The sequence below is a fragment of the Phyllobates terribilis genome, unplaced genomic scaffold (genome assembly GCF_046119375.1).
Source record: "Phyllobates terribilis strain yellow unplaced genomic scaffold, ASM4611937v1 Scaffold_1__5_contigs__length_1240528914, whole genome shotgun sequence".
In the NCBI taxonomy this organism is placed as follows: Eukaryota; Metazoa; Chordata; class Amphibia; order Anura; family Dendrobatidae; genus Phyllobates; species Phyllobates terribilis.
This window is the reverse complement of record NW_027362761.1, coordinates 1,042,427,735-1,042,571,913: the sequence shown is the minus strand read 5'-3', so window position 1 is coordinate 1,042,571,913 and position 144,179 is coordinate 1,042,427,735.

Here is a 144,179-nt window from a genome sequence, read left to right as displayed (position 1 = left end):
TTGGTCGCCCTGCCCCACGGCAATGTGGTGTAATGCATGCAGGTGTCGGGTCCTGATCCACACTCCATCCTTACCTGAGAGTGAGATATCACACCACTGGGTGAGGTGCAATACGTCTGTAGCAACCGAGCCCTCAGGGTGCTACAGTTCCATTTATCTTCAGCCTAGGTGACGTATTGCGATACAGGGCCGTGATTTTGGCTATAAAAGGGTCCCCTAGACCCCTACCCCAAGCTTTTTAAGAGAATCATATATGGCGTGCCAGGAGACTCTATGGAATGCTTTCTCAGCATCCAACGAGAGTATCTAATTACAAATTTTTAACTGCATCTAGCCCAGGAAATACTTTGTGCCTAGTAGCAGTGTCTGCTAGTCAGCGGATTATCCCGGCTGTTAAGCAAGCTACACCACCTGTAGTTTAGACACTTAATTTTTTCAAAGGAAATGCTTCGGGACCATGGGATACTCAGTGAAAAGCATCAGGAGGCACCCCAAGGCATAGGGGCTGGGACTGGCAGTAGGATGCCTTGCGGTGGACAGCCGAGCTCGATCCTTATAAAAGCTTTTTAACTGCAGCAGCTTTAGTGGACGCTACTGGAGCTGGAATTACGCGGCTGCTGGCATGAGACTTGCCCTCCAATAGATCCTTGTAAATGGATTTAAAGTGTATTCATTCAAATTAGAGAGACAATTTAAATTAAAAAGCTTAGAGCTGCCTCCACCACAGGGGGGCTCGCTCGACCCACCAGCGGACAGGCACCAGTATTGGGAGAGGGGGGCTGGCCATCAGGGTTCACCGCGGCTCTGGCACAAACCCGGCGACACGGAGGTGGCACGGGCAGGAGCGGACTGGCCGTGTCGGCTTCTCACTTTTTGGATTTTAGAAGGGCATGACATGCCTATATCTGTGTCTCCCCCTCCTTTTACTCCTCCACCTCTTTTATTTTCGCATGACTATATGTACTTGTCACTTTTCCATGTGTTAGTTGTGTCTTCTGAGCAGTTTGTCAGCTTTTGGACACCTTTGAAGGTGTTTTCTATGTGTTTCTATGTGTTTTTGTTTGCCTGCCATTGGTTTTAACGGTGTTCGAAGGTGTTCGACGAACAGTTCGGCGAACAGTTCGGCGAACACACGGGTGTTCGACGAACCGAACCGAACTCGAACACTACGGGGGTGGCTCAACACTAATTGGGACACACTTCTTAATCATTGAATTCAGTTTATTTTTATTCAGTCTCATGATCACATGTGTATACAATCCAGCCGCTTGCCATTCAGGCTGTCTTTACCAACATTTGCAAAAGAATGGCTGATTCTAAAGAACTCACTGTATTTGAGCCTAGTCCTTTTATAGGATGCCACAGTTGTTAAAATCAGTTCATCACATTTCTGTGAGTGGTTTTATTGCAAAGTGGAAGCATTGAGGAAGCAGCATCTCCGCCATGAAGTGCAGGTCACGTAAAATTACAGAGTAGGTTTCTTCTAGGCCCTGTAGTTCTAGTGAAAGGAAGACTTAATTATTATACCTATACATTTTCGACAATTATAACTTCCAACTTTGTGAAAACAGTTTAGAGAAGGCCCTTTTATGTTCCAGCATGACTGTGCCCCAGTACATTAAGCAAGTTCTGAAAAGGCATAGATAAAGGAGTTAGGTGTGGACTCCACTGATCCCTTACCTCAATTCCACTAAGCACTTTTGGAATGAAGGAGATCGATGATTGTAAGCCAGGCCCTCTTGCTCAATATCAATGTCTGAGCTCACAAATACTGTTTTGGATGAATAGGCAATTTCCCCAGACTCCAAAATCTTGCAAAAAAACTTTTTCCAGAAAAGTGGAAGCTGTTTTAGCTACAAAGGAGTGTCCCACACAATATTAATACCTATCATTTTAGAATGACGTCATTAACATTTTTTATGTGTGGGTTTGGTGTGTAACTGGCCCAATATTTTTATCCATATAGAGCATGACCTGTAGCCCATGGACAGAAAAACGCTAAAGGAGCTTTTCCCATTCTAATCAGTCGGAAACTGATTAAGATCATTTGACACAGTTTTTGATGTGGATTTCGGAGCAGAATCTATTTCTAAATCCTCTTAAAAAACTGTGAACATACCATAAGAGTGCGGATTGGTGGATTTAAGAGTCCTATAAGTAGCATTTGTACCAGTTAGACATTTATACTATATGCTTTAAATGTCATAGAAGGTAATATTTCTTTAATTTTGAGTGTGGCCCCCGGCTTTATTCAGTATGACAATGTGGTTCTTGGACCAACAAAGTTTGAGTATCTTAAAAGCTTAGTATTTCTATCCCATATGTTCTACTCTTCATGTCGTACCCTATTATATAACAATATATATTTATAGAGATTGCAAAATCTTTCCGGCCCACTCAGTGCATCAACGGGATAGAGGGACCTATGGTATTAACTAGATCCGTGCTGACACATTATTGACTATGAAATGGAGCCTATTTATGGGATGTAAGTACAGGTATAATGGCACAAGTGTCTTTACAAATATTTCATTTATACAGGCCAGGTATTTTGTGCTTTGAACAGGACACAATTGAACAGGACAGACATGTAATGATATATATAATGATACAGCTCATCCATCCTGATGTTCCTCCAGTTGTGAAGTTGTAACTGAAATTCCAGGTGGTGGAACATGTCGCCGAACCACGACAAGGAGGAAATCGCTATCGCCTGCTCAAGATATGGGAAGTCTTTTAGATTCATGAACTTCAATCTCTCACACCCAAAGGTCTTAATAAAGAATATAATATACAGTACCCTTAATTACAATGGACCTTGACACTAAGGGTCTACTCAGGTTACTGTCATTTTCATTTTATTTACACTTGGGACTTGACAATATGACTGTTTTCTGTTATTTATCCTGTTGATGTTATTGAACATTTTGCAGGTCTTTTATATTAAGTACTGTTTTTCTCTTTTTGAGAACCACTGAGCTTTTGTCTATTGTCCTTGTGATCCCTTAACTCTACAGTCCTGATTCTCCATACATCTGATATCTTTTCCCAAAGCTTGGCACCATGATGCCACCTGTGCTGTCTGTTCTCCACATTCCAACTCCACCTATGGGTGTGTCCTCACCACGTCTCAACAATATGGTGAAGTAACCATCATTGACTCTGCATGCCACGGAAATTCAGGATACACGATTCACATCACGCTCCTACCTCTCTGCTCCATCATCTCCTGGATTTCTGGATGATGTGACGCCTGTTGAGACGCAGGCCATGATGCAGCTACCTTGAGCACCTCCCGCTTTTCCCCTGGGCATTTCGATGCCATAACTCCCTCTTACAAGCCAGATCTACTCCTCCATGTGCTACGGTCTCTTCTGGTGTCCGGCTTCTTAAACCGGTAAGATTACAATTCACTCACTGGTTTAGTTATCAGTAGTGTTGAGCGATACCTTCCGATATCGGGAAATATCGGATCGGATTGGATCGGACCGATACCGAAAAGGTATCGATATCGCCGATTCCGATACCGGAAACCAATGCAAGTCAATGGGACAGAAATATCGGAATGAAAATAAACCCTTTCTTTCCTTGTAGGTTAATTCTACATGAAGGAAAACAACTAAGAATAATGTAGAATGTATTGTGGAGGTGGGGGAGACAATAAAGGCATAGAGGTTTAGCCCAATCAAATGGAATAGCAGGAATTAATATTTTTTTTTAAGACGTTCTGAGTTACGGAAATATTGACTATGTTAAGTATTTTTATATTTTGTCAGATATTTATGTTTCACTACTTCCATGCTCTTCACCTTCTTTTTTACTTCTCCCACACTTTCTCCTTCATCATCCTCAGCATCTTTTTCATCCACTTCTTCTTCACCTTCTTCATCTTCTTCTTCTTCACCTTCTTTGTATTATTCTTTTTTTTTACATTCTTCATATTCTACTTCTTCATCTTCTTCATCTTCTTCTTCTTCATCATATTCTTATTTGTGGCAGGCATTCCTGTAGTTGTTATCTATAAAAGGTTGGACATTACACCTTTCGTTCTGCCCGTCACAAAAGATTTACAACAGGATTTGTCCGCGTTCAGTTTGGCCTGCAGCAGCAGGTCTTTTCCAGGGGCACCACGAGGAGGAACGGACTCACCCCCATACACTGCTTAGTCATCTTCTGCTTATAATTTAGATATTATCTTTTGCTCTGATTTTTAGTCTTATGCTTAATGTTCTTCTGCTTTTTGTTCTGCAGCTTCTTGTATTTCTGCTTCTTGGTTTTCTGTCTCTTGTTCTTCTGTATCTTGGTGCTTGTCTTCTCTTCTTTGTCCTCTTGGTCAACTTCTTCAGGGTCATCTTCTTGGTCTTCTTCGGGGTGGTCTTCAGGGTCGTCGTCTTCGGGGGTCCTTGTCTTCGGGGTCCTCGTCTTCTTCGGGTTGGTCTTCTGGGTCCTCGTCTTCGGGGTCCTCGTCTTCTTCGGGGTGGTCTTCAGGGTCCTCGTCTTCTTCGGGGTGGTCTTCAAGGTCCTCGTCTTCTTCGGGGTGGTCTTCAGGGCCCTCGTCTTCAGGGTCGTCGTCTTCGGGGTCCTCGTCTTCTTAGGGTTGGTCTTCAGGGTCCTCGTCTTCAGGGTCCTCGTCAGGGAGATCTAGAGTGATTACCAAGAACCATTTCAAAAAGCTTGAACTTGGAAATGTAGCAGAAGGTACAAGAAAGCTGAGGAACTACCGAGGACCAGCTGACGGTACTGGAACCCGGATGGGTAGCAGAAGGTACAAGAGCCAATGGAACTGCCGAAGACCAGCTGACGGTACTGGAACTCGGTTACTAAGCAGGAGGTACCTGTGCCAGAAAGCACTACCAAGGACCAGCAGACGTTGGTGGAACTTGGATACCGAGAAGGAGGCACCTAATCCAAAGGCACTGCCGAGAACCAGCTGACGGTACTGGAACCCGGATGGGTAGCAGAAGGTACCCATGTAAAAAAAAGTTCAAGGCCGCGAGCCGGCCGCAGTTACCAAAACCCACAGTCCTACAGGGGGTGCTTGTGCTATTGGCACTATGGAACCAGCCTTCATTGCCAGATCCCGCAGCCCACATAGGAGTCACCTAAACTGCAGGCACCATAGAGTCGGCTAACCCGACCGCAACACGACAGGACAACGCATTGGAGGCAAAGTGACGTTGACACTACCCGGAAACAGCTGGCGTGCTGGAACCAGGCTGGGCAGGAGGGAGTACCCGTGCCAAAGTCACTGCCGAGAACCAGCTGACGGTACTGGAACCCGGATGGGTAGTAGAAGGTACAAGAGCAAATGGAACTACTGAGAACCAGCTGGCGGTGCTGGAACCCAGGGTAAATACTAAAAACAGAGTGGAGCCAGAGGTGTAATTGGAGCAAGTTTTAAATCCGTAGTACAGTGGATGTGGACAAAGCAGGAGAATTTGCCGGACACACAGCTGGGGATCAGCTGACGTTACTGAACCCCAATAACACTGGAGCAAGCGTTGACTGTGCAGACGGCACTTCTGAGCAGCAACTAGCGGTATTGGAGCCCAGGGTAAATACTAAAAACAGAGGAGCCAGAGGTGTATTTGGAGGAGGTTTTAAATCCGTAGTACAGTGGATGTGGACAAAGCAGGAGAATTTGCCGGACACACAGCTAGGGATCAGCTGACGTTACTGAACCCCAATAACACTGGAGCAAGCGTTGACTGTGCAGACGGCACTTTTGAGCAGCAACTAGCGGTATTGGAGCCCAGGGTAAATACTAAAAACAGAGGAGCCAGAGGTGTATTTGGAGGAGGTTTTAAATCCGTAGTACAGTGGATGTGGACAAAGCAGGAGAATTTGCCGGACACACAGCTGGGGATCAGCTGACGTTACTGAACCCCAATAACACTGGAGCAAGCGTTGACTGTGCAGACGGCACTTCTGAGCAGCAACTAGCGGTATTGGAGCCCAGGGTAAATACTAAAAACAGAGGAGCCAGAGGTGTATTTGGAGGAGGTTTTAAATCCATAGAACAGTGGATGTGGACAAAGCAGGAGAATTTGCCGGACAAACAGCTGGGGATCAGCTGACGTTACTGAACCCCAATAACACTGGAGCAAGCGTTGACTGTGCAGACAGCACTTCTGAGCAGCAACTAGCGGTATTGGAGCCCAGGGTAAATACTAAAAACAGAGGAGCCAGAGGTGTATTTGGAGGAGGTTTTAAATCCGTAGTACAGTGGATGTGGACAAAGCAGGAGAATTTGCCGGACACACAGCTGGGGATCAGCTGACGTTACTGAACCCCAATAACACTGGAGCAAGCGTTGACTGTGCAGACGGCACTTTTGAGCAGCAACTAGCGGTATTGGAGCCCAGGGTAAATACTAAAAACAGAGGAGCCAGAGGTGTATTTGGAGGAGGTTTTAAATCCGTAGTACAGTGGATGTGGACAAAGCAGGAGAATTTGCCGGACACACAGCTGGGGATCAGCTGACGTTACTGAACCCCAATAACACTGGAGCAAGCGTTGACTGTGCAGACGGCACTTCTGAGCAGCAACTAGCGGTATTGGAGCCCAGGGTAAATACTAAAAACAGAGGAGCCAGAGGTGTATTTGGAGGAGGTTTTAAATCCGTAGTACAGTGGATGTGGACAAAGCAGGAGAATTTGCCGGACACACAGCTGGGGATCAGCTGACGTTACTGAACCCCAATAACACGGCAGCAAGTGTTGACTGTGCAGATGGCACTTCCGAGCGCCAACTGGCGGTGTTGGAGCTCAGGGATAATACTGAAAACAGAGGAGCCAGAGGTGTAATTGGAGCAACTTTAAAATCTGTAGTAGTGACAATGTGGACAGAGCAGGAGAAATTGCCGTCCACACAGCAGGGGAACAGCTGACGTTACTGAACCCCAATAACACGGCAGCAAGTGTTGACTGTGCAGACGGCACTTCCAAGCGCCAACTGGCGGTGTTGGAGCTCAGGGATTACAGTTCAGGTGGTAGAAACATGAACACAACAGGAGACCTGGATACTGTTGCCAACCAATTATTTATTCTGGAAGAGGACTGGCAAATTCATGAGAGATCCAGGCCTTGTTCATTTTGAGAAAAGTAAGCCGGTCAACGTTATCGGAGGATAGTCGCATGCGACGGTCTGTTAGTACACCACCTGCGGCACTAAAGACGCGTTCCGATAATACACTAGCAGCAGGGCAAGCTAGCACCTCCAATGCATACTGACTAAGCTCTGGCCATGTATCCAGCTTACAGACCCAAAACTTGAAGGGAGAAGAGCAGTCTGGGAGTACACTAAGAGGGCAAGACATGTAGTTTGTCACCATCTGACGGAAACGTTGCCTCCTGCTGACTGGAGCCGTCTGTAATGGTGTAGACATTTGTGGCGGCGGGGACACAAAACTTTGCCACATTTCGGCCATACTGGTCTTGCCTTGTGCTGAGGCGCTGCTTCTGCTCCCTCTTTGTGCAGAGCTTCCTCCACTGCCTAGACGCACTGAGCTGCTTTGTAAAGCACTAGCAGCACTGCTCTCGGTTGGAATGGAGAACATGATGGAATGCACCAGTGCGTCTTGGTCATTTTACGCTCCCGGTTCAACGGTGTTATGAGGCTTTGTAAGTTGTCCGGGTAGCGAGGATCTAGGAGGGTGGACACCCAATAATCAGCCGTGTTGAGAATGTGGGCGATGCGGCAGTCATTTCTCAGGCACTGCAGCATGAAATCAACCATGTGCTGCAGACTGCCAACTGGCCAAGAAACGCTGTCCCCAGCTTGAGGCGTGATCTCTGCCTGCTCTGCATCACCCCACCCTCGCTCTAGATACTGACTACTAGAGCATTGTGTACCTCCCTCCTCTGGACAGATGTCTTCCTCATCCATTGACTCCTCCTCATCCTCCTCACAAAGTGTCCCCTGCCTAGGCCTTTGTGAGGAACCACGTTGCGCAGACTGTAGAGAAGCAGATGGCATTTGTGACTCCTCATCCTCCACCTCTTCCAAAACCTCGTCCCTTAGTGCTTGCAATGTTTTTTCAAGCAGGCAGATAAGGGGGATATTCATGCTGACTAGTGCATCATCTGCACTCGCCATCCGCGTGGAATAATCGAAGGCACGCAAAACGTGGCAAATGTCCTTCATAGAGGCCCACTCAGTGGTGGTGAAGTGTGAACGGCGCGCACTGCGACTTGTTTGCGCCTGCTGCAGCTGGTACTCCATTACTGCTGCCTGCTGCTCACGCAACCTCTCCAACATATGTAACGTTGAATTCCACCTGGTGGGTAGGTCACATATGATGCGATGTTCCGGAAGACGTAATCGGCGCTGCAGAGCTGCAATGCGTGATCTTGCATTGCTGGAACGCCGCAAGTGAGCGCACTCTATGCGGACCTTGTGAAGCAGTGCATCAAGATCCGGATAGTCCCTCAAAAAACTCTGCACGACCAAGTTGAGCACATGTGCCAGACATGGGATGTGAGTGAGGTTGCCTAGGCCCAGAGCTGCCACCAGATTTCGGCCATTGTCACACACTACCATGCCTGGCTGGAGATTCGCTGGCACAAACCACACGTCGCTCTGCTGCTTGATGGCATTCCAGAGCTCCTGCGCTGTGTGGCTTCGATTCCCCAAAGAAATTAATTTTAATACGGCCTGTTGACGTTTGGCCACGGCTGTGCTCATATTGGTCACCATAACAGGTAACCGTTCACGGGTCGATGTGGAGGTAGACCGTGACGGCTCCTGCAGCGCTGATTCAGAGGAACTGGAGTATGAGGAGGAGTCAATGTGTACAGACTGGATTCCTGCAATCCTTGGAGTTGGCAGAACACGTACAGCGCCACTCTCAAGATCTGTACCCGGCTCCACAACATTTACCCAATGGGCAGTGAGGGAAAGGTATCGTCCCTGTCCATGCTTACTGGTCCACGCATCGGTGGTCAGGTGGACCTTGCTACTGACGGCATTTTGTAGCGCATGTTTAATTTTTCCCTCCACATGATGTTGCAGGGCAGGGACGGCTTGCCTGCTGAAATAAAATCGGCTGGGCACGTTGTATTGTGGGACTGCCAATGCCATAAAGTTACGGAATGTGTCAGTCTCCACCAGCCTGAATGATAACATTTCAAGCGCCAGTAGTTTAGCAATGCCAGCATTCAGAGCCTGTGCTCGGGGGTGGTTTGCCGAGTATGGGCGCCTTTTCTCCCATGCCTGTGCTAACGATGGCTGTAGACTGGCCTGGGAGTGTGAGGATGACTGGGAAAGTGGTGCTGTGGGTGGAATTACACTGTGTCTCTGTACAACAGTGCCAGAGATTCTTCCATGGCGATCCTGTGAAGAAGCCGAACCAGCTGTGTGTGAGCTGGAGGAAGAGGCTACAACACGAGATGAAGAGGTGGTAGGTGGCGCTGTAGGTTGGCCTAGGTCTTCAGTGTGTTTTTGTAACTCCACCACGTGCTTGGTCCGCACATGTTTCCACATATTTGTGGTATTGAGGTTGCTGACACTTTTCCCTCTTTTCACCTTCTGATTACACAGCTTGCATTTGACAAAGCAAATGTCATCTGCAACTGTGTCAAAAAAGGACCAGGCACTGCAAGTCTTGGGAGCACCCGCTTTGGATTTTGGAAGAGCCATGCTCTTAATGGGTGCCGAAGTGGAGGCTACAGGCAACCAAGTCTGCCCCCTCCCTCTCCCTCCTTTTTGGGCTGTTTGGGGAATCTCTTCCTCAGAGCTGCTCCCACCACCTTCCTGTCCCTCACGCCATGATGGGTCAAGGACCTCATCATCTACACCACCCTCTTCAAACAACTGCTTCTCCTGGGTAGTCTCGACAGCACAGTACGCACCAGAAAGTGGCACCTGAGTCTCATCATCAGATGCGTACTGAGGTGTGCTGCTGACCATAGGCACTGGCCCACCCGCCTCTTCAGATTCAGAGAGACAAAACGGTTGCGCATCACTGCATACTACCTCTTCTTCAAATTCTCGAATTCTGCTTGCCTGGCCCCCTCTTTCCAAGCCAAGAGATTCAGAGAACAGAAGTAGAGATGGCTCCTGTCCAGGGCTCTCTGACTGCCTGGGCAATTTGGCAGGTGGTGAAGAGACAGATGGGTGCTCTTCAGTGCTCAGGACCTGAGAGGATCTGGAACTAATTGAAGTCGATGCGTTAGCTGCCATCCATCCGACAACGGCTTCAATTTGGTCCTCGCGCAGCAGTGGGGTACGGCTAGCTCCTACAAAGCTGCGCATAAAGGACTTTTCCCTGGTAAAACTGGGGGATGCTGAGTCACTGGTGCCCGCAGCAGGCACAGAATCCCCACGTCCTCTCCCTGCAGGCACAGAATCCTCACGTCCTCTCCCTGCAGAAACTCCATGCCCACGCCCACGACCACATGCCTTACTCCCTGCCTTCTTCATCTTGGTAGACTGATAAAGATAGGCAGAAAAGTACTAAGGGCTTAGTGTGCTTATTCCTGAACAGCTGCTAACAGGTATAAGAAACACTAATTTTATAAAGTGTGGACTAGACTTTAATATGAGCTAATGTGGCCTACACAACTGTAAAGTGGAGTGTTTGGTGAACTTTATTTAGGTTTTTTTTGTCACAAAAAGACACTGGATGTGCCTAAAGATGTAATAACGATAGTATCACAAACTTTTTGTAGCTATTACAATGTAGGAAGGTAACCTACAATGCAATAGATGAGGCTGCAAAAAATAGGCTAATACTAATCTGGATGGGGCTGCAGGGCCCAATGCTGCAGAAAGGCTCCTCTAACTACTCCTATATAGTGTGTTTGGAACCAATTTAGCTGAATACGGATGGAACCACCACACTAATAGGAGAAATCAGGAAAAATGATGAATTGGCAAAAAAAGGACAATGTATGAGGCAGTGACACACAATGAGTGCACTACAACCAGACGTGGTTGAAGCACACACTACAGGGTGAGCTGCACTCACACACCAGACCTTGCAGACAGCGGTGAACAGTACAGATGCAGAGCACTGTGCACTAGCGCTGCAAGACCAAAAAAAATTCTCTATCTACTCCTATATAGTGTGTTTGGAACCAATTTAGCTGAATACGGATGGAACCACCACACTAATAGGAGATATCAGGAAAAATTATGAATTGGCAAAAAAGGACAATGTATGAGGCAGTGACACACACTGAGTGCACTACAACCAGACGTGGTTGAAGCACACACTACAGGGTGAGCTGCACTCACACACCAGACCTTGCAGACAGCGGTGAACAGTACAGATGCAGAGCACTGTGCACTAGCGCTGCAAGACCAAAAAAATTTCTCTATCTACTCCTATATAGTGTGTTTGGAACCAATTTAGCTGAATACGGATGGAACCACCACACTAATAGGAGAAATCAGGAAAAATTATGAATTGGCAAAAAAGGACAATGTATGAGGCAGTGACACACACTGAGTGCACTACAACCAGACGTGGTTGAAGCACACACTACAGGGTGAGCTGCACTCACACACCAGACCTTGCAGACAGCGGTGAACAGTACAGATGCAGAGCACTGTGCACTAGCGCTGCAAGACCAAAAAAATTTCTCTATCTACTCCTATATAGTGTGTTTGGAACCAATTTAGCTGAATATGGATGGAACCACCACACTAATAGGAGATATCAGGAAAAATTATGAATTGGCAAAAAAGGACAATGTATGAGGCAGTGACACACACTGAGTGCACTACAACCAGACGTGGTTGAAGCACACACTACAGGGTGAGCTGCACTCACACACAGAGACCTTGCAGAAAGCGGTGAACAGCACAGAGAACTGTGCACTAGCACTGCAAGGCACAGCGATTTATAAAGTAGCTTGGGTAAAGCAGAATAGACCAAATAGGTAGCTAAAACTGTCCCTCAGAACAACAGCGTCCTATCCCTAACTGAATTCACAGCAGAGTGAGCTCAAAATGGCGGCGGCGGCTTTTATAGTGCATCATGACATCATTTCAGCAGCCAATCACAGCCATGCCATTAGTTAAGATGCCTACATACCTAACAGGATGTGCCCACACTTCTTAGGATCCTCATTGGCTGAATAAAATGAAAATGGCTCATTGCATTATGGGAACTTCCGATTCCGGTATACGATATTGCAAAGGTATCGGAATTAAGTATCGGAATTCCGATACCGCGAATATCGGCCGATACCCGATATTTCAGTATCGGAATGCTCAACACTAGTTATCAGCATTTTCCTCATATATTCTATTGTTCTCACTACACCATACTTGGATCTGATTTCTTTCCTTGTAGTGTCTCCATGGATATACTAGAGACTTGAGTTTATTGGTGGTTTTGTTGCACATTTCTTTCTCTCTACCCATCAGGCTTGTGTCATAATCATAAAGTGTTTTTCTTTTACGCCTCATGTTATTTACATTTTGTATAATGTGCATACATAGCACAGTCTTCCTTTTTTATACCCATGTTTATGTGGCACCCCAGGGGTCTGGTTTCCACAGTAATAGCAATATTACGTCTGTGAGCAGGTGGGAGGTTTCCTGGTCAGACATCCTATGCATGCCACACCTCCTGCCCAGTCCTGGGAGGGGAAGAACTTCCCCTATATAAAACTAGGGCTGAGGCAGGGTTAGAGAGAGAAAGAGCAGAGAACACAGACAGAGACACAGTCTGGTCTGTAGTGGAGCAGCTATAGGGAAAGAAAGATCAGGAGCTCTGTGGGAGCTGTACTAAAAGAGGTCAGGGGCTGGAAGCTGTAGAGCTCGCCCTGATTGAAGAGTTCTTACCGGACCCGGAGTCCGAGGCTGTGGGGACTAATCCTTACCCAGCAGCAGAAACCGCCCGGCAGGGGATTTCAGGTCCTCTGGCCAAGAAACCCGAAGGCACGGTCACACGCAAGGGACCAGCACCGCGACGTGGAGCGGAAGCTACCCAAAGGCCCCGAGTCACTGGCCATACGGGTGAGCACCACACGGTACACTCAGGGACGTGGGCTACTTTTATCAGCCTCTAGCAAGGTAGCCAGAAGAGTACGATTAGTTGGGGAGGCCTACAACTCCGCCTGGCCAGGGGAGATTCCATCTGCTCACGGACTGACCAGGCCCCGATCGCTAGCCAGTACTCCGGGAGGGTCTACCTTGCCACCAGTAAAGACCCTGAACTACACCGCACCGTCTCTGAGTGTTTCATCATCCACGTCCGCTGCCCTGAGGCCATACCCCTCCCGTTGGGGGTTATACCATCCCCGCTGCACAACCGTATCACCGGCCTCAGCGGTCTGCCCTGCAGCGGCGGTCTCTTGACCGCATTCAACGGGTGGCGTAGTCGAACACCGTACCATCTTCTGCTAAAGACTGCCACTCAGCTTGACTTCCTGGGCACGGACCGGGTCACCGCCACGAGACTACTACCCCTATCAGATCCGGCTCTGGGTAGGCTCCCGCGTGCGCAACGCTACTCAGCACAGGCCCAGGGGCGCGTCATTTACATTGGTCATATGTATTTATTGCTTTTTTTGTCTTGTGTGCAGCACTACTTATGAAGGCCATTGTGACCAAAACGTTTAGATTATTATTGAATTTTTTGCTTCAAATAAAGTCTCTACAATTATGTTTTTGAGTGCCAAATCTTTTATAGGTAAGTTCCTCCAGTTGTATCATCATGTAGAAAAATCCTGTAGAGGAACATGTACTGGAAACACTAGAAGCAATGGAATGAAATTGAAAGGGAGAAGATACAGATTGTATAAAACTTTTTGACGGTGAGGGTGATCAATGAGTGGAACAGACTGCCACCAGAGGTGGTGAGTTCTCCTTTAATGGAAGTCTTCAAACAGAGGCTGGGCAGACATCTGTCTGAGATGACTTAGTTAATCCAGCATTGATCAGGGGGTTGGACCAGATGACCCTGGAGGTCCCTTCCAACTCTAACATTCTATGATTCTATGGACTTGCCGGTATCACGGGTGTATCAAGTGTGACAGTCTCTCTGGATCTGGCTGCAGAAGGTCACTGCGCTTGGCATTGCAGATACCTTCTTGATCCTCTCATCTCTGTAGTGTAGTGATATCCTTCCTTTAGGACCCAGCAGCGACCTCCACCTTCTGCTGCTAATTGACTCACCCTTGATTGGTAGTTAAATACTCTCAGAGAGTCGTCGGTGATAGTTCTATGTTCCTCTGTCCATGCCTGGAGTACTAGTAGTCAGCTAGTTTCTTCTTGGACTTCCCTTGGAGGACAGTTGGCGTTATCTCTCTGGTGTCTTCTCAAGCTAAACGTATCCACGCTGTTTGTTTACCTTGTTGTCTTTAGTTACAGTGGGGCCTGACTAGTGTTCACCCCATCCCCTCCCTACCTAGGGCCTAGCTCTAGGGACATTCAGGGATTAGGTTTCCTGTTCGGCGATAGGTGCGGAACCTATATATGGAAGATAGGGTAGTCAAGGTGATATTAGATCAACCTAGGGGTCTCCACTCCCCCTTTCCCTGTTGGGCTCCCTTCCCCCCTCTTCCCATTGTTGTACACTTGTTCCTTCTCTCACCTTGCCTGACAGCCGGACACCACTTACTGAGGTTCACAACTTTTGGGGCTACACTTTCTGGTAGAGTTGCTGCAGCAAGTCATTCCATATGTGAATCAGAAAAAAATACTGAATGTATGTGTTTCTATCTAAATTTTGTCCTTGAGTAGCATCATTTTTGATCCCCTAGAAATGTTTTTCATATGTGTTTTTTAATGATTTGTTTTTCAATATAGAAGCCAATGGTGACAACTGTCACATAGGCACCACAGAAATGCAAAAATGCATAAAAAACATACAGAAAACCTTTATATCTGAACATGTATATATTTATTAAAAGAGAAGTGTGCATTTGAATCCCCGGTACAGCAGAACATTGATGTATAAAATATCTACCTTTTCCCTATTCAGTAAACTCATGAACCAGAATATATAATATTAATCTACAGCGGGTTTTGCTCAGTGAATGTGTTAACACATAAGGAAAACTCATCACGTCTCAATGCACAGCATACATTTATAGCATATTTTATAATGCTGTTACACATGTGAAATAAAATCAGATTTTACTGCAGTGTAATGAGCCTAAGCACTGGTACCCACATAAAATTGACCTCCGAGGTGAGACTAGGAATGAATTGGAAGACTCTGGACAAAAAGCCATAAAAGCTGATAAGAATAGGAGATGAAGCATATTTTGTAAAATACATAAATATTTTCCATGGGCAATTTACAGATAGACTGCGCTGATATAGTCACGAGCAGTTCCAGCCAGGTCCCCTACTAATTGGGACAGGAAAGTCGAGCGACAAGATGAGGGTGTTTGTTGTGGCATAATTTCAGCCTGCCCGCGGCCTCGGCCTCGTCCTCCACATGCACCATCACATCATGTCTACTTCCCTGTCCCTTGCCACGCGCCATGCCCATTTTAAATGGAGGACAATATTTTCCACGTTAACTACAAATGGCTGGATTTGAACCGCAGTAATATGTGATATGTGTGACGGAAAACCACAGCTTTAAATAGCTGGCCTGTAGGTTACTATTTTTCACAGCGACCACGTGTCAATAACTTCACTGACACACACTGCAACAAAATTTAAATGGAGGCCAATGTTTTCCACGTTCACTACAAATTTCTGGATTTTTATTGCTGTAATATGGAAAGAATCTGGCTGTATTCTGCTGTGGCAACAAGCAAATAGAGCAGAAAAACGGTGTTCTCTGGATTGCTTTTAAGCAAATAATCAGGATTAAGATCAAAAAATAATTATCCCTGGCCCTTGATACCTGGGGCTATTTCTAGAAATATCTGTAACAGCAGCAGACAGAACTGGAATGGAGCCTCTTGTGCTGTATTATACACTACAGTCTGCCACATACACTGTCTGCCTGCCTAGCTCTGATTATATACAGTTATATGAAAAAGTTTGGGAACCCCTATTAATCTTAAGCTTAATGTTTTCTTAAAATTGGTGTTTTTGCAACAGCTATTTCAGTTTGATATATGTAATAACTGTTGGACACAGTAATGTTTCTGCCTTGAAATGAGGTTTATTGTACTAACAGAAAATGCGCAATCTGCATTTAAACAAAATTTGACAGGTGCATAAGTATGGGTACCCTTATCATTTTCTTGTTTTAAATACTCCTACCTACTTTTTACTGACTTACTAAAGCACTTTTTTTTTGGTTTTGTAACCTCATTGAGCTTTGAACTTCATAGCCAGTTGTATGCAATCATGAGAAAAGCTACTTAAAGTGGCCACTTGCAAGTTGTTCTCCTGTTTGAATCTCCTCTGAAGAGTGGCATCATGGGCTCCTCAAAACAACTGTCAAATGATCTGAAAACAAAGATTATTCAACATAGTTGTTCAGGGGAAGGATACAAAAAACTGTCTCAGAGATTTTACCTGTCAGTTTCCACTGTGAGGAACATAGTAAGGAAATGGAAGAACACAGGGACAGTTCTTGTTAAGGCCAGAAGTGGCAGGCCAAGAAAAACATCAGAAAGGCAGAGAAGAAGAATGGTGAGATCAGTCAAGGACAATCCTCAGACCACCTCCAGAGAGCTGCAGCATCAACTTGCTGCAGATGGTGTCACTGTGCATCGGTCAACTATACAACGCACTTTGCACAAGGAGAAGCTGTATGGGAGAGTGATGCGAAAGAAGCCGTTTCTGCAAGCACGCCACAAACAGAGTCGGCTGAGGTATGCAAAAGCACATTTGGAGAAGCCAATTTCTTTTTGGAAGAAGGTCCTGTGGACTGATGAAACCAAGATTGAGTTGTTTGGTCATGCAAAAAGGCGTTATGCATGGCATAAAAAAAACACAGCATTCCAAGAAAAACACTTGCTACCCACAGTAAAATTTGGTGGAGCTTCCATCATGCTTTGGGGCTGTGTGGCCAAAGCCGGCACCGGGAATCTTGTTAAAATTGAGGGACGCATGGATTCCACTTAGTATCAGCAGATTCTTGACAATAATGTTCAAGAATCAGTGTTAAAGTTGAAGTTATGCAGGGGATGGATCTTTCAGCAAGACAATGATCCAAAACACCGCTCCAAATCTACTCAGGCATTCATGCAGAGGAACAATTACAATGTTCTGGAATGGCCATCCCAGTCCCCAGATCTGAATATCATTGAACATCTGTGGGATCATTTGAAGAGGGCTGTCCATGCTCGACGACCATCAAACTTAACTGAACTGGAATTGTTTTGTAAAGAGGAATGGTCAAAAATTCCTTCATCTAGGATCCAGGAACTCATTAAAAGCTACAGGAAGCGACTAGAGGCTGTTATTTTTGCAAATGGAGGATCTACTAAATATTAATGTCACTTTTCTGGTGAGGTGCCCATACTTATGCACCTGTCAAATTTTGTTTGAATGCAGATTGCACATTTTCTGTTAGTACAATAAACCTCATTTCAAGGCAGAAACATTACTATGTCCAACAGTTATTACATATATCAAACTGAAATAGCTGTTGCAAAAACACCAATTTTTATAAAACATTAAGCTTAAGATTAATAGGGGTGCCTAAACTTTTTCATATAACTGTATATATACACTGCTCAAAAAATAAAGGGAACACTCAAATAACACATCCTAGATCTAAATGAATGAAATATTCAAATTGAATACTTTGTTCTGCACAAAGTTGAATGTGCTGACAATGAAATCACACAAAAATCATCAATGGAAATCAAATTTATTAACCAATGGAGGCCTGGATTTGGAGTCACCCCCAAAATTAAAGTAGAAAAACACAATACAGGCTGATCCAACTTTGATGTAATGTCCTTAAAACAAGTTAAAATGAGGCTCAGTATTGTGTGTGGCCTCCACGTGCCTGTATGACCTCCCTACAATGCCAGGGCATGCTCCTGATTAGGTTGCGGATGGTCTCCTGTGGGATCTCCTCCCAAACCTGGAATAAAGCATCCGCCAACTCCTGGACAGTCTGTGGTGCAACGTTACGTTGGTGGATGGAGCGAGACATGATGTCCCTGATGTGCTCAATCGGATTCAGGTCTGGGGAACGAGCGGGCCAGTCCATAGCTTCAATGCCTTCATATTGCAGGAACTGCTGAAACACTACAGCCACATGAGATCTGGCATTGTCTTGCATTAGGAGGAACCCAGGGCCAACCGCACCAGCATATGGTCTCACAAGGGGTCTGGGGATCTCCTCTCGGTACTTAATGGCAGTCAGGCTACCTCTGGCGAGCACATGGAGGGCTGTGCGGGCCTCCAAAGAAATGCCACCCCACACCATTACTGACTCACTGCCAAACCGGTCATGCTGAAAGATGTTGCAGGCAGCAGATCGCTCTCCACTGCGTCTCCAGACTCTGACATGTCTGTCACATGTGCTCAGTGTGAACCTGCTTTCATTTGTGAAGAGCACAGGGCGCCATCTGTGGATGGCGGGCCCTCATACCACCCTCATGGAGTCGGTTTCTAACCGTTTGTGCAGACACATGCACATTTATGGCCTGCTGGAGGTCATTTTGGAGGGCTCTGGCAGCGCTCCTCCTGTTCCTCCTTGCACAAAGGTGGAGATAGCGGTCCTGCTGCTGGGTTGTTGCAATCTTACGGCCCCCTCCATGTCTACTGTTGTACTGGCCTGTCTACTGGTAGCACCTCCAGCCTCTGGACACTACGCTGACAGACACAGCAAACCTTCTTGCCACAGCTCGCATTGATGTGCCATCCTGGATGAGCTGCACTACTTGAGCAATTTCTGTGGGTTGTAAAGTCCGTCTCATGCTACCATGAGTGTGAAAGCACAACCAACATTCAAAAGTGACCAAAACATCAGCCAGAAAGCATTGGTACTGAGATGTCATCTGTGGTCCCCACCTGCAGAACCACTCGTTTATTGAGGGTGTCTTGATAATTGCCAATAATTTCCATCTATTGTCAATTCCATTTGCACAACAGCATGTGAAATTGATTGTCAATCAGTGTGGCTTCCTAAGTGGACAGTTTGATTTCACAGAAGTTTGATGTACTTGGAGTTACATTCTGTTGTTTCAATGTTCCCTTTATTTTTTTGAGCAGTGTATATATGTTGTGGAATACCTAGACTAACAGGACATTCAATGGACCCTCTTGCTATATGCACTGCCGTCTGCCACATACACTACCTGCCTAACTTCTGCTATCACCTTCACCACTGAAAATATGCAGCTGGTCTAGTCCTCAGAAGGACTGTTAGTTCAGATGGATATATATATATATATATATATATATATATATATGTTGTGGAATACCTATACTAACTAATAAAGAACCAAATCTCTCCCTAGCTCAGTAGCATCTCTCCCTACACTGCCTGTTTCCGGGATAGACTGTGACGAGCATGGCGGCGCCAGGTCTTATATAGACCTGATGACGCTGTGCGGCCAGCCAATCACCGTAATTCTACAACCAACATTGCTACAGCATTACAGTGTGTGGCAGGCAATCCCTGCATGTTCTTTGGCTCTCTAAAGAGCGCCAAACATGCAGGGAGGGGATTAAGAATCAACACATACAACTGTGGCGCCCCTGAGGGTTCAGTCGCCACAGAGGTACTGCACCTCACCCAGAGGTGTGTTGTCTCCTTCTCTCAGGTAAGGATGGAGTGCTGCCCGGAACCCCAACACCCGCATTCAACACTACACTACTCCAGGCCGGCTGGAAAGGCAAGATGCACAGTGTTTCCTGCTGAGCCCTGTCCCTGGCTGGAATGGGGGGAACCAAAGGTAGGGGGAACCAGTAGTGGGTGTGGGTGGAGGAGACAGTTTAGGGGAGCACTTTAATAGGAGGTATATAAAGGGAAGCCATCTTAGGGTGGCAGAGGTCAGTCAGTCAGTTAGTCAGTCAGTAAGGAGAGGAGGGGAGTAGAGTCTCTTCAGGAGCTCTGCTCCATAGTTGGGGCCTAGTAATAGAGGCCCAGGAGGGGAGCAGAGGAGAAAGGCTCCGTTCTATAGAAGGGATCCCAGGGGGTACGGTGAGTGCAGGACGGCACCCGTACGCCCCGAATCTGTCAGGTGTCAGAGGGATCAGGCCACAAGAAGGGACCGGTCCCTGGCCAAGCTGTGTTACTCCGGGTCTCAGCTGGAAAAACCCGAGGCTTCTGCACTTCCATGGTGCAGTCGCCACAGTCTCATCCTAGTCACCGTGAGGGTTAAGTAGGTCCGGGAACTCCAGGTTGCCCAGAGGGACTTCAGAGCACCCGATCGGGTCTGTGTGTGGGGAGCGCAGGGCAGGAGGGAGAATACCCAGCGTGAGAAGTCGGTCTAGGAAGGAACATAAAGAACGCGGGGTTCCGTCAAGCACTCCTGAAATATCTGAGGAAGTGCTGGACCCCTCATCTGGTAGACGCAGTGCGACGCAGAGGCGGACACCCGTACAGTGTACCTGAGAACCTTGAACAAGAACTGTGAGTAAAACTCGGATGACTGCACTCCACTGCCTCCGTCAGTTATTTCAGCTGCGCCATCCCTCCTGCACCACAAGTCCCAGCATCACCGCCCACCGCCATACTCTACACTGCCCTGACGCCCGCTCCACCTCTGGGGAGCTTTTCCATCCTAGCTGCCTATCAACTGCCTCAGAAGTCTGCAGCAGCGCTGGTACAAATTACCAGAAACCACAGGTGGCGTCACGATCAAACTACAAATCCCATAGAAACTATCCCCTGTTTGTTGACCGCCCTGGGCCACGGATCGGGCCAGCCACTGTGACATATTCCCCCCCAGCATCCATAGGCCCGGACAGCGAGTACCCCACTGCTCTGGGGGCGCGTCATCTTCTGGCGTCACGAACAGGATTCCGTGCCCGTTGCCACCGGGTACTGTGTGCCGTAATTGAACTGTGTTTAAACTGTGGTGAACATCGCCGACATTACCGCGCCGCCATGCGGGAAGAAGAGGGGCGTAACCGCGGGAACCAGTGGGGCGTGACTGTAAGAAGCGCACGAAGCCCAGGCCCCGCCTCGCGTCTTGACGCCGAACCAGGAAGCGTCAGGTCCTAGAAGGAGACCGTCGTCAAGCGCACGCTCTGACGTCAGCCGCGAGGGAGACGCAAGGTCCAGGAAGGAGACCATCGCCTGCGGAGCTGCGGCCTACCCGATCCAAGTAAAGAAGGTGGGCTATGGTTCACTAGGGGGGCGCAACCATGGCCGACGACCAGCAAAACGCCGGAGCACCGGTTAACGCTCCCGATGCTCAGCTCGCGCCTGGCGCTGCTCAGGCTGAAGCAGCCGCCCCACCAGCAGGGGTCGTGACTCCGTTAATACCCATAACCCTGCCGTATATCCCTGGAGCAAAATGGCTTTCCCAGTATGACGGCAAACCAGACACCCTGTCTGTATTCAAAAGGAAAATATGCGGTGTACTGGATATATACTCAATGACTGGTAAGCAGAGTGCCGCTGTTGTGCTGGGACAATTGACTGGTGCCGCAGAGAGGGAAGTTGAAACCTGGCCAGCCGCAGACCAGGAATTAGTATCCATTATCTTTAAGAGACTGCAAACTGTGTTTGAAAACCACACTGAGACAGATCTCCGGATGAGGTTCCATCACTGTACCCAGAAACCTGAGGACAGTGTCCGGGACTACGCCTGGCGCTTACAGGAAGCCCTGCGGGCCCTGAAACAGGTTAGTCCAGCCAGCATACATGGTGAGGACAAAATGCTGACAAAACAGTTCATCCGGGGGTTGAGGTCTCAGGAGGAAAGCAGAACCGTATGGTGGTGGGCCTTAGATCATCCAAATGCCAGCTTTGACGCCCTGAAGGACATGGCTATTAAGGGTCAGCAGCCCCTGGAACCATCAGATACTGCTATCCAGCGTTACCAGGGTGGGGCCACCCCAGTGCCCGCAGCACCCACTGCTCCTTCATTAACGGCTGAAACAAAGATGCAAACAGTGCCCCCTAGCGAGCTGGACAACCTGCGCTCTGAAGTGTGTCAGCTAAGTAAAACCCTGACCACTGTCCGGAGCGCCCTGCAGCTACAGGTGGAGCCCGAGCCGGAAGGAAGGATCCTACTCGCCGACTGTCCTGAGCATGTCCCTGGATGAGGAAAAGAAGGACAACGCCACCCCGTAGGAGGACATCGCCACCCCGCGGGAGGACCAACGACCAACGTCGCCCTCCAGGAGACTTCATTTGCTACCGTTGCCACAAGGCAGGCCACACCGCGCGGAATTGTCCTTTAAACGGGCAAACCCTGGGGCTGAGGGCCGACACCCAGGAGTAACTCAACCAGGCCCATCAAGCTGGTACGACCGGTTCGTAGGAGGAAGGCCTTTCCTGTCCATCGTGCTGGACGGCATAGCAACACCTGCGTTACTGAACACTGGCTCACAGGTAACCATCATACCTGATGTCCTCTACAAAAGGTACTGGTCCATAGATGAACTCCACCCACCAGCCCCGAACCTCTCTGTGTATGCTTCTAACGGCCTTCCTCTTAACCTAGTAGGGGTTAAGGATGTGACAGTGAAGGTGGGGAGAGTGGAACTAAAGGACCAAGGACTAATTGTTATAGAACCTAACCCTGGTGATACCAATCCGTATATGATACTTGGTACAAATATTGTTGATAACTGTTTGGGAGAAGTGTTGTTTTTACTCCAACAGATTGCTGACAACCAGGGCAGAGGAAGGTGCTCCAGAGAGAAATTCGAGCCCTCCTGTACCAGCAACAGGTAAAGCTAACAGGTGGTAAGATTGGTAATGTACGGGTGACAGACCCGATACCCATTGTGATTCCCCCAATGAGTGAGATGCTGATTTGGTGTAGGGCAGCAATAGGTCTCAAGGGGCAGAACTACCAGGCGGTAGTGGAGCCCATTAGCTCAGAGCACAGACCTACACTCTTAACTGCTAGAGGGGTAGTTGATGTACGCAATGGGAGGGTACCCATACGTCTCCTAAATTGTGGGGAGGAGGAAGTTAAATTGCCAAGATACACCACTGTTGCCACATTGTATACTGTGAATGATGATTCCATACACACAGTGGAATCATTGACCCCACCAGATACAGTGGAGGACAATGACTCCGAAACTCAGCTGGAGGATTGGTGTCAACAGCTCCATATTGGGACTTACGCCACTCCTGTCCATCAAAAACACGGTGTTTACAGAGTGGTGGAATATGAACAAGAGTTTAGTAAGCACCCACTTGATTTTGGAAGTGTTAAGGGGGTACAACACCACATACCCACCAGTAACCATCCACCCATTAAAGAGCGTTACAGACCCATACCACCAGCACATTACCAAAAAGCCAAGGAAATGTTGCATGACATGAAGAAGGCAGGGGTAGTAAGGGATAGCTGTAGCCCCTGGGCAGCTCTCAGGAAGAAGGACGGTGGCATGAGGATGTGTGTAGATTATAGACAAATTAATCGAATAACACATAAAGATGCATATTCTTTGCCCCGTATAGAGGAATCCCTGGCTGTACTAAAATCTGCCAATTACTTCTCTACATTGGATCTCACTAGCGGGTACTGGCAAGTCTCTGTTGCTGAGGAAGACCGGGAGAAGACAGCCTTCACCACCCCGATGGGACTGTGCGAATTCAACAGCATGCCGTTTGGACTCTACAATGCACCCGGAACGTTCCAGAGGTTGATGGAGTGTTGCTAGGGACAACGGAACTTTGAGACAGTGCTGCTGTACCTGGATGACGTTATCGTGTACTCGAGGATGTATGAAGACCATCTGAAGCACCTGGCGGAGGTATTTGAAGCATTGTCCCAGTATGGGATGAAACTAAAACCTTCTAAATGCCACTTGCTCAAGCAGAAGGTTCAGTACCTGGGACACGTACTCAGCTCAGAGGGAGTAGCGCCAGACCCGGAAAAGGTCACTGCCATCCAGAAGTGGCCTGAACCGAGAAGCATCAAAGAGGTACGGCAATTCCTGGGACTGGTCGGGTATTACAGGAGGTTCATAAAGGACTATACCAAAAAGGTAGCACCTCTACAAGACCTCCTGGTAGGACAGTCCAAAAGAGGAAAGAGTCCCCCATTCCAGTGGGGCAAAGAGCAGGCTGAATCCTTTGCAGTAATGAAGGAAGTCCTAACCGGTGAAGAAATCCTGGCTTACCCTGACTACACCCAGCCTTTTCTGCTGTACACCGACCCCAGCAATGAGGTACTGGGATCTGTGTTGTCCCAGAAGCAAAATGGCAGAGAAAAGGTAATTGCTTATGCCCGTAGGAAGCTTCGCCCTACTGAGAGTAACCCGGAGAATTACAGTTCCTTCAAGCTGGAGTTCCTGGCCTTGGTCTGGGCTATCACTGAAAGGTTCAAGCATTACCTAGCCTCAACCAAGTTCACAGCCTTTACCGGCAATAATCCCTTGACACACCTGGAGATAGCCAGGTTGGGAGCTATGAAACAGCGTTGGGTGGCCAGACTGTCAAATTATCAGTTCACCATCAAGTATCGGGCAGGTCACAAGAACACCAATGCCGATGCCCTTTCAAGGATGCCCCACCAGTCAGACATGGAGGATGAAGTGGATTATGTCGAAGAAATTGAACTACCTGCCTTCCACAGAAATGGGATGGTCCACGAGCAGCGCACCTCCAGAAGATATCGTGGTAAGACACTAAACCCTTTACCTCATCACAGCTGGAAGGAGACCCAGGACAGTGACCCGGTTGTCAGCCTCATCAAAGGACTGACAACTCAGGAAGCCACAAGCCAAGCAACTGTGGAATGAGAGAAGCCGGCTGTTCATCTACAGAGAGAAGCTGTGCAGAAGGTATGTCAACCCCAAGACCCATGAAATGGTGTGGCAGATTGTCGTACCGAGGACAGATATCCAGATGGTGTTAGAGGCCTACCACGACCAGGCAGGTCACTTTGGCTGGAAGAAGCTGGAAACCCTGCTGAAGGACCGGTTCTATTGGGTTGGAATGCGGAGCTCCATAGAGAGATGGTGCCGAAATTGTGGACCCTGTAGCCTCAGAAGGAAAGACTACGGCAGCCAGAAAGCACCCTTGTAGTCCATCAAAACAACCCAGCCCCTGGAGATTGTCGCTCTGGATCACGCCAAGTTGTCACCCAGCAGGTCAGGCTATTCCTATGCACTGACTATGGTGGATCATTATTCCCGATTCCTGGTGGTAGCCCCTGTCAAGGACCTGACAGCAGAAACTGCAGCAAGAACGTTCCAAGCATACTTCTGCAGGCCCCATGGATACCCGGACAAAGTGCTGACGGATCAAGGCCCTGCCTTTGAAGCCGAGCTGTTTAAAGAATTCTGTCATCTGTATGGGTGCAAGAAGATCCGGACTACGCCATATCACCCTCAGACCAATGGTTTGTGTGAGAAAATGAACAACATCCTAATGGACCTGCTGAAAAACTTACCCTTGGAAGAAAGGAACCAGTGGCCAGACAAACTACCTGACCTGGTAGATCTGTACAATCACATACCTGTGAGTTCTACTAATTGTACCCCAGCGCACCTCATGAGAGCAAGACCCGGAAAGTTGTCCATGGACCTGGAACTCAGAGTGGTAGAACCTGAAGCAGATATGTCCACTGAAGACTGGGATACAAATCGGCAAGAGCAGTTCAGGAGAGTACAGGCCTGTGTCGAAGACAGTCTAAACAGAGTAAGGGAAAAACAAGAACAGTACAATAAACATGCACCAGCAGAGATAGTGCTAAAGCGGAAAAGGAGAAGTCACAAGCTCGATGACCAGTGGGAAAGATAGCCCTACACTGTGTTAAACTCCAGATTTGACAAAACCTGCCTGATCAGTAAAGATGGAGGTAAAATGACCGCAACAGCCTCAAGAGACCATTTGAAAGTGTGCCCAGGTCTACTGAAGACAACAGAGGAAGAAGTACCTCCTATAGCACCGGAAGAACCCAAGGAAGAAGTGCTTCACACAGTTCTAGATTTCCCTGCGGACTGGCCTCAACTTGATGGAGCAATTATAATACCGGTGATACACTTCTATCAACAACCAGAAGAACCTGTAAGCGCCCTGGAAGAGCCTGCTCAGGAACAGAAAGAGTCCCCAGTAAGAAGAGAAGCACCAGTTAAGACAGAGCCTGAAGGCCCAGTGGACAGTGCACTTGCCAATCCCATAGAGAGATTAAGGCTGTTTTACAATCTACCACCACGTACACCTGCTAGATAAACAGAGAGTGCATGCACAGACACTAGTAACACCCCAGTGCTACGAAGATCCACACGCAGCACACAAGGACAAATCCCTGCCCGGTTTAGGGAATAAGCACAAAGTGCCTACATAATAAATAGTTACCCAGTTGGGTATTGCGTATTGTTTTTATGTGTTCTTTAGTTACCCGTAAGGGTACAGAGATTTGTAGGCTGAGGACTGTGAGCAGCCAAAAACTGTTCCTGTAAATAGTTGCACTCATCAAAAGTGCCCCCCTTTATTTGACCACAGAACAAAAACCCGTTTGGCGTGGCCAAAGACGTGGTCCAGCACCTGGATCACTTATGCCCTGTAGCCACGCCCAGGGCCTACGTTGAGGGTTTTCAGGCGGGTCCCTCATGTTCTTTCATCGGTGAAATGGACACCAGGTTACAGGACTCACTGTAACTTTATTAATGTTATCATACTTGTTATTGTTATTGTTGTAACCTGTTACAAAATGCTTCAGTCCTGGAGTATTGATTTGTACTAGGAGGGAATGTGGCACCCAGCTGTGCACAGGTACCACAGAACCCAAAAGGGTGCATGAACGGACTTCTCCACAAGAGGCCCTCATTACATACAAACACCTTCACCCTTCCACCTCAGACCACCAGAGGGAGCCTGTTAGGGATATATATATGGAGGGTGGAGCCAGGCAGCTCAGTTAGCCAGTAGTTCAGAGAGTGTGCTGACGCTAGGAGATCAGTGAAGACGCAGCACGCTGGCTGCTGTGCTTAGGCGAGCCAAGGCCTACAGCACAAGTTGAAGCCTGAGGGGCCCCGAGTATGGCCAGAGGCAAGCAGAGGAGAGAAGTGATAAGGGGGCAGAGGAGCATCATAGGCTCACGCAAGAACGTAAACCGGACACCGGGTCCGCGCCTACAGGGTCCTTTATACCCAGTAGGGATCACCGGCATACCAGGAGGACTACAAGTCCCTGGCTGACCTGAAGCTAAACCTATTACAGGACCAGGAACCACGAAGGCCCCGGCACCCAGGGATAGTGGTTGCCAGCGGAAGGTCCTACTACCAAGCGATAGGTGAAGGAACAGCACGACACAAAAGCTAGGCCCAGTTGCTGGCTGGCCAGGAGCTTAGAGAGAGAGAGACACGGACCAGGAGGCCTTATACCCGCTCACTGGGGAGAAGTCCTGAAGTGCACCCTTCCTACCGAGTACCCTGGACCGTACCTGACATCCGCACCAGTAAAGGTATTGAAGCGAATCCCCTGTCTCTGTCAGTTACTCCTGCTGCACCATCCCGACTGCACTACAAGCCCCAGCATCACCACCCACCGTCAAACTCTACACTGCTCTGAGTCCCGCTCCACTTGTGGGGAGCTGTTCCATCCTAGCTGCCTATCAACTGCCTCAGAGGTCTGCAGCAGCGCTAGTACAAATTACCAGAAACCACAGGTGGCATTACGATCAAACTACAAATCCCATATAAACTATTCCCGTTTTTGTTGACCGCCCTGGGCCACGGACCGGGCCAGCCACTGTGACATATTCCCCCCAGCATCCATAGGCCCGGACACCGAGTACCCCACTGCCCTGGGGGCGCGTCACAACAGCGCCACTGCAATGTAACTCCTCCAACATATAATAAGTCTGTGGCTTGTAGCATGTAATTCAACAATGTGAACTCAGTGAGACTCATCACCAATGTCGCTGGAATGGTGCTTCAATTAAGGTATGTATAAGGTGTCTTTAGTCTACATGGGAGAATATTGTAATTGAGAAGGCATTGTCCTTTAACTTTTAGGTGCACACTACTATATTAATCAGGGATATGATATTTACAATTTCATGTATCAATTCTTTGCTGTATTAGTTCCCTCTAAGCTCTTAATATTGTCTGGTTACTTACTATATTTTAATATTTACCTTTGGTGGAGTCACCAAATATTTTGCTCTGCCATCAGACACCAGAAACATTCAGTTCACATAACATAAGGATTGTTTTATTCCCAGACTCCATGCTTTGTTTACATTTGTATGCACTGTCAGAAATACAATTTGTGTACTTTTCTTATTAGCTAAGATAATTATCTGGTTATTTTTGTTAGTCATTTGTAAATAGAGTTCAGCTAAAGAAAGCATCAAAGTCCATTACTGCATAGCTAACAAAATATCCGGCTATTTTACATTTAAACCTGTAGCTGGCTAGTTCTCTTACTCCTTTTACTCATTTCATGGTTCCTTGGACGTCATCTGTAATGGCTCATTTACATCACAGATTTGTAGGACCAGACTACGCCAGTAGGTCTCATGATTACACAGAATTACATTGATCACTGATTAAAGTCTAAATGTTTGCTACACTTTTGCATTAAATGTTGATATAAGTTTGACATTTTCTATGGAATTGAGTGATTTGGCTTTGGCACTCAGCTCCAGAAAGGAAAAAATAAAACTTAAACTTTACATCTGGACGTGAATGTGAGTAGCATAATTAAAACAGGGTTCCCTAAAAGTAAGTGTTTCATGTTTATTTAAGGTCCCTATAATATTAAGCTTGAGAGTTTTATATTAAACATCTTGAAAAAAAGGCTAGCCATTATGGGAAATGTGCTAAAAGCTATTTAGTAACCAAACTAATTAGTCCCACAGTTAAAGACCTGAGAAAGAAATAAAGCCTGGCACTGTGTTAGCATTACTCAGACATTTTTTTTACATTTAGATAAACTACTTGCATCAGCCAAAGGCAAGCGAACATTAATTGAACGCAGGCCTTGTTTTATAAAGCCTGTCCAGCGAGCGACTTGACATGAGCCACTGCTGTTCACTGTCACCTCTTTGCAATAGTTAGTCTTTGTGCTAAAAGTGGCTGTGTAAATTGAAAGATTTTCCATATTTTCAACAACGTGGAAACACCTACGGATTGGACACCTGCCTGTATTATTGAGCATTGTAGGATAAAATACTGTCTGGCGGAGAAAGTACACTGGCTACTCTGGGGCAATCTGGTTTGGTTCCATGATTAAAGTGTAAATTGCTGCAGCCTCAGTAATAATTATTACTAGAGGATTTTAAATAGAAATTATGATTTAGCAATCACTACAAAGTATCATTTAATTTGCATACACTTTCCTTTGGAAAAAATTCTAGCAGGAGGAAACAGTTGTCTGCCTGAAAAACAGGTATAGGTGTAATCAGTGTTTTCCATCATTGTGTCATCAGTGTATGGTACGTGTGTCTGTTTTTGTCATCAGTGTTTTACCCATATGGATAAAGAAAGGAATAAATTACAAAGCTTCTCCTATACTTTGCAATATTAAACATGGTAAATACAGACCAGGGGAACACATAGATTTTTGTGACATATAAAGAATAATTTATACTGAATATAATATATTTATATCACTGGAGTACAGGAAAAATACCATAAAATTAGCTATGTGGGGTAGTGAGGGCAGACTGGAAAGTTGGCACATGAATTAACAAAATGGAGCAAAAAAAGACCGACCAGAAAATTAAGAATCAAAATGTAAGATAAGAAATATATATTTTATTGACGATCAGTAAGATAACAAAACACACAACAACAATGAAGAGGCACATGTGTAAAATAATATTACAGAAAATTGTTTAAGAATAGGGATCCCATATCAGGTAATGGTAACAGATATGAGTTTGCAAATGCAGCATAAGAACAGATCAATGATTAATATTAGTGTTGAGCGAGCATGCTCGACACTGCTCGGTACTCGCCCGAGCATCACGCTACTCGGGATGTTCGGCGAGCACTGAGCATTTCCGGGTTACTCGGGCGGGAGCTCGGGTCTCCGCCCTGCATGTTTGGCGCTCTTTACAGAGCCAATGAACATGCAGGGATTGCCAGGCAGTCATTGTAATGCCACAGCCATGTTGTTTGTGGGCACTAACAATCCCAGATATCAGGCAGGCAGGCTGTATATGAGACGCAGTGGTTATACCAGCAAACGCTGCATTACAGTCCTGTGTGCTCCTGTTGCTGAAATTGCTGGACTTAGCTCCAGGTCTCGGGGGCCAGGAAAAATCCTTTTTTTTTCATCTAAATCCTCTTTTTTTTTCCTCCTTCACACTGTACAAATACCCGTCTTATTAACCTTTTGGTGTCCCCTCCCCCTCCAAAAAAAAAAAGTGTGTCTCTGATTTTTCAGACACAAATATATCTGTTGAAAATAGTGTGGTGTAGGTCAAAGAAATAGAAGTGTGGTTTTGAAGTTTCATGGGCCATTTGTATCTAAAAAAAACAGTTTGAGTGTGTCGCTCACTGTTCAGCCACAAATATATATATTTAAAAAAGTCTGGTAAAGACCAGTAAATTATAACTGTGGTTTTGCTGTTCCACGGTAAAAAATCTCTATTATCCTGTTTTTGGCATTTTTTGCCATAAAAAAAAAAATAATAGTGTCTCCCTAATTTTTCAGATACAAATATATCTGTTGAAAATAGTCTGGTGTAGGCCAGAGAGACAGAAGTGTGCTTTTGCTGTTACACGGTAAAAAATCTCTATTATCCTGTTTTGGGCATTTTTTGCCGTACAAAAAAAAATAATAGTGTCTCCCTGATTTTTCAGACACAAATATATCTGTTGAAAATAGTCTGGTGTAGGCCCGAGAGATACAAGTGTGGTTTTGCAGTTCCACAGTTCAAACCTCTGTATTATCCACTTTTGGGCCATTTGTATCCAAAAAAAACCAGTTTGAGTGTGTCGCTCACTGTTCAGCCGTAAATATAGATATTTAAAAAAGTCTTGTATACACCAATAAATTATAACTGTGGTTTTGCTGTTCCACAGTAAAAAAATCTCTATTATCCTGTTTTTGGCATCTTTTGACGTAAAAAAAAAAAATAATAGTGTCTCCCTGATTTTTCAGACACAAATATATCTGTTGAAAATAGTCTGGTGTAGGCCCGAGAAATACAAGTGTGGTTTTGCAGTTCCACGGTAAAAAATCTCTATTATCCTACTTTTGGCATTTTTTGCCGTAAAAAATAAATAATAGTGTCTCCTGATTGTTCAGACACAAATATATCTGTTGAAAATAGTCTGGTGTAGGCTCGAGAAATACAAGTGTGGTTTTGCAGTTCCACGGTTCAAACCTCTGTATTATCCAGTTTTGGGCCATTTGTATCTAAAAAAAACAGTTTGAGTGTGTTGCTCACTGTTCAGCCGCAAATATATATATTTAAAAGTCTGGTATACACCAGTCAATTATAACTGTGGTTTTGCTGATCCACGGTAAAAATCTCTATTATCCTGCTTTTGGCACTTTTTGCCGTAAAAAATAAATAACAGTGTCTCCTGATTGTTCAGACACAAATATATCTGTTGAAAATAGTCTGGTGTAGGCCCGAGAAATACAAGTGTGGTTTTGCAGTTCCACGGTAAAAAATCTCTATTATCCTGCTTTAGGCATTTTTTGCCGTAAAAAATAAATAATAGTGTCTCCTGATTGTTCAGACACAAATATATCTGTTGAAAATAGTCTGGTGTAGGCCCGAGAAATACAAGTGTGGTTTTGCAGTTCCACGGTTCAAACCTCTTTATTATCCACTTTTGGTCCATTTGTATCTAAAAAAAAAACAGTTTGAGTGTGTCGCTCACTGTTCAGCCGCAAATAAATATATTTAAAAAAGTCTGGTATACACCAGTCAATTATAACTGTGGTTTTGCTGATCCACGGTAAAAAATCTCTATTATCCTGCTTTTGGCACTTTTTGCCGTAAAAAATAAATAACAGTGTCTCCTGATTGTTCAGACACAAATATATCTGTTGAAAATAGTCTGGTGTAGGCCCGAGAAATACAAGTGTGGTTTTGCAGTTCCACGGGTCAAATCTCTGTATTATCCACTTTTGGGCCATTTGCATCTAAAAAAAACAGTTTGAGTGTGTCGCTCACTGTTCAGCCGCAAATATATATATTTAAAAAAGTCTGGTATACCCCAGTAAATTATTACTGTGGTTTTGCTGTTCCAAAGTAAGAAATCTCTATTATTCAGCTTTTGGTATTTTTTCCGTAAAGAAAAACAGTAATAGTTTCTCCCTGATTGTTCAGATTGTTTAAAAGAGTTGGGTGTAGGCCAGAGAAATAGAACTGTGGTTTTCCTCTTCCACGGTTCTAATCTACTTTTTATTACCCTTTATCCATTGATAGTGCGAGTGTAAGCTATTTTACTTCCTTTACAATGGGCAAGGCGCGTGGCAAGGGACGTAGAAGTGGACGTTCTGGTGATGGTGCGTGCAGAGGACGCGGCCGTGGCCAAGGTGAAAATGTGCCACAACCAACAGCCACATCTTCTCGCTCCCACTTCTTGACCGAATTACTAGGGAAGCACAGAACAACACCAGTATTGCGAACTGATCAGTGTGAACAGGTTATTAATTGGATAGCAGATAATACTTCCAGTTACCTGGGCACCACCACCTCCGGCCTGTCTTCAACATGGTCGACTCTTAGTAGCCGTGAGTCTCGACTGCTTACTCCTCCTCACCCTGATGCTTCTTCCTCCCACCATGCCGAGTGTCATCACACAGCAACTGATCCCACACTTGGAAACTCTGAAGAGCTGTTCACTGGTCCATTTCCAGATTTGTGCCCCTCGCCTGCTCCGCTTGAAGTGGTGGAAGAGGAGATCCCATGTAGCGATGCCCAAATATTTGAACAGCCACGGCCACAGGAAGTCGACGCTGGCAATTTGTCACAAGAGGTGGACGATGACGAGACACAATTGCCACAAAGTGAGGAGGAGGATCGTGGTGCACAAGTGGAAGAGGAGGAGGTGGTGGATGATCTAGTAACTGACCCAACGTGGCAGGAAGACATGCAGAGTGAGGCCAGCAGCACACGGGGGGGGGGAGGCAGAGTACCCCAACAGGCAGGAAGAAGCAGTGTGGTGGCCGCAGACAGAAGGCGGGCAACCGTTCCCCGTAACACCAACACGAGGGACGTTGCCAGTACAACCGGGAGGTCTTCCAGAGTCTGGAATTTTTTTAAAGACTCTGCTGATAACCCCAAAAAGGCCATTTGTACCACCTGCCATGCCAGCAACAGCAGGGGTGAAAAAACTACCAGCCTGACCACCACCAGCATGATCAGGGACATGTCAGCAAAGCACCTGACTTTGTGGGGCGAACCCCAGGGTCCACGACCAGTGTCAGCGGGTGTCACCACTGCTTCTTCCGCTGTTGTGCATGCAATAGAACCCCCTGGTGTGTGTGCAAGGCAATCCCCTGTCCATACTGCATGCAAAGATGCCCCCTCCTCTCAGTCTTCACTTGTTTTGGCAGTTTCTCAAGAAACAGCATCAACATCCACATCCACGTCCCACCGCAGCGTTCAATTGTCCATATCCCAGACCTTTGAACGAAAGCGCAAATTCGCAGCCAACGCCCCACAGGCCACAGTCCTAAATTCGCACATTTCACGACTGCTTGCGTTGGAAATGCTGCCTTTTAGGCTGGTGGAGACGGAATCCTTCCGCAACCTTATGGCGGTGGCCGTCCCTCGGTATTCGGTCCCCAGCCGACACTATTTTGCCCGGTGTGCCATCCCCGCACTACACAAGCACGTGTCCCAAAACATCTGCTGTGCCCTCAACAACGCAGTTACTGGGAGAGTCCACCTGACAACGGACACGTGGACAAGTGCTTGTGGCCTGGGACGGTACATCTCCCTGACGGCACACTGGGTAAAAATAGTGGAAGCCAGGACCCAGTCGGACCTTGGGACGGAACACATCCTCCAAACACAGAGGATTGCGGGCCCTATGTCAGTCAGAGTTGCCTCCACAGTGTACAGCTCCTGCGCATCATCCTCCTCCTCCTCCTCATGTTCAGCCTCCATCTCAGATATCAACACATTAGTTACAAGCTGGAAGCACTGCAGTACTGCCTCCGCCAAGCGGCAACAAGCTGTGCTGAAACTCATAAGCTTAGGTGAGAAACCTCACACTGCTTGTGAGTTGTGGACAGCTGTGAAAGAGCAGGCAGATCTGTGGCTGAGACCGCTGAACCTACATCCAGGCATGGTCGTGTGTGACAATGGCCGTAACCTGGTGGCGGCTCTGAGGCGAGGCGAGATCACACACGTACCATGCCTGGCTCATGTGCTTAACCTCATGGTTCAGCAGTTTCTTAAATTGTACCCCGAGTGGCCAGATCTGCTCGTCAAAGTACGCCGCCTGTCAGCTCATTTTCGCAAGTCGGCTACAGCTTCCGCCACCCTTGCCGTGTTGCAGCAGCGATTGCAGCTTCCATCACACCGACTGGTGTGTGATGTCCCCTTACGTTGGAACTCTACCCTCCACATGTTGCAAAGGATTTGTGAGCAGAAGAGAGCAGTTGTGGAGTACCAGCTGCAACAAGGCCGTCGATATTCAGGTCAGACTCCACACATAAGACCTCAGGAATGGACCTGGAAGTCTGACATCTGTACCATCTTGACAAACTTTGAGGAGTCATCATTAGCGTCAGCATTCCACTTGTCTGTCTTTTGCAACGCTCTCTGCAGAGAATTAAAGAGGAGGCATTGCAGCCAGAGTATGATGAGATGTATCAAGAAGCCATAGCGGTCGATTACACACAGCTGAGCCTCATCTCATCCCAACGTGCATTGGGGGACAATGAGGGAGAGGAGGAGGAGGAGGAAGAACAGGAGCTGGTTTCATGCGCTGTAGACGGTAGTACCTGTACAACTGTCACACCGTCGGTTCTGCATGGGTGGCCTGAGGACGGGGGGGGAGGAGGAGGAGGAGGAGAGCATGGTCAGTCGTCATCTTGGTGAGGACACAGAAGTATTGCCCGTTACCAGTCTAGAACGCATGGCTGACTTTATGTTACGCTGCCTTAACCGTGACCCTCGCCTTGTCAAAATGTTGGATGACAGTCATTACTGGTTGATGACACTTTTAGACCCCCACTACAAGGAGAACTTTCACTCTCTTATTCCTGAGGTGGAGAGGTCCACAAAAATGAGGCAGTACCAGAAGGCCCTTGCTGCAGAACTGTTAAAAAAGTTCCCATCTGAACACGCTAGCGGCAGAGGTCACAGTTCATTAACCAACCAAGGCGTACAAGCGAGAGAGAGGCAACTGCAATCCAGCAGAGGAAGGGGAACACTGTCAACGTTCTGGGACAGTTTTCTGAGACCCGCCCAGTTTACAGGCCCTGAGGCGCGGGGTACTCTCACAAGGAGTGGAAAGTTTCAAAAGATGGTGAGGGAGTACCTTGCCGACCGTACCAGCGTCCTCCGTGATTCCTCTGTGCCTTTCAATTATTGGGTATCCAAGCTGGACACTTGGAATGAACTCACTCTGTATGCCTTGGAGGTCCTGGCCTGCCCTGCCGCTAGCGTGTTATCGGAGCGTGTTTTTTGTGCCGCTGGGGGAATTATAACTGATAAGCGCACTCGCCTGTCAACTGACAATGCTGACAAGCTGACCCTTATCAAAATGAACAAGGGCTGGATTGGGCAAGGCTTCTCATCACCACCAAATGACAGCAGAGTAACATAAAGTCAAATCCACTGTGTTTTTTCGGGAAGTGTATTCACATGCATCGCTTCACACCCACACATGGGTATGCGCTTCCTCATTTCGGCTGTTTTATGTTCTTCTCCTTATCCTCAGCCTCCACCACCTCTATACCACCAGGGTGACCGTGGTCCGTGTTGCCATTATTGAAAGTTCCTCCATCCTTATTTTTGTCAGCTTTTGCTTGGAAGGCATAAGCAAAGACTGTGGGAGACCCACTCCCCAATAAAGGGAATAATACTTTTAAGATGCTCTACTGTATGGCTCTTGTAAGGGGCAAGGCAAGTTCCTCTGTCCTAATTGTTGGCAGCTTTTGCTTGGAAGGCATAAGCAAAGACTATGGGAGACACACTCCCCAATAATGGGAATAATGTTTGTAATATGCTGTACTACATGGGTCTTGTAAGGGGCATTGCAAGTTCCTCCATCCTAATTTTTGGCAACTTTTGCTTGGAAGGCATAAGCAAATACTGTGGGAGACCCACTCCCCAATAATGGGAATAATATTTTTAAGATGCTGTACTGCATGGCTCTTGTAAGGGGCATTGCAAGTTCCTCCATCCTAATTTTTGGCAGCTTTTGCTTGGAAGGCATAAGCAAATTCTATGGGAGACCCACTCCCCAATCATGGGAATAATGTTTGTAATATGCTGTACTGCATGGCTCTTGTAAGGGGCATTGCAAGTTCCTCCATCCTAATTTTTGGCAGCTTTTGCTTGGAAGGCATAAGCAAATACTATGGGAGACCCACTCCTCAATCATGGGAATAATGTTTGTAATATGCTGTACTGCATGGCTCTTGTAACGGGCATTGCAAGTTCCTTCATCCTAATTTTTGGCAGCTTTTGCTTGGAAGGCATAAGCAAATACTATGGGAGACCCACTCCCCAATCATGGGAATAATGTTTGTAATACGCTGTACTGCATGGCTCTTGTAAGGGGCATTGCAAGTTCCTCCGTCCTAATTTTTGGCAGCTTTTGCTTGGAAGGCATAAGCAAATACTATGGGAGACCCACTCCCCAATCATGGGAATGATGTTTGTAATATGCTGCACTTCATGGCTCTTGTAAGGGGCATTGCAAGTTCCTCCATCCTAATTTTTGGCAGCTTTTGCTTGGAAGGCATAAGCAAATACTATGGGAGACCCACTCCCCAATCATGGGAATAATGTTTGTAATATGCTGTACTGCATGGCTCTTGTAAGGGGCATTGCAAGTTCCTCCATCCTAATTTTTGGCAGCTTTTGCTTGGAAGACATAAGCAAAGACTATGGGAGACACACTCCCCAATAAAAGGAATAATGTTGTACTGTATGGCTCTTGTAAGGGGCATTAAAAGCGTCTTGTTAAGCTACTGCGACCTCCACCACTTTTCTGAGGGGAATTAAAAGCGTCTTGTTAAGCTACTGCGACCTCCACCACTTTTCCGAGGGGCATTAAAAGCGTCTTGCTAAGCTACTGGGACCTCCACGTCTCTTCTGAGGGCCATTAAAAGCATCTTGTTAAGCTACTGGGACCTCCACGTCTCTTCTGAGGGGCATTAAAAGCATCTTGTTAAGTTACTGGGACCTCCACGTCTCTTCTGAGGGGCATTAAAAGCGTCTTGTTAAGCTACTGTGACCTCTACGTCTCTTCTGAGGGGCATTAAAAGCGTCTTGTTAAGCTACTGGGACCTCCACGTCTCTTCTGAGTGGCATTAAAAGTGTCTTTTTAAGCTACTGGGACCTCCACGTCTCTTCTGAGGGGCATTAAAAGCATCTTGTTAAGCTCCTCGGACCTCCACGTCTCTTATGAGGAGCAATAAAATCGTCTTTTTAAGCTACTGGGACCTCCACCACTTTTCCGAGGGGCATTAAAAGTGTGTTGTTAAGCTACTGGGACCTCCATGTCTCTTCTGAGGGGCATTAAAAGCGTCTTGTTAAGCTACTAGGACCTCCACCACTTTTCCGAGGGGCATTAAAAGCGTCTTGTTAAGCTACTGGGACCTCCACAACTCTTCTGAGGGGCATTAAAAGCATCTTGTTAAGCTACTGGGACATCCACGTCTCTTCTGAGGGGCATTAAAAGCATCTTGTTAAGCTACTGGGACCTCCAGGTCTCTTCTGAGAGGCATTAAAAGCGTCTTGTTAAGCTACTGGGACCTCCACGTCTCTTCTGAGGGGCATTAAAAGCGTCTTGTTAAGCTACTGGGACCTCCACCACTTTTCCGTGTGGCATTAAAAGCGTCTTGTTAAGCTACTGGGACCTCCACGTCTCTTCTGAGGGGCATTAAAAGCATCTTGTTAAGCTACTGGGACCTCCATCACTTTTCCGAGGGGCATTAAAAGTGTCTTATTAAGCTACTGGGACCTCCACGTCTCTTCTGAGGGGCATTAAAAGCGTCTTGTTAAGCTACTGGGACCTCCACCACTTTTCCGAGGGGCATTAAAAGTGTCTTGTTAAGCTACTGGGATCTCCAAGTCTCTTCTGAGGGGCATTAAAAGCATCTTGTTAAGCTACTGGGACCTCAACCACTTTTCCGAGGGGCATTAAAAGCGTCTTGTTAAGCTACTGGGACCTCCACGTCTCTTCTGAGGGGCATTAAAAGCGTTTTGTTAAGCTACTGGGACCTCCACCACTTTTCCGAGGGGCATTAAAAGTGTCTTATTAAGCTACTGGGACCTCCACGTCTCTTCTGAGGGTTATTAAAAGCTTCTTCTTAAGCTACTGGGACCTCCACCACTTTTCCGAGGTGCATTAAAACCGTCTTGTTAAGCTACTGGGACCTCCATGTCTCTTCTGAGGGGCATTAAAAGCGTCTTGTTAAACCACTCTGAACTCCACAGCTCTTCCAAGGGGCATTGAAATGTTGTTTTTAATTAACTCTAACCTCCACGACTCTTCGAACGGGCATTGCATTTCCTCCTAATTTTTGGCAGCTTTTGCTTGGAAGGCATGAGCAAAGACTATGGAAGACCCACTCCCCAATAATGGGAATAATGTTTGCAATATGCTGTACTGCATGGCTCTTGTAAGGGGCATTGCAAGTTCCTCCGTCCTAATTTTTGGCAGCTTTTGCTTGGAAGGCATAAGCAAATACTATGGGAGACCCACTCCCCAATCATGGGAATAATGTTTGTAATATGCTGTACTGCATGGCTCTTGTAAGGGGCATTGCAAGTTCCTCCATCCTAATTTTTGGCAGCTTTTGCTTGGAAGGCATAAGCAAAGACTATGGGAGACACAGTCCCCAATAATGGGAATAATGTTTGTAATATGCTGTACTGCATGGCTCTTGTAAGGGGCATTAAAACCGTATTGTTAAGCTACTGAGACCTCCACCACTTTTCCGAGGGGCATTAAAACCATCTTGTTAAGCTACTGTGACCTCCACGTCTCTTCCAAGGGGCATTCAAACCGTCTGGTTAAGCTACTGGGACCTCCGCGTCTTTTCCGAGGGGCATTAAAACCATCTTGTTAAGCTACTGTGACCTCCACGTCTCTTCAAAGGGGCATTAAAAGCGTCTTCTTAAGCCACTCTGAACTCCACAACTCTTCCAAGGGGCATTGAAATGTTGTTTTTAATTACCTCTAACCACCACGACTCTTCCAACGGGCATTGCATTTCCTCCTAATTTTAGTCAGCTTTTGCTTTTCAATGAAAAGGCGAAAACTAAGGGAGACCCACTCCCCAATAATGGGTAGAAGGTTTTTAGTACGCTGTAATCCACGTCTGTTTCATGGGGCATTGCAGTTCCTCATAATTTTTGGAAAGCCTTCCATTCACAGCTTAGGCCAACAGTGTACAGGAGACCCAGTTGCTATAAATGGAAAAAACGGTTTAGTTAAGGCCCTCTGACCTCCATGTCATCTCCAAGGTGCATTGGAGTGCCTCAAAATCTTTGGTAGGCATTGCACTCACTGTATGCCCTATAACTGTGTAGCCGAACCACTCATTTTGTTACAGAAACATATCCTACAAGACATATGTGGTTGACTGGCCTGATATTGATGTGAATGGTCCCTGTTCCTCCTGCTCTTTCTCCTTTGCCACTACCTCATCCATCATTTATCACCTGAAGCTTTGTTTTAACGGGAGTCATAGAACTGGGATAGTAGCAGGAAAACATCCAGCAATCCTCGGAGGAGGTAGGATATGTGTCAAAACGCTGACCACATCAGGCCTAGCTGCTACTACATACATGCGCTTGCATTCCAAGAAAACAAAGCAGATGCTAACTTCTATCATCATCATCATGGTCCTCACCTTGGCACTCTCAACTCCCCTGATGGAGAAGCCAGGGTCCACCGGAGGAGTCTGGTTCTCTGGTGGGCTCGTCCAATGCTGCCCTAAAGCCGGCCAGGCTAAGAAAAGTGTGTGGGGGGATGTTCCAAGGAGAAATAGGGGCAGCTGGGGACTGTTTATGGACACCCGGCCGCGGGGCCGCTGGGGACCGAGTATGGTCACCCGGCCGCCCCCTGGCAGCTGGGAACCGAGTGTGGACACCCGGCCGCCGGGCGGCTGGGGACTGAGTATGGATACCAGGCCGCCAACGCAGCCATGACGTGGTGGCCAGATTCCGCCTCCACATGCCTAAAAGGCCCAATTTCAAGTGCAAGCAAGCAATATGGTATTGAAGCCTGGGGGTGGGTGGGTGGGTGGCAGGCTGCATACTTGCGCTTGCATTGCAAGGGATGGGAGAGGTACAATTGAACACTGCCCTGGGACAAGGACTTGAACGGGGATAGTTGCAAGTCTGCAACGACAGGTGCAGGGTGGGAGGCATCTTCGCATGTACCATGAACAGGGGTTTGGCATGCACACACTACAGCGGTATAGGCTGTCCTTCCCACTAAATGCACTGGGGAGGGCACAGGTAATGTTTTGGTATGCGCCCTTAATCTTATGTATAAGGCAAACCGGGACAAATAGGGGCGACTGGGGACTGAGTATGGATACCTCGCTGCCGATGCAGCCATGAGGTAGTGGCCAGCTTCGGCCTCCTCCAAACTAAAAGGCCCCATTTCAAGTGCAAGCTAGCAGTATGGCATTGCAGCCTAGGGGTGCGTGGGTGGCAGGCTGCACACTTACGCTTGCATTCCAAGAAAACAAAGCAACTAGGCAGCTGGGGGCTGGAATCCGCAGCGCAGGGAGGCCCAAGCTTTCTGGGCCCCCCCCGCTGCAAATTGCAGTCCGCAGCCACCCCGGAAAATGGCGCGACAGACATTGTGGGATTTTTGTTAGTAGGGAGGAGATATCGGGTCCAGAGAGGTAGATCTGTGTGTCATCAGCATAGAGGTGATACTGAAAACCGTGAGACTCTATGAGCTGTCCCAGGCCAAAGGTGTAGATGGAGAAGAGCAGAGGTCCTAGAGCTGAACCTTGGGGGACACCAACAAATAGGGGGCGAGATGAGGAGGTGGTGCGTGAGTGGGAGACGCTGAATGTCCTGTCTGTATGAGGAGATCCAAGATAGAGCCAAGTCCGTGATGCCAAGAGATGAGAGAATCTGGAGTAAGAGGGAATGGTCCACTGTGTCAAAGGCAGATGACAGGTCCAGAAGGAGGAGGATGGAGTAGTGTCACTTGGATTTGGCATTTAGTAGGTCGTTGGTGACTTTGGTCAGGGCAGTTTCAGTCAAGTGATGCGGTCGGAAGCCAGATTGCAGGCGGTCGAAGAGGGAGCAGGAGGAGAGGTGGGAGGACAGTTCAAGGTGGACATGTTGTTCTAGTAGTTTTGAGGCAAAGGGGAGGAGTGATATGGGGCGGTAGCTAGTCAGAGAGGAAGGGTCAAGGGAGGGCTTTTTGAGAATGGGTGTGATTGCGGCATGTTTGAAACATGAGGGGAAGACACCGGTTGTTAGTGACAGATTGAAGAGGTGGGTTAGGGTTGGGATGAAGACTGTGGTAAGGTCAGTGATGAGGTGGGATGGGATTGGGTCAAGTTCGCAGGTGGTGAGGTGTGATTTGGAGAGTAAAGAGGAGACTTGGCCTTCTGTAATGGTGGAGAAGTGGGGTTTGGAGGAGGAGGGTTGAGTAGATATGAGGAGGGGTTGTGTGGACTTTAGGCAAAAGTTTTGTCTGATGGTGTCAATCTTCTGTTTGAAGAATGAGGCAAAGTCGTCGGCTGAGATGAGAGAAGAGGGAGGAGGTGCTGGGGGACGAAGGAGAGAGATGAAAGTGTTAAATAGCTGTTTAGGGTTGTGAGATAGGGAGGATATGAGAGATGAGAAGTAGGTTTGTTTTGCTGTAGTGAGTGCGGACTTGAAATTAGTGAGGGATTGCTTGAATGCGATGAAGTGCTCGATGGAGTGAGACCTTTTCCATCTCCGCTCCGCAACCCTGGAGGCCCGGCGCAGTTCTTTAGTAAGTTTAGTGTGCCAGGGTTGCCTGTTGAATGTGCGAGATGTGGTGTGTGTGAGAGGGGCGATCGAGTCTAGAGCTGCAGCTATTGTGGTGTTATATGAAGCAGCAGCAACGTCTGCATCATAAGCTGACATCAACCCCAACCCTATTACCCCACTGCCTGTCATGGGTGTGTCGCCACGAAGATCGTCGCGACTACACAGCCTGACTTCTCGCAGCTGAGTTTTTGGTGCTTTGTGTTTTTTGGTTGTGAGGGAGTTAATTCTCTCTATCTGTGCTTGACGAGGCTCAGCCTCGCCCAGCTGCAGTTAATGCTGCAGTATTGGGATTCCTTCAAATACCTGCTGGTCTGATAGGGAAGTTGTCGGTGAAAGCATTTCTTGCAGACCTTCAGAGTGGATCGTTGTTTGGTGGAGTTCGGAGCGAGGAGTATGCGGTGTGGTTTGTTCCCTTCCTCCCTTTATCATTTATCTCCTAACCTGTTGTTGTTCCCTCTGTAATTGTGGTGTTAGTTTTTGTATGCAAGGTGGTTTTTGGTTTTCCCCTTGTACTGTCTCGTTTGTCTAGTACTGTGTTTTGGGCATTTTCTATCCTGTTCCCCATTGTTGTGATCGGGGTCCTTCTCAGGACTAGATTACTTAGGTTCAGGGATATTCAGGAGTTTAGGGTTACGCTGGTGGCCTGGACCTCTGTACCATTAACAGTACCTCCAGGTTGAGGGATTAGTCAGGGCCCCCGTCTAGGGTCAGCTCAGGCCCCTGACCCCCCTGTACGCTGAGACAGCGTGACACTACCACCGCTACAGGGCAGTGGGAAGAGCGAGGCAAAGTGCCAGAATTGGCGCATCCTATGGATGCGCCATTTCTGGGGCGGCTGACGGCTGGTGTTTCTAGCCTGGGAGGGGGCCAATATTCATGGCACCCTTCCTGGGCTATTAATATCAGCCCCCAGCTGTCTGCCTAGCCTTTGCTAGCTATTAAAATAGGGGGGACCCCACGTCATTTTTTTTGGGGGTCCCAAAAAAGGCTAGTAAAGGCTAGGTATTCAGCTGGGGGCTGATATTAGTAGCCTGGGAAGCTCCATGGGTATTACCCCCTTCCCAGACTTCAAACATCTGCCCCAGCCGTCTGCTTAACCTCCGCTAGAGACTAAAATTACGGGGAACCCCACAACAGTTTTTTTTTTAATAAATCCTTTATTTTAACACTAAATGACAAGTACAGTAACCAACACTGTCACTGTACTTCATATATATGTGACTGACATGTTTCTTTGTATCTAATCTAAGTGTGATGCTCTATCTTTCTGTTCTAAATTGTCGGGTAACGCTGCTGAATTGCCGGCCGGCTTTTTTAAAGAGACGGTGCATGAAAACACTATTATTTTTTTAAATAAATCCTTTACACTAAATGACAAGTACAGTAAGCAACACTGTCACTGTACTTATTATATATGTGACTGACATATTTCTATCTATCTAATCTATGTGTGAAGCTCTATTCTTTCTGTTCTAAATTGTCGGGTACCGGTATATGCCGCTGATGAATTGCCGGCTTTTCATGTTTCACTGTGAGCACTGTTCCCATCGATTTGGGCAACCACCTCCCCTAATACATTCTACATTATTGTTAGTTGTTTTCCTTCATGTAGAATTAACCTACAAGGAAAGAAAGGGTTTATTTTCATTCCGATATTTGTGTCCCATTGACTTGCATTGGTTTCCGGTATCGGAATCGGCGATATCCGATATTTTTTGAGTATCGGCCCGATCCAATCCGATCCGATATTTCCTGATATCGGAAGGTATCACTCAACACTAGTGGTAAGTGTTCCAATGTCAGTTGCAGCCCCTTACTAATCTTAGGTCTAGGACCACTAGCATTATCTCCCCTCTGTTCTCATGGGTCCCATTTTAAATAGGAATAGACACTTAATGGGAATCTGTTAGCAGTTTTTTTCTACCTCATCTCAGAGCAGCATAATGTAGGCAAAGAGAAGCTGAATCCAATGATGTATCACTTAGATTACTGGTAGAGATGAGCGAATGTCTTGATATTCGTGTTCGGGTTCCGATCGGCGAATCTGCATTATTTGCTGATTAATTCGCTAAACATTACCGAATGCCATAGGATTCAATGGGGGGCAAAAAAAAAAATGCACATGCAACACCTTCAAACGGGCCCAAAAGCTGACAAAACACATCAAATTAGGGGTAGACACCTGGAAAGTGCCATCAATTGACCCAGAGTACAAGTACTATAATTATTATTATAATTACAGCGACATTTATTCCGTGGCGCTTTACATGTCAAAAGTGTTCACCATCAATGACTTACCGACTGGTACAAGAAGAGAGAGGACCTTGCCCGTGAGGGCGCACAAACAATCTACAAGGGATGGGTGAGGATACAGTAGGTCAGGGTACAGCTAGTCATGCAGCGGTATGCTGGAGCGAGGCTTACTGCAGATTGTACGTTTGTCACAAGAAGTGGGTCTTCAGCTTCCTTTTCAAGGTTTCCAAGGTAGGCGACAGTCTGATGTGTTGGGGTACAGTGTTAAACAGTAGGTTAGATGCACGGGACAAATTTTGTATGCGATTGTGACAAGAAGAGATGAGGGAAGTAGAGAAGGAGATCTTGAAAGGATGGTAGGTTGCGTGCCGGAAACGAGTACAGGAAGACTAGGTCACACATGTATGGAGGAGACAGGTTTTCGATGGTTTGGTATGCCAAAGTTAGGCTTTTCAACTGGAGTCTCTGGGCAACAGGGAGTCAGTGCAGGGATTGACAGAGGGGAGAAGCCTGGGAATAGCGGGGTGACAGGTGGATTAATCAGCCAGCACAGTTCAGGATAGGTTGGAGGGGTGCGAGAGTGGTAGAAGGGAAGTCCACAGAGCAGGAGCTTGTAGTAGTCGAGGCGGGAGATGATGAGGGCGTGCACTGGTGTGTTTCTAGATTCATGGTTGAGGAATGTGCAGATCCCCGAGATACTTTAGAGTTGGAGTCAACAGCAAGTGGAAAGGGCTTGGATCTGATGTTTGAAGGACAGAACAGAGTCAAGCTTGCGGGACTGGGGAGAGTGGGCAGCCATTCACTTTGGTGGATAGGTCAGTTGGGGGAAAGATGAATGAGATGGTGGAAAGATGATGCATTCTGTTTTATCCATGTTAATTTTTACAAATCTAGCAGAGAAGACAGATGAAATAGAGGATACATATTGTGGGATTCCGATTAGTAAGGATGTGATATCAGGTCCAGAGAGGTAGATCTATGTGTCATCAGCATAGAGGTGATACTGAAAGCCGTGAGAGTATGAGCTATCCCAGGCCAAAGGTGTAGATGGAGTAGAGCCTGGGTCCTAGAACTGAACCTTGGGGGGCACCGACACATAGGGGGTGAGATGAGGAGGTGGTGTGTGATTGGGAGACACTGAATGTCCTGTCGGTTAGGTATGAAAAGATCCAAGACAGGGCTAAGTCTGTGATGCCGAGAGATGAGAGTCTGTAGTAAGAGGGTATGGTCTACTGTGTCGAAGGCAGATGACAGGTCTAGGAGGAGGAGGACAGAGTAGTCTTGCTTGGATTTGGCAGTTAGTAGGTCATTGGTGACTTTAGTCAGGGCAGTTTCAGTGGAATTATGAGGTCGGAAGCCAGATTGTAAGCGGTCAAAGAGGGAGCAGGAGGAGAGGTGGGAGGACAGTTCAAAATAGACATGTTGATCCAGTAGTTTGGAGGCATAGGGGAGAAGTGAGATGGGGGATAGCTAAACATAGGATGGGTCAAGGGAGGGCTTTTGGAGGATGGGTATGATCGAGGTATGTTTGAATCATGAGGGGAAGATGCTAGTTGTCAGTGACAGGTTGAAGAGGAGGGTTAGGCTTGGGATGAAGACTGTGGTACGGTTTCGAATGAGGTGGGATGGTATTGGGTCAGGGTCACAGGTGGTGAGATGTAATTTGGAGAGCAAAGATAATCTTCCTTGATGGCGGAGAAGCTGGTTTTGGAGGAGGAGAGTTGAGTCATTATGAGAAGGGGCTGTTGGGACATTAAGCAAAAGCTTTGCCCTGTGTTGTCAATCTTCTGCTTGAAGAATGAGGCTAAGTCTTCAGCTGATATGAGAGGAGAGGAGAGGAGAGGGAGGAGGAGCTGGTGGACAGATGAGGGACTTGAAAGTACTGAATAGCTGTTTGGGGTTGTGAGACACGTATGATATGAGAGATGAGAAGTAGGTTTGTTTTAATGCAGTGAGAAATTGTGCAGCATTATGAAAACTTCTGTTACTGGACTCCACTCCCTTTCTTTGGCAGTCGCACAACGGTACGCATTGTCGATGAGGGGCAGGAAGAACATGTGCTCCAGTAGATGACAAGCACTGCATCAAGTGGCCTCTGCTCCTCTTCCTCCACCTTAACATCACACACAGTACAGTCCTCAGAGGTGGCACCCCAATTACCCTTGTTTTCACCCATGTCACAACTCTCCAACCGGCCAACTGACAATGGGGAAGCACAGATGGGCGAGTCTACAGAGCTGTTCACACATTCTATTCCGGAGCATCATAGGTCTGATCCAAAGCTTAATAGTCTCAAGAGGGGGAAAGCATGTGTAGCAATCCCCAAAGGTGCCACAAGGTGTGGGAAAGACTTAGTGCAACACAGAGGGAAGAGGGAAAGGGAGCCCTGACACTAGGGAAAGGTGTGAGTGGAGACCTCCTAGTCTGGTCTAGTGTCACCCTGTCTCAACTACCGTCCCTATATAGGCTCGTCACCAATCGCCGCATGCGTGCCTCGACCTGACTTTTGCCTGGCATATGGCTAAGGCTAGGGAAGGAAGGAGAGCACTAGTTGATCTCCACTAAACTCTATAGACAACAAGGGTGGACAAACAGGGGGTAATTGCTTAGCTTTAGACGACTCCAAACAAATGCGCACACGGCCTCAAGCTCCAGAGAGGACGAAGTACTGCTCTTGCTAAAGCCTCACAAGTAGTAATGAATATCGCCGGAACCTCCCTCTCAGACACACCAGGTATTTATACACCCAGGCCAGGGAGCTAATTAGCCAGAGGGAGGTAGCCGCTGGGTCCTAGAGACAGCCAGCCTCTAAGAAGATGTCTGTAATACCAAACGTAGAGATCTCTTGCAACCAACTGTAGGGCAACTGTTTGTCACCTCTGACACACCCGTGACAGTACCCTCCCTCCACGAGTGGCCTCCGGACACTCAGGACCGGGTTTCTCAGGAAAAAGAGATTTGAAATGAGCGAACCAATCTGGGAGCGTTCACCTCTGATGCTGAAATCCACATCCTCTCCTCTGGACCACAGCCTTTCCAGTGCACCAAGTATTGTAGAGAATGACGTTGGAGACGAGAATCTACAATCCTCAAAATCTGGAACTCCAGATTACCATCAACCATTACTGGGGGCGGTGGTAGAGTAGAGGGCTCCAGAGGTTCCTCGTATTTTTTAAGTAAGGACCTATGGAACATGTTGTGGACTTTAAGGGCCAGAGGAAGTTCAAGAGGAAACGCTGCTGGGTTAATGATGGCGGTTATTTTATAGGGACCAGTAAACCTAGGTCCCAGTTTCCAAGAAGGAACTTTCAATCTTATATTCCTGGTAGACAACCACACAAAGTCATTTATATTCAGGTCCGGACCTGGCAAGCATTTTCTGGCAGCCATATGTTTATACCTGTCTCTTATGATCTTTAAATTACTCAGCACACCCTTCCATACCGAGGAGAGCGACAAAGCAAACCATTCCTCCTCAGGAATTCCTGAAGCTCTTCCTCCACTAAAGGTACCAAACTGTGGGTGATAACCGTATACACCGAAGAATGGTGACCTGCCAGTGGATTTTTGACGATGATTATTAATGGCAAATTCTTCCGGCGGTAGCTAGGATGCCCAATCCTCCTGATTTTCAGAAACAAAACACCTGAGGTAGGTCACCAAATTCTGATTGACACGCTCGGTCTGTCCATTCGACTGAGGGTGGAAGGCAGAGGAAAAGGACAGCTGCACCCCCAGTCGAGAACAGAATGCCTTCTAGAACTTGGAAACAAACTGGGTCCCCCTGATCTGACACCACATCGGAGGGTACCCCGTGAAGCTTCACAATCTCATTTATGAACACCTGAATAAGTGTCTTGGCATTTGGAAGAGCAGGTAATGCAACAAAATGAACTATTTTACTGAACCTATCTACTACCACCAAAACCACTATTTTGCCTGCAGAAACCAGTAGGTCAGTAATAAAATCCATGGACAAGTGTGTCCATGGCCTACTAGGAATAGGTAGAGGAAGAAGAGTACCAGACGGACGGGTATGTGACACCTTAGAACGCGCGCAAATACTACAAGCAGCTACATGTTCAACTACATCCCAATGCAACCCCGGCCACCAAAAACGACAAGAGAGGAGGTCTGCTGTTGCCTTACCACCTGGATGCCCAACAAGCACACAGTTATAATGTTCCTTAATTACTTTGCGGTGCAGATTAGATGGAACAAATAACTTTCTTGGAGGGCAGGAGGCAGGGGCGTCCCCCTGTCCCTCCAACACCTCACCCTCTATTTCAGGATAAAGTGCCAAAATGACTACCCTTTCTGTAATATCGGGGCAGGGTTCTCAAGTTCACCACCACCAGGGAAGGTCTGGGACAAAGCATCAGCCTTGACATTTTTGACCCCTGGACGAAAAAGGACAACAAAATTGAACCTAGTAAAAAACAGGGGCCTTCTAGCTTGCCTAGAGTTGAGACGTTTAGCTGACTGGCGATATGACAGGTTCTTATGGTCAGTAACAACAGCAATAGGATGGACAGCTCCCTCCAACCAATGTCGCCATTCCTTAAACACCAATTTGATTGCCAAAAGTTCCTATTACCCACGTCATAATTTCTCTCAGCCGAAGACTATTTTTTAGAAAAGAGGGCGCATGGACGCCATTTACCAGGGGACGAACCCTGAGACAACAAAGCCCCAACCCCGACATCCGACGCATCATCCTTTACAATAAAGGGTTGAGAAACATCGGGTTGACTGAGTATAGGTGCAGTGGCAAAATGATTCTTTAAGGAAGAAAAAGCCTGGAGCGAATCATCCGACCATTTGTAAAAATCAGACCCCTTCTTAGTCATGTCACTATAACAGAGTAATTTTGGATGAATTTCCAGTAAAAATTAGTAAAGCCCAAAAAACGTTGCAGAGCCTTCAGGTTCTCGGGACGTTCTCAGTCAAGGACTGCACGGATCTTCTCCGGGTCCATCCGAAAACACGAAGATGACAACAAGTACTCCAAAAACTGCACCTCCTGAACAGCGAAAACACATTTTTCTAGTTTGGCATAATTTTTGCTATCCCTTAATATCTGGAGCACCTGCTTAACATGCCCCCGATGAGTCTCAAAATCAGGTGAATAAACCAAAATATCATCCAGATTGACCACCACAAACCTCCCCACCAAATGATGGAAAATGTAATTTATGAAATGCTGGAATACCACAGGTGCATTGGTCAAACCAAAAGGCATAACCAGATTCTCGAAATGTCTTTCCGGAGTATTGAACGCTATTTTCAATTTTTCCCCTTCTCAGATTCTAACCAGGTTATAGGCTCCCCTTAAATCCAACTTGGAGAATACCTTAGCTCCCACAACCTGGCTGAACAAATCAGGAATCAGAGGAAGAGGGTATGGATCACGGATGGTAATTTGATTTAATTCCAGGAAATCTAAACAGGGACGTAGACTGCAATCTTTTTTCTTCACAAAGAAGAACACTGCCGCCACGGGCGAAGATGAGGGTCTGATATGTCCCTTCTCCAGACTTTCCACAATGAAATCTTTCATGGCTTGTCTCTCAGGGCCAGAAAGATTATACAGTCTGGACTTCGGTAGTTTTGCTCCGGGGGTTAAATTAATAGGACAGTCATAAGCACGATGAGGAGGCAAATCCTGACACCCCCTCTCAGAAAAAACATCCTCAAAACCAGACAGAAAAGCAGGTAATATTTCCATAGAGACAGTAGCAATGGAAATATCTAAACAGTTCTCATGGCAGTAATCACCCCATTCAATAATCTCCCCAGTTTGCCAATCCACCAACGAATTATGTTTAACAAGCCAAGGGATACCCAAGACAATCGATGTGGGAAGATTGTCCAGAACATAGCAAGGGATTATTTCACAATGAACTGACCCCACCCTCAGTTTTACATTATGAACAATCTGAGTAAATACTTTCTGTGCAAGTAGCGCAGAGTCGATGACGAAAATGCAAATAGGTTTATCTAAAGTACAGCAAGCAAGACCATGAGTTTTCACAAACTTAGCATCTACCATGCTGACTCCGGCTCCACTGTCAACAAAACACAGAAATTTTCTCAGTTTTGCTCTCTAGCACCACCTCTGCTGTCAGGACAAAGCCGGAACTGCAGTTTGGCCACAAATGCACCCCTTGTTTATCCAACTCCAGACTACGAAGAGTTTATCGAGTCTCCTTTTGTTTAGGAATTGAAAGACAGGTCCCAACAAAATGTCCCTTTTTCCCATAAAAAGAACATACGCATTTTTTCTTGCGAATCTCCGGGGAGATGTATGATGCAGAGACACCCCTCAGCTGCATGGGTTCCTCCACCTCCCCCAGTACTGGTTTACCCCCAGACTGCTCCTCTGGTGGAGGTACACAACCCCGACAAGAAGGCCCCGGAGAAGGTGGTCTCACCCACCCGTCTATCCTGAAGGCGCCTATCAAGACCTATGGCCAAAGACATGGCAGCCTCCAAGGACTGAGGGGTTTCATATACTGCCAAGGCATCTTTTAACCTTTCAGTAAGCCCCTCACAAAATTGACTTCTAAGGGCTGAGTCATTCCATTTGGAATTCGTTGCCCATCTACGGAATTCTGAACTGTACGTCTCTTCTGACCGATTCCCCTGCTGAAGGCGACGTAGCCTAGACTCAGCCAAGGCGACTTGGTCAGGGTCATCATAGATAAGGGCCAGAGGCCCGAAAACCCCTCCACAGACTGGAGACAAATCGAGTCATGCAGTCAAGAAAACGCCCAGGATTGAGGATCGCTCTGCAGTAGAGAGATCACAATTCCAACCCGCTACTCCTCATTTCCGGAGGAATAGGGACGAAGTTTAAAATACAATTTGCAGGCCTCCTTGAATACAAAAAACTTGTCCCTACCTCCAGAAAACCTGTCAGAGCAACCTTGGGTTCAGGCTGGGCAGGCCTACCTGCAGAAACCCTCATATTGGCAACCCGTAGCCGCTGATGCTGCTGCTGTACCTCACCGCGAAAGTCATTCACCTCCAGAGACAGCTTGTGCAGCCTCTCTGCAAGCTCTGCAACTGAATCCATACCAAAGGAGAAAGGGAAAAAAAAAAGGTCCACCCCCAAAAACACAGAGAAACCCACCCCCCCAAAATGTCAGTTTTTTTTTTTCTTCTTCAAAACGTGCTTGGCCGGCGATAATGTCACGCGAGGTGTGGGAAAGACTTAGTGCAAAGCAGAGGTAAGAGGGAAAGGGAGCCCAGACACTTGGAAAAGGGGGGAGTGGAGACCTCCTAGTCTGGTCTAGTGTCACCCTGTCTCAACTACCGTCCCTATATTGGCTGTTCACCAATCGCCGCACGTGTGTCTCGCCCTGACTTACCCTGGCGTATGGCTAAGACTAGGGAAGGAAGGAGATAAGCACTAGTTGATTTCCACTAAACTCTATAGAAAACAAGGGTAGACAGAGGAGAATTGCTTAGCTTTAGACGACTCCAAACAAATGCGCACACTGCCTCAAGCTCCAGAGAGGACAAAGTACTGCTCTTGCTAAAGCCTCACAAGTAGTACTGAATATCGCCGGAACCTCCCTCTCAGACACACCAGGTATTTATACACCCAGGCCATGGAGATAATTAGCCAGAGGGAGGTAGCTGCTGGGTCCTAGAGACAGCCAGCCTCTAAGAAGATGTCTGTAATACCAAACGTAGAGATCTCCTGCAACCAACTGCTGGGCGACGGTCTGTCACCTCTGACACACCCGTGACACCACCATCTCCTTAGCTTGCTGGTACTTTTCTGTGGGAATGAGCTTGCCTCCAACCAGCCAGGAATATCCAGTGAATGGCACGCCACGGTTTGGTATTAGCACACAGTACCGGAAGCAAAGCGATCCACAATTTCTGTACCTCATGAATTTTATTTGGTTTACTGGCTGAGCAACCATTAGTTTCTCACAAAGGAGCTGAAGACACTGAGTGCAAGTTTCTCCAGCATGACCTTTTTGTTATTGTTAGATATCAGAGGGAGAACATAACTGGGCTTTGCCAAGGTGCCATATTGAATCTTAAGTCTTATAGACCCTGTGCTTGTGGCCTTACATTCAACAGGTTGGTGGGGAAGGATACAGTAGGTTGTGGAGTTGCATTAGCTCCGGTGGTGTTGAGGTGGCAGCGAGGCAATGGCAGGCTGTAGGCTGTCTTGAAGAGATAGGTTTTCAGGTTATGTCTGAAGGATCCAAATGTGGTGGCTAATCGGATGTGTTGAAGCATAGAATTCCAGAGGATGGGGGATATTTGGTAGAAGTATTGGAGGCGATTGGGTGAGGAACAAATAAGTGTGGAGAGAAGGAGGTCTTGGGAGGACCGGAGATTATGTAAGGGAATATATCGGGAGATTAGTTCAGAGATGTACGGAGAAGAAAGGTTATGGATGGCTTTGTACGTCTGTGTTAGTAGTTTGAACTGGATACACTGGGCAATGGGGAGCCAGTGAAGGGATCGTATAGATTGCAATCTTATGTATTGCTGGAGCCAGTCCACAGTAAAAAAGCAGCCATAGAGGGTCCGGGAACCTTCATACAGACTTTTCTTAGCCAGGGCTGCTTCTCAGCAGGGTTGGACAGGCACACCAGAGAACCGGGGAATCCTCCGGTGGACCCTGGCTTCTCCATCAGGAGAGTTCAAAGTGCAAACCTTGCAGGTTGTGATGATGATGAGGCCATCCATCTCCTTAGTTTTCTGTTACTTGGAATGCAAGCGCAAGTATGCAGTCAGACACCCACCCACCCACAGGCCGCAATACTAAACTGCCACATTTCTGGACAGCTGCTTGCACGTGAAATGTTGCCTTTTAGGCTCGTGGAGGCGGAAGCTTTTCATAACCTCATTGCAGTAGCCGGGTCTCCATACTGCCATGAGGTATGCACTTAGAGGGAAGGACCGCCTAACCACAAACACGTGGACAAGTGAATGTGGCCAGGGACGGTACATCTCACTGACACATTCCACTGGGTTAAAATTGTGGAAGCCGGGACCCAGTGGGAACCTGGGACGGAACACGTCCTCCCGACGCAGAGGATGGCGGGCCTGCCTGGGTGCTTCAACACAATGTTCATAAGGTAGACAGCAGCAGTGGTCAGTCTCCTAGACAATGAGCAAATTATTTATCCATCTCCTTAGCCTTCTGTTACTTGGAATGCAAGCGCAATTATGCAGCCAGCCACCCACCCACAGGCCACAAGACTAGTGTTGAGCCACCCCCGTAGTGTTCGAGCTCGGTTCGGTTCGTCGAACACCCGTGTGTTCGCCGAACTGTTCGTCGAACTGTTCGTCGAACACCTTCGAACACCGTTAAAACCAATGGCAGGCAAACAAAAACACATAGAAACACATAGAAAACACCTTCAAAGGTGTCCAAAACCTGACAAACTGCTCAGAAGACACAACTAACACATGGAAAAGTGCCAAGTACATATAGTCATGCGAAAAGAAAAGAGATGGAGGAGTAAAAGGAGGGGGAGACACAGATATAGGCATGCCATGTCCTTCTAAAAGCAAAGAGGTGCGAAGCCGACATGGCCAGTCCGTTCCTGCCCGTGTCACCTCCGTGTCTCCGGGTTTGTGCCAGAGCCGCGGTGGACCCTGATGGCCAGCCCCCCTCTCCCAATACTGGTGCCTGTCCGCTGGTGGGTCGAGTGAGCCCCCCTGTGGTGGAGGCAGCTCTAAGCTTTTTAATTTAAATTGTCTCTCTAATCTAACTTGAATGAATACACTTTAAATCCTTTTACAAGGATCTATTGGAGGGCAAGTCTCATGCCAGCAGCCGCGTAATTCCAGCTCCAGTAGCGTCCACTAAAGCTGCTGCAGTTAAAAAGCTTTTATAAGGATCGAGCTCGGCGGTCCACCGCAAGGCGTCCTACCGCCAGTCCCAGCCCCTATGCCTTGGGGTGCCTCCTGATGCTCTTCACTGAGTATCCCGGGGTCCCGAAGCATTTCCTTTGAAAAAATTAAGTGTCCAAACTACAGGTGGTGTAGCTTGCTTAACAGCTTGGATAATCCGCTGACTAGCAGACACTAGCAGCTACTAGGCACATAGTATTTCCTGGGCTAGATGCAGTTAAAAATTTGTAATTAGATACTCTCGTTGGATGCTGAGAAAGCATTCCATAGAGTCTCCTGGCACGCCATATATTATTCTCTTAAAAAGCTTGGGGTATGGGTCTAGGGGACCCTTTTATAGCCAAAATCATGGCCCTGTATCGCAATACGTCACCTAGGCTGAAGATAAATGGAACTGTAGCACCCCGAGGGCTCGGTTGCTACGGAGGTATTGCACCTCACCCAGAGGTGTGATATCTCACTCTCAGGTAAGGATGGAGTGTGGATCAGGACCCCGACACCTGCATGCATTACACCACATTGCCGTGGGGCAGGGCGACCAATATGCCCCTGAGATGGGCACAACAGTCCCTGTCCCTGGCTGGAGTGGGGGGATGGAACACCGAGGAAGGGGAACCCTGTAGTGCAGGAGCAGGGAGGAAGCAGTTCCTGGGTGCATTGAGAAGGGAGTATAAAAGGTGGGCACCATCTTAGTTCAGTGCAGAGAAGTCTGAGCAGAAGTGACAGGGAGCAGGGGCTCTGCATGAGCTCTGCTCTGGGGGCGGGCCTAGTAACAGAGGCCCAGGCCTGGAAGAGGGAGAAGGAAGGAAGAGGAGCGGAGAAGGCTCCAGAAACAAGGAAAGAAGGGATCCCAAAGGGTGCAGACGGGCGAATCCACCTGCGTGGAGGGGTCAGGCCAAAGGGGGAGACCGGTCCCTGAAACTAGTGGAGACGGGAAACGACCCTCAGCTAGAAACCGGAGGCTGTGACATTTTATGTGGCGCAGCCCCTCGCTACACCCGCTAGGAAGGCACCACATAGGGTCAGGGAAACTGGCGCCAAGTTTACCAAGAGGAGGCCCGAGGCAGCCGGACAGAAGCGTTGGTAAGAAAGGCCAGACAAAGGACACACAAAGGGGGTCCTGTGAAGCGCTCCAAAGTTATCTGGGAGTTGTCTGAGCCCCTCACTTGGTGAGCACAGTACGACGTCGGCAGCCGTTACCTGCAGAAGTGGTCTGGATAATAAGAACTGTGAGTAAAGGCCCTGGACTGCATCACTGACTCCGTGTCGTTACTGCTGCTGCCCTGCACCATCACCCCCATCCTCCGCATACACTGCCCTGAGGCTATACTCCTCCCGTGGGGAGTTATACTACGCTCTGCTACACCCACAACACCAGCCTCAGCGGTCTGCCCTGCAGCGGCGGTTCACTCTGACCGCAATCCACGGGTGGCGTAGTCGGACATTTAAACATCAAAACCACATAAATAGTTCCGCCACTGGATTGACCGCCCTGAGCCACGGAACCTGGTCGCCACCACGGAGACTACAACCACCAGCATCCACCAAAAAGGGTCCGGCTCCGGGTGTCCCAAGGCCCAGGTGGCGCGTCAGAACATTTTCATCACCTTTCATAATCACCAATGGGACAAGGCAGGGATGTCCTCTGTTCCCTCTCTTATACATCCTAGTGACAGAGCACCTGCTCTCATCAATTCGCCATAACCCCAATATTAGGTGGATTGAGGTGGGAGGCACCGAGTACAAGTGCTCTGCATTTGCTGATGATGTCCTAGTATATATCACTCAATCACATATATCCATCCCTGCGGTTATGGCTGAAATAGATCACTTTGTTACATGGTCAAATTTTAAAATCAATGCAGCGAAGTCTGAGGCCCTCGATGTCTCCCTCCCCAAATCCATACAGGATTCCATCCAGTCCAACTTTCCCTTTGCCTGGCCCTCACAGGATATCAAATACTTAGGAATTCCTATTCATAGAGACCCCTCCCGTCTATGTTATCTTAATTTTGGGCCCTTTATTGAACAACTCCATACAGACCACGGTTGGCAAGTTAGAACTGTAAGATTCACTACGTGAACCACTGGTGTTTTGTGGAAAAGCACATGTACACTGTGCTCCGAATTATTATGCAAAAAGTGTTTAGGAGTGATAAGGGAAGAATTTGTTTGTTTGTCAGTTAAACTCATTGATGGTGATGTGTGTCAGGGCTCTTTATATCACTGTAAGCAATTGCAGACACCTGTGCTAATTAGTTTGGCAGGTGTGTCCAATGAAAGACAAGACTACTTAAGAAGGCTGTCCCACATTATTAAGCAGCCTACATTTTCTGCCAAAATGGGAAAGAAAAAGGATGTGTCGGCTGCTGAGAAGCAACAAATTGTGGAGTGTTTAGGTCAAGGCATGACTACAATCATCATTGTGCGATGATCAGGATGAAGTGTCTTGGCAATCAAGAAGTATGTAGCTGATTCACAGTACACACGTGTGCGTTCTGATAAGGGCAAATTGAGGACTCTTTCCTACAGGCAATTACGTCAGGTTAAAAGAGCCTTGTCATAGCAGCAGACAAGTTTTTGAAGCTGCTGGTGCCTCCAACGTCCCCCGAACAACAAGATGCTGGGTCCTTCAGAGGTTTGCAGCTGTGCGTAAGCCATCCTGTCGACCTCCTCTATCCATTGCACACAAGCAGAAACGGCTCCAGTGGGCCAAACAATACATGAAGACTGACTTCAAAACTGTTTTGTTCACAGATGAGTGCCGTGCAACGCTCGAAGGTCCAGATGGATGGAGTGGAGGATGGCTGGTTGATGGACACCCCACGCAAACACGGCTACAGCGCCAACAAGGAGGAGGTGGAGTAATGTTTTGGGCTGGAATCATGAGGAGAGAAATTGTCGGCCCCTTTAGGATCCCTGAAGGGGTAAAGATGAACTCCATAATGTATGTGGAGTTTCTCAAACAGCACTTCCTGCCATGGTTCAAGAAGAAGAACCGTGTATTCCACAGCAAGATAATTTTCATGCATGATAATGCGCCGTCTCATGCTGCACATAACACATCTGCATCTCTGGATGATATGGGCATAAAAGGGGACAAACTTATGGTGTGACCCCCATGCTTCCCTGACCTCAACCCCATTCAGAACCTTTGGAGCATCATCAAAAGGAGTGTCTATGATGGCGGGAGGCAGTTCACATCTAAGCAACAGCTCTGGGAGGGTATTCTGTCCTCATGCAAAACAATTGAAACAGAAACCATCCAAAACCTGACAAATTCAATGGACGAGAGAGTTCAGAGGCTCCTTTCGAACAATGGATCCAGTGTGCAAATGTAACATCATCTAGAATAAAGTTTTAAGTTGAAAACTGTTTGATTTCAGTTTCTAATAACCTGCTAATGCTTATAATTGCAAAAATGACCATTTTTTTGTTCTTTATTAAAATGAAAAGGTTGATCGAAGAGTGTGGGGGATCTAAGAGTGTGGCAACCCAGTAGTCAGGATTACTTCGAATTCTGACAATCTGAGGGTCATGTTGCAGGTAGTGCAGCAAGAAGGCACTCATGTGTCTTGCGCATCTAGGAGCCCCAAAATTATTTTCCGGGCTAGATGCAGCTAAAAATTATTACTAATTTTAAATCTGGTGGAGCTTAGTATAGATGGCCTAATAGAATCATTACTGCACACTGCTACAAAGCCCAAATAATTTTACAGCCAAGATACAGATAAACAAGACTAGTAATTTTAAATCTGGTGGAGCTTAGTATAGATGGCCTAATAGAATCATTACTGCACACTGCTACAAAGCCCAAATAATTTTCCAGCCAAGATACAGATAAACATGATTAGTAATTTTGAATCTGGAGGAGCTTAGTATAGATGGCCTAATAGAATCATTACTGCACACTGCTACAAAGCCCAAATAATTTTCCAGCCAAGATACAGATAAACATGATTAGTAATTTTAAATCTGGTGGAGCTTAGTATAGATGGCCTAATAGAATCATTACTGCACACTGCTACAAAGCCCAAATAATTTTCCAGCCAAGATACAGATAAACATGATTAGTAATTTTAAATCTGGTGGAGCTTAGTATAGATGGCCTAATAGAATCATTACTGCACACTGCTACAAAGCCCAAATTATTTTCCAGCCAAGATACAGATAAACATGATTAGTAATTTTAAATCTGGTGGAGCTTAGTATAGATGGCCTAATAGAATCATTACTGCACACTGCTACAAAGCCCAAATAATTTTCCAGCCAATATACAGATAAACATGATTAGTAATTTTAAATCTGGTGGAGCTTAGTATAGATGGCCTAATAGAATCATTACTGCACACTGCTACAAAGCCCAAATTATTTTCCAGCCAAGATACAGATAAACATGATTAGTAATTTTAAATCTGGTGGAGCTTAGTATAGATGGCCTAATAGAATCAGTACTGCACACTGCTACAAAGCCCAAATAATTTTCCAGCCAAGATACAGATAAACATGATTAGTAATTTGAAAGCTTAAAACGGTTGGTGAGGTGATTTTAACCATTCATCAAGCTTTTACTCTCCCCAGGATGACACAGGGGTAGAAAAGTCGCTTCGGATCCATGATTTGTTCATCTTTATGAACGTGAGTCTGTCTACATTATCAGTGGAGAGCCGCGTGCGCTTATCTGTCAGCACACCACCAGCAGCGCTGAACACACGTTCAGACAGAACGCTGGCTGCGGGGCATGACAAGATCTCCAAGGCGTAAGTGGCGAGCTCCGGCCATTTATCCAGATTGGAAGCCCAAAAAGAGCAAGGGTCCAGTGACACAGTCATGGCTTCAATGTTTACTTGGAGATACTCCTGTACCATCGTCTCTAGGCGTTGACTATGTGTCAGACTTCTTGTCTCCTGTGGCCTTGCAAAGGATGGGCTAATAAAGTGGTAAAATGATTCCGCAAAATTGATGTTACCAGCAGATACTGTGTTTCTGTTACGGTTTGAGTGCTGAACACTCGACGGTCCCACGGTTGGCAAGTTGGAACTGTGAGATTCACTACGTGCACCACTGGTGTTTTGTGGAAAAGCACATGTAAGATTCTGCAACAGTCTCTGCTGATACTCCTGCATGCGTGCATCCCTTTCTATGGCAGGAATAATTTCTGCAAATTTACTTTTGTACAGGGGATCTAACAGTGTGGCAACCCAGTAGTCAGGATTATTTCTAATTCTCAGAATTCGAGGGTCATGTTGCAGGTAGTGCAGCAAGAAGGCACTCATGTGTCTTGCGCATCCAGGAGCACCAAGTCCCTGTTGTGTTGGTGGCGAGGTAACAATCATGCTTCCTTCCTCTGTCCTCGCACAACAGAAATGTGATCAAGGTCTCCCTCATCTGATGAGTCTTCCATCAGTTCGTCCTCCACTTCTTCCTGGGCTCCTGCACCTTCCTCACTAGTTTGGCTGCTACCATGCGCCCTGGTAAAACCATCTCCCCCACCCTCACATGCCTGCCGCCTTGGTGCTGCCGACCGTCTGGACCTTGCAGATGTTAGCCCTTCCGCATACAACTCCTCCACCTCTACTTCCTCCATCTCCTCTTGTGCCACCACCTGACTCCGAATTCTGTTTAACATGAGCTCCAGCATGTAAATCACCGGAATAGTCATGCTGATAATGGCATCATCAGCACTAAACATCTTCGTCGCCATTTCAAAACTGTGCAGAAGGGTGCATAGGTCCCTGATCTGAGACCACTCCTCCAGCGTGATTTGCCCCACCTCTGGATCTCGTTGGCCCAGGCTATACGTCAGAACGTATTGCACCAGGCTTGTCGGTGCTGCCACAGTCGCTGCAACATGTGCAGAGTTGAATTCCACCGGGTAGGCACATCGCATTTTAGCCGGTGAAGTGGCAGGCCCAACGACTTCTGTAGAGATGTAAGTCGCTGAGCTGCGGGATGCAAACGGCGGAAGTGAGCACACAGCGACCGTGCCCTCTGCAGAAGGCCATCTGGTCCGGGATAGTGGGCTAAAAATTACTGGACAACCAGGTTCAACACGTGAGCCATACAAGGCACGTGTGTGACATTGCCCCGGCGAAGGGCCGCACCCAGGTTTGCAGCATTGTCGCACACGGCCTTCCCTGGTTTCAGGTCCAGTGGAGACAACCATTCATGAAATTGGTTCTCCAGATCTGACCACAACTCCTCAGCTGTGTGACTCACATTTCCCAGACATTTCAAAGTAAAAACGGCCTGATGACGTTGAGCCCTACTGCCAGCATAGTAACGAGGTGTGCAGGATCCCTTCTGCGCAGTTAGAAAGCTTGTGGCATGACCAGACAGGCTTTGGGTGCAGGTAGAGGACCGAGAGGAGGTTGAGGAGGCAGAAGCAGTGGAGGAACTTTGAGATAAAGAGGATTGACGCACAACTCGTGGGGACGGCAAGACTTGGACAGCAGCCCCTTGTCCTGCTGTCACCATAGTTACCCTGTGCCCAGTCAGCGACATGTAACGCCCCTGTCCATGCCTACTCGTCCAAGTGTCTGTGGTGAAATGCACCCTGTCACACACAGAGTTTCTCAAAGAAGCGGTGATGTTGTGTGCGACATGCTGGTGGAGCGCAGGCACACCTTTCTTTGAGAAGTAGTGCCGACTGGGCATCTGGTACTGGGGCACTGCGACGGACATAAGGTCTCGAAAATCCTCTGTGTCCACCAGGCGGAAAGGCAGCATTTCTGTAGCCAAGAGCTTGCAAATGGTGAAATTCAACCTCTTAGCTTTCTCATGGCTAGGAGGAAATGGTCTTTTACTTGTCCACATCTGAGGGACCGAGGGCTGGCTGTTGTGCTTAGACGGGGTTGAGAAGGGTGTCCCCGGCAAACTGCCGGTCTGTGAGGAAGATGCAGGCGGACATGTTAGGTTGCCTTGATCCAAAGGTGGTGCTATCGATGTCGGACAGCGCTCAACACCAGCTGGTGTTACCACCTCCAAAGAAAATGATGACCTGCCAATCACGCTGGCTGTTGCGGGTAAAGAGGTGGCAGGTCTGCGTCCCAAAACAGGTGTGACTGCTGTCCCCCCAGTCACAGAGGATGTAGAGGCCGCGGGTGCACAAGATGTGGCAGACGGTGGCTGGCCCGGCCGGCTAGGCCACATTGTAGCACAGTGAGCTTCCCACTGCAACTTATGCTTCATGTCCATGTGCCGGTTCATGCATGAAGTACTCAAACTATGTATTTTTTGGCCTCTACTTAGCTTTTGCTGACAAATGTTACAGTTAACACGAGTTGGGTCATCTTTATCGATCTGAAAAAATGCCTAGGCTATGCAAGGCTTAGCACCCATGCGACCTGAAGAGCCACCACGACTTGTGGTGAGAGGCAGAGTTGTGTTTGAGGATGCAGTTGTTGACGTGCTTCCAGTACTACGTCTCTGTCCAGGAAGGCGCAACCTGACCACGTCGTCACTAGCATCCTCCTCCACCTCCTCTGCTGACCTCATCTCTTGGCTGACTGTGGGTTGACAGTAAGTGGGATGTCCAACCTCATCATCATCACAATGTGTGTTATCACACTCGTCGTCCTCAGAGCCAACCTGTTCCTGCCCTGACAAAAAACTAAAGTTGTCGCTCCAATCAGGTATTTGAGTCTCATCATCGTCTTCCTCATTGTCTCCACCAACAGGAGTTACAGTTTGGGAATGAGGGTCTACATTATGGTCAGAACGTTCTGCGTCTGGTCCTGGATCCGACTCATAAAGATTCTGGGCATCAGTGCAGATCATTTCCTCGTCTGGATTCACAGAAGCTCTGGAGCCGACCTCTGATTCCGAGGCTATAGTATGAGTAAACAGCTCTGCAGACTCAACCATCTGTTCTACCCTATTCTCAGACGGGCAGCTGGAGATTTGGGAGCTGTGAGGAAGCAAGTGCGATTGGGGTGACACCTCTGAGGACTGGAGTATTTTTGATGTTGAAGTTGAGGTGGAGGAGAGCCCACTTAAAGGAGCACTTGATATCCGTTGAAGCACCTGCTGTTTTTGTGCCTCATCTGGAATTTGTAGCGATTGGCGTGGCCGTAAGAAAGGGATCTTATCGCATTGTCCGCTAAAATAAGTAGACATTTTAGTTTGGCTGGAAGATGGTCTTTCTTCTGCAGATGTTACTGTTGCTTTAGCACCTACCCCACGGACACAACCATTTTTCCCCTTCCCAACACGCCTATTCCCCTTTCCACCAGCAGCAGGCCTTTTTCCACTCATTTTGGTGGTTAACTAATTCACAACTCTGGAGTTGGTTGCACAAAAAAACAATGGATGGGAACCGAGCAGAGCTGAGTGGCCAAACTGTGGTATTAGGCCAAAAGTATTGGTTGGGTTAGATGCAGATAAAAATGATATTGAATTTGCAACCTGATGGAGGTCAGTATAGATGGACTAATAGACCAAGTCCCACACACTGCTAAAAGCCCAAATATTTTTTCAGAGCTAGATGCAGAAAAAAAATATTTTTAATTTGCAACCTGATGGAGGTCAGTATAGATGGACTAATAGACCAAGTCCCACACACTGCTAGAAGCCCAAATTTTTTTTCAGAGCTAGATGCAGAAAAAAATTATATTCAATTTGCAGCCTGATGGAGGTCAGTATAGATGAACTAATAGAACAAGTCCCACACACTGCTAGAAGCCCAAATTTTTTTTCAGAGCTAGATGCAGAAAAAAATTATATTCAATTTGCAATCTGATGGAGGTCAGTATAGATGGACTAATAGAACAAGTCCCACACACTGCTAGAAGCCCAAATATTTTTTCAGAGCTAGATGCAGAAAAAAATTATTTTTAATTTGCAACCTGATGGAGGTCAGTATAGATGGACTAATAGAACAAGTCCCACACACTGCTAGAAGCCCAAATTTTTTTTCAGAGCTAGATGCAGAAAAAAAATATATTCACTTTGCAATCTGATGGAGGTCAGTATAGGTGGACTAATAGAACAAGTCCCACACACTGCTAGAAGCCCAAATATTTTTTCAGAGCTAGATGCAGAAAAAAAATATTTTTAATTTACAACCTGATGGAGGTCAGTATTGATGGACTAATAGACCCAGTCCCACACACTGCTAGAAGCCCAAATTTTTTTTCAGAGCTAGATGCAGAAAAAAATTATATTCAATTTGCAACCTGATGGAGGTCAGTATAGATGGACTAATAGAACAAGTCCCACACACTGCTAGAAGCCCAAATATTTTTTCAGAGCTAGATGCAGAAAAAAATATTTTTAATTTGCAACCTGATGGAGGTCAGTATAGATGGACTAATAGACCAAGTCCCACACACTGCTAGAAGCCCACATTTTTTTTCAGAGCTAGATGCAGAAAAAAATTATATTCAATTTGCAACCTGATGGAGGTCAGTATAGATGGACTAATAGAACAAGTCCCACACACTGCTAGAAGCCCAAATTTTTTTTCAGAGCTAGATGCAGAAAAAAATTATATTCAAATTGCAACCTGATGGAGGTCAGTATAGATGGACTAATAGAATGATGCTATTCCCAAAAGGTTTTACTTCACTAGGTGCAGTAAAAAAATTGGTATTCTATGCACAGGTGGTGTAGCTTGCAACACAGATAGGCTACTCCACTGATTAACACACTCTGCAATAGGCCAAAAAGGATTAGCTTTGCTAGATTTAGCCAAATGCTGTGAAAAAAACTTGCACAGCACTGGCACAGAACTGCCTGGCAAAAACTGATAGGAACTGATGTAACTTAGTCCTGAAAAGGACTGCAATTACAATTAGTCTTTACTCCCAACCTATCTATTTAAGAGCACAGACCTGCTTGATAAAATGCTGTAACCTAGTCCTTAAAAGGACTGCAATCACAACTCTTCCCTACTCCCAAGCTATCTGTAGATTTGTGCGAAAATTGGCTTGAAATTAACAAGGTATAGCGCACACAGCAACAGCGGTGACGTCTAACACGCAGCTGCAGCAGTGAGAAAATGGTGGCGACGGGGAAAATGGCTGGGTCTTATAGGGCAAGGACATGTGACATACACTGCCAATGACACATGCCCTTGCTTGTGTGAAAAAAAGCACTTTGCTCCGTGTGTGCGCTGCTGATAGGCTGACAGATTCCACCTCCCCACTGTAAATGCGGGAAAGAGAAAAAAAATGGAGATCTTCATTATTCCAGCAGAGATCCATCCCCTGCCCCTCCCCCCGCCACGCTGTACACTCAAACTGCATATTAACATTAATTTTCAGCATTACTGAGAAAAAATCCAGTTATGATTTTGGGCCACGAACAGTTATCGAACATAACCTCGAACAGCCGAATTTTTTTCAAATCGTTACTGGTCGCCGAACGGCTCGAACACCGCCCAAAACAGCTCGAATTTGAGATTGGCGAACAGTTCGAGTCGAGCAACGCTCATCTCTACACAAGACTAAACTGCCACATTTCTGGGCAGCTGCTTGCACTTGAAATGTTGCTTTTTAGGCTCGTAGAGGCAGAAGCTTTTCACAACCTCATGGCGGTGGCCGGGTCTCCATACTAGGTCCCCAGCCGCCACTATTTCTCCTTGTTTCGTCCCCGCCTTCCACAAGCACGGGTCCCAGAACATTACTGCTGGTACTTTTCTGTGGGAATCTGCTTGGCTCCTACCAGCCTGGAATATTTCCAGTGAACTATGGCACGACGCCATGGTATTAGCAGTGCCCCCAGTACCAGTAGCGAAGCCATCCACAATTTCCTTCTCAGGAATTTTATTTGGTAGACTGAGTGTCTATCCAAATACATTAGTTTCTCACAAAGGAGCTGAAGATACAGAGTGGCAGTAGGTGCAAGTTTCTCCAGCATTTTAGATATCAGAGGGAGAACGGCAGCACTGTAACTCAGTGGTTAGCACTGAAGCCTTGCAGCGCTGGGATCCCGGGTTCAAATCCCAGCAAGAATAACATCTGCAAGGATTTTGTATGTTCTCCCCATGTTTGCGTAGGTCTCCCCGTCAGTAAAAAAGCAGCCATAAAGTGTTCTGGAACCTTCACACAGACTTTTCTTAGCCATGATGGCTTCTAGGCAGGGTTGGATGGGCCCACCAGATGACCGGAGAATCCTCCGGTGGGCCCTGGCTTCTCCTTCAGGAGAGTTCATAGCGCAAACCTTGCAGCTGCTATGGGGCTCTTGAGCAGGGGAGAAAAGTGGTCCCTCAGAATCAAATCTTCTGGTGGGCCCAATGTTCTTCAGTCTGACACTGCTTCTCAGTGAGAGTTGTATTTCACCACAGCCATATTCTTTAGCTCGGTGAAAGGATTGGCATAGCGGGAAACTGTATCTACTCCGGCTGTCATTTCTCCCAGGAAGTCCTCTAATGCAGCTTGTTGCATAAGCAATGGCAGCCCATCCACCATCAGCTCACATTTCTCAGTGTTGCTTAGTCACAGACAAAGATCTTTCTTTAAGCCTTGAATTTAATCACTACAGAGTTGGACAATGACCTGATGTGCAATGCGTTTTGAGAAATAATGTGCATAAGCAAAGCCATGGTTTAGGCCACTAAAGGTCATTAAGTGAAATCATACAGCTTTCCCACAGACTGAAAGAGGGGTATAAAGACTTCCAAGACTGCCAAGAGTTTCCTGTCCTCACCAAGAGGATGACTGTCCATGTTCTCCTCCTCCTCCTCCTCATTATCACCCAATCCGCATTGAGATAAGATGAGGCTGGGCTGTATATTTCCTTGCTCTGCCTGCAATGCATGCTTTTTAACTGTGAGCACCGAGCATTTTAGTAGACAGAGAAGTGGGATGGTGACGCTAATTATGGTGTCATCGCCGCTCACCATCTTGGTGGCGTCCTCAAAGTTTTGGAGGACGGCACAAATGTCAGACATCCATGCCCACTCATCAGCTCTTATGTGTGGAGGTTGACCTGATGCAGATGGGCATGTTGAAGCTGGTACTCAACAACTGCCCTCTGCTGCTCACCAATCCTTTCCAACATTTGCAACGTTGATTTCAAAATTGTGGTGATGTGGCGCCCCTGCGGGTTCAGTTGCCACAGAGGTACTGCATCTCACCCAGAGGTGTGGTATCTCACTCTCAGGATGGAGTACTGCCCGGGACCCTAACACCTGCATCCAACACACCACTCCAGGCCAGCAGGGGGGGGGAAGATGCCTCTGGTCCTGCTGAGCCCCTTCCCTGGCTGGAGTGAAGGGGAACCAAGTGAGGGGGAACCATGTAGTGGGTGTGGGTGGAGGACGTAGATTAAGGGAACACGTGAAAAGAAGCTGTATAAAAGGGGGAGCCATCTTGGAAAGACAGTTCAGTCAGAGTGTTCAGTCAGAGGAGGAAAGTGAGGGGAGCAGAGGCTCTGCAGGAGCTCTGCTCCGGAGGCGGGCCTAGTGAGAGGCCCAGGACTGAGAGAGGAGAAGGGGAGAGAGAAGAGGAGAGGGAGCAGGAGAAGGGCTCCAGGAACAGAAGGGATCCCAGGGGTACGGGCTGTGCTGGAGGCCACCCATACGCCCGAATCTGCCTGGCGGTGAAGGCATCAAGCCGCAGAGGGGACCGGCCCCTTAACTAATGGAGAACTACAAGGCTCAGCTAGGAACCGGAGGCTGCTGTACTTGCAAGGTGCAGTGGCCACATCCGCAACTATATCGCCGAGAAGGTGGCCACAGAGGGTCCAGGGGACTGCAGGTCGCCCGACAAGACCCGAGGTTACCGGATTGGGACACTGGTTGCGAGGCGCAGGGCTGGAGGGTGAGAGCCAGCGCAGGAAGACGATTGAGAAAAGCACACAGAAAGGAGTCCCGTTAAGTGCTCCTGAATTATCTGGGGGATTGCTGAACCCCTGCTTGGTGAACGCAGCGCGACGTGGGAGGCTGTAAGCTGGACAGTGCAACCTGAGGAACTTAACAACTGTGAGTAAACTCGGAAGACTGCACCCCACTGTCTCTGTGATTATTGTCTGTGCCTTCACCCCCTGCATTACAATGCCCAGCACAACCTATTACATCAACACTGCCCTGGAGCTAAGCTCTACCTGTGGAGAGCCACACCATCCCTGCTGCAGTAACATCAGTTCCAGAGGACCTGCTCCGCAACGGCGGCTCCCCTGGCCGCATACCACAGGTGGCATCACGAACTTTGTATATAAATCCCCTGTAAATAAACCCCTTTTTATTGACCGCCCTGGGTCACTTACCGGGTCACCGCCACTGTGACATCATTCAGCATCTAGCGGCCCGGCACCGGGTACCCCACGGCCCAGGGGGCGTGTCAGTGACATCGCACAACAGTCAGTGAGCTGGAAGCTGCAAACGCTGCTGAAGCACTGCCAGGGTGGCGGAAGCTATAGCTGACTTTCTGAAATGGGCACACACGCGTTGTACTTTCACAAGCCACTCTGGCCGATCTGGGTAGATTTTGAGAAACCGCTGAACCACTAAGTTCAGCACATTTAGTGCTCTCTCATTACTACACTGTGTTCCAAATTATTATGCAAATAATATTTTCTCAGATTTTCCCAAATTACCTATATGAATTGCAGTCATTGTAATTTTACAGTCAAATAACTATTAGAGTACAATTGAAAGGTTTTTGTACAAGCTGCCTATGATAACAGTATATTTAAAAAAAAATAAAAAACTCAAACTGCACTCAAAATGCATGTTCCAAATTATTATGCACAGCAGAGTTTTCAACCTTTTCATTTTAATAAAGAACAAAAAAATGGTCATTTTTGAAATTATAAGCATTAGCAGGTTATTACAAACTGAAATCAAACAGTTTTCAAGTCAAAACTTTATTCTAGGTGATGTTTTCAACTCAAAACTTTATTCTAGGTGATGTTACATTTGCACATAGGACCCCTTGTTCGAAAGGAGCTTCTGAACTCTCTCGTCCATTGAATTTGTCAGGTTTTGGATGGTTTCTGCTTTAATTGTTTTGCATGAGGACAGAATACCCTCCCAGAGCTGTTGCTTAGATGTGAACTGCCTCCCGCCATCATAGACACTCCTTTTGATGATGCTCCAGAGGTTCTCAATGGGGTTGAGGTCAGGGGAGCATGGGTGCCACACCATAAGTTTGTCCCCTTTTATGCCCATAGCAGCCAGAGATGCAGATGTGTTATGTGCAGAGTAGGTGGCTTCACAGTACATAGGCACTGTAACAATAGCATACCTTTCAACTTTTAAACAGAGGGAGAGGGACATGTATATTGCAGCATACATACATACATACATATAATGTATTCATGCTATAGTTATGTATTCACAAATATAGATAATTTTTGCAAGTTTGAATATCCGATATATAGATGATTATTTACTGGTCTTTGGATCATTTATACAGTACAGATCAAAAGTTTGGACACACCTTCTCATTTAAAGATTTTTCTATATTTTCATGACTTTGAAAATTGTACATTCACACTGAAGGCATCAAAGCTCATCAAGAGAATGCCAAGAGTGTGCCAAGCAGTCATCAAAGCAAAAGGTGGCTACTTTGAAGAACCAAGAATATAAGACATATTTTCAGTTGTTTCACACGTTTTTGTTAAGTATATAATTCCACATGTGTTAATTCATAGTTTTGATGCCTTCAGTGTGAATGTACAATTTTCAAAGTCATGAAAATACAGAAAAATCTTTAAATGAGAAGGTGTGTCCAAACTTTTGGTCTGTACTGTATATAGATCACTTTAGGACCCCATATTATATATTATTAGCGGTTCCCATAACCAAAGCTAGTGGTGATCATCTATTAAACTAGAATCAATGGTTTTAAATGTGTTTACAATTAAAAAATATATTTTTATATAGCTCTGTGAGTACAGATAATGTAGTAAATTTACCTGCAGTCCTATGTAACACCACAGATTATACACAGTGATAACTCTCTGAGTACATAATGTAGATGTTACCTGTAGTCCTATGTAACACCTCAGATAGCATAGTGATAACTCTCTGAGTACAAATAATGTATTAGATGTTACCTGAAGCCCTATGTACACCACAGTAACAATAGTAATCCTTGAGTACAGATAATGCAATATCTATCACCTGCAGTTCTATGTAACACAACAGAAAACAGTAGTAACTCTCTAAGTATAGATAGGACTTCTGGTAACATCTACTACACTATGTAACACTAATATTGCCACCATACAGTGACCATACAGTGGTAGATCTGAGTTTAATATACAGTGGGGAAAATAAGTATTTGATACCCTGTAATTTTTATATTTGGTACACCTCCACTGTGAGAGACAGAATCTTGAAAAAAATCCAGAAAATAACATTGTATGATTTTTACATAGTTAATTTGCATATATATTTGATACAATAGAAAAACAGAACTTAAAGGGGTTGTTCGGTCAAAAGTCACTCTGTGTGACTGCAGACTTAAAAATCCCCCCAGCTCAGGCACTGTGTGCTGCGGGGATTCGCCGGTATGAGACCGGAGTCTATGTATACGTTATACATACCCCCGGCCATTCAGCGCCGCCTCTCTCCATTCTCTTGTATGGAGCGAGGCCCCGCTCCATCTAGTGATGTAGACGGCCAGTGGGCGCATCCGACTAGAAGGCGCGGCCTTGCTCAATATAAGTGCATGGAGAGCAAGGCCACGCCCACTGCCCGGGGCATGTATAACACATACATACCCTCCGTTACCAGGTCTCATACCAGAGAATCCCCACCACCAGCACCGTGCCTGCGCTGTGGCGATTCATAAGTCTGCAGTCACACAGGGTGACTGCAGACTTATCACTTTTGACTGGACAACCCATTTAATATTTGGTACAGAAACCTTTGTTTGCAATTACAGAGGTCACACGTTTCCTGTAGTTCTTGACCAAGTTTGCACACACTGCAGCAGGGATTTTGGCCCACTCCTTCATGCAGATCTTCTCCAGATCGTTCAGGTTTCGGGCTGTCACTGGGCAACATTGAGTTTCAGCTCCCTCAAAGATTTTCTATTAGGTTCAGGTCTGGAGACTGGCTAGGCCCCTCCTACTTTGAAATTGTTCTTACAGAACCACACCTTAGTTGCCCTGGCTGCGTTTTTCGGGTCATTGTCACGCTGGAAGACCCAGCCACGACTCATCTTCAATGCTCTTACTGAGGGAAGGAGGTTGTTGGCCAAAATCTCGCGATACATGACCCCATCCATCTTCCCTCCAATACAATGCAGTCGTCCTGTGCCCATTGTAGAAAAGCACCCCCAAAGTATGTTTCCCCCACCATGCTTCACAATTGGGATGGTGTTCTTGGAGTTGTACTCATCTTTCTTCTACCTCAAAAAACGGCGAGTGGAATTGATGCTAACAAGTTCTATTTGGGTCTCATCTAACCACATGACCTTCTCCCATGCCTCCTCTAGATCATCCAGATGGTCAATGGCGAACTTCAAATGGGCCTAGACATGTGCTGGTGTGAGCACATGAACTTTGCGTGTCCTGCAGGATTTTAATCCAGGATGGCGTAGTGTGTTAATGTTTGAGACTGTGGTCCCAGCTCTCTTCAGGTCATTGACCAAGTCCTCCCATGTACTCCTGGGCTTATTTCAGACCTTTCTCAGAATCATCCTTACCCCACAAGGCGAGATGTTACATGGAGCCCCAGTCCAAGGAAGACTGACAGTCATCTTGCGTTTCCTCCATTTTCTAATAATTGTGCAAACAGTTGTTGCCTTCTCACCTAGCTGCTTAGCTATTGCCCTGTAGCCTATCCCAACCTTGTGCAGGTCTAAAATGTTGTCCCTGGTGTCCTTAGACAGCCCTTTGGACTTGGCCATGGTGGAGACGCTGGATTGTGATTGACTGAGTGTGCGGGCAGGTGTCTTTTATAAAGGTAACAAGTTTAAACAGGTGCAATTAATATAGGTAGTGAATGCAGAGTAGGAGGGCTTCTTGAAGAAAAACTAACAGATCTGTAAGAGCCAGAATTCTTGCTGGTTGGTAGGTGGTCAAATACTTATTTCATGCAATAAAATGCAATTTAATTATTTAAAATCATACAATATAATTTTCTGGTTTTTATTTTTAGATTCTGCCTCTCACAGTTGAAGTGTACCTATGATAAAAATTACAGACCTCTCCATTCTTTGTAGGTGGGAAAACTTGCAAAATCGGCAGTGTATTAAATACTTATTCTCCCCACTGTACGTTATAGTGCCGGCATCTCTGCACATTCCCTCCCTCTCTACCCCGGCACAGACGCCGACTTACTCAATACAGTGACCCCCGTACCGCCTCTCCTCGTCCTGCTGCTGCCCGGGGGCTCGCAGATCCCTGGGCACTGTGCTGTCCTAAAGTGTCCCCATCCAATGGCTGGGAGACACTTATTATTTAAGGCACCTCCACCTGCCTATACCCACCTGTATACCAGCAGCACCCACCTGTACCTGCCTGTGTCCACCTGTATACAAGCCGTACCCGCCTGCACCTGCCAGTGCCCCCTATATTCCAGCCATATCTGCCTGCATCTGCGTGTGCCTACCTCTATACCAGCCGTAACTGCCTGTACCCACCTGTGCCTACCTGTATACCAGCTGCATCTGTCTGCACCAGCCAGTACCTGTCTATCAGCCATGTTCGCCAGCACCTGCCGCTCCTGGGTTCCTGCCGTGCCTGCCTGTACCAGCTGAACTCTCCTACTTGGCCGTTCCAGCCTCCTGTCTCTTGGGGGTCAGCTGCCGTGCATCTAAGGTCAGTCTTGGTGTAACACCTAGCCATTCCTCTCCAGGCCCTCCACGGATTGCAGCACAGTGGTTCCACCACTCCCGTTACATAGGTCCTCTGCATATCTTACATGTGTAATATACCGAAAAGTCCAGTGGCTTAAGTTGACATTCATTTTCCCTTCTCTTGTCCCTCCGGCTCAAATAGCCATTACGCTGTCTCTTCACTACTCAGAGGAATAGGGAGAGGAAGGTAAAGGCTAGATAAGCGCTCCAATCAAGAATGAAGCAGAAAGGCACAATATTTAGCATTAATATCATGGGTTCTGTCTTTTATGGCAGTTAGGCTAGGTCCACACTACATTTTGGCCAGTGTGAAGTGAAGTATTCGCCTGACAGTGATCATTGTTAGAATGGATGCTAAGGCATCCGTCTACCTTGGGGATGTAACGGGTCTGGGAGGTGGAACCTCTGAGCAACTATACAAGGGGGCGGTCCTTGTAAGGAAGCGGGTGGCTCCCAGGGAAGACGGGCAGGTAGTCACGGCAAGTGACAGGGACAGTCTCTGGGTAGAAGGGCAGGTAGTCACAGCAAGTGACGGCAGAGCCTCCAGGTAGGCTAGCAGGCAGGTAGCAGGTGAGCGCTCCCAGGTGAGCGGGCAAGAGTCTCTGGACAGGGAGGTGGTCACGGCAAGTGATGGCAGAGCCTCCAGGTAGGCTAGCAGGCAGGTAGCAGGTGAGCGCTCCCAGGTGAGCGGGCAGGCTGGTCCATAGACAGACTGACAGGTGTCGGAAGGCAGACCGTCGGACCGCAGGCTTGCAAGCAGGTAAGCGGATATCAGGCAGGTATCAAGCAGGAATCTGGCAGGTGACTGGCAGGTAACAGGCAGGAATCTGGCAGGTGACTGGCAGGTAACAAGCAGGAATCTGGCAGGTGACTGGCAGGTAACTGGTAACGGGACCTGAGGGCTGAAGCAGAGTGAAGGCTTTGCAACAACATTGGTCGGGCACCTCCATTTTGGAGGAGGTGCCTTATATATGGTGAAGTCCTCCGGCCATTGGCCGGGGACTCCTTAGGACGGCGCGCGCGGCCCCTTTAAGAGAGGGGGAGCGCGCACGCCCTAAGCATCGTGGCCGGGAAGCAGAGCGCGCTGCCAGGAGAGCGGGAGGAAGACGCCGGGCACGGAGCGGGGACGCCGACGCTACAGTACCCCCCCCTTTAGGCCCCCCCTTTTTTAGGCCAGAGAGAAATTTATCAAGGATGAGAGGGGCATGGATGTTCTCCCGGGGCTCCCACGTTCTCTCCTCAGGACCAAACCCCTTCCAATCTACCAGAAAAAAAGGTTTTTCCTCTTACCCTTTTGGTGGCCAGAATGTTCTCTACCTCAAACTCGTTCTCAGCGGAAACAGGAGCAGGGGGCGTACCTGTAGACTTGGAAAAAGAGTTAAGTACCACGGGTTTGAGGAGAGATACATGGAAGGAGTTAGGGATCCGTAAATTGGCCGGGAGTTTCAATTTATAGGCCACCGGATTGATTTGTTTGATAACTTCCAGTGGGCCGATGAGCCGAGGCCCTAACTTGTAGGAGGGAATCTTGAGCCGGACATACTTGGACGAGAGCTAGACTTTATCTCCAGGACGGAATTGTGGAGGATCCAGGCGTTTTTTGTCAGCGTGTTTTTTCATCCGCTCGGACGACTGAAGGAGTGCGGATCAGGTACTCTCCCAAATGGAGGAGAATTCGCTAATGAGAGATTCCGCAGCCGGATTGTCCACCGAGGTGGAGACGGGAAATGGGATCCAAGGATGCTGACCGAAGACTACAAAAAACGGGGATTTGGAGGAAGATTCGCTCTCGTGATTATTGTAAGAGAATTCGGCCCATGGTAGGAGATCCACCCAGTCCGAATGGTGGGCATTAACGAAGTGCCGGAGGTAACTGGTCAGGATCTGATTGATCCGCTCCATTTGACCATTGGACTGTGGGTGGTAAGCGGAGGAGAAGTCCAGGGTGATGTCAAGCAGCTTACATGTGGCTCTCCAGAAGCGTGAGGTGAACTGAACCCCACGATCCGACACGATGTGGAGGGGCAGGCCATGGAGACGGAAGATGTGGCGGATAATGTCTTTAGCCAGTTCGGGTGCAGACGGGAGACCCGGCAGGGGAATGAAGTGCGCCATCTTGGAAAAGCGGTCAGTGACCACCCAACTGACCGTACAACCGGCAGAGACAGGGAAATCCGTTATAACGTCCATAGCTATATGCTGCCACGGGGCAGCAGGTACTGGAAGAGGAAGGAGGCGACCGGCTGGAAGGTGTCTCGGAACTTTGTTGCGGGCGCAGGACACACAGGCTGAAACAAAGTCTATTACATCCTTGTGCAGGGTAGGCCACCAGTAATGCCGGGTAATAAGCTGGAGGGTCTTTTTCTGACCGGCGTAGCCAGCTAGCTTAGACGAGTGACCCCAGAGTAGGACCTTCTTCCGATCAGGTACTGTTACAAACGTCTTACCGGGAGGGAGAAGATTTAGATTCACGGGAGCCACCTGCATTACTCTGGCGGGATCAATGATGTGCTTCGGTTCTTCCTCTAGATCAGACACCAGGAAGGATCGGGACAAGGCGTCAGCTTTGATGTTTTTGTCTGCCGGGCGAAAATGAAGAACGAAATCAAAGCGGGCAAAAAACAAGGACCACCGGGCTTGGCGCGGGTTAAGTCTCTGGGCGCTCTGGAGGTAAGCCAAGTTCTTGTGGTCCGTGTAAATAATTACTGGGTGAAGAGCCCCCTCGAGCAGGTAACGCCACTCCTCCAGTGCCAGCTTAATGGCCAATAACTCTCGATCTCCTATAGAATAATTGCGCTCAGAAGAGGAGAAGAGTTTGGAGAAGAAGCCGCAAGTTACCATTCTTCCGGAAGTCGACTTTTGGGTAAGTACCGCTCCGGCTCCAGAGGAGGAGGCGTCAACTTCCAGGAAGAATTGTTTGTTGCCGTTTGGACGATGCAGCACTGGGGCGGAAGAGAAAGCCTGTTTTAAGGAAAGAAAGGCTTCCTCTGCTTCGGGCGGCCATTCTCTGGGATTAGTGCCCTTACGGGTGAGCGCAGAGATTGGGGCAGTCCGGGAAGAGAAGTGCGGTATGAAGAGGCGGTAGTAGTTGGCGAAACCCAGGAACCGCTGAATAGCTTTCAACCCCTCTGGTCGGGGCCACTTCTGGATGGCAGACAGTTTCTCAGGATCCATTCGTAGGCCGGTCTGAGAGATTATGTAGCCCAGAAACGGAAGCGAGGTCTGCTCAAAGAGGCACTTCTCATATTTAGCGTAGAGGTGGTTCTGCCTGAGCCTGAGCAGAACCTGACGAACATCCCTCCGGTGTGTGGGGAGATCTGGAGAGAAGACCAAGATGTCGTCCAGGTACACCACTACGCAGGAGTAGAGAAGGTCCCGGAAGATGTCATTGACCAACTCTTGAATGACGGCGGGAGCGTTACAGAGACCGAAGGGCATTACCAGGTATTCATAGTGGCCGTCCCGGGTGTTGAATGCCGTCTTCCATTCATCCCCCTGACGGATACGGACCAGGTTATACGCCCCACGGAGGTCCAGCTTGGTGAAGATTCTAGCCCCCCTCAGACGGTCAAATAATTCCAGAATGAGCGGAAGGGGGTATTTATTCTTCACCGTGATCTGGTTAAGGCCTCTATAGTCTATACAGGGACGGAGTGAGCCGTCCTTCTTTTTGACGAAGAAGAAGCCTGCTCCCGCCGGGGAAGTAGATTTCTGGATGAATCCCCGGGCCAGATTCTCCTCAATATATTCTGACAAGGATCGGGTCTCAGCAGCGGACAAAGGGTAAATGCGCCCACGGGGAGGAGTAGCGCCGGGCATCAGGTCGATTGGGCAGTCGTATGGTCTATGAGGGGGTAATGTCTCTGCCTCCTTTTTATTAAAGACGTCCGCATACGACCAATAAGGAGCCGGAAGACCAGGTAGATTGGCTGGAGTAGGAGAAGGACGGACAGGATGGACGGGAACCAAACAAGTCTTATGGCAGTCCTGTCCCCAGCGAAGGACTTCTCCGGTCTGCCAATCAAGCACGGGTGCATGTCTCTGAAGCCAAGGTAGGCCTAGTAAGAGGGCGTGAGAGAGTCCAGGCAGAACATGAAAGAAGATGCTCTCAGAGTGCAGCATTCCCACCTGCAGGGTTATGGATTCGGTGATGAGTTGGATGGGATGTGGTAAGAGGCCCCCATCCACGGCAGCGACAGATAAGGGTACAGCTAGAGGTTTGGTGGGAAAGCGGTATTTCTCTACCAGAGACTGAGAAATGAGATTTCCGGCAGCTCCAGAGTCAAGTTGGGCTAGTTCAAAATAACGGTTCTCCCCGCAGATGATAGAGACCGACAGCAACAGAGATGGAGAGGGTTTACTCTTGTCTAGGACGACCTCTCTGAGCGATCCTAGACACAGGGCGTTTCCCGACCTCTCCGGGCAGGAACGGATCCGGTGCTCCTTACTGCCACAGTAGAAGCAGCTCCCCTCAGCTCGGCGTAACTCTTGACGGGTTTTGACCATCTTGGTCTGGTCGACCTGCTTAGGCTCAGCTGAGTGCGCCTGGGTAGTAACGGGAGAAGTGACAGGTTTCTGGAAGGTAGGGGCTAGACGTGGAAACCTCCTCTCACGGGTGACCTCTTTGGCGCGCTCCTGGAACCGGATGTCAATCCGGGTGGCAAGTGTTATTAAGTCGTCGAGAGTGGTAGAAATGTCCCGACCGGCGAGTTCATCTTTAATACGGCCGGACAGACCCTCCCAAAAGACAGACACCAGGGCGTCGTTATCCCAGGCCAGCTCCGAAGCAAGGGTACGGAACCATATGGCGTATTGGCCCACGGAGAGATTTCCTTGACGGAGGCGTAGCAGAGATGATGCGGATGAGGTCTTCCGTCCTGGTTCGTCGAAGACTTTCCGGAAGGCCGTGATAAAGGCTGGCAGGTTGGACACCAGGGGGTCTCCTCTCTCCCATAGAGGATTTAGCCAAGCCAGTGCCTCTCCCGTGAGATGGGACATGATGAAGGCCACTCTGGCTCGGTCGCTGGAAAACTGGTGTGTCAACAGTAGAGATGAGCGTTGTTCTACTCGAACTGTTCGCCAATCTCAAATTCGAGCTGTTTTGGGCGGTGTTCGAGCCGTTCGGCGAACACGAACAATTTGAGAAAAATTCGGCTGTTCGAGGTTATGTTCGATAACTGTTCGTGCACCAAAATCATAACTGGATTTTTTCTCAGTAATGATGAAAATTAATGTTAATACGCAGTTTGAGTGTACAGCGGGGTGGGGGGAGGGGCAGGGGATGGATCTCTGCAGGAACAATGAAGATCTCCATTTTTTTTTCTCTTTCCCGCATTTGCAGTGGGGAGGTGCAATCTGTCAGCCTATCAGCAGCGCACACACGGAGCGAAGTGCTTTTTTTCACACAAGCAAGGACATGTGTCATTGGCAGTGTATGTCACATGTCCTTGCCCTATAAGACCAAGCCATTTTCCCCGTCGCCACCATTTTCTCACTGCTGCAGCTGCGTGTTAGACGGCACCGCTGTTGCTGTGCGCTATACCTTGTTAATTTCAAGCCAATTTTCGCACAAATCTACAGATAGCTTGGGAGTAGGGAATAGTTGTGATTGCAGTCCTTTTAAGGACTAGGTTACAGCATTTCCTACGACTTTTATCAGGCAGGTCTGTGCTCTTAAATAGATAGATTGTGGGAGTAAAGACTAATTGTAATTGGAGTCCTTTTCAGGACTAGGTTACATCAGTTCCTATCAGTTTTTGCCAGGCAGGTCTGTGCCAGTGCTGTGCAAGTTTTTTTCACAGCATTTGGCTGAATCTAGCAAAGCTAATCCTTTTTGGCCTATTGCAGAGTGTGTTAGTCAGTGGAGTAGCCTATCTGTGTTGCAAGATATACCACCTGTGTATAGAATACCAATTTTTTTACTGCACCTAGTGAAGTAAAATCTTTTGGGCATAGCATCATTCTATTAGTCCATCTATACTGACCTCCATCAGGTTGCAAATTGAATATAATTTTTTTCTGCATCTAGCTCTGAAAAAATATTGGGCTTCTAGCTGTGTGTGGGACTTGTTCTATTAATCCATCTATACAGACCTCCATCAGGTTGCAAACTGAATGTATTTTTTTCTGCATCTACCTCTGAAAAAATATTGGGCTTCTAGCTGTGTGTGGGACTTGTTCTATTAATCCATCTATACAGACCTCCATCAGGTTGCAAACTGAATATATTTTGTTCTGCATCTACCTCTGAAAAAATATTGGGCTTCTAGCTGTGTGTGGGACTTGTTCTATTAATCCATCTATACAGACCTCCATCAGGTTGCAAGCTGAATATATTTTTTTCTGCATCTACCTCTGAAAAAATATTGGGCTTCTAGCTGTGTGTGGGACTTGTTCTATTAATCCATCTATACAGACCTCCATCAGGTTGCAAACTGAATATATTTTTTTCTGCATCTACCTCTGAAAAAATATTGGGCTTCTAGCTGTGTGTGGGACTTGTTCTATTAATCCATCTATACAGACCTCCATCAGGTTGCAAACTGAATATATTTTTTTCTGCATCTACCTCTGAAAAAATATTGGGCTTCTAGCTGTGTGTGGGACTTGTTGTATTAGTCCATCTATACTGACCTCCATCAGGTTGCAAACTGAATATATTTTTTTCTGCATCTACCTCTGAAAAAATATTGGGCTTCTAGCTGTGTGTGGGACTTGTTGTATTAGTCCATCTATACTGACCTCCATCAGGTTGCAAACTGAATATATTTTTTTCTGCATCTACCTCTGAAAAAATATTGGGCTTCTAGCTATGTGTGGGACTTGTTCTATTAATCCATCTATACAGACCTCCATCAGGTTGCAAACTGAATATATTTTTTTCTGCATCTACCTCTGAAAAAATATTGGGCTTCTAGCTGTGTGTGGGACTTGTTCTATTAATCCATCTATACAGACCTCCATCAGGTTGCAAACTGAATATATTTTTTTCTGCATCTACCTCTGAAAAAATATTGGGCTTCTAGCTGTGTGTGGGACTTGTTCTATTAATCCATCTATACAGACCTCCATCAGGTTGCAAACTGAATATATTTTTTTCTGCATCTACCTCTGAAAAAATATTGGGCTTCTAGCTGTGTGTGGGACTTGTTGTATTAGTCCATCTATACTGACCTCCATCAGGTTGCAAACTGAATATATTTTTTTCTGCATCTACCTCTGAAAAAATATTGGGCTTCTAGCTGTGTGTGGGACTTGTTCTATTAATCCATCTATACAGACCTCCATCAGGTTGCAAACTGAATATATTTTTTTCTGCATCTACCTCTGAAAAAATATTGGGCTTCTAGCTGTGTGTGGGACTTGTTCTATTAATCCATCTATACAGACCTCCATCAGGTTGCAAACTGAATATATTTTTTTCTGCATCTACCTCTGAAAAAATATTGGGCTTCTAGCTGTGTGTGGGACTTGTTCTATTAATCCATCTATACAGACCTCCATCAGGTTGCAAACTGAATATATTTTGTTCTGCATCTACCTCTGAAAAAATATTGGGCTTCTAGCTGTGTGTGGGACTTGTTCTATTAATCCATCTATACAGACCTCCATCAGGTTGCAAACTGAATATATTTTTTTCTGCATCTACCTCAGAAAAAATATTGGGCTTCTAGCTGTGTGTGGGACTTGTTGTATTAGTCCATCTATACTGACCTCCATCAGGTTGCAAACTGAATATATTTTTTTCTGCATCTACCTCTGAAAAAATATTGGGCTTCTAGCTGTGTGTGGGACTTGTTCTATTAATCCATCTATACAGACCTCCATCAGGTTGAAAATTGAATATAATTTTTTTCTGCATCTAACCCAGCCAATAGTTTTGGCCTAATACCACAGTTTGGCCACTCAGCTCTGCTCGGTTCCCATCCATTGTTTTTTTGTGCAAACAACTCCAGAGTTGTGAATTAGTTAACCACCAAAATGAGTGGAAAAAGGCCTGCTGCTGGTGGAAAGGGGAATAGGCGTGTTGGGAAGGGGAAAAAAGGTTGTGTCCGTGGGGTAGGTGTTAAAGCAACAGTAACATCTGCAGAAGAAAGACCATATTCCAGCTAAACTAAAATGTCTACTTCTTTTAGCGGACAATGTGATAAGATCCCTTTCTTACGGCCACGCCAATCGCTACAAATTCCAGATGAGGCACAAAAACAGCAGGTGCTTCAACGGATATCAAGTGCTCCTTTAAGTGGGCTCTCCTCCACATCAACTTCAACATCACAAATACTCCAGTCCTCAAAGGTGTCACCCCAATCGCACTTGCTTCCTCACAGCTCCCAAATCTCCAGCTGCCCGTCTGAGTATGAGGTAGAACAGATGGTTGAGTCTGCAGAGCTGTTTACTCATACTATAGCCTGGGAATCAGAGGTCGACTCCAGCGCTTCTGTGAATCCAGACGAGGAAATGATCTGCACTGATGCCCAGAATCTTTATGAGTCGGATCCAGGACCAGACGCAGAAGGTTCTGACCATAATGTAGACCCTCATTCCCAAACTGTAACTCCTGTTGGTGGAGACAATGAGGAAGACGATGATAAGACTCAAATACCTGATTGGAGCGACAACTTTAGTTTTTTGTCATTGCAGGAACAGGTTGGCTCTGAGGACGACGGGTGTGATAACGCACAGGGTGATGATGATGAGGTTGGAGATCCCACTTACTGTCAACCCACAGTCAGCCAAGAGATGAGGTCAGCAGAGGAGGTGGAGGAAGATGCTAGTGACGACGAGGTCAGGTTGCGCCTTCCTGGACAGAGACGTAGTACTAGAAGCACGTCAACAACTGCATCCTCAAACACAACTCTGCCTCTCACCACAAGTCGTGGTGGCTCTTCAGGTCGCATGGGTGCTAAGCCTTGCATAGCCTGGGCATTTTTTCAGATCGATAAAGATGACCCAACTCGTGTTATCTGTAACATTTGTCAGCAAAAGCTAAGTAGAGGCCAAAAAATACATAGTTTGAGTACTTCATGCATGAACCGGCACATGGACATGAAGCATAAGTTGCAGTGGGAAGCTCAGTGTGCTACAATGCGGCCTAGCCGGCCGGGCCAACCACCGTCTGCCATATCTTGTGCATCCGCGGCCTCTTCATCCTCTGTGACTGGGGGGACAGCAGTCACACCTGTTTTGGGGCGCAGACCTGCCACCTCTTTACCCGCAACAGCCAGCGTGATTGGCAGGTCATCATTTTCTTTGGAGGTGGTAACACCAGCTGGTGTTGAGCGCTGTCCGACATCGATAGCACCACCTTTGGATCAAGGCAACCTAACATGTCCGCCTGCATCTTCCTCACAGACCGGCAGTTTGCCGGGGACACCCTTATCAACCCCGTCTAAGCACAATAGCCAGCCCTCGGTCCCTCAGATGTGGACAAGTAAAAGACCATTTCCTCCTAGCCATGAGAAAGCTAAGAGGTTGAATTTCACCATCTGCAAGCTCTTGGCTACAGAAATGCTGCCTTTCCGCCTGGTGGACACAGAGGATTTTCGAGACCTTATGTCCGTCGCAGTGCCCCAGTACCAGATGCCCAGTCGGCACTACTTCTCAAAGAAAGGTGTGCCTGCGCTCCACCAGCATGTCGCACACAACATCACCGCTTCTTTGAGAAACTCTGTGTGTGACAGGGTGCATTTCACCACAGACACTTGGACGAGTAGGCATGGACAGGGGCGTTACATGTCACTGACTGGGCACTGGGTAACTATGGTGACAGCAGGACAAGGGGCTGCTGTCCAAGTCTTGCCGTCCCCACGAGTTGTGCGTCAATCCTCTTTATGTCAAAGTTCCTCCACTGCTTCTGCCTCCTCAACCTCCTCTCGGTCTTCCACCTGCACCCAAAGCCTGTCTGGTCATGCCACAAGCTTTCTAACTGCGCAGAAGGGATCCTGCACACCTCCTTACTATGCTGGCAGTAGGGCTCAACGTCATCAGGCGGTTTTTACATTGAAATGTCTGGGAAATGTGAGTCACACAGCTGAGGAGTTGTGGTCAGCTCTGGAGAACCAATTTCATGAATGGTTGTCTCCACTGGACCTGAAACCAGGGAAGGCCGTGTGCGACAATGCTGCAAACCTGGGTGCGGCCCTTCGCCGGGGCAATGTCACACACGTGCCTTGTATGGCTCACGTGTTGAACCTGGTTGTCCAGCAATTTTTAGCCCACTATCCCAGACTAGATGGCCTTCTGCAGAGGGCACGGTCGCTGTGTGCTCACTTCCGCCGTTCGCATCCCGCAGCTCAGCGACTTACATCTCTACAGAAGTCGTTGGGCTTGCCACTTCACCGGCTAAAATGCGATGTGCCTACCCGGTGGAATTCAACTCTGCACATGTTGCAGCGACTGTGGCAGCACCGACAAGCCCTGGTGCAATACGTTCTGACGTATAGCCTGGGCCAACGAGATTCAGAGGTGGGGCAAATCACGCTGGAGGAGTGGTCTCAGATCAGGGACCTATGCACCCTTCTGTACAGTTTTGAAATGGCGACGAAGATGTTTAGTGCTGACGATGCCATTATCAGCATGACTACTCCGGTGATTTACATGCTGGAGCACATGTTAAACAGAATTCGGAGTCAGGTGGTGGCACAAGAGGAGGTGGAGGAAGTAGAGGAGGAGGAGTTGTATGTGGAAGGGCTAACATCTGCAAGGTCCAGACGGTCGGCAGCACCAAGGCGGCAGGCATGTGAGGGTGGGGGAGATGGTTTTACCAGGGCGCATGGTAGCAGCCAAACTAGTGAGGAAGGTGCAGGAGCCCAGGAAGAAGTGGAGGACGAACTGATGGAAGACTCATCAGATGAGGGAGACCTTGATCACATTTCTGTTGTGCGAGGTTGGGGGGAGAGGACAGAGGAAGGAAGCATGATTGTTACCTCGCCACCAACACAACAGGGACTTGGTGCTCCTGGATGCGCAACACACATGAGTGCCTTCTTGCTGCACTACCTGCAACATGACCCTCGAATTGTGAGAATTAGAAATAATCCTGACTACTGGGTTGCCACACTGTTAGATCCCCGGTACAAAAGTAAATTTGCAGAAATTATTCCTGCCATAGAAAGGGATGCACGCATGCAGGAGTATCAGCAGAGACTGTTGCAGAATCTTACATGTGCTTTTCCACAAAATACCAGTGGTGCACGTAGTGAATCTCACAGTTCCAACTTGCCAACCGTGGGACCGTCAAGTGTTCAGCACTCAAACCGTAACAGAACCACAGTATCTGCTGGTAACATCAATTTTGCGGAATCATTTCACCACTTTTTTAGCCCATCCTTTGCAAGGCCACAGGAGACAAGAAGTCTGACACATAGTCAACGCCTAGAGACGATGGTACAGGAGTATCTCCAAGTAAACATTGAAGCCACGACTGTGTCACTGGACCCTTGCTCTTTTTGGGCTTCCAATCTGGATAAATGGCCGGAGCTAGCCACTTACGCCTTGGAGATCTTGTCATGCCCCGCAGCCAGCGTTCTGTCTGAACGTGTGTTCAGCGCTGCTGGTGGTGTGCTGACAGATAAGCGCACGCGGCTCTCCACTGATAATGTAGACAGACTCACGTTCATAAAGATGAACAAATCATGGATCCGAAATGACTTTTCTACCCCTGTGTCATCCTGGTGAGAGTAAAAGCTTGATGATTGGTTAAAATCACCCTACCAACCGTTTTAAGCTTTCAAATTACTAATCATGTTTATCTGTATCTTGGCTGGAAAACAATTTGGGCTTTGCAGCAGTGTGCAGCACTGATCCTATTAGGCCATCTATACTAAAGCTTCACCAGATTTAAAATTAAAAATAATTTTTAGCTGCATCTAGCCCGGAAAATAATTTTGGGGCTCCGAGATGCGCAAGACACATAAGTGCCTTCTTGCTGCACTACCTGCAGCATGACCCTCATATTGTCAGAATTCGAAGTAATCATGACTACTGGGTTGCCACACTCTAAGATCACCCAAACTTTTCGATCAACCTTTTCATTTTAATAAAGACCAAAAAAATGGTCATTTTTGAAATTATAAGCATTAGCAGGTTGTTAGAAACTGAAATCAAACAGTTTTCAACTCAAAACTTTATTCTAGGTGATGTTACATTTTCACATAGGACCCCTTGTTCGAAAGGAGCTTCTGAACTCTCTCGTCCATTGAATTTGTCAGGTTTTGGATGGTTTCTGCTTCAATTGTTTTGCATGAGGACAGAATACCCTCCCAGAGCTGTTGCTTAGATGTGAACTGCCTCCCGCCATCATAGACACTCCTTTTAATGATGCTCCAAAGGTTCTGAATGGGGTACAGGTCAGGGGAGCATGGGGGTCACACCATAAGTTTGTCCCCTTTTATGCCCATATCAGCCAGAGATGCAGATGTTTTATGTGCAGCATGAGATGGTGCATTATCATGCAGAAAAATGATCTTGCTGTGAAATACACGGTTCTTCTTCTTGAACCATGGCAGGAAGTGCTGTTTGAGAAAATCCACATACATTATGGAGTTCATCTTTAGCGCCTTCAGGGATCCTAAAGGGGCCGACAATCTCTCTCCCCATGATTCCAGCCCAAAACATTACTCCACCTCCTCCTTGTTGGCGCTGTAGCCGTGTTTGCGTGGGGTGTCCATCAACCAGCCATCCTCCACTCCATCCATCTGGACCATCGAGCGCTGCACGGCACTCATCCGTGAACAAAACAGTTTTGAAATCAGTCTTCATGTAATGTTTGGCCCACTGGAGCCGTTTCTGCTTGTGTGAAGTGGATAGAGGAGGTCGACAGGATGGCGTATGCACAGCTGCAAACCTCTGAAGGACCCTGCATCTTGTTGTTCGGGGGACGTTGGAGGCACAAGCAGCTTCAAAAACTTGTCTGACGCTATGACAAGGCTTTTTTGCCGCTGCTCTTTCAACCTGACGTAATTGCCTGTAGGAAAGAGTCCTCAATTTGCCCTTATCAGCACGCACACGTGTGTACTGTGAATCGGCTACATACTTCTTGATTGCCAAGACACTTCATCCTGATCATCGCACAATGTTGATTGTAGTCATGCCTTGACCTAAACACTCCACAATTTGTTGCTTCTCAGCAGCCGACACATCCTTTTTCTTTCCCATTTTGGCAGAAAATGTGGGCTGCTTAATAATGTGAGACAGCCTTCTTAAGTAGTCTTGCCTTTCATTGGACACACCTGCCAAACTAATTAGCACAGGTGTCTGCAATTGCTTACAGTGATATAAAGAGCCCTGACACACATCACCATCAATGAGTTTAACTGACAAACAAACAAATTCTTCCCTTATCACTCCTAAACACTTTTTGCATAATAATTTGGAACGCAGTGTACATGTGCTTTTCCACAAAACACCAGTGGTTCACGTAGTGAATCTTACAGTTCTAACTTGCCAACCGTGGTCTGTATGGAGTTGTTCAATAAAGGGCCCAAAATTAAGATAACATAGATGGGAGAGGTCTCTATGAATAGGAATTCCTAAGTATTTGATACCCTGTGAGGGCCAGGCAAAGGGAAAGTTGGACTGGATGGAATCCTATATGGATTTGGGGAGGGAGACATCGAGGGCCTCAGACTTCGCTGCATTGATTTTAAAATTTGACCATGTAACAAAGTGATCTATTTCAGCCATAACAGCATGGATGGATATATGTGATTGAGTGATATATACTAGGACATCATCAGCAAATAGAGAGCACTTGTACTCGGTGCCTCCCACCTCAATCCACCTAATATTGGGGTTATGGCGAATTGATGAGAGCAGGTGCTCCGTCACTAGGATGTATAAGAGAGGGGACAGAGGACATCCCTGCCTTGTCCCATTGGTGATTGTGAAAGGTGATGAAAATGTTCTGATGCACCCCCTGGGCCTTGGGACACCCGGAGCCGGACCCTTTTTGGTGGATGCTGGTGGTTGTAGTCTTCGTGGCGGCGACCCGGTTCCGTGGCTCAGGGTGGTCAAACCAGTGGCGGAACTATTTATGTGGTTTTGATGTTTAAATGTCCGACTACGCCACCCGTGGATTGCGGTCAGAGTGAACCGCCGCTGCAGGGCAGACCGCTGAGGCTGGTGTTGTGGGTGCAGCAGAGCGTAGCATAACTCCCCACGGGAGGAGTATAGCCTCAGGGCAGTGTATGCGGAGGATGGGGGTGATGGTGCAGGGCAGCAGCAGTAACGACACGGAGTCAGTGATGCAGTCCAGGGCCTTTACTCACAGTTCTTATTATCCAGACCACGTCTGCAGGTAACGGCTGCCCACGTCGTACTGTGCTCACCAGGTGAGGGGCTCAGACAACTCCCAGATAACTTTGGAGCGCTTCACAGGACCCCCTTTGTGTGTCCTTTGTCTGGCCTTTCTTACCAACCCTTCTGTCCGGCTGCCTCGGGCCTCCTCTTGGTAAACTTGGCGCCAGTTTCCCTGACCCTATGTGGTGCCTTCCTAGCGGGTGTAGCGAGGGGCTGCGCCACATAAAATGTCACAGCCTCCGGTTTCTAGCTGAGGGTCGTTTCCTGCCTCCACTAGTTTCGGGGACCGGTCTCCCCCTTTGGCCTGACCCCTCCACGCAGGTGGATTCGGGCGTGCGGTGGCGACTCGCCCGTCCGCACCCCTGGGATCCCTTCATTCCTCGTTCCTGGAGCCTTCTCCGCTCCTCTTCCTTCCTTCTCCCTCTTCCAGGCCTGGGCCTCTGTTACTAGGCCCGCCTCCGGAGCAGAGCTCATGCAGAGCCCCTGCTCCCTGCCACTTCTGCTCAGACTTCTCTGCACTGAACTAAGATGTGCCCACCTTTTATACTACCTTCTCAATGCACCCAGGAACTGCTTCCTCCCTGCTCCTGCACTACAGGGTTCCCCTTCCTCAATGTTCCCTCCCCCCACTCCAGCCAGGGACAGGGACTGTCGTGCCCATCTCAGAGGCATATTGGTCGCCCTGCCCCACGGCAATGTGGTGTAATGCATGCAGGTGTCGGGTCCTGATCCACACTCCATCCTTACCTGAGAGTGAGATATCACACCTCTGGGTGAGGTGCAATACCTCTGTAGCAACCGAGCCCTCAGGGTGCTACAGTTCCATTTATCTTCAGCCTAGGTGACGTATTGTGATACAGGGCCATGATTTTGGCTATAAAAGGGCCCCCTAGACCCCTACCCCAAGCTTTTTAAGAGAATCATATATGGCGTGCAAGGAGACTCTATGGAATGCTTTCTCAGCATCCAACGAGAGTATCTAATTACAAATTTTTAACTGCATCTAGCCCAGGAAATACTTTGTGCCTAGTAGCAGTGTCTGCTAGTCAGCGGATTATCCCGGCTGTTAAGCAAGCTACACCACCTGTAGTTTAGACACTTAATTTTTTCAAAGGAAATGCTTCGGGACCATGGGATACTCAGTGAAGAGCATCAGGAGGCACCCCAAGGCATAGGGGCTGGGACTGGCAGTAGGATGCCTTGCGGTGGACAGCCGAGCTCGATCCTTATAAAAGCTTTTTAACTGGAGCAGCTTTAGTGGACGCTACTGGAGCTGGAATTACGCGGCTGCTGGCATGAGACTTGCCCTCCAATAGATCCTTGTAAATGGATTTAAAGTGTATTCATTCAAATTAGAGAGACAATTTAAATTAAAAAGCTTAGAGCTGCCTCCACCACAGGGGGGCTCGCTCGACCCACCAGCGGACAGGCACCAGTATTGGGAGAGGGGGGCTGGCCATCAGGGTTCACCGCGGCTCTAGCACAAACCCGGCGACACGGAGGTGGCACGGGCAGGAGCGGACTGGCCGTGTCGGCTTCTCACTTTTTGGATTTTAGAAGGGCATGACATGCCTATATCTGTGTTTCCCCCTCCTTTTACTCCTCCACCTCTTTTATTTTCGCATGACTATATGTACTTGTCACTTTTCCATGTGTTAGTTATGTCTTCTGAGCAGTTTGTCAGCTTTTGGACACCTTTGAAGGTGTTTTCTATGTGTGTCTATGTGTTTTTGTTTGCCTGCCATTGGTTTTAACGGTGTTCGAAGGTGTTCGACGAACAGTTCGACGAACAGTTCGGCGAACACACGGGTGTTCGACGAACCGAACCGAACTCGAACACTACGGGGGTGGCTCAACACTAGTCAACAGTTCGAAGTGCAGAGTGCACTGGTTAATGAAGCCACGTGCCTGGCTGGGATCTCCGCCAAAACGAGGAGGGGCGGAGAGGCGGGGACCGGGAAGAGATGCCATGGTGTTGATGGGCTGCGGCGGTGCCGGGGTAGTAAGTGTGCGAGTGGAGGCAGCTCCCGAAGAGGTAGTCAATGTGTCCAGGCGGGAGTTAACACCACGCAGGTGACTCAGGATGGATTCCTGTTGGGACCTCTGACGGGAAAGTTCATGACATAGGTCCGAGAGCGAGGGAGCTTGGGTGCCACCGGGTTCCATGGCCCGAGCAAACTGTAACGGGTCTGGGAGGTGGAACCTCTGAGCAACTATACAAGGGGGCGGTCCTTGTAAGGAAGCGGGTGGCTCCCAGGGAAGATGGGCAGGTAGTCACGGCAAGTGACAGGGACAGTCTCTGGGTAGAAGGGCAGGTAGTCACGGCAAGTGACGGCAGAGCCTCCAGGTAGGCTAGCAGGCAGGTAGCAGGTGAGCGCTCCCAGGTGAGCGGGCAAGAGTCTCTGGACAGGCAGGCGGTCACGGCAAGTGACGACAGAGCCTCCAGGTAGGCTAGCAGGCAGGTAGCAGGTGAGCGCTCCCAGGTGAGCGGGCAGGCTGGTCCATAGACAGACTGACAGGTGTCGGAAGGCAGACCGTTGGACCGCAGGCTTGCAAGCAGGTAAGCGGATATCAGGCAGGTATCAAGCAGGAATCTGGCAGGTGACTGGCAGGTAACAGGCAGGAATCTGGCAGGTGACTGGCAGGTAACAAGCAGGAATCTGGCAGGTGACTGGCAGGTAACTGGTAACGGGACCTGAGGGCTGAAGCAGAGTGAAGGCTTTGCAACAACATTGCTCGGGCACCTCCATTTTGGAGGAGGTGCCTTATATATGGTGAAGTCCTCCGGCCATTGGCCGGGGACTCCTTAGGACGGCGAGCGCGGCCCCTTTAAGAGAGGGGGAGCGCGCGCGCCCTAAGCACCGTGGCCAGGAAGCAGAGCGCGCTGCCAGGAGAGCGGGAGGAAGACGACGGGCACGGAGCAGAGAGGTGAGGGGAACAGCGTCCCTGCCTAGCAGGAGGCAGGGACGCCAACGCTACAGGGGACCCTTTGTAAAGAAACATATACTACGTAGTATATGTTTCTCTGCAGTACCTCTCTATATAGGAAAGTGAAGTCTACCACACTTTTGTTTACAGTTAAACAAACGGTGCGCAGGATCTTTTGGCCTCCGTTTGGTGAATGTGAGTTTTTGGGCAAAGGAAAAATATCTCGCCCTACACTGTAGGATAGGTGCACAGAGGCAATGTGCACTTAGCCTGAGTGATTTGCTTTCAAAGTAATCCCAATGAATTCTGATGAATCCTGTTGACTTGTAATAGGGTCCATACAGTTTTTGTCAGATTGGAACGAAACTCAGAGCCATTGTAAATAGAACTTAAAGGAATCAGAAGCTAAAGAAGCAAATCTATTGTATTGTTATAAAATATGTGACCAGTCGAGATGTAAGAAGACTTTAATTTCTAATACTATATGTGCATATGACGCGCCCCCTGGGCCAGTGTTGTTTGGGGGATACCCGGAGCCGGATCAGATGGGGGTTGTAGTCTCCGAGTGGCGGTGACCCGGTCCGTGCCCAGGGTGTCAAGCTCAGTGTGTGGCAGTCCTACAGATGTTACTGGATGTTCTTTAGTGTCGACTACGCCACCCGTTGATTTGCGGTCACTACGGCCGCCGCTGCAGCAGGGTCCGCTGAGGCTGGTGGTGTGTGTGCAGCTTTGGGTAGTATAACCCCCAACGGGAGGGGTATAGCCTCAGGGGGTCAGCCGTGGAGGATGGTGGTTGTGAATTTGCAGCAAAGAGACTCAGAGGCATAAAATGCAGTTCCAGGGTTTTACTTACTGGTGTTGCTCGGGTCACTGTGTACAGCAGTGACCACCCGAGCCGTGCTGCGTCCACCAGGTCCTGGACTCGGTCAACTCCCAGGCAACTCCGGAGTGTGGTCCTGAGCTCCTTTCTGACTCTCCCTTCTTCTGGCCGTTCCCACCAGGGATCCACCTAAGTCCGGCTCCCTCGGGCCTCTTGTTGGTAAACCCTTGTCTCTGGGTTCCCTGACCCTATTCTTGGTCTGCCTTCCGGGTGGATTTAGTGGGTGGTCGTGGCAGATCCTGCCCACGACCTCCGGTCTCTGGCTGAGGATTAGTGCTGTGGCCTCCACCAGCTTGGGATCCGGTACCCTGTTGCCGACCCTTCACCCTATTAGCTCTCTTATGGGCTCTTGGGGTCCCCTCTTCCTGCGCCTCTGGGTCCCTCTTCCTTCTCCTCTGCTCTGCTTCTCAGGCTCTCAGACAGACTGTCTGACTGACTGACTGTGGCTGACTGACTGACTGACCCTGATCTAAGATGGTTCCCACCTTATATACTCCCTCTATGTGTGAGCTCAGGTGACCAGCACCCAATGAGCTCCTAGCTTTACCCAGGCTGCTCCCCCTATCTGCCCCTACACTACTGGGATGTTCCACCCCCCTCCCACTCCAGCCAGGAACAGACACTGTCGTACCTGCACATTTCTCTAGTGGGAGTACCATCGGTCTGTCCCTCGGAAATGGGATGTATGTAGTGCATGCAGCCTACTGAGCTCAGTTCCACACTCCATCCTTACCCGGGAGTGGAATATCACACCTCTGGGTTGAGGTGCAATACCCCTGTAGCAGCCGAATCCTCAGGGTGCTACACATATCTTTACATACATTAGTCAATCATTGCACTGCAGAGCATGACAAGCACTGGAAGACAATGAACAGATTCATTCCTTTTCTGATCATAATATGCATTACCGAATACTTCAGCTATTATTAAATGTTCAAGACTCAATAAAAACATCCATGTTATTAACCAGACCTGGTTTATAGCTGCTGATCTCGTTTTGTTTAAATGAAATGACCATTTCCTGAAGGAGTAAGAATGTAAGTGTCAGTAGATCAGCTCATTCTACGTGAGACTGCACCTTTACATATCTTTATGATGAGCCATTTTCCTGTGATCTTTAACATTTCCTGGAACTCTTAAAAGTCAGAATCTCCTATTTTAGGAAATTGGAAATGAATAAAAGGCCTGTATGTGTCGAGCATATGAAAGTCTTTAGAGCAAAACAGTATAACAGATCTCTATTTGCATTAAACTCTTAACCTTAGTTTTTACGTCCCTTTCTTGGAAACAGAAGCGCAAATAAAAGTTCCCCATGACTGTCGTTTCAGGAGAGCATTTTCATATATATTACAGCTTACCTTATTAATCCAATTAGCTAATTACATGTTGTTTAATGGTTGACTTTCATTTCCTTTAGTAAGACATGCACAATAGATCAGGTTAGTGAAAGTAAAGAAAACCACCATAGCACTGAGTCATGTCATGGTTGCTTTCTCATCCACCATTCATCATCATTACAGCTTGTCTGTCAAGAGCACAGAGTTTCCTGAAATTCCATGTGGAGCTGGCTCATGTTTAATGCAGGGCTCTTTGGATAGGAAAATGCAGGACAATGTAGCCTATAAAAACAGAAGGTATAAACAGGGGCTTTCAAAATGAAGGCCTGGCTGTCATCATCTTCATTAACATGAAAACTATTTGGCGTTCCAGTTCAGAGGATGTGAACAGTGCTGGTTCTCGTCTGTCACATTGATTAATCTGGTTGTTTTTTGGTAACATTCGGGGGACATACATGTAATTTCTGGAGAGACAGTTACTTTAATTCCCCTTACTATAGTTCATCGGATTTTCCAAAAGACTTTTAGAAGTTCCTTTAGATATTTTCAAAATTCAAACATGCTGAGTTATGTCATCGCACTGTTTAGTGGCCAGTGAGCTATATTATTTTGTAAATTCAACCAACCTCCTGCATTAATAAACATAAATTATGGCTTCAAAAGCTTTTTTATTTCTTTATGATCTGAGTACAGTACATTGGATAAGATTTTGAAATACATAGCTTTCCACAACATCCTAGGATACTTGCCTAATGAGCGACACCACAGCAAGATAGAAAAGTTTGTTACCACCCAAATTTAATACTTAAAACTGAATATAAAAATATACCTCCTGCGCTAAAGTATTTACAGTGGGTACAGAAAGTATTCAGACCCCTTTAAATTTTCACTCTATGTTTCATTACAGCCATTTGGCAAATTCTAAAAAGTTCATTTTTTCTCATTAATGCACACTCTGCATCCCATCTTGACTGAAAAAAAAACAGAAATGTAGAAATTTTTGCAAATTTATTAAAAAATAAAAATGTAAATATCACATGGTCATAAGTATTCAGACCCTTTGCTCAGACACTCATATTTAAGTCACATGCTGTCCATTTCCTTGTGATCCACCTTGAGATGGTTCTACTCCTTCATTGGAATCCAGCTGTGTTTAATTAAACTGATAGGACTTGATTTGGAAAGGCACACACCTGTCTGTATAAAACCTCACAGCTCACAGAGCATGTCAGACCAAATGAGAATCATGAGCTCAAAAGGAACTGCCCAAGGAGCTCAGAGACAGAATTGTGGCCAGGCGCAGATCTGGCCAAGGTTAAAAAACTATTTCTGCTTTACTCAAGGTTCCTAAGAGCATAGTAGCCTCCATAATCCTTAAATGGAAGTTTGGGACCACCAGAAGTCTTCCTAGACCTGGCCGTCCAGCTAAACTGAGCAATCGTGGGAGAAGAGCCTTGGTGAGAGAGGTAAAGAAGAACCCCAAGGTCACTGTGGCTGAGCTCCAGAGATGCAGTAGGGAGATGGGAGAAAGTTCCACAAAGTCAACTATCACTGCAGCCCACCACCAGTCGGGCCTTTATGGCAGAGTGGCCCAATGGAAGCCTCTCCTCATTGCAAGACATATGAAAGCCCACATAGAGTTTGCTCAAAAACACATGAAGGACTCCAAGACTATGATAAATAAGATTCTCTGGTCTGATGAGACGAAGATAGAACTTTTTGGTGATAATTCTAAGCGGTATGTGTGGAGAAAACCACGCACTGCTCATCACCTGCCCAATACAATCCCAACAATGAAACTTAGTGGTGGCAGCATCATGCTATGGGGGTGTTTTTTAGCTGCAGGGACAGGACGACTGGTTGCAATTGAAGGAAACATGAATGCGCCCAAATACAGAGATGTCCTGGATGAAAACCTCTGGACCTCAGACTTGGCCGAAGGTTCATCTTCAACAAGACAATGACCCTAAGCACACAACTAAAATAAAGGAGTGGCTTCAGAACAACTCTTTTACCATTCTTGACTGGCCCAGCCAGAGCCCTGACCTAAACCCAATTGAGCATCTCTGAAGAGACCTGAAAATGGCTGTCCACCAACGTTCACCATCCAACCTGACGGAACTTGAGAGGATCTGCAAGGAAGAATGGCAGAGGATCCCCGAATCCAGGTGTGAAAAATTTGTTGCATCATTCCCAAGATGACTCATGGCTGTACTAGCTCAAAAGGGTGCTTCTACTCAATATTGAGCAAAGGGTTTGAATACTTATGACCATGTGATATTTCAGATGTTCTTTTTTTAATAAATTTGCAAAAATTTCTACATTTCTGTTTTTTTCAGTCAAGATGAGGTGCAAAGTGTACATTAATGAGAAAAAAAATGAACTTTTTAGAATTTACCAAATGGCTGCAATGAAACATAGAGTGAAAAAATTAAAGGGGTCTGAATACTTTCCGTACCCACTGTAAACATAAGAACATTTGTCAATATAAACCCAATTAGTTATATATAAATTATAGAAACCGAAAAAGTAGGATATCAATAATGACTAACCTATGTGTCAATGAAGCGAGTAGGCAATGGCCATGTCAGTCACTGATTTCAAGACAGCTAATAGTTTCTTAGGTCTTTTAATAAAAGAGGATGCGTGTGGTGACCCTAATTCCATAGATAGTCTCCTGGATAAGTAGTAGTTGAATGAAATGTATCCTTGTTTCCTAATAATCTATACGACTAGAGAGTGCTCTGGATGGTCGCAACTCTCCAAACTCCACAAGTGCACAGCGAATGCTAACGGTGACTTCCCGAGTGGACAAATTACCATCCAACACATTTCGAAAAGGTGCACTTTTCTTAATCAGGGATGAGTGAGGATGTTTCCTTACCTTCCTAAATAGACCCTTGATAGCTGTCAGATAATACATCTGTTGTTCTCCTAATTGGATTAAATAATATGTAAATGCAACTAACCTCCTGCATAAATAATAATTGAATTCTGACTTCATAGGCTATTTATTTCCTCATGATCTGAGTACAGTACATTGTATCAGATTTTGGAAAAAGTAGCTTGTCACAGCATTCTAAGATACTTACCTAATTTTTAGTCAAGATAAACCATAAATTCTCAGTGAACATCGCAGAAAGTTGAACATGCTTTCATAACTGCAGTGAACATGTTCTAGAGCAAGAAGAGCTGAGCAGAATGATTTAAAGATTTGTGGGAAAACTATTAGTATAATTTTTATTTTATTTATTCAATGTATTACTGATTCTGAGCTTAGGAGTCCAGTGGGAGGTCCTAATCAGTCATTGACAGCTTTTTATATATGCACAGTCATACAGGGAATGCTATTTATTCCTGAGAAGATCTGCCCACTGGACTCATAAGCCCAGAATCAACAGAAATTGAAATGAATAAAACACAGGTTATTCTGAATCTTTTCCTACAAACTAAAGTGTATGGACAAAAGTATTTGGATACCCACCATATCGCACCTCTCTGAGATTTTATAACATCCCATTATATTATAAATTCAAACGCATTAATATGGAACTGTCACTTTTGCCCTTGTAAATAAAGCAGCTTCCTTTCTTCTGAGAAGGTTTTCCACCAAGTTTTCTGGTGTGTCTGTGGAAATTCTCGCCCATTAATGCAGAAGATAATTTTTGAGGTCAGACACTGATTTTGGAACAGAGGGTTTAATTCGTAATCTTCATTCTAGTTAATCCCAAATGTTTATTTGGGTTGAGATCTGAGATCTGTGATCTGTGTAGGCCTGTCAAGTTCTTGCACACCAAAATAACCCAACCATGCCTTTATGGACCTTGCTTATTGCATTGAGGCACAATCATGCAGGAACGAAAAAACTCTTTCTCCAAACTGTTACTCCAAAGTTATAAACATGCTATTGTCCAAAAATCTTCTCCCCTGAAAAGCAACTTCATAGCATTGTACCTCATCCACCAAACTTTACAGTTGGCACAATGCAGTCAGATAACATTCTTTTGACATTTGCCACACCCAAACTCTTCCATCAGACCGTCAGATAGAGAATGTGATATGATTCGTCACTCCACAGAGCACATTTTCACTATTCCAGAATCCAGTAGCAGCATGCTTTATACAACTAGATCTGACTCTAAACATTGAGCTTGGTAATGTAAAGAGTGCGTACTGCTGCTGGACCATGGAAACTTAAGCCATAAAGCTCCTGCTGTGCAGTTTTTGTGCTGAAGTTCATACCAGAAAAGGTTTAGAACTTCTTGGCACTTTCCCACTCCTCTCTGAAACTTTATGTGGTTTCCACTTCATGAGTGAGCTACTGTGGTTCCAAAATGCCTCCACTTCTCAATAATATCAATTGATGATGGAATATTTAGGAGGGAATAAATTTAATGAACTGACTTTATTGCAATGATGCAATTATTAAAGGACCACACTAGAGTTCGGTGAGCTTTTTAACCCCTTCCCGACATGCAGCATATATTTACTGCTCTGTGGGAGCTGCGTTTCAGCAAAGAGCAGTATATATATGCTGCCGCGATCACATGCAGGTGTCAGCTCTACGCTAGCACCAATCGTGGGCGTTTATCCCCTGTGATGTCGCTGTCAATAGTGACAGCGACATAGCGGGGCATCACAGAGAAACTGAACTCCCTCTGTGATCCCATCTTCACAACGTGAAAAAAAAAATTAAGAAGAATTGTAAAAATATTAAAAAACAAATCACAAAGAACAAAATAAAAGAAAAAATATTCATCCAATAAATACATTTATTTATGTAAAAAAAATAAAAATAAACAAAAAAAGTAAACATATTTGGCATTGCCATGTCCGGAACGACCCGACCTATAAAATTGTCCCAACAGTTAACACCTTCAGTAAACACCACAAAAAAATAAAAACGAGGCAAAAAACTATGCTTTATCATCATACTACCGAACAAAAAGTGCAATAAAACGCGATCATAAAGACAAATGTAAATAAAAATGGTACCACTGAAAACGAATTCTTGTCCTGCAAAAATCAAGCTGCCATACAGCTCCGTCAACAGAAAAATAGAAAAGTTATAACTCTCAGAATAAAGAAATGCAAAAATAATTATTTTTTCTATAAAATAGCGCCAAAACATAAAAAAACTATATAAATGTGGTATCGCTGTAATCGTACTGACCCTAAGAATAAATCTGCCTTATTAATTTTACCATACGTGGAACAGTATAAAAACAAAAACACAAAAAACAATTCCTGTCATTTCATGTGCCCGAAAATGGTACCAATAAAAATGTCAACTTGTCCCGCTAAAAGCAAGCCCTTACATGACTCTGTCAGATGCAATATGGAAAAATTATAGCTCTCAAAATATGGCGGTGCAAAAACTAATTTTTGCAAAAAGAAAAGTGTCTTTTAGTGTACGACAGCAGCCAAACATATGAATTCACGATAAATCTGGTATCGCTGTAATCGCACCGACCCGAAGAATAAAGTCATCTAATCACTTATACCGCACGAGGAATGGCGCAAAAAATAAATAAAAACAATTCTTCACCTGCTGTTGATTTGTTCATTATGCCTCCAAAAGATCGCAGTAAGGCTTGGTTCAAATAAGAGCGCGTAAGGCTCTGCTCTGAGCACTTACACCAGGGTTTCCATGCAAATCTCTGAAATACATGATTCAGACGGAACCCCCAGTGGAAAATTCCCTATAATGAGGCAAATGGAGGCACCGTGGACGCCGTCTGGCCTATGATCCCTTGGTGTCCATCTTTTTAGGCATGCATAAAAGTGCAATCCGCCACAGTTTTGTGCACTTCTGAAAAGAAGAACAACACTGAACAAAGGCTAGACAGGTTCCAGAGTAACTCTGAGGCTTCATTATAGTGAATGGATCATTTGGGGATTTCATCTGAATCACGTCACTCAGAGATTTAGATGGAAACCCCAAAGTAAGTGCTCAGCATAGAGTGGCAGATATATGTGATCCAAAATGTTATGTAATATGTTCCCAATAAAAGCTTCAACTCAATCCACAAAAAAAAGCAAGCCCCCACTCAGGTCTGTCATCTGTTATCGGAAATATAGGGGGCTTCCATGTTACTGGTAGTACAAAGGTTCTGGAAAAGTGTTATGGCTCCTTGCCCCCCAAAAGAATTCCTGCAAATTCTGCGTTCCCAAATTAAAATGCCCCCCACCCTTCTGAGCCCCAGTGTGTCTCAACCACATTTAGCGTCCACATGGCATTTCTGTTGCAATTAGAGTACAGGTGCGTGTCTCCAGAAGCACAAGCTGGGTACAATGTACAGGCACTACAACATGCTGGTCACTACAACATACAGGTCACTACAATGGCAGTTTGCAATTTTCACTCAGCAACATCCACTGCTGCTTGTTTCTGGAAAACACCCATGGAGTCAAAATCATCACTACACCTGTAGATAAGTTCCTAAAGGGGTGTAATTTCTAAAATGGGGTTAATTAAGAGGAGATTCTGCTCTTCTAGCACTTATGGGCACTGTATGTGGAGTCTGCAAATTATTCTAGGAAAATCTGCCCTCCAGGAGGCAAATGGTGCTCTGTCTCTCCCTTGGTGCCATTTTTACCCATTTCCCAGTGTGAAAATTTAAAATCTGGGGCTAAAACAAAATTTTGGTGATAGAAATTTAATTATTTTTTTCTTCACTGCCCAATGGTATAAAATGCTGTGACACACCTATGGTGTCAATATGATTGCTGCATCTTTAGATGAATTCATTGAGAGGGGTAGTTTGTAAAATGGGGTCACTTATGGGGGGTTCGGCTGTTCTGGCACATCAGGGGTTCTACCAATGTGACACAGCACCCTCAAACCAGTCCAGCAAAATCTGAACTCCAATATGGCGCTTCTTCCCTTCTGAGCTTTGCACTGTGCTTCAAAAGTAGTTTTCAACCACATATGTGGTATCGGCGTACTCAACAGAAATTTCACAACAAATTGTGAGGTCAATTTTCTCCTGTTATCCTTGTGAAAATGAAAAGATTGCGGACTAAAACAACATTTTTGTGGAAAATTTTTTTTTTTTCATTTTTACAGATCAAGGTTGTAAATTTCTGTGAAGCACTTGTGGGTTCAAGGTGCTCACCACACATCTAGATAAATTCTTTCAGGGGTCTAGTTTTCAAAATGGGGTCACTTGTAGGGGTTTTCCATTGTTTAGTCACATTAGGGGCTCTCCAAATGCAACATGACAACCGGAAACCATTCCATCAAAATCTGCATTTCAAAACGTCACTCCTTCCTTTCTGAGCCCTGCCGTGTGCCCAAACAGTAATTTTCCTCCACATATTGGGCATCAGCATACTCGGGAGAAATTGCATAACAAATTGAATGTTGCAATTTCTCCTGTTACCCTTATGAAAATACTGAATTTGGGGCTAAAAAACATTTTGTGGGAAATTTGATTTTTTTATTTTAACGGCTCAACGTTCTAAACTTCTGTGAAGCACCAGGGGGATCAAGGTGCTCACCACAAATCTAGATAAGTTCCTTAAGTGGTCTAGTTTCCAGAATGGTGTCACTTGTGTTTTTTTCAAAGTTTAGGCACATCAGTGGCTCTCCAATCGTGACATGGTGTCTGCTAATTATTCCAGCAAAGTTTGCATTCAAAAAGTCAAATGGTGCTCCTTCACTTCCAAGCCCTGCCGTGTGCCCAAACAGTAGTTTACCTCCACATGTTGGGTATCTGTGTACTCCAGAGAAATTACACAACAAATTGTATGGTGCAATTTTTCCTGTTAACCTTGTGAAAATGCAACATTTGAGGCTAAAAAACATCTTTGTAGAAAAATGTGATTTCTTTATTTTCACGGCTCAACGTTATAAACTTCTGTGAAGCACCTGGGTGTTCAAGTTGCTTACCACACATCTAGATAAGTTCCCTGACTAGTTTAGTTTCCAAAATGGTGTCACTTGTGGGCGGTTTGCACTGTTTAGGCACATCAAATTTCACAGAAAAATGCACCTAAAATTTACAGTTTATTGATATAATTTAAAAATTCCCAGTATTCAAGAAAAACCCTCAAAAAGCAAAACAATGCCAATAAAAAACAGGCCAGCACAAAAAATTCCAGCCAATTAGATACAGATAAATGGGGAAGGGGCAATGCCCTGAGCTGACCCTTGATCTGTGCCTGTCAGCGGAGGTTGGCACCCTCTTGAACGCAAATGGGGCCCTCGCTCATCGACGGCTCTCCGTGAATGACCCTGAGAGGCCCTCAAATGAATGGGAGTGTTGGGAGTAAAGTACAGATGAGAGGGGATAAAAAAAGGTAGCCAATTCTACACCATCAGAACATGACAACCAACAACACTGTACCTGCAGCGTACAGGTGTGGTAAGTAGAGTGTGATGTTTCAAATATTAGTCCTTATTTAACAACACCTTCTTACCCTGCCTTCACTTATTATTCACAGGACAGTACATGTAACCAAAACATTAAGACAGAGATGTCTATGTCAGCACAGCCTCTGCCAGTCAGCTGAATATTATAGCTGTGATACCGGACATATGTTATGTATACTGTAGATATCACAAACTCTGTATATATCAATAATCTTCTGTTACATACGTCACATGCAAACATAGGTAAGACAAATAATCAGGGAAGATTATATACAACAATATTAACCCCCCGCCATAGGATCAAATCAACAATGTGGTAGTCAGTCAAGATTTCACAACACAGAGATGCTAAATTCAAAAGATAGATGCAGGTGTGTATCTCTAGACGCGGGTGCTTTTCTCCTGTAAATTGACTCATCAGGAGCCACACACCATATAGACTCTAATGATATAATATGAGTACTTAATAGAAAAATTTGCTTAGATGAATGATGTTGGCATTCTTAATAAGGTACCTCATGCATACTCCTCCAAATTGTTGCAGTGGTGGTGTTGATAAAGTGCTCAGTGCATTCCTCAGGGACCAATATGCCACTCCTATTGGGGGTTGTCAAATAGCAACAGACCGCACTATCCACCTACAAACATGTCAACATTTTTTGTGCGGGCCTGTTTTTTATTGCCATTGTTTTGCTTTTTTGAGGGTTTTTCTCGAATACTGGGAATTTTTAAATTATATACATAAACTGCAAATTTTAGGTGTATTTTTCTGTAAATTTGATTTATTATACACTCTTAGGACTGGTTGATCTGTGAATTTGTTTGTTTAGGCACATCCGGGGCTTTCCAAATGCGACATGACGTCCACTAATTATGCCAGGAAATTTTACATTCAATAAGTCAAATGGCACTCCTTCCCTTCCAAGCCCCGGCTGTTAGAACTCTCCTGTTAGGTTTTTTCTATTTTGCTGGTCACATCAACTTTTTGCCTATTTAATCCTGCTCCGCCCTTCTGGCCATGCTGGACTTCATTGTAATTTCTACTCTTAAGCTAGCCTGGTGCTTAGTTACCTTTCTCAGTCTGTTTAGCTTGGTCTTCGGACCTTTATGTTCTATGTTGTGTGTTTGTCTTTTTACTGCTACAATTTCTGCTAGGAGGTGTCCATCTTTCTCCCAGTCCCTAGTTCTTGTAGGGATCCTTCCCTCACATCTATAGGTCTTCGTTCAGACTAGCTGAGGACTTTAGCGGGTCTGATCGCAAGATCAGGTTCCCCGTTACATCGTAGGGATCTAGCTTAGTTCTATTGTAGGGACAGATCTCCTGTCTTTGTTTAGTGCTTGTAGCCTATCATAACAGTAAGTCCAGCCCAAAAATATCTCTAAGGAAAGACCTCCAGTTTCCATCATGGTGTCGGTTCAGGATTTGGCTCAACGCCTGCAGGGACTCTCCCTGGAGGTGGCCGAGCTCCAACAACACGTGAGTAGCTGTTCTGGAGTGCATTTTGTGGAGCCAAAGGTATGATTGCCTGATTTATTTTTTGGTGAACAACAAGATTTTTTTTCCTTTAAAAATGCTTGTTTATTGTATTTTCATTTGAGACCCAGATCCTCTGGTGATGATTCACAGCGCATAGGGTTCATAATGTCACTTTTGCGCAAAGACCCTCAGGGATGGGCCTTTTCTCTCCAACCTAGTGATCCATGCTTTAGATCAGTGGATAGTTTTTTTTCTGCTTTGGGGTTGTTGTATGATAATCCTGATCGTGTCTCATCAGCTGAGACGGAATTGAGACTTTTGAGACAGGGATCAGGTAATGTGGAAAATTATTGTACTCACTTGCGTCGGTGGTCTGCTCAGGTGGGGTGGAACGATTCAGCTCTGAAAAGTTTGTTTCTTGCTGGGCTAGGTGAAAGGGTTAAGGATCTGCTTATTGCTTATCCTACACCTGTAAACTTGCAGGAGGCAATGCAATTAGCTATATGGGAGGACAGGAGACTGCGTGCAAGGGTTAATGAGAGTAAATCCTTTGCCATGTCAGCTCCTAGTCTTGAGAGGGTCTGTACTGACACTGGAGAGCCGATGGAGATTGGGGCGATGTCATCCCGCTCTCAGGAAAAAGACCGCAGGTTTTCTGAAGGTTTGTGCTTTTATTGCGGAAAATCTGACCATTTCATTAAGAACTGTGTGCTTCGTATGAACAAAGAAAAAAAAAAAAGGTCAGTTACGCCCGTATAGCCTGTTTAAACACTAAGGGGGTATTTCTTTCTGCTACTACTGCAGCTCAGGAAGAATTAATTGAATTTCGGGTATTTGTGGATTGTGGTTCTACTCTGAATGTGATTGATGGGGGATTCTTGGAAAAAGTTAAATTAAAACCCAAACCTTTGTCATCCCCTATTGCCGTGGTTTCTGTCGATGGCTCTCCCTTGAAATGTGTTACTCACAAGGTTTATGAATTTCCCCTCACTATTAATGGTATTCGCCAAGAAAATTTGGATTTGGTAGTATTAAATAATTTGCCTTCTCCAGTAATTTTGGTGTTACCCTGGTTAAAATTGCACAATCCTGTACTGGATTGGTCTACTAATGAAATTAAGTCTTGGAGCCCGAAGTGTTATGACAAGTGTTGTAACGGGCGCATTGCTGCTGTGGATAAAGGGGAATTACCTGTACCTATTCAGGATTTTTGGAAAGTTTTTTCTGAGGAGGAGTCGCAAATTTTGCCTCCCCATAAAAAATATGATTGTACCATTGAATTTGTCCCTGGAGCGACTCTTCCTAAAAGTTGTTTATTTAATCTTACTAGTCCTGAGAGAAAGGCTTTGGAGGAATACATACAGACGAGCTTGGCCGCCGGTCATATCAGACCCTCTAAGTCACCTGTGGCTGTGGGATTTTTTTTTGTTAAAAAAAAGGACAGCGGTTTACGTCCTTGTCTGGACTTTCGCGAGAATAATAAAATTACTGTACGTAATCCCTACCCACTGCCATTGCTTCCTGATTTGTTTAACCAGTTAGTGGGGGCCAAGTGGTTCTCTAAAATTGATCTCCGGGGGGCAATTTGTTGCGCATGAAGGAGGGTGATGAATGGAAGACTGCTTTTAACACTCCTGTGGGTCATTTTGAGAATCTGGTTATGCCTTTTGGTCTTACGAATGCACCAGCATTTTTTCAGAATCTTATTAATGACATCCTTAGACTTTTGATCGGCAAAAATGTGGTTGTGTATTTGGATGACATTTTGATTTATTCGCCTGATCTGGAGTCTCATTGGCGGAGCGTACGTGAGGTATTACAGTTATTAATTGACAATTCGCTTTTTGCTAAGCTAGAGAAATGTGAGTTCGCTGTACAGAGAATTAGTTTTTTGGGCTACATTATCTCTAGCGAGGGCTTTGAGATGGACCCGGTGAAAGTTCAAGCTGTGCAGGAATGGCCTAGGCCTATTGGTTTGAAATCGATACAGAGGTTTTTGGGTTTCGCCAATTATTACAGAAAATTCATTAAAAATGTTTCTATTATTGTTAAACCACTGACCGATCTCACCAGGAAAGGTGCTAATACGGTTCAGTGGACTACTGAGGCCATTGAAGCGTTTGTGTTTCTAAAGGAGAGGTTCAGCTCTGCCCCCATCCTTATGCCACCTGATGTGACTAAGCCGTTTTTGGTTGAGGTTGATGCTTCTTCTGTGGGGGTCGGTGCGGTGTTGTCTCAGGAAAACAAGGATGGAGTACATCCCTGTGCCTTTTTTTCAAAAAAAAATTCTGAGACTGAACTTAATTACGATATTGGTAATCGGGAATTGCTGACTATTAAACTCGCATTTGAACACTGGCGTCATCTCTTGGAAGGTGCTGAATTTCCCATTCAGGTTTTCATTGATTATAAAAATCTGATCTATCTTGATGCTGCCAAGCGCTTGAATGCCCGTCAGGCTAGGTGGGCACTTTTTTTTTCGCGGTTTAATTTTTCCATTACTTACATCCCGGGTACCAAGAATGTTAAAGCTGATGCATTGTCTTGCAGCTTTTCTCCCATGGTCGGTGCTGAGGAGGAGGAGAGCATTTTACAAGAAGGTGTTGTGATTGCTGCATTGGACTCCATTTTGGAAGATGAGATTCTTAAAGCACAGGAGAATGCCCCATCTAACACTCCCCATGGGAGGTTGTTTGTGCCTAGGACCTTTAGGAGAGATTTGTTTGTTGAGTGTCATGAGTCTCGGTTGGCAGGTCATCCAGGAATTTCTGAGACCAAGAGACTTGTGGGTCGCAGTTTTTGGTGGCCTGGATGGCAGAAGGAAGTCATTAAGTGGGTGCGTCAATGTACTGTGTGTGCTAGATCTAAGTCTTCTCATACTCCTGCTGCGGGGTTGCTTTGCCCTCTGGAGGTTCCTAGTGCACCTTGGACACATCTGGCTATGGACTTTATTACTGACCTTCCCTCCTCTGAGTGTTTCACGGTCATCTGGGTGGTCGTGGACCGTTTTAGCAAGGTGTGTCACTTGGTTCCCTTCATCAAACTGCCCTGCGCTAAGACACTCGCTAAGGCCTTTGTCAAGGAAATTGTCAGACTCCATGGTGTTCCTACTGACATTGTTTCTGATAGGGGACCTCAGTTTGTGGCTCGTTTTTGGCGTGCCTTTTGTGACAGGTTGCGAGATCATTTGTCGTTTTCATCTGGATATCATCCTGAGTCTAATGGCCAGACAGAAAGGAAGAATCAGGATGTTGAGCAGTTCTTGCATTGTTTTGTGGCAGACAATCAAGAGGGGTGGTCTGAGTTTCTGCCGCTTGCTGAATTTGCTCTTAACAACTGTAGCATCGGCGTCCCTGCCTCCTGCTAGGCAGGGACGCCGTTCCCCTCACCTCTCCGCTCCGTGCCCGGCGTCTTCCTCCCGCTCTGCTGGTGGCGCGCGCTGCTTCCCGGCCTCTGCGCTTAGGGCGCGCGCGCTCCCCCTCTCTTAAAGGGGCCGCGCGCGCCATCCTAAGGAGTCCCCGGCCAATGGCCGGAGGACCTCGCCATATTTAAGGCACCTCCTCCAAAATGGAGGTGCCCGAGCAATGTTGTTGCAAAGCCTTTCAACTCTGCTTCAGCCCTCAGGTCCCGTTACCAGTTACCATCCTGAGCCACCTGCGTAGTGTTAACTCCCGCCTGGACACTCTGACAACATCTTCGGGACCGGCTTCCAGCCGCACGACTCCTACCCCGGCAGCGCCGCTGCCCATCAATTCCATGGCATCTCTTCCCAGTCCCCGCCTCACCGCCCCGCCTCGTTTTGGCGGAGATCCCGGTCACGCACGGGGCTTCATTAACCTGTGCACTCTGCACTTCGAACTGTTGGCACACCAGTTTTCCACCGACCGAGCCAAAGTAGCCTTCATCATGTCCCATCTCACGGGGGAGGAGCTGGCTTGGCTAAATCCTCTATGGGAGAGAGGAGACCCCCTGGTGTCCAATCTGCCAGCCTTTCTCTAGGCCTTCCGGAAGGTCTTCGACAAACCAGGACGGAGGACCTCATCCGCCTCATCTCTGTTACGCCTCCGCCAAGGAAGTCTCACCGTGGGCCAATATGCCATACGGCTCTGTACCCTTGCTTCGGAGCTTGCCTGGGATAACGACGCCCTGGTGTCCGTCTTCTGGGAGGGTCTGTCCGGCCGTATTAAAGATGAACTCGCCGGTCGGGACATTCCTACCACTCTCGATGACTTGATTACACTTGCCACCCGGATTGATATCCGGTTCCAGGAGCTCACCAAAGAGGTCACCCGTGAGAGGAGGTTTCCACGCCTTGCCCCTACCTTCCAGAGATCCGTCACTTCCTCCGTTACTCCTCCGGCGCACTCACCCGAGTCTATGCAGGTCGACCAGACCAAGATGGTCAAGACCCGTCAGGAATTACGCCGTGCCGAGGGGAGCTGCTTCTACTGTGGCAGTAAGGAGCACCGGATCCGTTCCTGCCCGGAGAGGTCGGGAAACACCTGTGTCTAGGATCGCTTAGAGAGGTCACCCTAGACAGAAATAAACCCTCTCCATCTCTAATGCTGTCGGTCTCTATCATCTGCGGGGAGAACCGTTATTTTGAACTGGCTCAACTTGACTCTGGAGCTGCCGGAAATCTCATTTCTCAGTCACTAGTAGAGAAATACCACATTCCCACCAAACCTCTGGCTGTACCCTTATCTGTCGCCGCCATGGATAGGGGCCTCTTACCACATCCCATCCAACTCATCACCGAATCCATAACTCTGCAGGTGGGAATGCTGCACTCTGAGAGCATCTGCTTCCATGTTCTGCCTGGACTCTCTCACACCCTCTTGCTAGGCCTACCTTGGCTCCAGAAACACGAAACCCGTGCTTGATTGGCAGACCGGAGAAGTTTTTCGCTGGGGACAGGACTGCCATAAGACTTGTTTAGTTCCCGTTCATCCTGCTCATCTTTCTCCTACCCCAGCCAATCTACCCGGCCTACCGGCTCCCTATTGGTCTTTTGCGGACGTCTTTAATAAAAGAGAAGCAGAGACATTACCCCCTCATAGACCATACGACTGCCCAATTGACCTGATGCCCGGCACTACTCCTCCCCATGGGCGTATTTACCCTTTGTCCGCTGCTGAGACCCAGTCCATGTCTGAATATATTGAGGAGAATCTGGCCCGGGGATTTATCCGGAAATCTACCTCCCCGGCGGGAGCAGGCTTCTTCTTCGTCAAAAAGAACGACGGCTCACTCCGTCCCTGTATAGACTATAGAGGCCTTAACCAGATCACAGTAAAGAATAAATACCCCCTTCCGCTCATTCCTGAATTATTTGACCTTCTGAGGGGGGCTAGAATCTTCACCAAGCTGGACCTCCGTGGGGCGTATAATCTGGTCCGTATCCGTCAGGGGGATGAATGGAAGACGGCATTCAACACCCGGGATGGCCACTATGAATATCTTGTAATGCCCTTCGGTCTCTGTAACGCTCCCACCGTCTTTCAAGAGTTGGTCAATGACATCTTCCGTGACCTTCTCTACTCCTGCGTGGTGGTGTACCTGGACGACATCTTGGTCTTCTCTCCGGATCTTCTCACTCACCGGAGGGACGTTCGTCAGGTCCTGCTCAGGCTCAGGCAGAACCACCTCTACGCTAAATATGAGAAGTGTCTCTTTGAGCAGACCTCGCTTCCGTTTCTGGGCTACATAATCTCTCAGACCGGCCTACAAATGGACCCTGAGAAACTGTCTGCCATCGAGAAGTGGCCCCGACCAGAGGGGTTGAAGGCTATTCAGCGGTTCCTGGGCTTCGCCAACTACTACCGCCTCTTCATTCCGCACTTCTCTTCCCGGACTGCCCCTATCTCGGCGCTCACCCGTAGGGGCGCTAATCCCAGAGAATGGTCGCTCGAAGCGGAGGAGGCCTTCCTTTCCTTAAAAAGAGCTTTTTCCTCCGCCCCTGTGCTGCATCGTTCGGACGGCAACAAACAATTCTTTCTAGAAGTCGACGCTTCCTCCTCCGGAGCCAGAGCAGTACTTACCCAAAAGTCATCTTCCGGAAGAATGGTAACTTGCGGCTTCTTCTCCAAACTCTTCTCCTCTTCTGAGCGCAATTATTCTATAGGAGACCGAGAATTGTTGGCCATTAAGCTGGCACTGGAGGAGTGGCGTTACCTGCTCGAGGGGGCTCTTCACCCGGTAATAATTTACGCGGACCACAAGAACTTGGCTTACCTCCAGAGTGCCCAGAGACTTAACCCACGCCAAGCCCGGTGGTCCTTGTTCTTCGCCCGCTTTAATTTCATTCTTCATTTTCGCCCGGCTGACAAAAACATCAAAGCTGATGCCTTATCCCGATCCTTTTTGGTCTCTGATCTTGAGGAGGAGCCTAAACACATCATTGACCCCGCCAAAGTAATGCAGGTGGCCCCCGTGAATCTAAATCGTCTTCCACCCGGTAAGACGTTCGTAACTATTCCTGATCGTGAGAAGGTTCTACACTGGGGACACTCGTCCAAGCTAGCTGGCCACGCTGGTCAGAAAAAGACCCTCCAGCTTATTTCCCGGCATTACTGGTGGCCTACCCTGCACAAGGATGTAATAGACTTTGTTTCAGCCTGTGTGTCCTGCGCCCGCAACAAGGTTCCGAGACATCTGCCAGCCGGCCGTCTCCTTCCTCTTCCTGTACCTGCTGCCCGGTGGCAGCATATAGCTATGGACTTTATAACGGACCTCCCTGTCTCTGCCGGTTGTACGGTCATATGGGTGGTCGCTGACCGCTTTTCCAAAATGGCTCACTTTATTCCCCTGCCGGGTCTCCTGTCTGCATCAGAGTTAGCTAAAGACTTTATCCATCATGTCTTCCATCTTCATGGTCTTCCTCTCCACATCGTATCCGACCGAGGGGTTCAGTTCACCTCTCGTTTTTGGCGAGCCATGTGTAAACTGCTGGGGGTCACCTTGGACTTTTATTCTGCTTATCACCCACAGTCCAATGGCCAAGTAGAACGGATCAACCAAATTTTAACCAGTTACTTCCGGCACTTTGTTAATGCTCACCATTCCGACTGGGTGGACCTTTTACCGTGGGCCGAATTTTCTTACAATAATCACGAGAGCGAATCTTCCTCCAAATCCCCGTTTTTTGTAGTCTTCGGTCAGCATCCTCGGATCCCGTTTCCCGTCTCCGCCTCGGTGGACAATCCGGCTGCGGAATCTCTCGTTAACGAATTTTCCTCCATTTGGGAAAGTACCAGATCTGCACTTCTTCAGTCATCCGAGCGGATGAAAAAACAGGCTGACAAGAGACGTCTGGATCCACCACAATTCCGTCCTGGAGATAAGGTCTGGCTCTCGTCCAAATACACTGTGTTCCAAATTATTATGCAAATAATATTTTCTCAGATTTTCCCAATTTACCTATATGAATTGCAGTCATTGTAATTTTCCAGTCAAATAACTATTAGAGTACAATTGAAAGGTTTTTGTACAAACTGCCTATGATAACAGTATATTTAAAAAAAAATAAAAAACTCAAACTGCACTCAAAATGCATGTTCCAAATTATTATGCACAGCAGAGTTTTCAACCTTTTCATTTTAATAAAGAACAAAAAAATGGTCATTTTTGAAATTATAAGCATTAGCAGGTTATTACAAACTGAAATCAAACAGTTTTCAACTCAAAACTTTATTCTAGGTGATGTTACATTGGCACATAGGACCCCTTGATCGAAAGGAACTTCTGAACTCTCTCGTCCATTGAATTTGTCAGGTTTTGGATGGTTTCTGCTTTAATTGTTTTGCATGAGGACAGAATACCCTCCCAGAGCTGTTGCTTAGATGTGAACTGCCTCCCGCCATCATAGACACTCCTTTTGATGATGCTTCAGAGGTCCCCATTGGTGTTGAAGTCAGGAGAGCATGGGTGCCACACCATAAGTTTGTCCCCTTTTATGCCCATAGCAGCCAGAGATGCAGATGTGTTATGTGCAGCATGAGACGGGGCATTATCATGCATGAAATGATCTCGATGGTCCAGATGGATGGAGTGGAGGATGGCTGGTTGATGGACACCCCATGCAAACACGGCTACGGCGCTAACAAGGAGGAGGTGGAGTAATGTTTTGGGCTGGAATCATGGGGAGAGAGATTGTCGGCCCTTTTAGGATCCCTGAAGGGGTAAAGATGAACTCCATAATGCATGTTGAGTTTCTCAAACAGCACTTCCTTCCTTGGCTCAAGAAGAAGAACCGTGCATTAGGCAGCAAGATCATTTTCATGCATGATAATGCCCCGTCTCATGCTGCACATAACACATCTGCATCTCTGGCTGCTATGGGCATAAAAGGGGACAAACTTATGGTGTGGCACCCATGCTCCCCTGACCTCAACCCCATTGAGAACCTCTGGAGCATCATCAAAAGGAGTGTCTATGATGGCGGGAGGCAGTTCACATCTAAGCAACAGCTCTGGGAGGGTATTCTGTCCTCATGCAAAACAATTGAAGCAGAAACCATCCAAAACCTGACAAATTCAATGGACGAGAGAGTTCAGAAGCTTCTTTCGAACAAGGGGTCCTATGTGCAAATGTAACATCACCTAGAATAAAGTTTTGAGTTGAAAACTGTTTGATTTCAGTTTGTAATAACCTGCTAATGCTTATAACTTCAAAAATGACCATTTTTTTGTTCTTTATTAAAATGAAAAGGTTGAAAACTCTGCTGTGCATAATAATTTGGAACATGCATTTTGAGTGCAGTTTGAGTTTTTTATTTTTTTTAAAAATATACTGTTATCATAGGCAATTTGTACAAAAACCTTTCAATTGTACTCTAATAGTTATTTGACTGGAAAATTACAATGACTGCAATTCATATAGGTAATTTGGGAAAATCTGAGAAAATATTATTTGCATAATAATTTGGAACACAGTGTATGTCCGGCTCAAGATTCCTTCCTACAAGTTAGGGACTCGGTTCATTGGCCCACTGGAAGTTATCAAACAAATCAACCCGGTGGCCTATAAATTGAAACTCCCGGCCAATTTGCGGATTCCTAACTCCTTCCATGTATCTCTACTCAAACCCGTGATACTTAACTCTTTTTCCAAGTCTACAGGTACGCCTCCTGCTCCGTTTTCCGCTGAAAACGAGTTTGAGGTAGAGAACATTCTGGCCACAAAAAGGGTAAGAGGAAGAACCTTTTTTCTAGTAGATTGGAAGGGGTTTGGTCCTGAGGAGAGAACATGGGAGCCCCGGGAGAACATCCATGCCCCGCTCATCCTTGATAAATTTCTGTCTGGCCTGAAAAAGGGAGGGCCTAAAGGGGGGGGTACTGTAGCATCGGCATCCCTGCCTCCTGCTAGGCAGGGACGCCGTTCCCCTCACCTCTCCGCTCCGTGCCCGGCGTCTTCCTCCCGCTCTGCTGGCGGCGCGCGCTGCTTCCTGGCTTCTGTGCTTAGGGCGCGCGCGCGCTCCCCCTCTCTTAAAGGGGCCTCTCACTAGGCCATCCTAAGGAGTCCCCGGCCAATGGCCAGAGGACCTCACCATATTTAAGGCACCTGAGCAATGTTGTTGCAAAGCCTTTCAACTCTGCTTCAGCCCTCAGGTCCCATTACCAGTCACCTGCCAGTCACCTGCCAGATTCCTGCTTGATACCTGCCTGATACCTGCCTGATATCTGCTTACCTGCTTGCTATCCTGTGGTCCGACAGTCTGCCTACCAGCACCTGCCAGTCTGCCTATGGATCAGTCTGCCTGCGGACCAGGAAGTACCTGCCAGATACCTGCCTGATACCTGCCTGCCTGTCCAGAGACTCTTACTCACTCACCTGGGAGCGCTTACCTGCTACCTACCTGTTAGCCTACCTGGAGGCTTAGCCGTCACTCGCTGTGACCACCTGCCTGTCCAGAGACTCTTGCCCGCTCACCTGGGAGCGCTCACCTGCTATCTGCCTGCTAGCCTACCTGGAGGCTCTGCCGTCTCTTGCTGTGACCACCTGCCTGTCCAGAGACTCTTGCCCACTCACCTGGGAGCACTCACCTGCTACCTGCCTGCTAGCCTACCTGGAGGCCCTGCCATCACTTGCCGTGACCACCTGCCTGTCCAGCGACTCTTGCCTGCTCACCTGGGAGCGCTCACCTGCTACCTGCCTGCTAGCCTATCTAGAGACTCTTCCCTGCTGTCACTTGCCGTGACCACCTGCCCGTCTAGAGACTCTTTCCCTGTTGTCACTTGCCGTGACCACCTGCCCGTCTAGAGACTCTTACCCTGCTGTCACTTGCCGTGACCATCCGCCTGCCAAGAGACTGTCCCCGTCACTTGCCGTGACTTCCTGCCCCTTCTACCCAGAGACTGTCTCTGTCACTTGCCGTGACTACCTGCCCGCCTTCCCTGGGAGCCACCTGCTTCCTTACAAGGACTGCCCCTTTGTATAGTTGCTCAGAGGTTCCACCTCCCAGACCCGTTACAACAACCATACATCCTCTTCTGCTGGGTGTTCGCCTTTTTTTTGTTGTTCTGGGAGACATCCGTCTTTTGGGTCATTCTCCAAATTGATATCGGCTGTGCCTGAGGAGGAGAGTTTCTCCGGTGATTTGGAGAGAGTTTGGACGGATGTGCGTGGTAATCTTCAGGAGGCTAACAAAAAATCTAAGAGGTACTTTGACAGGAAATGTCAAGAGGTTTTGTTTACGGTTGGTGACATGGTTTGGTTGTCTTCTAAGAATCTGCGGTTGTGGATTCCTTCTAAAAAACTGGGTCCCAAGTTTGTAGGGCCCTTTAAGGTGCTTCAGGTAGTTAACCAATCTGCTGTTAGGTTGGAGGTTCCTACCCCCTGGAAGATTAATCCGGTGTTTCATGTTTCTCTATTGAAAAAGCTGATGTCTCAGATAGAGACGCCACTGCCACTGTTCCTCCGGTGGTGGAGGACGGGGAATATGAAATTTCCCGCATCCTTAATTGTAGACGGTATAGGGGGAGTTTGCAGTATCTCGTCGCTTGGAAGGGTTTCGGTCCCGAGGATAACTCATGGGTGAGGGCGGATGATGTTTCTGCTTCCAGACTTGTCAGAGCGTTTCACAAGAGGTTTCCGGATAAGCCTGGGCCTAGGGGATCCGGAGGATCCTCTTACAAGAGGGGGTAATGTTAGAACTCTCCTGTTAGGTTTTTTCTATTTTGCAGGTCACATGACCTTTTTGCCTATTTAATCCTGCTCCGCCCTTCTGGCCATGCTGGACTTCATTGTAATTTCTACTCTTAAGCTAGCCAGGTGCTTTGTAACCTTTCTCAGTCAGTTTAGCTAGGTCTTTTGACCTTTATGTTCTATGTTATGTGTTTTTCTTTTTACTGCTACAATTTCTGCTAGCAGGTGTCCATCTTTCTCCCAGTCCCTAGTTCTTGTAGGGATCCCTCCCTCACATCTATAGGTCTTCGTTTAGACTAGCTGAGGACTTTAGCGGGTCTGATCGCAGGATCAGGTTCCCCATTACATCGTAGGGATCTAGCTTAGTTCTATTGTAGGGACAGATCTCCTGTCTTTCCTTAGTGCTTGTAGCCAATCATAACACCGGCATGCCCCAAAACTGTCATTTCCCCTACAGATGTGGTATCAATATACTCAGGAGAAATTGTACAACAAATTGTATAGTGAAATTTCTCCTGTTACCTTTGTGAAAATGCAAAATTTGGAGCTAAAAACATTTTTGTGTGAAGAATGTGATTTTTTTTTCATGGCTCAACATCATAAACTTCTGTGAAGCCCATGACAGTTCAAGGTGCTCACCACACATGTATACAAGTTCCCTGAGGGGTCTAGTTTCCAGAATGGTGTCAGTTGTGGTGGGTTTCCAATGTTTAGGCACATCCGGGGCTCTCAAAGCGTGACATGGCGTCCGCTAAGTATGCCAGGAAATTTTACAATCAAAAAGTCAAACGGTGCTCCTTCCGTTCCGAGCCCTGCCATGCACCAAACAGTGGTTTTCCCCCAAGGAGAAATTGCACAACAAATTTTGGGGTCCAATTTCTCCTGTTACCCTTGTGAAAGTAAAAAAAAAGGGTCAAATTGGAAAATTTGTGTGAAAAAAAGTTAAATGTTTATTTTTTCCTTCCGCATTCCATAAATTCCCTTGAAGCACCTGAAGGGTTAATAAACTTCTTGAATGTGGTTTTAAGCACGTTGAGGGGTTCAGTTTTTATAATGGTGTCAGGTGTGTTTAGGTATTCTTTGCCATATAGACCCCTCAAAGTCACTTCAAATGTGATGTGGTCAATAAAAAAATGGTTTTGTAAATTTAGCTGTAAAAATGAGAAATCGCTGATCAACTTTTAACCCTTCTAACTTCTTAACAAAAAAAAATTTATCTTTCAAAAATTGTGCTGATGTAAAGTAACCATGTGGGAAATGTTGTTATTTATTAACTATTTTGTGTGACATAACTCTCCGATTTAAGGGCATAAAAATTAAAAGTTTGAAAATTTGAAATTTTCAAAATTTTTGACAAATTTCTGTTTTTTTTCACAAATAATCGCAAGTCATGTCAATTTTTTTTACCACTAACATGAAGTACAATATGTCACGAAGAAAACAATCTCAGAATCAGTGGGACCTATTGAAGCGTTCCAAAGCTATTACCTCATAAAGTGATACTGGTCAGAATTAAAAAAATTGGCCTGGTCAGCAAGGTGAAATCAGGCTTCAGGGTGAAGGGGTTAAAATGACCCATTATTTCACAAATATTTTTAAAGGCAGAGTGCATGGCAAGAATTTTATACACCAGTAGCAATGGGACTAAATGAAAACTAGAATTCAATGATAAAGAGGTGTGTGTCCATAGCATGAATATATCAATCTGATCAGCTCCTCATGGTTTATAATATGCTAGCCCCAGAAAGGACTCTGCCTATTCATTGTGACAAATTACCTTTAAAGTGTCACTGTTTGCGATCAACTGTGGGGGATGCATTGCCAGATAGTCTGTCTGGTCCAAAAGACTTCCGTGTGAAGCTGACCCAGCATAGCTCTCATGAGGTCGTTCAAGTGACACTTTAAAAATGTTGTCCAATATGGACAACCTGGATGACAACTTTATTTTAGAATAAGCCTCACAAATACTTAACCACAGACTACTAGGACCTATAATGATCAATAGTACTGTAATTAAAGCAGCAGATGCAGCAAAGGTCAAGTGGAGAATTACACAGCTTATATTGATAATGTTGTTTGTGTAATGCATGGAAAGGCAACTCTTTGCTATGGTGAAAAGATGGGGGTCCTGAACAAGTCCCCCTCTATTCACTTATAATAACCTATAAACATATTTTAAAATGGGATTTCTAAAGCAGACAAGCCCTTGAAGAAGTACTGTTTTATAGTGTTAATGTTTTTCTGCTTCCACATGTTAACAATTAAAAGTCTGTTATCTATTTGAAATAGTTTCATTGTCCACTATTTCTTTAAATTATCCTGCAATTTATGTACCATAAGACGCATTTGTAACAATCTCATACAGTGCGTATAAGTTTTAAAGCTAGAGTAACCATCACAAGTAGGCAAATAATATAGTTTAATGGATCCCTTGAGAATTTTCCCGATTTTAAACCAAATACTTACAGAAAATAATATACTTTCACAATGAAGTATAACATTCTGAACATCTATAGTGGAATTTGCTTGAGCAAGCTCAAAAGTTAAACTCCAAATTTTGCAAGATTAGAGTAGGAAAAGTAATTTTTCAATGTTCCCTGGAGAAAAGCAAACTCCAACAGAGCAAAATATTTAAAATTGAAATTTCAATGTCCTTGAAATGATCGAAATCTATGGTTTCATACTGACATAAGGAAATAAGATAACAAACACATTATTGTTAAGACAATTAACAACTAGAGATGAGCGTTGTTCTATTCGAACTGTTCGCCAATCTCAAATTCGAGCTGTTTTGGGCGGTGTTCGAGCCGGTCGGCGAACACGAACAATTTGAGAAAAATTCGGCTGTTCGAGGTTATGTTCGATAACTGTTCGTGCACCAAAATCATAACTGGATTTTTTCTCAGTAATGATGAAAATTAATGTTAATACGCAGTTTGAGTGTACAGCGGGGCGGGGGGAGGGGCAGGGGATGGATCTCTGCAGGAACAATGAAGATCTCCATTTTTTTTTCTCTTTCCCGCATTTGCAGTGGGGAGGTGCAATCTGTCAGCCTATCAGCAGCGCACACACGGAGCGAAGTGCTTTTTTTCACACAAGCAAGGGCATGTGTGATTGGCAGTGTATGTCACATGTCCTTGCCCTATAAGACCAAGCCATTTTCCCCGTCGCCACCATTTTCTCACTGCTGCAGCTGCGTGTTAGACGGCACCGCTGTTGCTGTGTGCGCTATACCTTGTTAATTTCAAGCCAATTTTCGCACAAATATACAGATAGCTTGGGAGTAGGGAATAGTTGTGATTGCAGTCCTTTTAAGGACTAGGTTACAGCACTTTTATCAAGCAGGTCTGTGCTCTTAAATAGATAGATTGTGGGAGTAAAGACTAATTGTAATTGGAGTCCTTTTCAGGACTAGGTTACATCAGTTCCTATCAGTTTTTGCCATGCAGGTCTGTGCCAGTGCTGTGCAAGTTTTTTTCACAGCATTTGGCTGAATCTAGCAAAGCTAATCCTTTTTGGCCTATTGCAGAGTGTGTTAGTCAGTGGAGTAGCCTATCTGTGTTGCAAGATATACCACCTGTGTATAGAATACCAATTTTTTTACTGCACCTAGTGAAGTAAAATCTTTTGGGCATAGCATCATTCTATTAGTCCATCTATACTGACCTCCATCAGGTTGCAAACTGAATATAATTTTTTTCTGCATCTAGCTCTGAAAAAATATTTGGGCTTCTAGCGGTGTGTGGGACTTGGTCTATTAGTCCATCTATACTGACCTCCATCAGGTTGCAAATTAAAAATAATTTTTTTCTGCATCTAGCTCTGAAAAAATATTTGGGCTTCTAGCAGTGTGTGGGACTTGGTCTATTAGTCCATCTATACTGACCTCCATCAGGTTGCAAATTAAAAATAATTTTTTTCTTCATTTATCTCTGAAAAAATATTTGGGCTTCTAGCAGCGTGTGGGACTTGTTCTATTAGTCCATCTATACTGACCTCCATCAGGTTGCAAATTAAAAATAATTTTTTTCTGCATCTAGCTCTGAAAAAATATTTGGGCTTCTAGCAGTGTGTGGGACTTGGTCTATTAGTCCATCTATACTGACCTCCATCAGGTTGCAAATTGAATAAAAAAATTTTCTGCATCTAGCTCTGAAAAAATATTTGGGCTTCTAGCGGTGTGTGGGACTTGGTCTATCAGGTTGCAAATTAAAAATAATTTTTTTCTGCATCTAGCTCTGAAAAAATATTTGGGCTTCTAGCAGTGTGTGGGACTTGGTCTATTAGTCCATCTATACTGACCTCCATCAGGTTGCAAATTGAATAAAAAAATTTTCTGCATCTAGCTCTGAAAAAATATTTGGGCTTCTAGCGGTGTGTGGGACTTGGTCTATTAGTCCATCTATACTGACCTCCATCAGGTTGCAAATTAAAAATATTTTTTTTCTGCATCTAACCCAGCCAATAGTTTTGGCCTAATACCACAGTTTGGCCACTCAGCTCTGCTCGGTTACCATCCATTGTTTTTTTGTGCAAACAACTCCAGAGTTGTGAATTAGTTAACCACCAAAATGAGTGGAAAAAGGCCTGCTGCTGGTGGAAAGGGGAATAGGCGTGTTGGGAAGGGGAAAAAAGGTTGTGTCCGTGGGGTAGGTGCAGAAGAAAGACCATCTTCCAGCCAAACTAAAATGTCTACTTCTTTTAGCGGACAATGTGATAAGATCCCTTTCTTACGGCCACGCCAATCGCTACAAATTCCAGATGAGGCACAAAAACAGCAGGTGCTTCAATGGATATCAAGTGCTCCTTTAAGTGGGCTCTCCTCCACATCAACTTCAACATCACAAATACTCCAGACCTCAAATGTGTCACCCAAATCGCACTTGCTTCCTCACAGCTCCCAAATCTCCAGCTGCCCATCTGAGTATGAGGTAGAACAGATGGTTGAGTCTGCAGAGCTGTTTACTCATACTATAGCCTGGGAATCAGAGGTCGACTCCAGCGCTTCTGTGAATCCAGACGAGGAAATGATCTGCACTGATGCCCAGAATCTTTATGAGTTGGATCCAGGACCAGACGCAGAAGGTTCTGACCATAATGTAGACCCTCATTCCCAAACTGTAACTCCTGTTGGTGGAGACAATGAGGAAGACGATGATAAGACTCAAATACCTGATTGGAGCGACAACTTTAGTTTTTTGTCAGGGCAGGAACAGGTTGGCTCTGAGGACGACGGGTGTGATAACACACAGGGTGATGATGATGAGGTCGGAGATCCCACTTACTGTCAACCCACAGTCAGCCAAGAGATGAGGTCAGCAGAGGAGGTGGAGGAAGATGCTAGTGACGACGAGGTCAGGTTGCGCCCTCCTGGACAGAGACGTAGTACTGGAAGCACGTCAACAACTGCATCCTCAATCACAACTCTGCCTCTCACCACAAGTCGTGGTGGCTCTTCAGGTCGCATGGGTGCTAAGCCTTGCATAGCCTGGGCATTTTTTCAGATCGATAAAGATGACCCAACTCGTGTTATCTGTAACATTTGTCAGCAAAAGCTAAGTAGAGGCCAAAAAATACATAGTTTGAGTACTTCATGCATGAACCGGCACATGGACATGAAGCATAAGTTGCAGTGGGAAGCTCAGTGTGCTACAATGCGGCCTAGCCGGCCGGGCCAACCACCGTCTGCCATATCTTGTGCATCCGCGGCCTCTTCATCCTCTGTGACTGGGGAGACAGCAGTCACACCTGTTTTGGGGCGCAGACCTGCCACCTCTTTACCCGCAACAGCCAGCGTGATTGGCAGGTCATCATTTTCTTTGGAGGTGGTAACACCAGCTGGTCTTGAGCGCTGTCCGACATCGATAGCACCACCTTTGGATCAAGGCAACCTAACATGTCCGCCTGCATCTTCCTCACAGACCGGCAGTTTGCCGGGGACACCCTTATCAACCCCGTCTAAGCACAATAGCCAGCCCTCGGTCCCTCAGATGTGGACAAGTAAAAGACCATTTCCTCCTAGCCATGAGAAAGCTAAGAGGTTGAATTTCACCATCTGCAAGCTCTTGGCTACAGAAATGCTGCCTTTCCGCCTGGTGGACACAGAGGATTTTCGAGACCTTATGTCCGTCGCAGTGCCCCAGTACCAGATGCCCAGTCGGCACTACTTCTCAAAGAAAGGTGTGCCTGCGCTCCACCAGCATGTCGCACACAACATCACCGCTTCTTTGAGAAACTCTGTGTGTGACAGGGTGCATTTCACCACAGACACTTGGACGAGTAGGCATGGACAGGGGCGTTACATGTCGCTGACTGGGCACTGGGTAACTATGGTGACAGCAGGACAAGGGGCTGCTGTCCAAGTCTTGCCGTCCCCACGAGTTGTGCGTCAATCCTCTTTATGTCAAAGTTCCTCCACTGCTTCTGCCTCCTCAACCTCCTCTCGGTCTTCCACCTGCACCCAAAGCCTGTCTGGTCATGCCACAAGCTTTCTAACTGCGCAGAAGGGATCCTGCACACCTCCTTACTATGCTGGCAGTAGGGCTCAACGTCATCAGGCGGTTTTTACATTGAAATGTCTGGGAAATGTGAGTCACACAGCTGAGGAGTTGTGGTCAGCTCTGGAGAACCAATTTCATGAATGGTTGTCTCCACTGGACCTGAAACCAGGGAAGGCCGTGTGCGACAATGCTGCAAACCTGGGTGCGGCCCTTCGCCGGGGCAATGTCACACACGTGCCTTGTATGGCTCACGTGTTGAACCTGGTTGTCCAGCAATTTTTAGCCCACTATCCCAGACTAGATGGCCTTCTGCAGAGGGCACGGTCGCTGTGTGCTCACTTCCGCCGTTCGCATCCCGCAGCTCAGCGACTTATATCTCTACAGAAGTCGTTGGGCCTGCCACTTCACCGGCTAAAATGCAATGTGCCTACCCGGTGGAATTCAACTCTGCACATGTTGCAGCGACTGTGGCAGCACCGACAAGCCCTGGTGCAATACGTTCTGACGTATAGCCTGGGCCAACGAGATTCAGAGGTGGGGCAAATCACGCTGGAGGAGTGGTCTCAGATCAGGGACCTATGCACCCTTCTGCACAGTTTTGAAATGGCGACGAAGATGTTTAGTGCTGACGATGCCATTATCAGCATGACTATTCCGGTGATTTACATGCTGGAGCACATGTTAAACAGAATTCGGAGTCAGGTGGTGGCACAAAAGGAGGTGGAGGAAGTAGAGGAGGAGGAGTTGTATGCGGAAGGGCTAACATCTGCAAGGTCCAGACGGTCGGCAGCACCAAGGCGGCAGGCATGTGAGGGTGGGGGAGATGATTTTTCCAGGGCGCATGGTAGCAGCCAAACTAGTGAGGAAGGTGCAGGAGCCCAGGAAGAAGTGGAGGACGAACTGATGGAAGACTCATCAGATGAGGGAGACCTTGATCACATTTCTGTTGTGCGAGGTTGGGGGGAGAGGACAGAGGAAGGAAGCATGATTGTTACCTCGCCACCAACACAACAGGGACTTGGTGCTCCTGGATGCGCAACACACATGAGTGCCTTCTTGCTGCACTACCTGCAACATGACCCTCGAATTGTGAGAATTAGAAATAATCCTGACTACTGGGTTGCCACACTGTTAGATCCCCGGTACAAAAGTAAATTTGCAGAAATTATTCCTGCCATAGAAAGGGATGCACGCATGCAGGAGTATCAGCAGAGACTGTTGCAGAATCTTACATGTGCTTTTCCACAAAATACCAGTGGTGCACGTAGTGAATCTCACAGTTCCAACTTGCCAACCGTGGGACCGTCAAGTGTTCAGCACTCAAACCATAACAGAACCACAGTATCTGCTGGTAACATCAATTTTGCGGAATCATTTCACCACTTTTTTAGCCCATCCTTTGCAAGGCCACAGGAGACAAGAAGTCTGACACATAGTCAACGCCTAGAGACGATGGTACAGGAGTATCTCCAAGTAAACATTGAAGCCACGACTGTGTCACTGGACCCTTGCTCTTTTTGGGCTTCCAATCTGGATAAATGGCCGGAGCTAGCCACTTACGCCTTGGAGATCTTGTCATGCCCCGCATCCAGCGTTCTGTCTGAACGTGTGTTCAGCGCTGCTGGTGGTGTGCTGACAGATAAGCGCACGCGGCTCTCCACTGATAATGTAGACAGACTCACGTTCATAAAGATGAACAAATCATGGATCCGAAACGACTTTTCTACCCCTGTGTCATCCTGGGGAGAGTAAAAGCTTGATGATTGGTTAAAATCACCCTACCAACCGTTTTAAGCTTTCAAATTACTAATCATGTTTATCTGTATCTTGACTGGAAAATAATTTGGGCTTTGTAGCAGTGTGCAGCACTGATCCTATTAGGCCATCTATAATAAGCTTCACCAGATTTAAAATTAAAAATAATTTTTAGCTGCATCTAGCCCGGAAAATAATTTTGGGGCTCCGAGATGCGCAAGACACATAAGTGCCTTCTTGCTGCACTACCTGCAGCATGACCCTCATATTGTCAGAATTCGAAGTAATCATGACTACTGGGTTGCCACACTCTTAGATCCCCCAAACTTTTCGATCAACCTTTTCATTTTAATAAAGACCAAAAAAATGGTCATTTTTGAAATTATAAGCATTAGCAGGTTGTTAGAAACTGAAATCAAACAGTTTTCAACTCAAAACTTTATTCTAGGTGATGTTACATTTTCACATAGGACCCCTTGTTCGAAAGGAGCTTCTGAACTCTCTCGTCCATTGAATTTGTCAGGTTTTGGATGGTTTCTGCTTCAATTGTTTTGCATGAGGACAGAATACCCTCCCAGAGCTGTTGCTTAGATGTGAACTGCCTCCTGCCATCATAGACACTCCTTTTAATGATGCTCCAAAGGTTCTGAATGGGGTAGAGGTCAGGGGAGCATGGGGGTCACACCATAAGTTTGTCCCCTTTTATGCCCATATCAGCCAGAGATGCAGATGTTTTATGTGCAGCATGAGATGGTGCATTATCCTGCAGAAAAATGATCTTGCTGTGAAATACACGGTTCTTCTTCTTGAACCATGGCAGGAAGTGCTGTTTGAGAAAATCCACATACATTATGGAGTTCATCTTTAGCGCCTTCAGGGATCCTAAAGGGGCCGACAATCTCTCTCCCCATGATTCCAGCCCAAAACATTACTCCACCTCCTCCTTGTTGGCGCTGTAGCCGTGTTTGCGTGGGGTGTCCATCAACCAGCCATCCTCCACTCCATTCATCTGGACCATCGAGCGCTGCACGGCACTCATCCGTGAACAAAACAGTTTTGAAATCAGTCTTCATGTAATGTTTGGCCCACTGGAGCCGTTTCTGCTTGTGTGAAGTGGATAGAGGAGGTCGACAGGATGGCGTATGCACAGCTGCAAACCTCTGAAGGACCCTGCATCTTGTTGTTCGGGGGACGTTGGAGGCACAAGCAGCTTCAAAAACTTGTCTGCTGCTATGACAAGGCTTTTTTGCCGCTGCTCTTTCAACCTGACGTAATTGCCTGTAGGAAAGAGTCCTCAATTTGCCCTTATCAGCACGCACACGTGTGTACTGTCAATCAGCTACATACTTCTTGATTGCCAAGACACTTCATCCTGATCATCGCACAATGTTGATTGTAGTCATGCCTTGACCTAAACACTCCACAATTTGTTGCTTCTCAGCAGCCGACACATCCTTTTTCTTTCCCATTTTGGCAGAAAATGTAGGCTGCTTAATAATGTGAGAGAGCCTTCTTAAGTAGTCTTGCCTTTCATTGGACACACCTGCCAAACTAATTAGCACAGGTGTCTGCAATTGCTTACAGTGATATAAAGAGCCCTGACACACATCACCATCAATGAGTTTAACTGACAAACAAACAAATTCTTCCCTTATCACTCCTAAACACTTTTTGCATAATAATTTGGAACGCGGTGTACATGTGCTTTTCCACAAAACACCAGTGGTTCACGTAGTGAATCTTACAGTTCTAACTTGCCAACCGTGGTCTGTATGGAATTGTTCAATAAAGGGCCCAAAATTAAGATAACATAGATGGGAGAGGTCTCTATGAATAGGAATTCCTAAGTATTTGATACCCTGTGAGGGCCAGGCAAAGGGAAAGTTGGACTGGATGGAATCCTATATGGATTTAGGGAGGGAGACATCGAGGGCCTCAGACTTCGCTGCATTGATTTTAAAATTTTACCATGTAACAAAGTGATCTATTTCAGCCATAACAGCAGGGATGGATATATGTGATTGAGTGATATATACTAGGACATCATCAGCAAATAGAGAGCACTTGTACTCGGTGCCTCCCACCTCAATCCACCTAATATTGGGGTTATGGCGAATTGATGAGAGCAGGTGCTCCGTCACTAGGATGTATAAGAGAGGGGACAGAGGACATCCCTGCCTTGTCCCATTGGTGATTGTGAAAGGTGATGAAAATGTTCTGACGCACCCCCTGGGCCTTGGGACACCCGGAGCCGGACCCTTTTTGGTGGATGCTGGTGGTTGTAGTCTTCGTGGCGGCGATCCGGTTCCGTGGCTCAGGGCGGTCAAACCAGTGGCGGAACTATTTATGTGGTTTTGATGTTTAAATGTCCGACTACGCCACCCGTGGATTGCGGTCAGAGTGAACCGCCGCTACAGGGCAGACCGCTAAGGCTGGTGTTGTGGGTGCAGCAGAGCGTAGCATAACTCCCCACGGGAGGAGTATAGCCTCAGGGCAGTGTATGCGGAGGATGGGGGTGATGGTGCAGGGCAGCAGCAGTAACGACACGGAGTCAGTGATGCAGTTCAGGGCCTTTACTCACAGTTCTTATTATCCAGACCACGTCTGCAGGTAACGGCTGCCCACGTCGTACTGTGCTCACCAGGTGAGGGGCTCAGACAACTCCCAGATAACTTTGGAGCGCTTCACAGGACCCCCTTTGTGTGTCCTTTGTCTGGCCTTTCTTACCAACACTTCTGTCCGGCTGCCTCGGGCCTCCTCTTGGTAAACTTGGCGCCAGTTTCCCTGACCCTATGTGGTGCCTTCCTAGCGGGTGGAGCAAGGGGCTGCGCCACATAAAATGTCAGAGCCTCCGGTTTCTAGCTGAGGGTCGTTTCCTGCCTCCACTAGTTCGGGGACCGGTCTCCCCCTTTGGCCTGACCCCTCCACGCAGGTGGATTCGGGCGTGCGGTGGCGACTCGCCCGTCCGCACCCCTGGGATCCCTTCATTCCTCGTTCCTGGAGCCTTCTCCGCTCCTCTTCCTTCCTTCTCCCTCTTGCAGGTCTGGGCCTCTGTTACTAGGCCCGCCTCCGGAGCAGAGCTCATGCAGAGCCCCTGCTCCCTGCCACTTCTGCTCAGACTTCTCTGCACTGAACTAAGATGGTGCCCACCTTTTATACTCCCTTCTCAATGCACCCAGGAACTGCTTCCTCCCTGCTCCTGCACTACAGGGTTCCCCTTCCTCAGTGTTCCCTCCCCCCACTCCAACCAGGGACAGGGACTGTCGTGCCCATCTCAGGGGCATATTGGTCGCCCTGCCCCACGGCAATGTGGTGTAATGCATGCAGGTGTCGGGTCCTGATCCACACTCCATCCTTACCTGAGAGTGAGATATCACACCTCTGGGTGAGGTGCAATACGTCTGTAGCAACCGAGCCCTCAGGGTGCTACAGTTCCATTTATCTTCAGCCTAGGTGACGTATTGCGATACAGGGCCGTGATTTTGGCTATAAAAGGGTCCCCTAGACCCCTACCCCAAGCTCTTTAAGAGAATCATATATGGCGTGCCAGGAGACTCTATGGAATGCTTTCTCAGCATCCAACGAGAGTATCTAATTACAAATTTTTAACTGCATCTAGCCCAGGAAATACTTTGTGCCTAGTAGCAGTGTCTGCTAGTCAGCGGATTATCCCGGCTGTTAAGCAAGCTACACCACCTGTAGTTTAGACACTTAATTTTTTCAAAGGAAATGCTTCGGGACCATGGGATACTTAGTGAAGAGCATCAGGAGGCACCCCAAGGCATAGGGGCTGGGACTGGCAGTAGGATGCCTTGCGGTGGACAGCCGAGCTCGATCCTTATAAAAGCTTTTTAACTGCAGCAGCTTTAGTGGACGCTACTGGAGCTGGAATTACCGCGGCTGCTGGCATGAGACTTGCCCTCCAATAGATCCTTGTAAATGGATTTAAAGTGTATTCATTCAAATTAGAGAGACAATTTAAATTAAAAAGCTTAGAGCTGCCTCCACCACAGGGGGGCTCGCTCGACCCACCAGCGGACAGGCACCAGTATTGGGAGAGGGGGGCTGGCCGTCAGGGTTCACCGCGGCTCTGGCACAAACCCGGCGACACGGAGGTGGCACGGGCAGGAGCGGACTGGCCGTGTCGGCTTCTCACTTTTTGGATTTTAGAAGGGCATGACATGCCTATATCTGTGTCTCCCCCTCCTTTTACTCCTCCACCTCTTTTATTTTCGCATGACTATATGTACTTGTCACTTTTCCATGTGTTAGTTGTGTCTTCTGAGCAGTTTGTCAGCTTTTGGACACCTTTGAAGGTGTTTTCTATGTGTTTCTATGTGTTTTTGTTTGCCTGCCATTGGTTTTAACGGTGTTCGAAGGTGTTCGACGAACAGTTCGACGAACAGTTCGGCGAACACACGGGTGTTCGACGAACCGAACCGAACTCGAACACTACGGGGGTGGCTCAACACTATTAACAACCAAATGAGACTGTAGTGTTAAAAGCTTTTCCGCAGTTCCCGCTTTACAAAGTCTAAAATTGTAGCTTTATGTTGTCACAATTAGGGAAAGACAGGAATTTTCTAGTCAATTTTTTGCTTTTAGTAGGGTTGTTGTTATTTGTGCTAAATATGTTGAAGTGTAGCTTGATGTTTGATAAATTTGGTGCATCTTTAGTTGTAAGACATCTGTCTAGAACTGATTTTCCACCCACTACTGGAGTCATATTTTGCCATTTCTTGTGACATTTTAAAAAAGTTGCATGTTATAAAAATGGCTAAAATTTGGACCTGATATGAAGGTACAAAATGCTTTAAAAATGGCACTCAATTTTTATTGTGTAATATATGGTAAATTACCTCTATTGTGTACATATCTGAGAAGAACATTTACAATATGGTGGGTGATTTTTCAGTTATTTGTAGCTATATTCTTAAAGGGGTTGTCCACTACTAGGACAATCCCTTCTTAACCTAAATGTTCAGACCTGATAAAATAATAACGCCTATACTCACCTCCCGTGCTGGCTCCATTCCAGCGGTGTCAGCTCTCACGGTCCCGGGGCTGTGATGCGGTGGAATGATACGTGATGCCCAGCGCCCAAACATTGCTGGCATCACTGTCCCCGCCTTCGGACAAACTGAACATGAAGAGAAATTACGGGATCAGCTGTAGCCTTGGCTTCCGCTTCATGTTCAGTTTGTACGAAGGATGGAACAGTGATTCCAGCGCTGATCGGGCACTAGGCATCACGTGTCATTCCACAGCATCACAGCCTCAGGACCACGAGTGCCGACAACGCTGGAAAGGAGCGGCAACGGGAGGTGGGGTATAGACTTTATTATTTCATTGGGGCCGAACATTTAGTTTAAGAAGGGGTTGTCCTAGTAGTGGACCACCCTTTTAAGGAAATACCTCCTAAATCACTAACAACTTACATGGGAATACTTGTTAGAGGTTGATCAGTATTAGGTCCCCGGAACCACTAAAAAAATGTGTTCCATGTAATGGTTTTTACTAAGTGATAATGGAGCATATTTATCACGCTAATGAGCTAAAATTCTGGCATAATTTATGCGATATTAAATATACTCCTCAACATCAAAATTGCAACACTAAGGAGGAAAAGTCATGAAGTAACGAAAATCACAAGAGCAATACATGTGATGCAAATGATGAGAAAGTGGAAACAAATATTTCAAAACATCTCAATGTACTTATTAGCAAGTATGAGCAGCATGCACAGAAATACACACATTTACAAGCTTTGGCATGTTATCAATACGTTTAATAATGGTTGTCTGAGGAATCTTTTGCCATGCTGAAGGCACTTGACACTCAAAGCATTAAAATCCGCTGCTGGCAGCTCCCTTGCAAAGGGGTTCACAGAGTTGTAGAGCATAGATAGGGATCTATAGGATTTTATTCCCAATTCCTTTTGAAGATCTGGAGTACCAATGTTGACCTGAATACCAGGTGATCTTGATACAGCAACAATTGGGTAAGAACGTCCTTTTATTACATGTTTATTACTGTATCACTGTATGATAATATATGCCTTGCCTATTTCAATGTATTATGCTTCATTAGCTTATAAGCCATATTACTAAAGAAAAATTGACCACTGTCAATACCCCATGGTATATTGATCACATATACTGGTTTTGCTGTACACTGCATTTGGTCTGGTTGCACCCTGTGGCTTTTTGGTATGCTGAAGGCTTCCTTACATTGCTTTATTGGTAATTGTGTATGGCCACCAGTTTTGATACATTGGCTTATGATGATTCTGACTTCCTTATTGTTGGGGCTTACCAATAATTGGATACCTACACTAATATAAGACATCATATCTAATTTAGTATTCCTCTGTCATGTCACTTAAGATCCAGTTCCTCTCTTACTATATTTTTCTCAGGTTGTTAACGTATTTCTGATACAGGAAAATATATCTTAGTAAATGTATTAGCCAGTAGATACAGAAATATTAAAATGTGAGAGTCCTGAGTGGTTGATACCTTTTAATGGGTAACTAAAAAGATGTTAACAAATAGCAAGCTTTCTAGCCTACTCAGGTCTCTTCATCAGGCTCACTATAACACAAAATCTGAAGGGTCACATATTTATACACAACATGAGAGACAGTTGTGGCTGTAAATATTGGAGCAGTTCATACATAAGGAGTGTGAAAGTTATATTGTCCTCTGATTGAGGTCTGGAAGACATAAATCCATGCGACACGTTCATTCCTGCTCTGATTGGGTCAAAGGTCATCATAAGTTTGTACACCCAGTCTCTATCGGATGTGAAGTTACTTTTCAATACCAGCAATCTCATTTCCATGATTCCGTGATCAGGGCTACAAAAATGTTTGCCCACAAGTAGGTCTATTCTTTTTTCTTTTATTGTGTGATGATGATAAATCATCCTTATTCTAAGAATTTATCCTGTCTCTCCCACATACAGATTTAGCGAGGTGCAGGGCGGTAGCCGCGAGCAAATCACTGGTCTTCTTTTGTCACAGCCTGTCGCGCTACATGAAAGAGTGCGTCCTGGCTAAGTGCTGATGTTGGTGCTGCCAGGGCATTGCGCCCATGCAGACCGCCTGTGGCTGATGGTGTTGGAGGTCCATGACCATAGGTTTTAAAGTTCAATAACGGAGACTCCCATTCTAAAACACAGTCTTTACTGAACGGTAACTTGGTAAGGGTTATGTACAAGGGGAAATGGGTGCAAAGTCTTATGAACGTTTTTTTTTTACAGTGTAAGGCATTTTCACACACATTGTTTCCTTCCTCAGTAGTCTACTGCAGGGCTAGTGAAACACACTGTTTCGCCCTAGTTAGTCATAGTTAACCATTAAAAGGTATCAACCACTGAGGATGCTCAAATTTTAATATTTTTCTAAAGTATTTCTGAATTTGTTTCTTAGTCCTTTGGTTTGTGGACTTTTAATCCTCTTCAGTAAAAATTATGTTTTATATTTACCTCTCACATATTTCTGTCTTTACATGATTCTAAAATCAAGCAGAAGACTTTTTCCTTTTTTATTTAAAAATCAGATACACGTAAATAAATGGAAAGTAACGTATAACCATAGCTCGGCAGGTGCAATTTTTTAATTTACACAACATACTATTTAAATATGCAACTTACAATTTAATATACTTAATATAAAATACAGTCATCTTGACTTTGCTGATTTTCATTGTGTTCCCATTGCATATAGAATCTACATAGCTATGTATTATACATACCACACAACTGCAAACCGACAACAATTTACTTTAAGAAGAGATGGATTGCCCCAAAGTAGAGGATGACGTCTCCACAGAAGGATGTGGTTGCATTTTTTACCATAACCAATTTTTCAACCTACCGTACAAACATGTCGGTCTGTTATGATAAGACAAAGTCATGTTGAAAAACATACTTGACTTAGTCACAATGAGCTGGTTTTCAGTTTCAAGCAGGAATTTTCCCACTTCAAAGTCTTTCACCACAAATATAGCTCACCCAACCACGAGACTAATTTGTTCTGTACTGAGTATAATTCTTTATCTTCAAGTTGACTCACCACATGATGTGATCTCTCAATATAATGTTCTGTAGCCTAAAAGAAAGAAATACTTAATGATACATCACATACATAAGATAGGAAGATCTACTGTAAACGATAATCACATAAGATAAGAAGATCTAGGTGATAATTACATAAATAAGATAGGAAGATATAAGTGATAGCCACATACATAAGAGAAGAAATTGCATGCCAAATATTGTCGATTTTGTAGTGGATTTCATTGTGGAAATGCAGTGAGTTTGCAACACTTTTAACTCCTTAAAACCAGTGATTAAATTCTGCAACATATATTAACATATCATATATGCAATGCCAGCAATGTAGAATTTATGCACAGCATGTTGATAAGATTTTCTTCAATCTCATCCACAATAACTAGTACAGTATTTTTACACTTGGAAAGTTCACTGTGTATCCAACCTGTGTGCACATACCCTAAAATATTAATGTTTTGCTCTTCTCCCCCTTTTTTAAATAAATTACTCATATTTCATACAAATGTAAAGTTATGCCCCTTAAAATAATTACCAGGTATTATTGACTGCCACTGCCTTTAGCCAAAGTTTTTCCCACAATAGAGATTAATTTGATATTCACAGGATATTTCATAAATGTTTCATGGGTGGGGGTATGACCTTGCCAGGACCCCAAGAATCACATGGTGACATGGTGACAACGTAAAAGCCATGATTAAATGAAGAAGTGGCCTCACATGGTGATGACTCCCCATTCAAGTCTACAAATAAGCAAACTCAGCATGGTTGTTTCATAACTTCCATAGAAGTGAATGGAGAAATCTGCAGGTGACATGCATGCCTACCAGTGGTGCCTATGTTGGAGATACCATTATCTCCATGAACAGAAATTATGGGATTTTTAGTATAAATATTGGATATGACATAAATGACTTTGATTAGAAACACTTGTTGAATGACATCTTGTTCCTTACATTTCTCAGAACTTTTTAGAAACTTCTCTTGCAGATACAGCGCAACAAATGAAACATATCTGTACTTTAAAGTGATGTACAATGCAAAGTTATATTGTGGTACCGTGTTAGCCAGAAAAATCGATGTAAATACTTCTATGCCCAAAAATGACAAAAGTATTGTCAGAGTGATACCTTTATTGGCTAACCAGAAAAAAATTTATTTGCAAGCTTCCAGAGCACAGGGACTCCTTCTTCAGGCAGAATTACAATTTTTACATTTTTAGACATAAATGTTTTTACATGTACTTTAATGTAAAATTGTCATCATAATTGCTGTTAGTTACATTTTCAATGATCTCTGCTCAGAAAGTAAATTGTAGATTACATTAAGAGTCCGTACAAATAGTAGCTAATTTAGCTAAACATATAATTTTTGCATTTGCAACATACTTTTTTGAAGTAGATACAGGAAAGCAAAATATATCAAGCAACACATGTACCGTAAATGTGTAAAAGAAAACAAAAAGCCGTCAATGAACTTAAAGAAATCTTGCTGGGTGCACTTCCAGAAAGTCATTTCATGGATTACTGGATAACAGACCTAGAACAAATTCCAGACTTACAAATCATAATGCCAGTAATACTTTCTAGCATACCGTCACATTAAGATTAGAATAAAACATTAGAATAAATAATAAATATAATTTCTATGCAGTCTGTTATTGACTGTATTAAAGGAAGAAATGTTTTGCAATAAAAATAAAAAATCTGACTTACATATGTTATTTAGAGTATTCCTCTAACTATATAACATAGAAATTTATAGCAGCGCTCACTGCTGTATGATAATTTCATAATGTTCATTGATTATTTTTTCTGTCATCTGAATACATTGGAGCATAGGCTGCCAAGTGTCTGCTATTCACACAACATAGGAAAGAAGAATGAACACTGATCAACTTGAATTGTTAGATGAATCAAAGTTTTCAACACACACAGATCTTTATGCCATACGAATTCTATTAAAGTGAATTTGTCAGCAAAACAAAACAGCACTGAACTTCTATAATGTGTGGATAGTAGAGATGCCAAATTTTGCCAAATTTTTCCCCAAAATTTGATTAGTGGTGAATAAATTGGAACAAATCTCAACACTGGAAAGCTTATAATTGCTCAAAAAATACACGTGAGGGAGAGGAAAGAGAGAAAGAGTGAATCCCTCTCATCATAAGAGCTTGCACTCTACAGGAGAGAGAAAAACCCCCGCTGACCATAAGAGATTGCACTCTACAGGAGAGAAAGAGAAAACCCAGCTGACCATAAGAGCTTACACTCTACAGGAGAGAGAGAAAACCCAGCTGACCATAAGAGCTTACACTCTACAGGAGAGAGAGAACCCTGCTGACCATAAGAGCTAACACTGTACAGGAGAGAGAGAAAACCCCGCTGACCATAAGAGTTTACACTCTACAGGAGAGAGAGAAAACCCCGCTGATCATAAGAGCTTACACTCTACAGGAGAGAAAGATAATCCTACTGACCATAAGAGCTTACACTCCACAGGAGAGAGAGAAAACTCCGCTGACCATAAGAGCTTACACTGTATGAGAGAGAGAGAGATAAAGAGAGGACCACATTGATAATAAGAGCTTAGACTCTACATGAGAGAATGGAAGAGAATGAGAGAGGACTCTGCTGACCACAAAAGCTTACGCTTTACAGGAGAGAGAGATTTACCCAGAAATTCTGGAGATGGAAATTGATTCTGCCTTACAAACTGTGCTCTGTTGGGAACCGCTGATCTGTGATGGTCCAGGTACTGACCACCACCGTACTAGATGATATGCGCAGCCACGCTAAAAGACATTAGCCCACTTAATGCTTAATCTCAATGCTTCAGCAGTGTGAAAAAGAACCGCAAATCGAGTCTCAAAGTATTTGAATTATTGTGAAGCCACAAATTTCAGCAAATTTGACGTCAAACTCAGTCATACATGGGTCAATGCAGTCATCTCTAGCGGATTGCAAAAATGTAGGTCCTGTCTCTGGACTTACTTTTACTCCATTGCCGTGGGCCACCGAACATTCTGTGCTTAGCATTGTAATGGATTTCCTGGACTCCTAACCTCTGAATAATAACACAACAGAACTCCTTCATGGCCCATTAGAATAAATAGCAAGGGCTGTTTTTAGGCTTACAGTAAGTGATTAAAAGTGGGTAGAAATGAAGTTTTATCTATAGTGATGTAAAGCCATGTGGCTATGATACCATTGACATGGCCATTGGACATCTAGTGCATTCTGTAACAGTATGGTGTCAAAAAAAAAAAAATAGATTTCAGCTCACCTGGGTCAGCCTGCTCGGTCCACTTTCTCATGAGGCACGGTGCTCGGATTGTAAAGATCCCCATCTGGGAGACATTAGGCAATGATGAAAGGGTAGTTATCCAGCAACTCGTGAAACTGACTTAAAAAATAGCCTTTATTTTGAAAAAATTAAAAACATGAGACCATAGTGCAAATAAAAGTGTACAGAGGCTTACGCGTTTCGGATACGTAGATCCTTATTCATAGTATAATACAATGTTGAAATAGAAAAACTTTTAAGGCATATGGAGAAAGTAGCCACCCACCGACATTACCTGCTCAGAAGCTCAATTACTCATGAGTCCAGAGTCTCAGAAAACTCAGTTTTAACCCTAAATGAACTGACTGTTTCTATTTAAAAGGGAAAAAAAAAAATTGGAAGTTTGTAATTGTTTGCAACTTTCCCATTTTTTTTTCCCTTTTAAATAGAAACAGTCAGTTCATTTAGGGTTAAAACTGAGACGATGAGAAGACCTGTTTTCTGCTAGACCAAGAAATTGAACTTTCTCCAAGCTTGAACAAATAGCTGCTTATCGATTTACGATCACTTAAGTCACCAGCCCAGTCTGCATCCTCATAGCCTGAGAGTTTTAGATCTCCTGTTGCAGATATCCTTACATTTATGTCTTGAGTCTGTTTCAAATATCAAAGAACTCTCTTAATGGCAATCCAGTCTATTTGACGTGGTTTTCCCACATATCTGCAGAGAATTCTAATTGTTGCTGTGATATCCGGTCCAATCAGTTGTTATGTATAGAAGTGCCCCCACTCTATGCTTGTATTTCTCATTGTTAGGTAACAGATCATCTTCTCCTTCCAACTTTAAGTAGGATGGTTCCATTGGGGTTGAGATACCATTGGCTTCTGACATTCCAAACTGATACAGATTTAAGTTGATTTTTGCACTTTGGTTTAAAAGAAAGCACCCATCTTTTCTTTTGATCTGTACTCCTAGATAATATGTCACGTTTCCAAGTTATTTAGTTTAAAAACTCGGATTCAGAATTTTAGTCATCTTTGCAATGAGAATATCCTTTTGTAGCTTATCTTGCTTTAAATCTGTGAACCGTGCCTTCAGAGTCATACTTGGTCTTAAAAACTCATTTACATTTGATTGCTTTCTTGCCTTGTGGTAATTTGATGAGTTTCCAAGTTTGAAGTTGATGAAGTGACTTCATTTCCTCATTAGCAGCATTAATCCACTTCAGTTTTTCATGGAAGGTAGTTATTGCATCTCATACCATGACTACGGCTCTGGCTTAGGTAGTGTTTTGACAAAGTAGGATAGACACTTAGCTGGTATACCCTTGTTTGATCTCCACAATCTCCTGACTTCAGGTTCACCTGATTTTCCTGTTGCTTCTTCAGTGGTTGAAGAATAAAACCTCTACATCTTTTTTCTTGTTATTTTGAAATTGGGACTGAGATTGTTGTTGCTTCAGCTGGACTACTGGTATGATGTAATGAAACTTGAACGACACAAAGTTCTCATCAATCATTACATCTCTACTTATTGTTACCTTGTTTGTTTCTGGGTGTAGGATTCTATATCCTTTCTGGATTTCACTGTAGCCCACTAGGATACCTTCATTTGCATGAGATTCTCACTTGGTACGTTTTTCTTTGGAAAATGTACAAATACTTTACTTACAAATATTCTTATGTGTTGTAGTTCAGGCTTCTTGTTGTTCCATTTCTGAAATAGCGTTTTCTCAGGAGCTTTACCTAGTTGTCTGTTTTGAAGATAGCAAGCTGTCATGATTGCTTCATCCCAATATGTTGTTGGCAAATCTGCGTGAAATAGCATAATTCTTGCACTTTCACAAAGCGTTCGGTACTTTCTTTCCGCTAGACCATGTTATTCAGGGTTGTATGGCACAGTGGTCTGAAACACGATTCCATTTTTCCTTAAAATGCTTTGTGTCTCATTATTTGTATATTCAGTTCCATTATCTGCGCGCAGAATTTTTGACATTCTCCTAAATTTGTTATATACGTCAGCGAGATATATTTCAAGTTTCTCTTGAACTTCATCTTTGCTGTGAAGCAGATAGACAACTGTATATCTTGAATAATCATTTATAAATTTGAGAAAATATCACTTCTTTCCATGAGTGTAAGTCCAGAAGCTGTTCTGATTTTGTAGTACTATTATTAGGAAAGGATTTTTTTGACATTTTCCCTTTAAGACAGCTAGTACATTTCATTGTCTAATTACACATATCAACTGTAATACCATCAGTAAGTTGTTTCTGAACTAGCTTTCTTATTGATTCTGGGTTTTTATGTGCAAGACGCCTGTGCCATACATGGATACAATTCTTGTGCTGTTCATGTTTAGCAGTGTATACACTTTCCTTGCATTTTAGCTGGTACAGCTCATCTTTTATTCTTCCTTCTGAATTCATAGACTGACCATTAGCCAAGATCCCTTTCTCTGACTTACTTTGGTCAAGGTTAGAGAAGAAGCTTCTGTCATTAAACATATGTTTAGATGCCTCAGAGTCTATACACCATGCATGCATCAGTAATGACACTTTTATCCCTTTGATGATTATTTTGCTTTTTCAGCTGATTCATTCTAGCTTTCCAGACTTTACAGTCAGCCTTTAGGTGCCCTTATTTCTTGCAGACAAAACACTCACGTGTTTCCTTAAAATTTCCTTTATTTTTGGGTAGATCTTGGGTTTTTAAAGTGGATTCTGATTAGGATACCCCACTGCTGTTGCACTTTTTGTCTTTCACTTATACTTATCTACAAGCTGTCCTCTGACATACTCCAATGTAAGCTCATAATCTTAGTGCTCATCTATTGCAGTTACAAGTGTGTCATAGCTTTCTGGTAGACCACTTAGTAGTAGTGCAGCAACATGGAAATCCTTTAGATTTTTTCCAATGCCCTGCAAGTGCTCCACAATTTCTATAGTATTTCTTATGTAATCCTGCATATCTGGCGGTCATCTTTTTCTTCTTTTTAATACACTCTTATTCTCGCTGTTCTTTGTGTCTTTGGTTTTCTGGGTCCCTGGGTCTCTGGGCTCATAACCTGTTGGCAGTGGATTAATCTTTGAACTGTCCAGCCGTTCAACAGTGAATATATATTTATTCAAGAACAAAGATAACAGCTTACAACTGGTACTTCTTATAGCTTAGGTTTTTAGCATCTTGTCTGTCAGCTTGCAAAGTGAAACTAAAACTGTATTTCAGCTACACACAGTGAGCAGGAACTTCCTGCTTCCTTTTTTTAACAGTACTTTACTGACAATATAACACTATTTGTGGAGACAGTAACTCGTGCACTATTAAACAGCAGTAAATAGTAGTTGATGCAATATATATAATAATATGCATCATTTCAATCATTTCAAAAATGCTATTTCTTCATGTCTTGAAGTATTTTCACGAGTTTTGGCGCCAAAAGTAAAAACTTGCACCAAAACTGGCATATGGAAAAATATATGTGGAGGAGACTGGAGTGAAGTTGCACTAAATTTTGTGACTTTTTAAAAACTCACAATTGAAAACTCAGACAAAAATATCTGGAATTACTAGACTCTACCCACAAAAAGAAAAATGACAAAAAAAACCCCCCACAGGCAAGCACACATAAAATAGGCTACCAATAAGACACAATTAGAATACTGAATTGAGTGCAACAAAAAAAAGGTGTAAAACACACAAAATTAGACAAAAAACAGGTGCAAAGGCAATGATGAATAGCAGCTTATGAAAGAAATTTATCAATAACTTATCAATTTTTAGGCCACACTTGAATCTGCAGTTTGCAGTAAGGAGCGTCAAATTTATTAAGAGATGCACACTTCTAAGTCATTTGCCACATCTTTGGATTTCCACAGGTCAGAATACTTACCTGCCGCCGTATTCACCTTCTATAGCCGCCACTCCCGTTGGTCTCCAATATCTATGTATCTATATATCTTTCTAACTATCTATCAAGCTAGCTAGCTACTAGCTATCTGTTAGACAACTGTGTGTATCATTTGCATATCATTAACATGTCTCTCAATCCTGTGATTTTCATAATTTTACAACTTTTTCCTATATCTGTATATATTTTTCTGTTTGTCGATCACTGTTTGTGTTTTATTCGTCTGTAAAATTATGCATGTGGATTTGTTTATTTTGACTTATTTTGATATTGACTGACTATTTTTCTCTTTAGACATAATAAATCTGTCTTCTCTTCTGTCTGGAATTCTGAATGTCTGAGCGTGTTTCTGATACTCTGCATACACAAATGTCCAAAAATATCCTTCTTCCATCATATCTACTGACATTATTAAAATATGAGTGTTTATTAATAGTGTTGAGCGAGCATGCTCAACACTGCTCGGTACTCGTCCGAGCATCTCACTACTCGGGATGTTCGGCGAGCACCGAGCATTTCCGGGTTACTCGGGCGGGAGCTCGGGTCTCCGCCCTGCATGTTTGGCGCTCTTTACAGAGCCAATGAACATGCAGGGATTGCCAGCCAGTCACTGTAATGCCGCAGCCATGTTGTTTGTGGGCATTACAGTGATTGGCTGGCCTCACAGTGCCACCTCGAGTATTTAAAACCGGGCGCCGCCATCTGGGACACAGTCGCCCAGGATCAAACAGTGTAGGGTCAGTGCTGCAGAGCTAGGGAGAGATTTATACTGCGAAATAGTTAGTGTAGGATCTCTAAAGCCTGCCAAATCAAACAAACAGTCCTTCTCAGGACAAATATCCATCCGAGATATCAGGCAGGCTGTTTAGGAGATGCAGTGGTTATACCAACAAATGCTGCATTACAGTCCTGTGTGCTCCTGCTGGTCAAATTGCAAGACTTATCCCCAGGTCTCAGGGGCCAGGAAAAATCCTTATTTTTTCATCTAAATCCTGTTTTGTTTAGTTTTTTCCTCAGTCAGACTGTACAAATACCCGTCTTATTAACCTTTTGGTATTTTTTCCGACCCCCCCAAAAATTGAGTGTCTCGCTGACTGTTCAGACACCAATATATCTGTTTAAAAGAGTCTGGTGTAGGCCAGAGAACTAGAACCGTGGTTTTCCTCTTCCACAGTTCAAATCTGGGTGTTATCAACCTGCTTGCCTTTTTTCCATGAAAAAAAAACAGTTTGAGTGTGTCGCTGACTGTTCAGACACAAATATATCTATTTTAACAAGTCTGGTATACACCAGGAAATTTTAACTGCGGTTTTGAAGTTCCACGGTTCAAATCTATGTAGTATCCACTTTTTTGTCTTTTTTTCATAAAAAAAAACATTTTCAGTGTCTCGTTGACTGTTCAGACACCAATATATCTGTTTAAAAGAGTCTGGTGTAGGCCAGAGAACTAGAATTATGTTTTTCCTCTTTCACGGTTCAAATCTGGGTGTTATCAACCTGCTTGCCTTTTTTCAATAAAAAAAAAAACAGTTTGAGTGTGTCGTTGACTGTTCAGACACAAGTATATCTGTTTTAACAAGTCTGGTATACACCAGGAAATTATAACTGTGGTTTTGCAGTTCCACGGTTCAAATCTCTGTATTATCCACTTTTTTCTATTTTTTGCATAAAGAAAAACAGTTTCAGTGTCTTGCTGACTGTTTAGACACCAATATATCTGTTTAAAAGAGTCTGGTGTAGGCCAGAGAAATAGGACTGTGGTTTTCCTCTTCCACGGTTCAAATCTGGGTGTTATCAACCTGCTTGCTTTTTTTCCATAAAAAAACAGTTTGAGTGTGTCGATGACTGTTCAGACACAAATATATCTATTTTAACAAGTCTGGCATACACCAGGAAATTATAACTGTGGTTTTGCAGTTCCACGGTTCAAATTTCTGTTTTATCCACTATTTTGTCTTTTTTGCATTAAAAAAAACATTTTTAGTGTCTCGCTGACTGTTCAGACACCAATACATCTGTTTAAAAGAGTCTGGTGTAGGCCAGAGAACTAGAACTGTGGTTTTGCAGTTCCACGGTTCAAATCTGGGTGTAATCCACCTTTTTGCATAAAAAATTTTTTTGAGTGTCTCGCTGACTGTTCAGACACAAATATATCTATTTAAAAGAGTCTGGTGTAGGCCAGATAACTAGAACTGTGGTTTTGCAGTTCCATAGTTCAAATCTCTGTATTATCCACTTTTTTGCATATAAAAAATTTTTTTGAGTGTCTCGCTGATTGTTAAGACACAAATATATCTGTTTAAAAGAGTCTGGTGTAGGCCAGATAACTAGAACTGTGGTTTTGCAGTTCCACGGTTCAAATCTCTGTATTATCCACTTTTTGCATAAAAATAAACATTTTGAGTGTCTCGCTGACTGTTCAGACACAAATATATCTGTTTAAAAGAGTCTGGTGTAGGCCAGATAACTAGAACTGTCGTTTTCCTTTTCCACGGTTCAAATCTCATTTTTATTACCCCTTTGCCATTGATAGTGCGAGTGTAAGCTATTTTACTTCATTTACAATGGGCAAGTCGTGTGGCAAGGGACGTGGAACTGGACGTTCTGGTGATGGTGCGTGTAGAGGACGGGGCCATGGTCAAGGTAAAAATGTGCCACAACCAACAGCCACATCTTCTCGCTCCTAGTTCTTGACCGAATTACTAGGGAAGCACACAACACCACCACTATTGCGAACTGATCAGTGAGAACAGGTTATTAATTGGATAGCAGATAATACTTCCAGTCACCTGGGCACCACCACCTCCGGTCTGTCTTGCACACGGTCAAGTGTTAGTAGCCGTGAGTCTCAACTGCACACTCCTCCTCAACCTGATGCTCCTTCCTCCCACCATGCCGAGTGTCGTCAGACAGCAACTGATCCCACAGTTGGACACTCTGAAGAGCTGTTCACTGGTCTATTTCCAGATTTGTGACCCTCGCCTGCTCCGCTTGAAGTGGTGGAAGAGGAGATCCCATGTAGCGATGGCCAAATATTTGAACAGCCACGGCCACAGGAAGGTGACGCTGGCAATTTGTCACAAGAGGTGGACGATGACGAGACACAATTGCCACAAAGTGAGGAGGAGGACCGTGGTGCGGAAGTGGAAGAGGAGGAGGTGGTGGATGATCTAGTAACTGACCCAACGTGGCAGGAGAACACACAGAGCGAGGCCAGCAGCACACAGGGGGAGGGAGGCAGAGTACTCCAACAGGCAGGAATAAGCAGTGTGGTGGCTGCCGACAGAAGGCGGGCAATCGTTCTCCGTAACACCAACTCGAGGGACGTTGCCAGTACAACCCGTAGGTCTTCCAGAGCCTGGAATTTTTTTAAAGACTCTGCTGATAACCCCAAAAGGCCATTTGTACCACCTGCCAGGCCAGCATCAGCAGGGGTGACAAAACTACCAGCCTGACCACCACCAGCATGATCAGGCACATGTCAGCAAACCACCTGACTTTGTAGGGCGATCCCCAGGGTCCACGACCAGTGTCAGCGGGTGTCACCACTGATTCTTCCGCTGTTGTTTGTGTAAGAGAACCCGCTGTTGTGCGTGCAAGGCAATCCCCTGTCCATACTGCATGCAAAGATGCCCCCTCCTCTCAGTCTTCACTTGTTATGGCAGTTTCTCAAGAAACAGCATCAACGTCCACGTCCACGTCCCACGGCAGCATTCAATTGTCCATATCCCAGACCTTTGAACGAAAGAGCAAATTCGCAGCCTACGCCCCACAGGCCACAGCCCTAAATTCGCACATTTCACGACTGCTTGCGTTGGAAATGCTGCCTTTTAGGCTGGTGGAGACGGAATCCTTCCGCAACCTTATGGCGGATGCCGTCCCTCGGTACTCGGTCCCCAGTCGACACTATTTTGCCCGGTGTGCCATTCCCGCACTACACAAACACGTGTCCCAAAACATCTGTCGTGCCCTCAACAACGCAGTTACTGGGAGAGTCCACCTGACAATGGACACGTGGACAAGTGCTTGTGGCCAGGGATGGTACATCTCCCTGACGGCACACTGGGTAAACATAGTGGAAGCCGGGACCCAGTCGGACCTTGGGACGGAACACATCCTCCCCACACCGAGGATTGCGGGCCCTTTGTCTGTTAGAGTTGCCCCCACAGTGTACAGCTCCTGCGCATCCTCCTCCTCCTCCTCATGTTTAGCCTCCATCTCAGTTATCACCACATCAGTTACAAGCTGGAAGCACTGCAGTACTGCCTCAGCTAAGTGGCAACAGGCTGTGCTGAAACTCACAAGCTTCGGTGATAAACCTCACATGGCTTGTGAGTTGTGGACAGCTGTGAAAGAGCAGGCAGATCTGTGGCTGAGACCGCTGAACCTACATCCTGGCATGGTCGTGTGTGACAATGGCCGTAACCTGGTGGCGGCTCTGAGGTGAGGCGAGATCACACACGTACCATGCCTAACTCATGTGCTTAACCTCGCGGTTCAGTGGTTTCTTTAATCGTACCCCGAGTTGCCAGATCTGCTCGTCAAAGTACGCCGCCTGTCAGCTCATTTTCGGAAGTCGGCTTACAGCTTTCGCCGTCCTTGCTGTGTTGCAGCAGCGTTTGCAGCTTCCTGCACACCGACTGGTGTGTGATGTCCCCACATGTTGGAACTCTACCCTCCACATGTTGCAAAGGATTTGTGAGCAGAAGAGAGCAGTTGTGGAGTACCAGCTGCAACAAGGCCGTCGATATTCAGGTCAGACTCCACACATAAGACCTCAGGAGTGGACCTGGATGTCTGACATATGTACCATCCCGACAAACTTTGAGGAGTCCACCAAGATGGTGAGTGGTGATGACGCCATCATTAGCATCAACATCCCACTTGTCTGTCTTTTGCAACGCTCTCTGCAGAGAATTAAAGAGGAGGCATTGCAGCCAGAGTATGATGAGATGTATCAAGAAGCCGTAGCGGGTGATTACACACAGCCAAGCCTCATCTCATCCCAACGTGCATTGGTGACTATGAGGGAGAGGAGGAGGAGGAGGAAGAACAGGAGCTTGTATCATGCGCTGTAGACGGTAGTACCTGTACATCTGTCATACCGTCGGTTCAGCATGGGTGGCCTGAGGACAGGGGGGAGGAGGAGGAGAGCATGGTCAGTCGTCATCTTGGTGAGGACACAGAAGTCTTGCCCGTTACCAGTCTGGCACGCATGGCTGACTTTACGTTACGCTGTCTTAACTGTGACCCTCGTGTTGTCAAAATGTTGGGTGAAAGTCATTACTGGCTGGTGACAGTTTTAGACCCCCGCTACAAGGAGAACTTTCACTCTCTTATTCCTAAGGTGGAGAGGTCTACAAAAATGGGCAGTACCAGAAGGTCCTAGCTGCAGAACTGTTAAAAAAATTCCCATCTGAACACGTTAGCGGCAGAGGTCACAGTTCGTTGCCCAACCAAGGCGTACAGGCGAGAGAGACACAACTCCAATCCAGCAAAGGCAGGGGAACACTGTCAACGTTCTGGGACAGTTTTCTAAGACCCGCCCAGCTTACAGGCCCTGAGGGCGGGGCGGGGTACTCTCACAAGGAGTGGAATGTTTCAAAAGATGGTCAGGGAGTACCTTGCCGACTATACCAACGTCCTCCGTGATTCCTCTGTGCCTTTTAATTATTGGGTATCCAAGCTGGACACTTGGAATGAACTCGCTCTGTACGCCATGGAGGTCCTGGCCTGCCCTGCCGCTAGCGTGTTATCAGAGCGTGTTTTTAGTGCCGCTGGGGGAATTATAACTGATAAGCACACTCGCCTGTCAACTGACAATGCTGACAAGCTGACCCTTATCAAAATGAACAAGGGCTGGATGGGCCAGACTTCTCATCACCACCAAATGACAGCAGAGTAACATAAAGTCAAATCCACTGTGTTATTTCGGGAGGTGTTAAACCACTCTGACCTCCACGTCTCTTCCAAGGGGCATTAAAATAATCTTGTTAAACCACTCTGACCTCCACGTCTCTTCCACGGGGCATTGATATTGTCTTTTTATTCCACTGCGACCTCCACCACTTTTCCACGGGGCATTGATATTGCCTTTTTATTCCACTGCGACCTCCACCACTCTTCAAAGGGGCATTGATATTGTCTTTTTATTCCACTGCGACCTCCACCACTCTTCCAAGGGGCATTAAAACCGTCTTGTTAAGCTACTGTGACCACCACGTCTCTTCCAAGGGGCATTAAAACCGTCTTGTTAAGCTACTGTGACCTCCACGTCTCTTCCAAGGTGCATTAAAACCATCTTGTTAAGCTACTGCGACCTCCACCACTCTTCCAAGGGGCATTGATATTTTCTTTTTATTCCACTGCGACCTCCACCACTTATCCAAGGGGCATTAAAAAAGTCTTGTTAAGCTACTGTGACCTCCATGTCTCTTCAAAGGGGCATTAAAACCATCTTGTTAAGCTACTGCGACCTCCACGTCTCTTCCAAGGGGCATTAAAACCATCTTGTTAAACTACTGTGACCTACACATCTTCTCCAAGGGGCATTAAAACCATCTTGTTAAGCTACTGCGACCTCCACCACTCTTGCAAGGGCCATTGATATTGTCTTTTTATTCCACTGCGACCTCCACCACTCTTCCAAGGGGCATTAAAACCATCTTGTTAAGCTACTGTGACCTCCACGTCTCTTCCAAGGGGCATTAAAACCATCTTGCTAAGCTAATGTGACCTTCACGTCTCTTCCACGAGGTATTGATATTGTCTTTTTATTCCACTGCGACCTCCACCACTCTTTCAAGGGGCATTAAAATCATCTTGTTAAGCTACTGTGACCTCTACGTCTCTTCCAAGGGGCATTAAAACCGTCTTGTTAAACCACTCTGAACTCCACAGCTCTTCAAAGGGGCATTGAAATGTTGTTTTTAATTACCTCTAACCTCCACGATTCTTCCAACGGGCATTGCATTTCCTCCTAATTTTAGTCAGCTTTTGCTTTTCAATGCGTAGACGAACACTAAGGGAGACCCACTCCCCAATAATGGGTAGAAGGTGATTAGTACGCTGTAATCCACGTCTGTTTCAAGGACCATTGCAGTTCCTCATAATTTTTGGAAAGCCTTCCATTCACAGCTTAGGCCAACAGTGTACAGGAGACCCAGTTGCTATAAATGGAAAAATGGTTTAGTTAAGGCCCTCTGACCTCCATGTCACTTCCAAGGGGCATTGGAGTGCCTCAAAATTTTTGGTAGGTGTTGCACTCACTGTATGCCCTATAACTGTGTAGCCGAACTGCTCCTTTTGGTACAGAAACATATCCTACAAGACATGTGTGGTTGACTGGCCTGATATTGATGTGAATGGTCCCTGTTCCTGCTGCTCTTTCTCCTTTGCCACCACCTCATCCATCATTCATCACCTGAAGCTTTGTTTTAACGGGAGTCATAGAACTGGGATAGTAGCAGGAAAACATCCAGCAATCCTCTGAGGAGGTAGGATATGCGCCAAAACGCTGACCACCTCAGGCCTAGCCGCTACTACATACATGCGCTTGCATTCCAAGGAACATAAAGCTAAGGAGATGGATGGCCTCATGATCATGAATAATTTACTCATTGTGTAGGAGGCTGACCACTTCTGCTGTCTACCTTCTGAACTTTGTGTTGAAGCCTGATTGACCCAGGACCCGCAATCCTCTATGTCTGGAGGACGTGTTGCATCCCAGTGTCTAACTGTGTCCTGGCTTCCACAATATTAACCCAGTGTGAAGGCGTCAGTGAGATGGACCATCCTAGGCCACATTCACTTGTCCACGTGTTTGTGGTTAGGCTGTCCTTCGAATAGGGGTGGCTGGGGACCAAGCGTCGACACCCGGCCACCTGGCGGCTGGGGACTGAGTATGAGTATTTCAAGTGCAAGCAATCAAGCAGTATGGTATTGCAGCCTGGGGGTGGGTGGGTGGCAGGCTGCATACTTGCGCTTGCATTGCAAGGAATGGGGGAGGTACAATCGAACACTGCCCTGGGACAAGGACTTGCACGGGGATAGTTGCAAATCTGTATCTTCTGATGCGGCAAGGATCACTTCTGATGGGCACACTTTTAGGCAGTGACCTGGGTGTCAGAAATGCTTCCAGGGGTCTTCCCCATGCTGTTCCCATGTCTTTTCAGCACTGTA